This window comes from Coregonus clupeaformis, chromosome 27 (assembly GCF_020615455.1).
Source record: "Coregonus clupeaformis isolate EN_2021a chromosome 27, ASM2061545v1, whole genome shotgun sequence".
NCBI lineage: Eukaryota > Metazoa > Chordata > Actinopteri > Salmoniformes > Salmonidae > Coregonus > Coregonus clupeaformis.
Genome location: NC_059218.1, coordinates 42,197,774 through 42,341,952, shown reverse-complemented (window position 1 = coordinate 42,341,952; position 144,179 = coordinate 42,197,774). Strand labels below are relative to the sequence as shown.

The following is a 144,179-nucleotide window of genomic DNA, read 5'->3' as shown; positions in this document are numbered from 1 at the left end:
TGCTATGAAGCCCCTAAATAAGATCTGGTGCAACCAATTACCTTCAGAAGTCACATAATTAGTTAAATAAAGTCCACCTGTGTGCAATCTAAGTGTCACATGATCTGTCACATGATCTCAGTATATATACACCTGTTCTGAAAGGCGCCAGAGTCTGCAACACCACTAAGCAAGGGGCACCACCAAGCAAACGGCACCATGAAAACCAAGGAGCTCTCCAAACAGGTCAGGGACAAAGTTGTGGAGAAGTACAGATTACGGTTGGGTTATAAAAAAATATGCGAAACTTTGAACATCCCACGGAGCACCATTAAATCCATTATTAAAAAATGGAAAGAATATGGCACCACAACAAACCTGCCAAGAGAGGACCGCCCACCAAAACTCACAGACCAGGCAAGGAGGGCATTAATCAGAGAGGCAACAAAGAGACCAAAGATAACCCTGAAGGAGCTGCAAAGCTCCACAGCAGAGATTAGAGTATATGTCCATAGGACCTCTTTAAGCCGTACACTCCACAGAGCTGGACTTTACGGAAAAGTGGCCAGACAAAAACCCATTGCTTAAAGAAAAAAATAAGCAAACACGTTTGGTGTTCGCCAAAAGGCATGTGGGAGACTCCCCAAAAATATGGAAGAAGGTACTCTGGTCAGATGAGACTAAAATTGAGCTTTTTGGCCATCGAGGAAAACGCTATGTCTGGCGCAAACCCAACACCTCTCATCACCCCGAGAACGCCACCCCCACAGTGAAGCATGGTGGTGGCAGCATCATGCTGTGGGGATGTTTTTCATCGGCAGGGACTGGGAAACTGGTCAGAATTGAAGGAATTATGGATGTTTGGTGCAGTATTTCTCAAGTGAAAAAACGTGCATGAAACTAGTCTTCTCTCAAAGAATGACAACAAACACTTAATTGAAGAATCCCTAACGTTTGACCAATCACCGACAAAGGGGCGTAGACTTCGGCTACCGAACTTCGACTAACCTCAAGAAAAAAATGTGTGTGCTCGAACAGCCGGAAAAACCCCTGCCAAATGCTGCCAAACACCAAAGCGAACAAAAATCTCACAATATTTCGCCATAATATATGTGCAAACTGTTTTTCGGTAGGCGGACGAGCAATATCCATCCACCATAGTAATACAGAAGAATCCTGAGCTGGAATGTGAAGCTAACTGAAGTTGGCTAGCTTTATAAAAGCCTGAGTAGATCTAGCTTGCTTCGTAGTATACCCAAAGATTTTCATAACTAACCCATGATAGACCATATCCTGTCGTTTCCAATGGGAGCAAATTAATCGTAGAGGACAGAACAAGCAAGGAGGTGGGCAGAGCCAAGCACGAGCTAGCGAGATCCTATTGGTGCATTGTAGCATGTATTTGCATATTTCCATTTGGGAACGCCCACTCTGAAGTGTGCATGTGCAGTAACTCAATTCGGTCTTGCACTCCTAAACAACGCAAAACATTTTTACTTTGGCAAAGGTTAAAGTATACAAAACTTTGTCCACTCTGTTCGTAACAGATTCTAGTTTTGGGAACAGAAAACTGTATTGAGATCAAATGTTTCATCGATGAGAAAAATGTGCAGAACGTTGACCAAAATCCATCTCGCTCCATCTTCTCCCACTGGCCTTCCTCTCATCACCAACCGGATGCATCAGATTTATACATCAGGTGAAACGTGGCTCATTGTTCCATCTGTGGTATAGAGTACCACAGTATGAGTCATAATACCCATAAAACCTAGCAGTCAAATAAGGAAATGGTTCCAATCGTTTTTTCAACATTTTTGAAACACTTAAAATAAGGGTTGTGGTTCGTGTAGGCTTTCCCTGGCGTGACGTTTTGATAACCGTGTAAATCTCTCTAGGACAAGGTGACTTTTATCAATATATTTGCGTGTATTTACCCCCCCAAACATGAAATGCTAATTAGCTGCTAATGTGGCTATCATAAAGAACTACAAATGCCATGAGGATCTGGACGAGACTGCCGGATCGAGGCAAAGGTAAGAATCTCTGGATTAACGATCTAATGTTAGCTAAATTTTGTAATGAATAAATTGGTTACATTTCTTTAAATTGACAATTCTGTGAACTGTCTTGGGCAAGGATTTAAGTTGACACAATACCTGTTAGCAAAGGTGTCAGCTAGAGATGACATGCAGGAGCCTACTTTGATGCTAATTAGCATTTTCGAATCTGAGAGCTGAATGTATTGATAAAAGTCACCTTGTCTGAGAGATTTATATAGTTATCAAAACGTCACGCCAAGGTAAGCCTACACGAAACACAGCCCTTATTTTAAGCGTTTCTAAAATCCCCTATGGGGAAAATGAATGGTGGAAAAAACGATTGGAACCATTTCCCTGTTTGACCGCTAGGTTTTATGGGTATTATGACACCTCTACTGTGGGGCTCTATACCACTCTGGTTTGGGGTCAATTCAATTTCTGTGCTTCTGCATCTGCATTGCTTGCTCTTTGGGGTTTTAGGCAGGGTATCTGTATAAGCACTTTGTGACAACTGTTGATGTAAAATGGGCTTTATAAAATAAAGTTGAATGTGTAACTTTTTGGGTGAGCCGACCAAATTCACATAGAAATGTGAATAATAGATCTGTAATTCTCATTGAAAGCAAGTCTAAGAAGCGGTAGATCTGTTCTATGTGTTCTATTTCTATGCTTCCCGTTCTTAAGTTTTGTTTTTGCGTCTTTTACGTTCGGTTTTGTACACCAGCTTGAAACAGATGAAAATACAATATTTTTGGTTATGGAAAATAAATTCCACAGCGATTTAGAAGGTACAATGATTCTCTACACTACACTTGCTTGTTTTGTAAACAAACTGAAATTAAGCGAACTACTACAATTTTAGCAACCAGGAAATAAATGGCGGAGCGATTTCTGCATAGTGCATCTTTAAAGTAAAATAATTGTTCATAAAAAATTAATTTGGAATTTCAGTTTACTTTATGAATTGAAATTGATTTAATCCAACCATAGATCTAAATGACCACAACCCTGCTCACCATGATAGATTATCCATGATATGGACCAGATCGTTGAGTGGCCACTAACAATGGAAATACGTGTCCTCAAAGACGGAAGGCAGTCGGGAGGAGGCGAGATCAGGTGGGACCATTCTAGTCAATGATAGGGAAAATAGATGTGTGAATAGGGCTGTTCCAGTTATCTTATTACCGCCACACCGGCGGTCACGAGTCATGACCGCAGTCAAATTCCACGTGACTGTTTAGTCACGGTAACTAGGCTTCTCCATGCTCTGATGCTGCTGCTGGTCATTAGTATCCTACCAAACTTGCTAACTGCCTGGTACTCAGCACTCTATTGTCCCTCTAATCACTCTGACATCAATGGAAATGTTTTTAAAAAATCAAATCAAACAATTCATGAGACCCCACGCACTCATGTTGTGAAACATTTCTATAGGCTATGCAATTGCATGAGAAAACAGAGTTTTGATGGCCTCTATTAAAAAGAGGAGGATCCCATCAGCTTTCTATAGGCTAGTCCTACTATATTTATTTCTCAACTTTCCTAATATTAAGCACATTGTTTATCTTTACAACAGGAGTTTAGTCTACCTGGCTGGCATGAAAATGAACTAGGGGAAAAGCGTCCTCCATTCGCTATTTAAGTGCATAGACGACATGTCTTTTTTTCCCCGTTTCGAGACAGGTGCATGATAATGGTCCATTCTAAATCAAAACAAATTTCACACATATATTATTTAGTATATGTAAAGACAAGATTAAATCAAGAATAGTCTGATGGGTGACAATATTAGCCTATCACTTGTGAATGATTTATTATCACTTGTGAATGATGCTCAGCGTAAGGCAAGAAGCAATGCATACCTTTTTTTTGGCGACTTTTTCTAATCATAGTCCCACACCTCATGTAGCCTAGCCCGTAGGTCTATATGTTTTGATAAGGTTTGTATCACAACTAAAGTGGCCGAATAACTTCTTGAAATTAAGCACATTAATCCGCTTTACAACCGGTGTAGAGTCTATCTGGCATACATAGGCGGCGCCCGAGTTTCAAGTTTGGGTACGATCATTTACACCATAACAATGCACTTTTATAATAAAGCGTTACATGCATCATCGCATTTATGGTCACTTCAGAACAGTGTTTTTTCCCGCTAATTGATTGCATTTTGGAACATTAGCGCCTATAGCCTACTGCCGTGTGCGCATTGCTGCGCTGATGTGAAGAAATAGCCGAATAACATTTTGAAGCTAAACGTTCTGATCTGTTGCATCAGCCTCATTGCCTTTAAAGGTTTTTTTGATGCACGTGGTTGTATTAATTTGGGATCTAATCGCATCCCACAACTGTTTGGAATATTTATTTATTGCACAGAAGGACAAGTTGACCAATAGAATAGGTCGACTTCTGTACAATGGGGGATAGTAGATTGACATAGGCTAGTGCTTTTGCTGTTCGTTAGGCCTACTCATCTTGTTGGCTGTATCAGGGCCTAACATATTGACAACTCAAAGTATGCTATTATGTTCTTCTGAAATAACTACATTCTTCTTAACACGTTTCTTTAGACCTGTCTAATTTAAATAATGGATTTATTCAATTATTGTGATGGCGTAGGCTATTTTACTTGGATTTATTAGACTTTTTTAAATGTAGATGTTCCAAAAGGTCTGCATCAGTGGCTTGTAGGCTATGCGTGGAAGCCAGGAGATGCTAAAATGTGTTTATGTTAATTAATGGTTACTGTTAGACCGGCAGATTTTGCTTAACAATCAGCAGCTGAGAAAATGTCATGACCGCCACAGCCCTACGTGTGAACAACAGGCACAACTCCGACAGTGTTTTTTCTCAAAGTTGCCAGGATGTCACATTCCCTACTTATAGCAGTACACTTAACCTAAGCATTAATAAGCCATTAGATTTTTTTGTTGACCAAATTCGACACTCATTTACCGCCATACAAAAACTCCTCGCCTGGGGAGTCGAAAAAAAACCAGCACCTTGTTAGAGGAAACAGATTTTGGCCTGTTATCCCTCCGGCTTCGCCTCTTCTTCACTGTCACGAACCATTCCCTGTGACCGGGACAGGGCGATGGCACCATCTAGTGTCACCAAAAAACACTACCACTACTAAATGACCAGAGCAATCTTTTCTATTGTACTATAGTCGTGGTCAAAGGTTTTGAGAATGACACAAGTATTGGTCTTCACAAAGTTTGCTGCTTCAGTGTTTGTAGATATTTTTGTCAGATGTTACTATAGTATACTGAAGTATAATTACAAGCATTCCATAAGTGTCAAAGGCTTTTATTGACAATTACATTAAGTTTATGCAAAGAGTCAATATTTGCAGTGTTGACCCTTCTTTTTCAAGACCTCTGCAATCCACCCTGGCATGCTGTCAATTAACTTCTGGGCCACATCCTGACTGATGGCAGCCCATTCTTGCATAATCAATGCTTGGAGTTTGTTAGAATTTGTGGGTTTTTGTTTGTCCAGCCGCCTCTTGAGGATTGACCACAAGTTCTCAATGGGATTAAGGTCTGGGGAGTTTCCTGGCCATGGACCCAAAATGTCGATGTTTTGTTCCCCGAGCCACTTAGTTATCACTTTTCCCTTATGGCAAGGTGCTCCATAATGCTGGAAAAGGCATTGTTCGTCACCAAACTGTTCTTGGATGGTTGGGAGAAGTTGCTCTCGGAGGATGTGTTGGTACCATTCTTTATTCATGGCTGTGTTCTTAGGCAAAATTGTGAGTGAGCCCACTCCGTTGGCTGAGAAGCAACCCCACACATGAATGGTCTCAAGATGCTTTACTGTTGGCATGACACAGGACTGATGGTAGTGCTCACCTGGTCTTCTCCGGACAAGCTTTTTTCCGGATGCCCCAAACAATCGGAAAGGGGATTCATCAGAGAAAATGACTTTACCCCAGTCCTCAGCAGTCCAATCCCTGTACCTTTTGCAGAATATCAGTCTGTCCCTGATGTTTTTCCTGGAGAGAAGTTGCTTCCTCGCTGCCCTTCTTGACACCAGGCCATCCTCCAAAAGCCTTTGCCTCACTGTGCGTGCAGATGCACTCACACCTGCCTGCTGCCATTCCTGAGCAAGCTCTGCACTGGTGGTGCCCCGATCCCGCAGCTGAATCAACTTTAGGAGACGGTCCTGGCGCTTGCTGGACTTTCTTGGGCGCCCTGAAGCCTTCATCACAACAATTGAACCTCTCTCCTTGAAGTTCTTGATGATCCGATAAATGGTTGATTTAGGTGCAATCTTACTAGCAACAATATCCTTGCCTGTGAAGCCCTTTTTACATTTACATTTACTTTTTGTGCAAAGCAATGATGACAGCACACGTTTCCTTGCAGGTAACCATGGTTAACAGAGGAAGAACAATGATTTCAAGCACCACCCTCCTTTTAAAGCTTCCAGTCTGTTATTCTAACTCAATCAGCCTCCTGTAGCTCAGTTGGTAGAGCATGGCGCTTGCAACGCCAAGGTTGTGGGTTCGATTCTCACGGGGAGCTAGTATGAAAAATGTATGCACTCACTAACTGTAAGTCGCTCTGGATAAGAGCGTCTGCTAAATGACTAAAATGTAAATCAGCATGACAGTGATCTCCGTCCTCGTCAAGTCTCACCTGTGTTAACGAGAGAATCACTGACATGATGTCAGCTGCTCCTTTTGTGGCAGGACTGAAATGTAGTGGAAATGTTTTTTTTTTTTGGAGGGATTAAGTTCATTTTCATGGCAGAGGGACTTTGCAATTAATTGCAATTCATCTGATCACTCTTCATAACAATCTGGAGTATATGCAAATTGCCATCATAAAAACTGAGGCAGCAGACTTTGTGAAAAATTAGTATTTGTGTCATTCTCAAAACTTTTGACCACGACTGTACACCGAGTCCGACAGTCAAGAGGCCATTATTTTGTAAGCAGTAACACAGCGGTCAACAACCCTAGGACCTGCGGAGATATAGTTGGTACACACTACACACCCTTTCGATTCAACAAATACATTTGTCTAGGTTGTTATTCAAACTGACACTAATGCTTACTCAGGATGCTACTGAAAGTTTACGTACAGACAAAAAAAAACAAAAAAAATACAACATAACACAATCAAGTATCACCAGTGACAATGCATTTCTTTATTGGGCAGCTTGGCACACAAAGTGAACATAATAGGTGTGTCCAAAATCGGCCACTGGTCAAAAGTAGCGCGCTGTAAAAAGGATCTAGGGTGCCATTTCAGACTCGCAATGTTTAACACATGTTTTGGGACAGCGTACCAGAATATTCAATCACATACAGACAGGAAGCAACAACTGTCGTAGCAGGACAAACCGGTATACGGTTGACAGTCAACAACTTCAATAAGCGCTTTATATTCTGTGGTCATTAGAAACCAAATCCCCTAATCCACCCCTAGCCGCTGCCTCGTAGGGCACTCGACCTGAAAGGATTTTTTTTTTTACAGGTACAAGCAATATGGTGAAACGTCCACCCAGCCTATCGGAGGGGGAGGGTGGAGCTCCTAGCATATTGTCTGTACCTGCCGTAGGGCTCTGGTCTAAATAGGGCGTCATTTGGGCCGCACACACGCCGTCCCCAACCTCAACGTCCCGGGTCAAAGCCCTGAGAACCCAGGGGTCTCCGCCCCCCATACGGCGCCCTATCCCTTATAATCTAGTGCACTACTCTTGACCAGAGTCCTATGGGCCCTGTTCAAAAGTAGTGCACTATATCAACGATAGGTGGCCATTAAAGGACACACTCCAAATTCTGTCAGATCTACGTGAGGTGCCATAGAGGTCTAGGTAGGGGCTAAGGGTAGATCTGGGGGGTTACATATATATTTTACAGAGTCTTCTATGGGTTCGGCGTAGCTACGCTGGTCTTCAAGCAGTGGCTAGTGGTTCCAGTGCTCCCGGTAAGGGTGTGTGTGTTTACTGGGTAATGCCAATAACTCCGCAGGCCTGGCGACCGCCAGCGTTGCCCGTCTTCAGACTCTCCTCGTTGTCTCCTTTTCCCAGATCATCAGCCTTCTCATGGATCTAATGATAAAAGGGGGGGTAGTACAGAGACAGAGAGACAGAGAGAGAGAGCGAGGACAGAGGACAGAGAGAGAGAGCGAGGACAGAGGACAGAGAGAGAGCGCGAGGACAGAGAGAGCGCGAGGACAGAGAGAGAGAACAGAGAGAGAGAGCGAGAGAGAACAGAGAGGACAGAGCGAGCGCAAGAGTGAAAGAGAGCAAGAGGGGAGATGAGGGTGAAAACAGTGTTTATTTAGAAAACTCAGTTTGAGCATTTTATTCCTATTGAACACCACCAATGTAGGTCAGATAACGAGACAACTGTTCTTACCACCATGGTCCTGCCAATGATAGAGTAAGGTCCAGTGAGAGTCAGCATCTTGTCAGAGATGTTGATCTTAGCCACGTTGTCAGCTCCTGCAGTCACGTTGCCAAGGTCCCCTACGTGCCTAGCAACACAGACAGGATATGATGTCAGAGGAAAGGGTACAGCTTTAGAATAGTTTACCCCCAATGTGCACACCGTAGCAAAACAATGGTGAGAGCCAAGAGTAGGTGGTTGACATTTCTAAAACCTCTTTATCACTGCATGTGTAGATCTCATTTGATTCCATCACAGATCTACTCAATAAGAGTCAACATAGCATTTAAAAAAGGTAGAGTCAGCGATGTAAATCGTGAGGCTAAACCTTTCTGCTGTTCTGGTCCCCAAATACAGGTGTGCCAAGCTTGTAGCGTCATACCCAAGAAGAAGACTTGAGGCTGTAATCGCTGCCAAAAAGTGCTTCGACAAAGTACTAAGTAAAGGGTCTGAATGCTAACATAAATGAGTTTATTTTTATTTTGTATAAATGTGCAAAAAAAGTAATTTAAAAAATGACTGTTTTTGCTTTGTCATTATGGGGTATTGTGTGTAGATTGATGAGGGTAAAAAACAATTTAATTCATTTTAGAATAAGGCTGTAACGTAACAAAATGTGGAAAAAGTCAAGGGGTCTGAATACTTTCCGAATGCACTATTACAGAACATAAACAAAAAAATAATAATCCACACCGACCACTTATCGCAGGAATTTTGCTTATATCGTTCATTACGATAAGTAGCCTATACTAGAGAAATAAGTTTGAAATGAAATAAGTGTTGATATGGATGATGGTTAATGGGGGGCCATCAAACTAGTAGTACACTGAACAAAAATATAAAAAACGCAAATGTAAAGTGTTGGTCCAATGTTTCATGAGCTGAAATAAAAGATCCCAGAAAACTTTCAAAGCACAAAAAGCTTATTGCTCTCAAATGTTGTGCACAAATTTGTTTACATCCCTGTTAGTGAGTTTTTATCATTTGCCAAGATAATCTATCCACCTGACAGGTGTGGCATATCAAGAAGCTGATTAAACAGCATGATCATTACACAGGTGCACCTTGTGCTGGGGACAATAAAAGGCCACTAAAATGTACAGTTGTGTCACAACACAATGCCACAGATGTCTCAAGATTTTAGGGAGTGTCCATTTGGCATGCTGACTGCAGGAATGTCCACCAGAACTGTTGCCAGAGAATTGAATGTTAATTTCTCTACCATAATTTGTTCTCTACCAATGTTGTTTTAGAGAATTTGGCAGTACAGCCAACCGGCCTCACAACCACAGACCGTGACGAGGTCCCAAGGCCCATTGTGAGGCATCTTTGACCAACAGATGTACAGTATATCTGTATTCCCAGTCACGTGAAATTGATAGATTAGGGCCCAATACATTTATTTTAAGACCCATTGTCATGCCATTCTGCCGCCACCATCACTTCATGTTTCATGATAATGCACGGCCCCATGTCACAAGGACCTGGACACAATTCCTGGAAGCTGAAAATGTCCCAGTTCTTCCATGGCCTGCACTCAGACATGTCACCCATTGAGCATGTTTGGGATGCTCTGGATCAGCGTATTCCAGTTCCCGCAACTTCGCACAGCCATTGAAGAGGAGGAGTGGGACAATATTTCACAGGCCGTAAATCAACTGCCTGATCCACTCTATGCGAAGGAAATGTGTTGTGCTGCATGACGCAAATGGTGGTACAGACTGGGTTACTACCTTTTTTGTGACCAACAGATGCCCATCTGTGTTCCCAGTCGTGAAATCAACCGATTAGGTGATTTCCTTACCTGAACTGTAACTCAGTAAAATCTTTGAAATTGTTGCATGTTGCGTTTATGTATATTTTTTAAGGATAAATAAAATGCCAAAAAAACTTGGTGCACATTAATGTTATCAACTTATCGTTCCATTTATCGCAATATGGATTTTTGTTGATATCGCCCAGCTCTATTGTGCAAGGAATTCAAAGGTCTAAGCCAAATACAGTATCATGGCATCTTTGTTTGACAATACCAGTGCCTCTTTGCCTATTTAGGCTGCGTTTACACAGGCAGCCCAATTCCGATCTTTTGCGCACTCATTTGTCATTTGACTAATCAGATATTTTGCCCAGAGTTGGGCCGACCTGTGTAAACAAAGCCACAGTGTTGCGGTTATCCCTATTGAGAAACCCCTGACCATCTAATCATATGATTTAAATATCTAAGGTCAGGATCTTGTCAAGGATGTCCATGACAAAATACATCATAACCCCTGAAGCCAAATCTCATTGCCTCCAGACACAGTCACACAACTCCCTAGATAGACAGCTACACTGCATTCGGAAAGTATTCAGACCCCTTGACTTTTTCCACTTTGCTACATTACAGCCTTAATGTTTATTTTTTTATTTTTTATGTTCCCCTCAATCTACACACAACACCCCATAAAAGTTTGACATTTTTGCAAATGTATTAAAAACGGAAATAACTAATTTACATAAATATTCAGACCCTTTACTTAGTACTTTGTTGAAGCACCTTTGCCAGCGATTACAGCCTCAAGTCTTCTTGGGTATGACGCTACAAGCTTGGCACACCTGTATTTGGGGAGTTTCTCCCATTCCTCTCTGCAGATCCTCTCAAGCTCTGTCAGGTTGGATGGGGAGCGTCGCTGCACAGCTATTTTCAGGTCTCTCCAGAGATGTTCGATCGGATTCAAGTCCGGGCTCTTGCCGGACGGCTCAAGGATATTCAGAGACTTGTTCCGAAGCCACTCCTGCGTTGCCTTGGCTGTGTGCCTAGGGTCGTTGTCCTGTTGGAAGGTTAACCTTCGCCCCAGTCTGAGGTCCTGAGCACTCTGGAGAAGGTGTTCACGAAGGACCTCTGTACCTTGCTCCGTTCATCTTTCCCTCGATCCTGACTCGTCTCCTAGTCTCTGCCGCTAAAAACATCCCAACAGCATGATGCTGCCACCACGATTCACCGTAGGGGTGGTGCCAGGTTTCCTCCAGACGTGACGCTTGGCATTCAGGCCAACGAGTTCAATCTTGGTTTCATCAATCTTGTTTCTCAGTGTCAGTCCTTTAGGTGCCTTTTGGCAAACTCCAAGCGGGCGGTCATGTGCCTTTTACTGAGGAGAGGCTTCCGTCTGGCCACTCTACCATAAAGGCCTGATTGGTGGGGTACTGCAGAGATGGGAGAACCTTCCGGAAGGACAACCATCTCCACAGAGGATCTCTGGAGCTCTGTCAGAGTGACCATCGGGTTCTTGGTCACCTCCCTGACCAACACCCTTCTCCCTCATTTGCGCAGTTGGGCCGGGCGGCCAGCTCTAGGAAGAGTCTTGGTGGTTCCAAACTTCTTCCATTTAAGAATGATGGAGGCCACTGTGTTCTTGGGGACCTTCAATGCTGCAGAAATGTTTTGGTACCCTTCCCCAGATCTGTGCCTTGACAGTCCTGTCTCGGAGCTCTACAGACAATTCCTTTGACCTCATGGCTTGGTTTTTGCTCTGACATGCACTGTCAACTGTGGGACCTTATATAGACAGGTGGGTGCCTTTCCAAATCAGGTCCAATCAATTGAATTTACCACAGGTGGCCTCCAATCAAGTTGTAGAAACATCAAGGATGCTCAATGGAAACAGGATGCACCGGAGTTCAACTGAGTCACATAGCAAAGTGTCTGAATACTTATGTAAATAAGGTATCCGTTAATTTTTTTTAATTAATTTGTACAAACTCCTAAAAACCTGTTTTCGCTTCGTCATTATGGGGTATTGTGTGTAGATTGATGAGGACTAACATAAAATGTGGAAAAAGTCAAGGGGTCTGAAAACTTTCCGAATGCACTGCTATTTATAGGGATTAAGCCCTAGAGCCAATCATTAAAAAGGTTCCACCATGCAACCTCTCCACCAGGACGGTTCTGCTGGACATCAGCTGGTCAAGCCAACGGTTCTGCTGGACATCAATTGGTCAAGCCAACGGTTCTGCTGGACATCAATTGGTCAAGCCAACGGTTCTGCTGGACATCAGCTGGTCAAGCCAACGGTTCTGCTGGACATCAGCTGGTCAAGCCAACGGTTCTGCTGGACATCAGCTGGTCAAGCCAACAGACAACATAAGGACAGTTGCTTGATGCCTACATGTGATGCGAGAGGCAGCGAGGAATGTGATAAGAACAGACTCAGAGAATAATTTCATTTATTTGATTCCTATGAATTGCCAGGGACCTCGCGATACAATATTATCACCATAATTTAGGTGCCGATACGATATGTATTGCGATTCTCACGATTCTATATGTATTGCGATTCGATAAGTGATTTTAATGCAATTCAATATTCCAAACATATTGCTCACCATACGTGACTCGTTTCAGGAAACTAGGCGTACGTCGTAAGTCATGACTTCACAGGAGAGGCATTTGAACGTTTTAGATTTTTTAACAAAATGCCTTTTTTTGGCAGAAATGCCTTCTGGAACATTTGAACTTTCATGTGCCTTAATAGCATGCATGTCAACTGTAAATACGATTATCTAGTTGGTTTAGCCACAGAAAAAGAGAAGAACCTTCCCGCTAGCCATGATTGGCTGAGATAATGGTGGCGAACCAGGTGGCGAATCGCATCTCTGCATGTCTGGCAGACATATCAGTATGGATGACGGATCACCACCTCAAGCTGAACCCTGGCAAGACGGAGCTGCTCTTCCTCCCGGGGAAGGACTGCCCGTTCCATGATCTCGCCATCACGGTTGACAACTCCGTTGTGTCCTCCTCCCAGAGTGCGAAAAGCCTTGGCGTGACCCTGGACAACACCCTGTCGTTCTCCGCTAACATCAAGGCGGTGACCCGATCCTGTAGGTTCATGCTCTACAACATTCGGAGAGTACGACCCTGCCTTACACAGGAAGCGGCACAGGTCCTAATCCAGGCACTTGTCATCTCCCGTCTGGATTACTGCAACTCACTGTTGGCTGGGCTCCCTGCCTGTGCTATTAAACCCCTACAACTCATCCAGAATGCCGCAGCCCGTCTGGTGTTCAACCTTCCCAAGTTCTCTCACGTCACCCCGCTCCTCCGCACACTCCACTGGCTTCCAGTTGAAGCTCGCATCTGCTACAAGACCATGGTGCTTGCCTACGGAGCTGTGAGGGGAACGGCACCGCCGTACCTTCAGGCTCTGATCAGTCCCTACACCCAAACGAGGGCATTGCGTTCATCCACCTCTGGCCTGCTGGCTCCCCTTCCTCTGCGGAAGCATAGTTCCCGCTCAGCCCAGTCAAAACTGTTCGCTGCTCTGGCACCCCAATGGTGGAACAAGCTCCCTCACGACGCCAGGACAGCGGAGTCACTCACCACCTTCCGGAGACATTTGAAACCCCACCTCTTTAAGGAATACCTGGGATAGGATAATGTAATCCTTCTACCCCCCCAAAAAAAAACGGAAAAAAAATATAAAAGGTTAAAAAAAACTAATAAAGTTTAAAAAAATACATTGTAAAGTGGTTGTCCCACTGGCTATAAGGTGAATGCACCAATTTGTAAGTCACTCTGGATAAGAGCATCTGCTAAATGACGTAAATGTAATAATGAATGGGCTGGACATGCCGAGAGATGAGTTTCGGATTGGTCTGCCGTGTAGCAGCTTCTGTTTATAAAATGAGCCGCTCGTCGTTATGTGTAATCCTTTCTACTGCAGTTTAAAGATATACCGTTAGCCATGGAGAACTGCAAATAGCTAGCTAACATTGAAACTATTTGGTTAACTTTAGCTAGCTATGACAAATCGGTTTGTATTGCTAGTACTCTATGGATTGGAATTATGGTACATTCTTTAGCTAGCTACATGTCTAAACAAGAGACTCCACTTTGCCAGATGATTACATGACCCATCAAGTTAGCCAGGTGTGTCTGACGGTGATTAAAAGACATCTATTGTATAATAATGCTACAATATTTGTATCTGGAATTTGTCTTTCAGCATCAGTTAGACCACGGCTGACTGTCCTCCACCAGTCATACAAGGAGAACGGTCTAATGCCTCCCATTAAAAAGAGAGATGGCCCAAACAAGCACAGGTTACACCTGAAGCTTGAGGACTTGCAGCGAGTTGTGAACTTCATCAACAACTACGCAGAGGATAATGCAATAGTATTACCAGGACGCCACCCAGGACACAAACACTTTGGTGGAAAGCTGCTGCCATCTCATGTGACAAAAGCAACGGTGTAGCGTCTCTACAAGGAATCGATGACAACACTTGGTATGTAAAGCATAAACACGTTTTGATTGGGACCTTCACTTCCTGATCACAGGCCACACAAAGTTTGCCCCCCAACTGGTGCTTCGGCCTCATCAAGCGGCGCTTCAGAAAGACCAGAGTGAACACTTTGTCCGAGATTGCTGGTGTGGTGAAGGACAGCACTGTGACAGGGGTCAACATCCCACAGCTGGTTGGACTGGAGGATGGTACGGTGCTGGCGGAAAGCTAAAGGTTTTGTTGCCAGCCTGACCCCGTACTTCAGGCCGCTGCCACAGATCAAGCAGTACCAGCACTTCAGGTGTATATCATTTTCATTGCATGAGGTTATTCTTCTTATCTGAACTTGGGAGGTGAATTGATGTTATGCGAGGTTGTAATGTCTTCTCAGTTTGTGTTGTCATTTCCTGTTTTACAGCTTCGATGCTCTGCAGCCTGGTGTTGGTGTCACCAAGGAGTGTCGGACTCAGTCGGGACCAGGTTTCAGCTGCTGCGCAACGCTGACATCCTTCCTCCCGTAGATGGTCTGCCTGTACAAGCACCACCTGGACTGGACACAGCTAGTGAAAACGTATATTTTTGACAAGATCAGGAAGTTTTGCGACGAAGAGGCTATGGACATCACATGACCTGCACCAAAGTCAAGGGCAGGACAGAAACAGGCTCCCCCGAATATAGGTCCCTTGTTCATGCGTGGTTTGGACGGACCAGTTCATCACTCGGGGCGAGTTCCCAGTCATCAGCACTATCTGCAGTGCCTCTATGGACATTCACATGACTCTCTCCTAACACACACACACGCCATATGTTGCTGCTACTATTTTTTCTCTATCCTGCTGTTCAGCCACTTTACCCCTGACTGTATGCATATAACTACCTCATCTATCACCAATATCACGTTATTGATATTGTTCTTGTACATACTGTATATTCATTTTGTTCTTTCTCTACTGGCATTGAGACTTGTTCTTTTTTTCCCCCCCTTTATATTGACACTTATCTATTTTTGATATTGCAAGTAACCATTTCGCTATACCGTCTACACCAGGGCTGCCCAACCCTCTTCCTGGAGATCTGTCCTGTAGGTTATTTTAGTCCAACCCTAATTTAGCATATCTGATTCTACTTATTAGCTGCTCAACAAGACCTTAACCAGCTGAATCAGATATGCTAAATTAGGGTTGGACTGAAAACCTACAGGACAGTAGATCTCCAGGAAAGAGGGTTAGGCAGCCCTGGTGAGGGACGAGGGAGCCACGAAAACAAAATGCTGATCAGGTCATTGGAATAAACAAGTGTTGAAAACAAATGGTTTCCCCTATATAAAAAGGATGGAGAACACGCTATGGAGGGAAAAATACTGGAGTTCTGGTGCAGGTACAGCCAACTAGCACAAAAATAATATTGGGATATTGTCAAAACGATATAATCACCAAAAATAATATCCCGATATGTAACTATCGACCTTCGACCCCCCATCACTAGATTCCTTGCGTCCTCGCCACCTTATCAAAAAACATTGGATGAGAAGGTCAGAACATCAATGGGTTTTAAGGGGATGAGAAGGTCAGAACATCAATGGGTTTTAAGGGGGATGAGAAGGTCAGAACATCAATGGGTTTTAAGGGGGATGAGAAGGTCAGAACATCAATGGGTTTTAAGGGGGATGAGAAGGTCAGAACATGAGAAGGTCAGAACATCAATGTATTTTAAGGGGATGAGAAGGTCAGAACATCAATGGGTTTTAAGGGGGATGAGAAGGTCAGAACATGAGAAGGTCAGAACATCAATGTATTTTAAGGGGATGAGAAGGTCAGAACATCAATGGGTTTTGAGGGGATGAGAAGGCGTGAAGAATCAAGGACATGGAGATTCTCCCATAGTCTACGAGAATATTTTTTTAAAAAGACTGACGAGAGTTATACATGCTATGGTACGGTTCAATACGTTAACTTAGTTGAGATCAAAATTCTAAAATGTGCTTGATTATAACCATACTAATAAAGTCTGATGGGTCTTTGTATAACTGTCTGTTGAACAGTACAACTGTACAAGGTCATTTCTAGTGTTGCCATCTAGCACAATGGTTTTCAAAACTCTGCCCGGGGGACCCACAGACATTTCACAATTGTGTTGTCTCCCTGACCTATGTACATGGAACGTCTGGGACTATCCGAGGAGAGGTCTGAAAACTCCTGGTCTAGCAGGCGTAACTCTTTCAGTCATGGGGCCAGACTAACCGGATTTCGTCATCGGGTCCTCCGTGGGTCTTGTTGTGGGGGTTGAAGTGGGGTCCGGCGCTCATACAGCCGTTGGTGTTGTCTCCGAAAGCGTGGACGTGGAAGCCATGTTCCCCCGGGGCCAGACCCGAGATCTCTCCTGTCAGCGTCACTGGAGCATTTTCACCCTACAGACAGACACGAGTTATAGGCCTGTACAGCCGAAACAAACAAACAAACAAACCACGGGCTGGGCGGTATACCGTATTTTACTATATACACCGGTATTGACGGACGGACCGGTTTGAGTTTTTACTTTACCTTCTATAACAGTATTTAAATGTTTGGTTTGTTAAAATGTGATGCGCATAATGTCAGTTTTTATAGATTACGCCATCTGCTACTTCAGTCGTCTCGCCCCCCTTTCATTCTGCTACTGCATGCTGCTAACTACACCAAGCCCTGCCTGCCACCACACCCTGCCGCTAACCACACCAAGCCCTGCCGCTAACCACACCAAGCCCTGCCTGCCACCACACCAAGCCCTGCCTGCCACCACACCAAGCCCTGCCGCTAACCACACCAAGCCCTGCCTGCCACCACACCAAGCCCTGCCGCTAACCACACCAAGCCCTGCCGCTAACCACACCAAGCCCTGCCGCTAACCACACCAAGCCCTGCCGCTAACCACACCAAGCCCTGCCGCTAACCACACCAAGCCCTGCCGCTAACCACACCAAGCCCTGCCGCTAACCACACCAAGCCCTGCCGCTAACCACACCAAGCCCTGCCGCTAACCACACCAAGCCCTGCCTGCCACCACACCAAGCCCTGCCTGCCACCACACCAAGCCCTGCCTGCCACCACACCAAGCCCTGCCGCTAACCACACCAAGCCCTGCCTGCCACCACACCAAGCCCTGCCGCTAACCACACCAAGCCCTGCCTGCCACCACACCAAGCCCTGCCGCTAACCACACCAAGCCCTGCCTGCCCCTCAAGGACAGAGCAGTTGCTCGACCAAGTCACGAGCCCTTTCTGGCCGTTCACTCAGCATGGTCAGATGGCTGCAACAATCTTGGTGACATGCTGCTTTCCACAAGCGTTCTACACACCATTTGTTTAACGACTATCTGCTAGTTTCTTTCCTTAGCAAGGTGTTGCTAAAATAATTTATGTTAGCCGCTAATGCTAATTCGCTAGTTAGCTAGCTTGCTAAATTTACTGATAGCCAGAGCAAACGTAGCTAGCTAGCCAATACTGGTACCAGTGCTAGGGTAGGCCTAGGTAAGCATGTTTGTGCAACGGTATTTAATTAGAGGAATAGGAGAAGCGTGACAGTTGGCTAGCTAGCTAGATTAAGTTAAAAAAACATGTAATTAACATATACTGAACCAAATTATAAAACGCAACATACAACAATTTCATTGATTTCACAGAGTTACAGTTCATATGAGGAAGTGAGGAAATTGAAATAAATTCATTATGCCTTAATCTATGGATTTCACATGACATGCATCTGTTGGTCACAGATACCTTTAAAAAAATATTAAAATGGGCCTCACAATGGGCATCAGGATCTGGTCACAGTATTTTTGTGCATTCACATTGCCATCGATAAAATGCAATTGTGTTCATTGTCCGTAGCTTATGTCTGCCCATACCTCCATGAGGCACTATGTTCACAACACCATACACATGGTCTGCAGTTGTGAGGCCGGTTGGACGTACTGACAAATTCTCTAAAACGCCGTTGGAGCTGGCTTATGGTAGAGAAATGACCATTCACTTCTCTGGCAACAGCTCTGGTGAACATTCCTGCAGTCAGCATGCCAATTGCACGCTCCCTCAAATCTTGAGACATCTGTGGCATTGTGTTGTGTGACAAAACTGCACGTTTAGAGTGGCCTTTTATTGTCCCCAGCACAAGGTGCACCTGTGTAATGATCATGCTGTTTAATCAGCTTCTTGATATGCCACACCTGTCAGGTGAATGGATTATCTTGGAAAAGGAGAAATGCACACTAACAGGGATGTAAACAAATGTGCACAATTTGAGAGAAGCTTTTCATGCGTATTAAACATGGGACCAACACTTTACATGTTGCGTTTATACTTTTGTTCCGTCTAATTAGGGACACCTGGAAACACTGACCAACACTTTAGTTCCTACCCTGTCAATAATTCCTCCCTTGTTTATTAATTTGTTGTCATGTCAAAAAATTATGTATTCAAGGTGCTGCCCACTATATTCCAACTATAGAATTAGAATAATCATTATGTTTCCATAATTCCAAGTTCACCAATTTCCTAGGCCTATATTTTTTTCGCCAGTTTCATGCTGCGTGGCACACAGTGGAAATAATAATAAAAGTACAGGAAATACAGAAATTGATGAAAATGCTGAAAATGATTTGTTTGAAGTTGGATTGAACAGTATAATAATATGCCATTTAGCAGACGCTTTTATCCAAAGCGACTTACAGTCATGTGCGCATACATTTTTACGTATGGGTGGTCCCGGGGATCGAACCCACTACCCTGGCGTTACAAGCGCCATGCTCTACCAATTGAGAGAACGCCCCGTTGAAATGACTTGTAATTTGTGTTGCCACTCTAGGGTCATGAACTACTCGTAAAGCATATTTAGAACTATTATTCAAAAACATAAGTAAAATACCATCAAAAATGTAAACAAATATTGCGATATGAATGATATTGTCCATATCGCCAAGCCCTGTTATCTCTGAGCTTTGCTGAATCATTGTCACTCTGCAGAACATAGGCCTATACAGCACTCTCTCCCGTTAGCCTCACTGGAGAATCGTTTTTTCGGATAACTGACAGACAGGAGTCGGTTAACACTGACACGGGGTGAAAAAACATGAGGGGAGAGCACACACGTTGAAAACACAGATCAAAACACCACATGATGTAAATTAGCTGTCAAAATGATGTGTCAGGGTTGGAAAAAAACAGAATTAACACATCAATGAGCCATGTGTTACTCTCTATTTAAGTATTAGTATTTGGCATGACAGCACAAAAACAGACACTGAGGCTAGCATAGCACCTAGCCATAACAAGCTAGCTGTTTGGGCTACTTTTGAAATTGAGGGGGATCAACGGTCAACTTGCTAGCTACAACTGTTAGTTTGGTGGCCCCAACGACCACACACGCCTTCTTCGTGCAAATTTGGCACGACAGTTAGGTTACCACACACCAGACCAGGTTCAAGGGAAAATGGGGGCCAAAGCAGAACGACTCCAGCCTGGTGCCAGATCTGTGTGTGTTCTCAGAGAGCAGACACGGACTGGCACACAGGCTAGAATGACTCAGCAAAAAAAATGTCGTCACTTATTCATCTGTTACGCGTAACGTCAACTAGCTAAGGTTAGTTTGATAGTTAAGCTAGGCACCCCCAAACGTCCTAGTTAACGTTAAAAATGTGTAACAGGCAGAACTAGCTAGCATTTAACGCACATAATTTCCCCCTGTTTACAAAATACTAGCTATAGCTACAGTATCTAGCTAAATTGAGTAGATAATTTACATCGAGGGCTTAAAAGTGCAACTACAGGTTACGAGCCGACCGGTATCAAAGGTTGTCACACATGCTCCTATGGCTACAGTAGCTAACGTCAGCAGGCTATCAAGTAAATCGTTTGCATGACATGACTGAACTCGGAATGAAACTGGCCTTACAAGGCAGATACAAAAGATAGATAGCCATCTAACGTTAAACTTCGCCAGGGCAAAATAACTAGCTAGCGAGCTAAGTAACGCTAACTCAACTGTTGCATAAGGTATCTGAAAGGGTTTTGACAAGTAACGCTAGTTAGCTAGCTAAGATAGCCAAGTTGCTAGCTATTTGGACGAGGCCCATCTGCACAGACTGCGTCTCAAAGTGCATGCATGTGATTTGCCGTGCCAACAAAAAAAAAGCAAGCATGTATTTTTCCTTTTTAAATAAATATTTTACCTGTTGCTCAAAGAATACGGTCCCGGTAACTTCACCGGTTCCTTTTAGCACGCAAACAGCCTTCAGTGCCATCTCTACCAGTCCTACTTGCCTCAACCAAAGATCTCAAGTCCGAAAGGTGAATTTCTGCAAGCTAGAAGGCGAGTTTCTTACGTAGGAATAGTGTCCAATCAGAGGCGAGGGGGATGGGTGAGCAGAAATCTGATTGGCTGGTGAGAACGCTTGTTTAAATAAAGGTTGAACGATAATTATAATAATAATAATAATATGCCATTTAGCAGACGCTTTTATCCAAAGCGACTTACAGTCATGTGTGCATACATTTTTACGTATGGGTGGTCGCGGGGATCGAACCCACTACCCTGGCGTTACAAGCGCCGTGCTCTACCAGCTGAGCTACAGAGGACCACAAAGCATGAACAAATTGAATGATAAATCACTATGGGGAACGAAGTGTACAAAGCTTGAACAAATTGAATGATAAATCACTTTGGGGAACGATGTGTACAAAGCATGAACAAATTGAATGACAAATCACTTTGGGGGGCGCGCAATGTAGAAACAGTGGCGACCCGTCATTCAGGGCAGAGCCCCACCTATTTAGCTAAAAAAAACAAACATGTTTTGCTAACAAAGAAAAAAAAACATCATTTAGTTAATAAAGTCGCATACAAACATGGTCTCTTTTTTGCTTTCTTGAGTAAGGCAGCTCCAAAATGCAGGTGTTTCAGCCTAGTTCAGTGCATTCTGTGGCGGTGGGGCAGCCAGCAGAAAATACAGAGTCGAATCTCATTATATCTACCGTAGCTTTGATTGGACTGATCATGTCAACATCATACTTTCAAAATCTTAGCTAGCAACCTTGCAGTCATCATCATGAATGAAGTCGACAATCTACTGGCAAATCCTTTTCAATCCTTGTCATATGAAGAGAAATTATAGATAAAACGTATCGGTGCTAATCGGACATTGGACATTACACAACAAGTTGGATATCGCAAATTCAACAATGATTGGTTTGGAAGGAATCAGTGACTAACTGCAAGCATTGCAAATCAAGTCGAAGGTTTACATACACTTAGGTTGGAGTCATTAAAACTCGTTTTTCAACCACTCCACAAATTTATTGTTAACAAACTATAGTTTTGGCAAGTTGGTTAGGACATCTACTTTGTGCATGACAAAAGTAATTTTTCGAACAATTGTTTACAGACAGATTATTTCACTTATAATTCACTGTATCACAATTCCAGTGGGTCAGAAGTTTACATACACTAAATTGACTGTGCCTTTAAACAGCATGGAAAATTCCAGAAAATGATGTCATGGCTTTAGAAGCTTCTGATAGGCTAATTGACATAATTTGAGTCAATTGGAGGTGCACCTGTGGATGTATTTCAAGGCCTACCTTCAAACTCAGTGCCTCAACTAGCCGGTGCCCCCGCACATTGACTCTGCACCGGTACCCCCCTGTATATATAGCCTCCCTACTGTTATTTTATTTTACTTCTGCTCTTTTTTTCTCAACACTTTTTTTGTTGTTGTTTTATTTTTACTTTTTTTGTTAAAAATAAATGCACTGTTGGTTAAGGGCTGTAAGTAAGCATTTCACTGTAATGTCTGCACCTGTTGTATTCGGCGCATGTGACCAATACAATTTGATTTGATTTGATTTGATCTTTGCGTGACATCATGGGAAAATCAAAAGAAATCAGCCAAGACCTCAGAAAATAAATTGTAGACCTCCACAAGTCTGGTTCATCTGTGGGAGCAATTTCCAAACGCCTGAAGGTACCACGTTCATCTGTACAAACAATAGTACGCAAGTATAAACACAATGGGACCACACAGCCGTCACACCGCTCAGGAAGGAGACGCGTTCTGTCTCCTAGAGATAAACGTACTTTGGTGCAAAAAGTGCAAATCAATCCCAGAACAACAGCAAAGGACCTTGTGAAGATGCTGGAGGAAACCGGTACAAACGTATCTATATCCACAGTAAAACAAGTCCTATATCGGCATAACCTGAAAGGCCGCTCAGCAAGGAAGAAGCCACTGCTCCAAAACCGCCATAAAAAAGCAAGACTACGGTTTGCAACTGCACATGGGGACAAAGATCGTACTTTTTGGAGAAATGTCCTCTGGTCTGATGAAACAAAAATAGAACTGTTTGGCCATAATGACCATCGTTATGTTTGGAGGAAAAAGGGGGAAGCTTGCAAGCCGAGGAACACCATCCCAACCGTAAAGCACGGGCGTGGCAGCATCATGCTGTGGGGGTGCTTTGCTGCAGGAGGGACTGGTGCAAATAGATGGCATCATAACCCTGAATCTCCCCCCCCCCACAAATAAGGAGCATTGGACTCCTCCATTGGAAGACGAAGGGAATTTCTGATCTTACAACTTTTTTTTATTCAGGATACTCTAAAGTCGTTCCAACAGATAAAGATTGATATACCCAATAAGGATTTTTTTTTTCAAGTATCTCCAATTCTGATATTTTGTAGAGGGCCAGAAGAAAGTGGGTAAACGACGTTTTCAAATTACTGAGGTTGAACAATTATTTACAAATCCTACTGCTCAGAGGGGTCTAATCTCTGATTTATATTCTATCTTATCAAGCAGAAGTGCCTCATCCTATGACGCATTTAGACATATTTGGGAGGGAGACATTGGGATTCCATTTGGTGACGAAGACTGGACCGCTATCTGTGAAAGGGTCTACTCCGATGTAACTCTATAAGCGTACAAGAACTCCCATTTTAAAATCTTTCACAGAACCAGTTCGCCTTAACAGAATGTTTACCAGTGCATCACATTTATGTTTCAAATGTCAACAAGATACTGGCACCTTTCTGCATGTGTTTTGGCAACAGAATCCAGTCTCATTGGAATGAGGTTCATTTACACATTTAGAAGATCTTAGACAATTTTGCTCTTTCACCAAATCTACTGTTCTTGTCTATTAAGTACAAAAAAATGTAATCTGTTTTTGTGGTCCGCACCTGAAATAACGTCTGCTAGGACGTGGCTTTCTCAGGCTTCAGCTATTTTACCCTTTAGAAAAACTCACTTTTGACCTGCGCCAGAGGACTGAAAAGTTCTGGAAAACCTGGTCACCATTAATTAGATTAGATTGTTATTTAGTCACATGCACAGGGTCACAGATGTAGTTGCGGTATACCGTGAAATACTTAAGCTCCGAGCTCCAACAGTGCAGGTGTGAATGAAACAATACAACATATATATACATATTTACAACTGTGACAATGATAAATATTTATATTGCTATCTTTTTATTTTATGACTGCTCCTTTTTTGTAATATTTTTACTTAACTTCTTGTACTCTGTCTGTGTGGTGCATTTTGTTTTGTTGTCTGTGTAAACCCTGATATTTTATTTATTTAAATTAGCCATTTTTTTGCTTGTGCGCTTGCAAATGCCACGCACACTGGACAATCTACCTGATTTGCAAATTCTGTTTTATTTTTGGTTTAAATCTACATGAAGATATTCCTCACCGTCTACGTCAATGGTCATGTTAAATTCCTCATGTTATGACATTGAGTATGTACGTACATGTTGTGGAGGAAAAGGGTCGAATTTATGGTAGCACTTCATTTTAAGGGGTCCTTATTACACTGTAACAGGTATTGTAATTAATTGTAATAATTCATAGTTACACTGTAACAACAATATGTTTGTAATTACAGAGGTGTAACAACGAATGCTTGCTACCATGCTTGTTACGAATGTAAACGTTTCCGATAGCATCCCAACACACCATATTGCTCAGTGCTATCCGGATTCCTTTGGACGTCCTTACCCAAAACCTTAACCCTTATCTTTAACCCCTACCCTAACCTTAACCTTAACCCTTATCTTTAACCCCTACCCTAACCTTAAACATAACCCTTACCTAACCCGAACCTTAACCCTTATCTTTAACCCCTACCCTAACCTTAACCATAACCCTTACCTAACCCTAACCTTAACCATAACCCTTACCAAACCCGAACCTTAACCCTTATCTTTAACCATTTTAAATGTCCCAAGGACCCCTGATAGCTCAGACCACACCATTTTTCAGCCTGCACAAACCATGTGATTAGTGTTAGCCAATTGAACCATGTGATTAGTGTTAGCCAATTGAACCATGTGATTAGTGTTAGCCAATTGAAAACCGACCACCTCATTAATATACAGTCACTCTGCCAATAAATGGCTCTTTTTATTTTATTTTTTATTTTTTTGTCATTTAGCAGACGCTCTTATCCAGAGCGACTTACAGGAGCAATTAGGGTTAAGTGCCTTGCTTAAGGGCACATCGACAGATTTTTCACCTAGTCGGCTCAGGGATTAGAACCAGCGACCTTTCGGTTACTGGCACAACGCTCTTACCCACTAAGCTACCTGCCGCCTCTGGAGTCTGATAGCCACGCCCCCAATGGCAAAAATACGGGTTCACAAACGGTTCACATAAAAAAAATATTTTAAAATTGTTAAATCATTTAACAATGCATTTGACAATGGGTCAAATACTTTAACCATCAATTAAACATTTTTAGACACATTAAATAAACAGTTATGGTTAAAATGTGAGTCATTCGTGCTTGCCAAATTGAACAATCTCACTTTTGGATGGAATGTATTGGTGCAATTATTTATTTTTCCCAGGAATGAAGGCATCTTTGTCAAGATCTACGAATCTTCACAATACACTCAATATAAGGACGACCTCGAACGTGCCCACGTGGTGACACTGACATCATGTGACAGTGCGCAAAGAAGGGGGTTGAGAAGGGAGATACAGGTTCAAGGGAGAGATGGTAGGAGCATCTAGACCGGGGATTACGGGGCAGGTGGGCAGCGATATGGTATACATAGAAAAGAGAAAGCTGGTGACGTTCATAGCAGGAGCTATCAATAGCACCGATAAAGTAGAGTCTAAAACAGAGAGGATTAAACTAATAGTGAAAGCTGCTGGGAGACATTTGAGTGACAGGGTTGACATGGGAAGAGGTTGGAGATGACCTCAATCAGCCGATGGTGGAGTCATGTACCACTGGGTCTTAGTTATGGTGGTAGTACTGCAATGGAATGCTCCAAGCCTGTTGGCTAATGGGCAGGAGTTCCATCAGTTCGTTGTGGATATGCCAGCTAAGCCTGATGTGATTTGTGTGCAGGAAACATGGCTCAAACCGACTTTGGAGTTTATCATACAGGGATATGGAGTGGTTCATAGGGACAGAGAGATGGGGGGCACCTTCATAAAGCAAGGACTTCCTTACAGGATGCTAGGCAGTGGTATTGAACAGGAGTATGTGGTGGTGGAGGTGTGGCTGAGAGGAGGGGTGATAGTGGTAGTGAACTACTATAATCCATGTCCGATATTGGACCTGGAAGTGCTGGGGGGGGTTATGGAAATGGCCAAGTTATGGAAATTCTGATAGAAATGAAAGATCTGGTGTGCCTGAATGATGGCCGAGGGACCAGGATTGATGTAGCCACAGGGAAAGAGTCTGCCTCGGACCTCACTCTGGTATCTAGTGCCATGGCAGGAATCTGTGAGTGGTGGTTATGGGAGGAGTCGACAGTAGGAAGTGGTCATTGCCCCAGAGTATGCACAGTAGGCCGGAGGGAGGAGGAGGTGTTAGTGGAGGGAGCAGGCAGGTGGGTGTTTGGAAGGGCAAAGTGGGATCAGTTTCAGGAGCTGAGTGAGCAGGTGATGGCTCGGGTGGATATGAGAGGGGATGTGGATAGTATGAATAACTGGGTGAGAACAGCGTTAGTGGGGGCAGCTACTGAGGCTATACCTAAGAGTTCAGGGAGGAGGAGGAGGAAAGCAGTCCCATGGTGGACGGAGGAGTGTGGGGCAATGGGGAGGAGTAGGAACAGGGCATTTAGAGTACTGAAAAGGACGCATAACTTCCAACATCTGATTCAGTATAAGCAGGCCCAGGCCCTGGTGAGGAGAACTATCCGGCAGGCCCAGGCCATGGTGAGGAGAACTATCCATCAGGCAAAGAGGTCATGTTGCCATCGGTTCTGTGACACCATTGGAAGGGGCGACACCTGTGGGAGATGTGTGGGGGATGATTAAGAGGATGAGTGGGGTCAGAAGAGAGTGGGATTATCCAGTGTTGACGAGTGGGGAGGATGCGGCAGTAACAGATGAGGAGAAGGCAGAGATTATGGCCGAAACGTTTGTCCAAGAGCATAGCTCCGCTAATCTGTCAGAGGAGGGGCAGAGGGGGAGAGAGAGAACGAGAGCGGAGCATCCTGGAGCGCTGGAGAGGAGGGAGGATGTAAATGATGTGTTGAATGCACCATTTACCATGGCAGAGGTGAAAAGGGCAATAGGTAAGGGTGGGTTAACTTCACCTGGGAAAGATGAGGTGTGCCATGTTATGTTGGCCCATCTTAGTGATGAGGCACTGGATAAGGTATTGGTGTTGTTCAACAGAGTGTGGGAGGAGGGGAAACTACCAGGCAGCAGTTGGAAGGGGGCAGTAGTGGTACCAATCCGGAAGCCAGGGAAGGACCCAACGAGGCCAACAAGGTATCGGCCAATAGCTTTAACATCACATGTATGTAAGATTATGGATGGTATGATTACGGAGAGGCTAACTTACTTCCTGGAGAGCAGAGGGCTAGTATTGCCACATCAGAGTGGGTTCAGGAAGGGGAGTGGAACTATGGATCCAGTGCTCTGCTTAGAAGCAGAGGTCAGGAAGGCTCAGGTGATCAAGGAGACTGTTGTAGCTGTCTTTTTTTATGTGGAGGAGGCGTATGATATGATGTGGAAGGAGGGGTTGTTAATCAAGCTTGATATTATGGGGGTAGGAGGAAGAACATACAACTGGATAAAGGATTTCCTGTTTGGAAGGTCTATCCAGATGAGGGTGGGGAAGTCTCTATCAGGCAGCTACCTGGTGGATAACGGTACACCGCAGGGGAGCGTGATTAGTCCTCTGTTGTTCTCAATTATGATCAATGATGTTTACTCTCAGGTACAGACGGATATAGGGAGGTCGTTATTTGCAGATGATGGGGCCTTATGGAAGAGGGGAAGAAATGTGCCATACATAGTCAGGAAGGTACAGGAAGCAATTGATGAGGTAGAGCGGTGGGCATTAATGTGGGGATTCAGGTTCTCTGTAGAGAAAACTCAGACAGTGTTCTTTACCAAGAGGAAGGTGGGAGATGAGGTATGCTTGAGGTTATATGGGAGAAACCTGGAGAGGGTGGTGGCCTTCAGGTTCCTTGGGGTGTACTTTGACACTAGGCTGACCTGGGCAGGACACATTGAGAGAGCGGTGGGAAAGTGTAAGAAGGTGCTAAATGTGATGCGCTGTCTGACGGGGAAGGAGTGGGGGGGCTGGGCGTTCCACATTGAAGACCATGTATGCTGCATTGATCCGATCTGTAATAGACTATGGCAGTATAGCATATGGTTCGGCAGCCCGGACCTCACTGGAAAGGCTAGATGTCATACAGGGGCAAGGACTCAGAATATGTAGTGGGGCGTTTCGGACGTCCCCAGTGGCTGCATTACAGGTGGAGATGGGGGATATGCCGTTGCAGATTAGGAGACAGCAGCTGGCAAGGAATTACTGGGTCTAACTAGGACAGAACACAAGCTTTTGACAGGTGGGTAATACCCAGGCGAGGGAGATGGGACTGTATGGAAGGGAGTTTAATCCAACGATAGCTATTCCTGTAAATCCACCATGGCTACTCCCGCCTCCAGTAGTTGATCTAGAAGTGTTGGAGAGACTACGGAAATATAGGGAGGCTGTTGATCCATCTGATTTGTTTAAGCGACGTCTGGATACTGTGTATCAGGATTTTGTGGCCGTTTACACGGATGGTTCAAAAGATCCAAGGACAGGACGTACTGAGTCAGCATTTGTAGTGCAGGAATGTGGGGTGGAAGTCAGGAAATGTATTACAGATCATCTGGCTGTATATACGGCGGAGCTGATGGCCATACTGTTGGCCTTGCAGTGGGTGGAGGAAGTCAAGCCAGACAGAGTAGTTATTTGCTCTGATTCATGTGCAGTGTTGATGAGTCGGTAGTCCTTTAGCTCCCGTAGCAGACAATACCTGCTTTATGATGTACTAAGCTAACATATGGAATTGTTTTAAGATGGTCATACCAAGGATTATTTAGCCATTTGATTTGGAATTTTAAGACCCCTTAAGGTATCAAATAAATAAAATAAATAAAATATTGGATGAAACGTTGAATTTGGCATTACTGTTAGCCGTAGGCATTTGGTGAAGGTGCACAGCTCAAATAATCTGACAGAAGAAGAGGGGCAGCGTGGGAGAGAGAGGGTCAGAGGAGAACATCTGGGGGTCCTGGATCAGAGAGATGGTGGGGGTAACATCTCCAGGGAATTACATCATGATGGCTCATCTCAGTGACACTGCAATTGGGGCAAGTATTGGGCCTTCACAATAAGGTGTGGCAGGAAGGGAAAAAACTGCCTGGAAGGTGTGGCAGGAAGGGGAAACTGCCTGGAAGGTGTGGCAGGAAGGGGAAACTGCCTGGAAGGTGTGGCAGGAAGGTGAAACTGCCTGGAAGGTGTGGCAGGAAGGGGACACTGCCTGGAAGGTGTGGCAGGAAGGGGAAAACTGCCTGGAAGTTGGAAGCAGGCGGTAGTAATGCCGATACAGAATCCAGGGAAAATAACCTACTAGTCCTTCAAGCTATAGGCCGATAGCGTTGACGTCTCATGTACGGCGTGAAAAAGTATTTGCCCCCTTTCTGATTGTCTCTATTTTTTGATACTGAATGTTATCAGATCTTCAACCAAAACCTAATATTAGATCAAGGGAACCTGAGTTTACAAATAACAAAAAAATATATATACTTATTTTATTTATTTAATTAACAAAGCTATGCAACAAAAAAATTGCCCCCTTACACTCAATAATTCAGTAACTGGTTGTGCCACCTTTAGCTGCAATGACTGCAACCAAATGCTTCCTGTAGTTGTTGATCGGTCTCTCACATCGCTGTGGAGGAATTTTGGCCCACTCTTGCATGCATAACTGCTTTAACTCAGCGACATTTGTGGATTCTCAAGCATGAACTGCTCGTTTCAAGTCCTGCCACAACATCTCAATTGGGATTAGGTCTGGACTTTGCTTTTTAACCATTTTCATGTAGACTTGATTGTCTGTTTTGGATCATTGTCTTGCTGCATGACCCAGCTGCGCTTCAGCTTCAGCTCACAGATGGATGGCCTGCCATTCTCCTGTAGAATTCTCTGATACAGAGCAGAATTAATGGTTCCTTCTATTAAGGCAAGTCGTCCAGGTCCTGAGGCAGTTAAGCGTCCCCAAACCATCGCACCACCACCACCATGCTTGACCGTTGGTATGAGGTTCTTACTGTGGAATGCAGTATTTGGTTTTCTTCAGACATCATGGGACCCATCTCGTCCAAAAAGTTGACTCAAGTTTGCCAAAAAGCACCTGGATGATCATCAAGACTCTTGGAAGAATGTTCTATGGACAGATGAGTCAAAAGTATAACATTTTCCCTGACACCAAAAAGTACTCTTTACATTTTGAATGCTTAGCAGGACAGGAAAATGGTCCAATTCACGCACTTATCAAGAGAACATCCCTGGTCGTCCCTACTACCGCTCATCTGTGTCACACCCTGATCTGTTTCACCTGTCTTTGTGCTTGTCTCCACCCCCCTCCAGGTGTCACCCATTATCCCCTGTGTATTTATACCTGTGTTCTCTGTTTGTCTGTTGCCAGTTGGTCTTGTCAAGCCTACCAGCGTGTTTTCCTGTATTTCGCGTTAGGTCCTGTTTTCTAGTTCTCCCGGTTTTGACCATTCTGCCTGCCCTGACCCTGAGCCTGCCTGCCGTTCTGTACCTTACGGACTCTGCCCTGGATTACTGACCTCTGCCTGCCCTTGACCTGTCATTTGTCTGCCCCCTGTTTTGTAAATAAACTTTTGTTATTTCATACTGTCTGCATCTATGGTCTTATCCTGAGGTCTGATCATCTGGAGGACTCACTAAACACAAATGCATCGTTTGTAAATTATGTCTGAGTGTTGGAGTGTGCCCTTGGCTATTCAAAAAAAAAAAAAAAAAAAATGGTGCTGTCTGCTTTGCTTAATATAAGGAATTTGATGTTGATACTTACATTTACATTTGCATTTTAGTCATTTAGCAGATGCTCTTATCCAGAGCGACTTACAGTTAGTGGGTGCATACGTTTTTATTTTTCATACTTAAGTATATTATATATATATGAATGCTTTTCCAACAGTCTTGAAGGAGTTCCCGCATATGCTGAGCACTTGTTGGCTGGTTTTCCTTCACTCTGCGGTCCGACTCATCCCAAACCATCTCAATTGGTTTGAGGTCGGGGGATTGTGGAAGAAAATTGTCTAAAAACACTAGTTAGACCTGAGCGGACCACCCACTGTAATTGTTGTATGGTTAGCAGTAGCTTAGCGGTTCTTGAGGCAGGCAAGATCAGTTTAGGTTTTTTTTACACTATTGTTTCATTTCTTGGGTCCTGCTCAGCCCTTTTCCCCAAACCTTTACTGTGTGTTCAAAATAAACATTTTGTGTTTGAAGGTAGCTTATGGGCCCTTTTTCCCCAAACCTTTACCGTGTGTTCAAAATAAACATTTTGTGTTTGACGGTAGCTTATGGTTGTCGGTGTATTTTTTGTTCTCACTGTTTCCATGTCACGATTCTAATTTGCATGAATTATGTTACGGGTCTCTTGTCCATCCACCCTAGACGTTTAAAGCCACGGGGTTCGTAACATAATGTGGGGGCTCGTCTGGGATGCGGAACGCACCAGCCACTTTCCAACGCCTGGTTAACACAGTATTGGCTGGAGTTCCTAATTGTAGTGCTTACCTTGATGATCTGGTAATTTATTCAACTGAGTGGTCTGATCATGTTAACACTCTAAGGGTAGTGTGTGAACGTCTAGCAGCCGCTTCTCTAACCCTGAATTTAGCAAAGTGCGAGTTTGGGAAGGCCACTGTTACTTATCTCGGTAAACAGGTCGGCCATGGTCAGGTGCGCCCTGTAGATGCCAAGGTCTCAGCTATAAATGCATTTCCCGCACCTACCACCAGAAGAGAGCTACGCCGCTTTTTAGGGATGGTTGGCTACTACCGTAGTTTCTGTAAAAATGTATCTGCGGTAGTTGCTCCATTAACGGATTTGCTCAGTCCGGCGAGAAAATGTGTATGGTCTGAAGATTGTCGTACTGCTTTCAACACTGCTAAAGCACTCTTATGTAGTACTCCTGTTCTTGCTGCGCCAGATTTTGAACGACCGTTTAAACTGGAGGTAATAATAATAATAATATGCCATTTAGCAGACGCTTTTATCCAAAGCGACTTACAGTCATGTGCGCATACATTTTTGTGTATGGGTGGTCCCGGGGATCGAACCCACTACCTTGGCGTTACAAGCGCCGTGCTCTACCAGCTGAGCTACAGAGGACCACGTAGAGGTAGATGCAAGTGCCAGAGGTGCTGGTGCTGTTCTACTGCAGCCGGACCAGAGTGGACCATCCTGTCTGTTATTTTTCACGGAAATTTTTACAAATGTCAGACATTTGTCGTAGTAAATATTAAAATGTTATAGCTTGGTCTGACTAAAATCTTGTGCATGACCCATTTTAATGTTAGGAGCTTGTTTTCAATCAATGCTGTTCCTATGCAAGAACAATGGACAGAGCCAATATCTTCTCAAGGACAACTCCCACGCCACAGGCCACAATCTGGTTGCTCCCCACGAGACTTTCCTTTGAGAACATACACACATTCACACACACATCTCCATGCATACGCACACTCATCCTCATGCCTCACGAGTTACGCACACACACACACTGCACTTCCTTCTACTGGTCAGAATGGGGCTTCTACTCTGGACAGAGCAGACCCGCCTCCTACGCCTCGGGAACCAATCAAGGGACTAGAAGAAGGACCCCTTCCTTTGTGTTGCATTGTATAAAGTAATGCTGAAAACTCTGTTTTTGATCCCTTTCAACTGTCTCGATAAGAGGCAACTGAATGGGTCCATGCATGTAGCTTGAGCAGTACCAGCTATCTCTGTTGTTTAATAAACTGCCTTTTGCTTAAACATATTCCTCTCCGTCTAGCGTCGTTGGTTCTGTACTTCCTCTCCTGTATGGTTTCACCAACACAAACTATTCCACCATTGAACAAGCTCTAGCTTTGTTGTTAGCTCTGCAGTACTTTGAAGTTTATGTTGGTTCCAGTGCATTACCAGTGATAGTGTATACTGACCATAACCCCTTCATTTTTCTCCACCGGATGTACAACCAGAAGGCGTTGGGCACTTGTGCAAAATTATAATTTGGAGATCAGCCACAAAAAGGGGTCGGATAATGTGTTGGCAGATGCTTTGTCTCGTGTTTAAAGATCTAGGTTTTTTTTTTTGTTATCCCGTCAGGATGCTGTTGATCTTTGAATTTTGGGTGTTGTGATGGTACGTGTGTCGCAAACCCTTGTGGTTTGCTCTTATAAGGGTAGGAGTGTTACGGACACAGGTATCCTGTGTGTGTTTTTCCTCTCCTTCTGCCCTAATCACAGGTGTCCTTTGTGTTCCTGATTGGTGGTCGTTGGGGTGTCTGCTGATTGCTGAGGTGGACCAATCAGTGAACATTCCTCTGTATTGCACCACCTGTTTCTGGTTTTTCAATCACACCTCCCATGGTTTTAAAAGCCAGTCAGTTGTGTTTGTAGAGAGAGACTATTTTCCGTATGTGAGTATGGATACTGTGGTGTCCTGTTTTTTGTGTACTCACTCATTTGCTGGTTACTCTGTTTGGTAACTTTGTTGTGTGTTTCTGGGAAAAGGGGGATTTAAGCAAGTTGCCCTTGGGCATACATTACCCGTAGGAAGAAAATTGTCTAAAAACACTAGTTAGACCTGAGCGGACCACCCACTGTAATGTTTGTATGGTTAGCAGTAGCTTAGCGGTTCTTGAGGCAGGCAAGATCAGTTTAGGTTTTTTTTACACTATTGTATCATTTCTTGGGTCCTGCTCAGCCCTTTTTCCCAAACCTTTACCGTGTGTTCAAAATAAACATTTTGTGTTTGACAGTAGCTTATGGTTGTCGGTGTATTTTTTGTTCTCACTGTTTCCATGTCACGATTCTAATTTGCATGAATTATGTTACGGGTCTCTTGTCCATCCACCCTAGACGTTTAAAGCCACGGGGTTCGTAACACCAGGTCATCTGCGCAGCACTCCATCACTCTCCTTGGTCAAATAGCCCTTACACAGCCTGGAGGTGTCAATTGAAATAAATTCATTAGGCCCTAATCTATGGATTTCACATGACTGGGTGGGCCACCCATTCCTGCAGTCAGCATGCCAATTGCACGCTCCCACAAAACTTGAGACATCTGTGGCATTGTGTTGTGTGACAAAACTGCACATTTTTTAATTGCCTTTTATTGTCCCCAGCACAAGGTGCACCTGTGTAATGAGCATGCTGTTTAATAAGCTTCTTGATATACCACACCTGTCAGGTGGATGGATTATCTTGGCAAAGGAGAAATGCTCACTAACAGGGATGTAAACAAATGTGTGCACAAAATCTGAGAGAAATAAGCTTCATGTGTAAAGAACATTTCAGCAACATTTTCTATTTGAGCTCATGAAACATAGGACCAACACTTTAAACTTTGCGTTTTTGTTCAGTGTATATTTGAGCAATTACATTTACTTTTGATACTTCAGTATATTTAAAACCAAAAACGTTTAGACTTTTACTCAAGTAGGATTTTACTGGGTGACTTTCACTTGAGTCATTTTCTATTAAGGTATCTTTACTTACACCCAAGTATGACAATTGGGTACTTTTCCCACCACTGCACACACGTATATTGACACCACAAACACAGACACTCTTTCACAGTCTTCACATACGCTGCTGCTACTCTGTTTATTATCTATCCTGATTGTCTTGTCACTTTTACCCCTACCTACATGTACATATTACCTCAACTACCAACACTGCTGCTACTCTGTTTATTATCTATCCTGATTGACTAGTCACTTTTACCCCTACCTACATGTACATATTACCTCAACTACCAACACTGCTGCTACTCTGTTTATTATCTATCCTGATTGACTAGTCACTTTTACCCCTACCTACATGTACATATTACCTCAACTACCAACACTGCTGCTACTCTGTTTATTATCTATCCTGATTGTCTAGTCACTTTTACCCCTACCTACATGTACATATTACCTTATATATTACCTTAACCACCTCGTACCCCTGCACATTTGACTCGGTACTCGTACTCCTTGTATGTATATAGTCTTGTTATTGTTATTTTATTGTGTTACTATTTCCTTTTTTGCCAATTGTTGGTTAAGGGCTTGTCAGGAAGCATTTCACAGTCTACACCTGTTGTATTAGGAGCATGTGACAAAAACATGTGATTTGCCTTGGCTCGGACAAGGCTACTTTATCTTAAGTAACTTTACAGATAACACACATAGTACCAGACCTTGGTTCAAATACTATTTAAATTAAATTATTTTCACATACATTTTGAAGTAAGTATTCAGATATATTTTATTTGAAAATACAGGTACTGGAAAGTGTTGCCATGTATTTGAAAATACTCAAATACACAGATTATTTTCAAATACAAAATTAATACTCCCATGCATTTGGACCCAGGAGTATTTGAAATAATGTATTTTTAAAATATTGTAGCGACCTTAACCCAAGAGAGGCGTGTACACGTGAGGGACTTGGTATAGAGAAGCTTGGGGACACTCTCTCCCGAAGAAGGGGGTAATGTCGCGACCTTAACCGATCATCCAGCAACCTCATCAAGAGGCTCAGACCTCTTGGCATAACGGTTAAGGTGTTAGCTTGACCGTCGATGGACACGAGTTTGAGATGCTAGTCAGGGCTACCCCCAAATTCGCTACAATACTTTCAAATACTTCCAAATAAAAGTAGTTGATTTCAGCCACATTATTTGGAAATACTCAAATACAGTAAGTAGGCCTGTTTAAATAATAAAATACACAAGTCTACATAGTACTACGTCCAGGGTATAACGGGCCACCTTATACAGACACACGTGTTAACTTTAAAATCAGCTTACTCCTGACCCTGTGTTACAACATTGGAGTTGTAGGTTTGGTATCAAGAATAAGCCGATTAAAAGTTGGGACAAACTGGAACAACTAAAAACATGACCAGAGTGGTATTCTACGACGCTAGCTACTCGGGGTTTTCTAAAAGCTAGCCAGCTACAGATTCCAGCTACGGGCTTCATCCGTATTTACCACACATGCCTCATCGTCACGAGTAATGTGGTATTTTAACACACCAACAAAAACAAAAAAAACTTTGATTAATTAAATATTTAAAATCAGTCATCTTCCTCAAATGAAGGGGACGATGATGCAATATTTGCGAGAGGGAGGGAATCCGATTTTGTCGGTCGTCAACTTGATAAATGGAGTTAACCTGCCCAGGAGGTTAGCCTGCCCAGGAGGTTAGCCTGCCCAATAGGTTAGCCTGCCCAGGAGGTTAGCCTGCCCAGGAGGTTAGCCTGCCCAATAGGTTAGCCTGCCCAGGAGCAGGTTAGTTCTGAAGGATTAATTGCCATAGAAAATGTACCTGCCTAAAAAAAGGTGAGCAACGGTCGTGTGACTGGTTAAATCCAGAGTTGAACTCAAAGTTGACCAAAGTTACCTCGCCAACTCATCAAACCTGATTCGCTGATATTGGGGTCAGGCAGAACGGACTACTCAACCATCTCCGAGGGCATGCGATGGGACAAAGCATGTACAACCAGGACGGATGACACATCACATGTTTCTGGTGCTATGGATCATACTTTTAACATGGATAGATGAACTCAGGTCATGTAAATTAAAATCAAGCTTATTTCCTTTGCACTAAGATCATTTAAAATGTCATCCTAAGTTCCTGCAACAGACTAGCGTCCTGTCCTGTATTGAGGGCAACAGAAACAAAGAGATACAGTGCCTTAAGAAAGTATTCAGACCCCTTGACTTTTTCCACATCTGGTTACGTTACAGCCTTATTCTAAAATTGATTAAATAAAAAAAAAAGCAATCCTCAGCAATCTACACACAATACCCCATAATGACAAAGCGAAAAAAGGTTTTTGCAAATGTATTAGAAATAAAAAAAACAGAAACACCTTATTTAGATAAGTATTTTTTGCTATGAGACTCGAGAGCTCAGATGCATCCTGTTTCCATTGATCATCCTTGAGATGTTTCTACAACTTTGATTGGAGTCCACCTGTGGTAAATTCAATTGATTGGACATGATTTGGAAATCACACACCTATCTATATAAAGGTCCCACAGTTGACCGTGCATGTCAGAGCAAAAACCAAGCCATGAGGTCGAAGGAATTGTCTGCAGCGCTCAGAGACAGGATTGTGTCGAGGCACAGATCTAGGGAAGGGTACCAAAACATTTCTGCAGCATTGAAGGTCCCCACGAACACAGTGGCCTCCATCATTCTTAAATGGAAGAAGTTTGGAACCACCAAGACTCTTCCTAGAGCTGGCCGCCCGGCCAAACTGAGCAATCGGGGGAGAAGGGCCTTGGTCACGGAGGTGACCAAGAACCCGATGGTCACTCTGACAGAGCTCCAGAGTTCCTCTGTGGAGATGGGAGAACCTTCCAGAAGGACAACCATCTCTGCAGCACTCCACCGATCAGGCCTTTATGGTAGAGTGGCCAGACAGATGCCACTCCTCAGTAAAAGGCATGACAGCCCACTTAGAGTTCGCCAAAAGTCACCTAAAGACTCTCAGACCATGAGAAACAAGATTCTTTGGTCTGATGAAACCAAGATTGAACTCTTTAACCTGAATGCCAAGCGTCACGTCTGGAGGAAACCTGGCACCATCCCTACGGTGAAGCATGGTGGCTGGATCATGCTGTGGGGATGATTGTCAGCAGCAGGGACTGAGAGACTTGTCAGGATCAAGGCAAAGATGAACAGAGCAAAGACAGAGATCATTGATGAAAACCTGCTCCAGAGCGCTCAGGACCTCAGACTGGGGAGAAGGTTCACCTTCCAACAGGACAACGACCCTAAGCACACAGCCAAGACAACGGAGGAGTGGCTTCGAGACAAGTCTGAATGTCCTTGAGTGGCCCAGCCAGAGCACAGACTTGAAGCCGATCGAACATCTCTGGAGAGACCTGAAAATAGCTGTGCAGTGACGCTCCCCATCCAACCTGACAGAGCTTGAGAGGATCTACAGAGAAGAATGGGAGAAACTCCCCAAATACAGGTGTGCCAAACTTGTAGCGTCATACCCAAGAAGACTCAAGGCTGTAATCGCTGCCAAAGGTGCTTCAACAAAGTACTGAGTAAAGGGTCTGAACACTTATGTAAATGTGATATTTCAGTTTTTTATTTTTAATAAATTAGCTAAAATATCAATAAAAAAAAAAAGTGTTTTTGCTTTGTCATTATGGGGTAGTTTATCCATTTTAGAATAAGGCTGTAACGTAAAAAAATGTGGAAAAAGTCAAGGGGTCTGAATACTTTCCCGAAATGCACTGTAGGCTCCTGCCCTATGGGCCGTTCTGGCTCGGATAAGGCCACTTACTCTCCAGCTCTAATATAACTTGGCCCATACAGGTATCAAACCCCCAACACCAGTGTTGTAACACAGGCTCAGGAATAAGCTGATTAAAGTCGGATCAAACAAAACAATCCTGACATATGGGGCCCTGTTCGGATACTTTAGGAGGAAGATTGGAAGGGAGCATTTCAAACAGGAACATTAAGACCACTTCTAAGGTCTGAAAACATCTAACAAACTTTGATTTTTGCAGTGAAATGTCACTTTTAAAAGGTTGATAAACAGATTAGTTATTGAGCTCAGCAAAGAAAGGGGTGACTTTTCTCATCATGGTTTGAGAACTCAAAATCAACAAATCAGAAAAAGGCTAGTTCTGGTACGAAAATAGTTTATTATTAACAACAATTCCCTTTCGCTGAAATATTGGAGATTGTATTCCATTGCTTCTTTCTTTTTCTTTTAACTTAAAAATTATACAAACTTCTCATATACTAAGCCTTGCTGTAAACATTTACTAGTTAAAAAAAACATTACAGCAGAAAAAGGGCCTTTTGTTCAATTTTCCTGTCGTGATGCTCAAAATTAACAACATACCGAGTGGCAACTGGCAATAAAAAGCCTATTTACAGAATCTAACGCCCTCAGACCTCTCTTTCCTCTTCACCTGGGTCGTGTTCATTAGTGCACACCGTAGTAAAAAAAAAAAAAAAACGCTCCGCAACGGAAAGCGAAAACGAGCGTTTCTTATTGGACAAGTTTCAGGTAGCTCCTCCCCTGTTTCAGTCCGTTTTGTTCCAATTGGTGCCTAATGAATGCAACCCTGAATTGAACTTCCAGCTCCAAAGTGGGCGTGGTTACTCAGAGGTCAGAGGTCAGAGGTCAGAGTCAGTCAGATAAAAAAAACACTGATACAGTCCTTTCAGTTACAGTCTGGACTCCTGGCTTCCTTTCCCCGTCTCCTTTTCTTCATCTGCAACAGACTGGACGAGTGAACACATCTACCTGCTTTTGCTTGCGTCTCAAGGTGACACCCTATTTGGAACAGAATGCATCCGTTGTCTTTTCAGACCAGGACAGTAAGTGAGGAGACGAGACTATTGAGGTGACCCTGTCCCAACAATATTTTCTAGAAACCTTCCTTTCCTCTCGTCTCCTTTCCTTAAATGAGCACTGATAGGTACAAGGACTGGACAGGGTTTTAGTTGTCACCCTATTGCTTGCTGACACCTAGCACATCTTCTCTGTCGTGTGGTCAAGAAGGAGGGGAGACAAGTGAAGGAGGCCACTGAGAGACTATTAGGGGAAAGTACGTAGAAGTGACCTCTAACCACTGATCCGGGATCAGATATTGGATACGTCCCAAAAATGGTACCTTATTCCCTATATAGTGCACTGACCAGGGCCCACAGGGGGACACATACAGTGTATTCAGAAAAAATAAAAAAAATAATACGTATAAATATTAGTACGTATTTACATAAGTATTCAGACCCTTCGCTACGAGACTCGAAATTGAGCTCAGGTGCATCCCGTTTCAATTGATTGGAGAAGTTGGAGAAGTTTTGACATCTGGGGAAGGGTACCAAAAAATGTCTGCAGCATTGAAGGTCCCCAAGAACACAGTGGCCTCCATCATTCTTAAATGGAAGATGTTTGGAACCACCAAGACTCTTCCTAGAGCTGGCCACCCGGCCAAACTGAGCAATCGGGGGAGAAGGGCCTTGGTCAGGGAGGTGACCAATAACCTGATGGTCACTCTGACAGAGCTCCAGAGCTCCTCTGTGGAGATGGGAGAACCTTCCAGAAGGACAACCATCTCTGCAGCACTCCACCGATCAGGCCTTTATGGTAGAGTGGCCAGAGGGAAGCCACTCCTCAGTAAAAGGCACATGACAGCCCACTTGGAGTTTGCCAAAAGGCACCTAAAGACTCTCAGACCATGAGAAACAAGATTCTCTGGTCTGATGAAACCAAGATTGAACTCTTTGGCCTGAATGCCAAGTGTCACGTCTGGAGGAAACCTGTCACCATCCCTACAGTGAAGCATGGTGGTGGCAGTATCATGCTGTGGGGATGTTTTTCAGCGGCAGGGACTTGGAGACTAGTCAGGATCGAGGGAAAGATGAACGGAGCAAAGTACAGAGCGATCCTTGATGAAAACCTGCTCCAGAGCGCTCAGGACCTCAGACTGGGACAAAGGTTCACCTTCCAACAGGACAACGAATCTAAGCACACAGCCAAGACAACACAGGAGTGGCTTCGAGACAAGTCTCTGAATGTCCTTGAGTTGCCCAGCCAGAGCCCAGACTTGAACCCGATCGAACATCTCTGGAGACCTGAAAATAGCTGTGCAGCGACGCTCTCCATCCAACCTGACAGAGCTTGAGAGGATCTGCAGAGAAGATTGGGAGAAACTCCACAAATACAGGTGTGCCAAGCTTGTAGCATCATACCCAAGAAGACTCAAGGTTGCAATCGCTGCCAAAGGTGCTTCAACAAAGTACTGAGCAAAAGGTCTGAATACTTATCTATTAAACAACTTTTTTTGCTTTGTAATTATGGGGTATTGTGTGTAGATTGATCAGGGGGAAAAAACAATTAAATCCATTTCAGAATATGTCTGTAAGGTAACAAAATGTTGAAAAAGTCAAGGGGTCTGAATACTTTCTGAATGCACTGTATATTACCATCCCCTATGGCTAAGGTTCCAATTTGGGGGGAATCTGATTCTAGATCTGTGGTTGAGGGGCAACATCAAACTAGCCTGGTCCAAGATCCGTTTGTGCTCTTGCCAGCTCCATTGCTGTCAATGTCAAGCCAAACATGACAATTCCATAAGGAGTCAGTGACAGGAGTTGTCAAGAAGGCAGAAACAGTCTGGCACCTAGGCTATCTTCACAAAAAGGTTTTATTTGGTAGCCACACTAGCCTATGACTGGCTCAGTCTCCTGTGTCTCAGCTGCACGTGTGTTCTCTATGGGGTGAGGTTGAGTTGTAGGTTCTGATACACACACCACAGGTGGTTCTGTAGCAGTCACTTCAACAGGAGGGAGGCCAGAGGGTTCTGATTCCACCTTCTGTTGGGATTGGAAGGGTTCTACAGTGGAATCTTCAGAACCTGTAGGAGGTTCTTTAGAGGGTTCTGTCGTGGCAGAAGCAACAACAGCAGGAGGTGGGGGTTGTTCTGTGTTGTTGTCGTCAGAGTTCCGGAGCTTGTTCTCTGGTTCTACCTCTGCTTTGTCTCCTAGTCGATCGTCTGTGTCCCAACGAGATGTCCTCTCTCTGTTCCTCGGTCGTCTCGGCCTCTCCCCCTCTCCTCCCTCACTCCTCCCTCGCTCCGTCTCTCCCCCCTTACTCCTTCTGCGCTCCCTCTCTCCTACCTCTCCTCTCCCCCTCTCTCCTATCCCCCTCTCTCCTACCTCTCCTCTCCCCCTCTCTCCTACCTCTCCTCTCCCCCTCTCTCCTATCCCCCTGTCTCCTACCTCTCCTCTCCCCCTCTCTCCTACCTCTCCTCTCCCCCTCTCTCCTACCTCTCCTCTCCCCCTCTCTCCTATCCCCCCTGTCTCCTACCTCTCCTCTCCCCCCTCTCTCCTATCCCCCTGTCTCCTACCTCTCCTCTCCCCCTCTCTCCTACCTCTCCTCTCCCCCTCTCTCCTACCTCTCCTCTCCCCCTCTCTCCTATCCCCCTGTCTCCTACCTCTCCTCTCCCCCTCGCTCCTACCTCTCCTCTACCTCTCCCCCTCTCTCCTAACTCTCCCCTCCCCCTCTCTCCTAACTCTCCTCTACCTCTCCCCCTCTCACCTACTTCTCCTCTACCTCTCCCCCTCTCCCCTCTACCTCTCCCCCTCTCTCCTACCTCTCCTCTACCTCTCTCCCTCTCCCCTACCTCTGATCCTCTACCTCGCTCCCTCTCTCCTCCCGCACTCCTTCCGCGCTCACTCTCTCCTCCGTCTCCTCCTCTCCCTCGCTCCCTCTCTCCATCAGGACTGCTTCGTCTCTCTCTCCAGTCCCGCCTGTCTCTATCTCTCTCCCACCCTCCCCCTCCTCCCCCTCTCGGCTCTCCCCCATCCTCCTGCCACCCCCCAAACCTTTCCCTTTCCTCCATCCTCTCTCCCCATCCTCCTCCTCTCCCTCCGTCCCCAAACCGCCTCCCCCCTCCTCCAAACCTCTCCCTCTCCCAGTCCCTGTCTGGATCTCTGTCCCTAAACCCAGGCCTCTCCCCCCTGAACGGCCCCCTCCCCTCCATCTCCTCTGGCCCCTCTGGCCCTCGAGGCCCCCCCCTCATGAACGGTGGTGGGGGCCCCCCAGGGAGGGGCCCGTGGGGAGGGAAGGGACCCCTCATGGGGTGGGAAGGGGGCATGCCCATCCCAAACCCTCCTGGGCCGCCGGGCGGCGGAGGGGGGCCATCGTGGTGCATCATGGGGGGGTGGGGACCCCTGTGGGGGGGCATCATCTGGGGTGGCATGTTGTGGTGGGGGGGGCCCCGAGGCGGGTGGGGGCCATGTGGGCCACCGTGGGGAGGAGGGAAGCGCTGCATGTGAGGTGGGGGGAGGACCGGACCAGGAGAGTGGACTGGGGGGCGCTGGAGGGGGATCATGCCGGGACGAGCCCCAAGAAGACCTCCAGACGGTGGGATGGGACCGCCTGGTGGGCACCCTGGAGGACCAGACACCTGGATACCTGAGGAGGGAACGGAGACAGAGAATACAGGTTTAATACACATAGTCTGATAAACATCTCTATCAGATAGCTACTAGACTACTAGTGACACTAACATGGCAGTCGTCTGTTGTGTGTATGGTCCTTGGCTTCCACAGAGGTTAGGACAGGACTCCAAGCTGTGCAAAATACACATCTTTACTCCTTAAAGCCCCTCACGTTACTCTACACTGCACTCTAATCTACTCTGTACTCTGCACTCTAATCTACTCTGCGCTCTAATCTACTCTGCACTCTAATCTACTCTGTACTCTGCACTCTAATCTACTCTGCGCTCTAATCTACTCTGCACTCTAATCTACTCTGCACTCTAATCTACTCTGCACTCTAATCTACTCTGCACTCTACGCTCTAATCTACTCTGCACTCTACGCTCTAATCTACTCTGCACTCTACGCTCTAATCTACTCTGCACTCTAATCTACTCTGCACTCTAATCTACTCTGCACTCTAATCTACTCTGCACTCTACGCTCTAATCTACTCTGCACTCTACGCTCTAATCTACTCTGCACTCTAAACTACTCTGCACTCTAATCTACTCTGCACTCTAATCTACTCTGTACTCTACGCTCTAATCTACTCTGTACTCTACGCTCTAATCTACTCTGCACTCTAATCTACTCTCTAATCTACGCTCTAATCTACGCTCTAATCTACTCTGCACTCTAATCTACTCTGCACTCTAAACTACTCTGCACTCTAAACTACTCTGCACTCTAATCTACTCTGTACTCTACGCTCTAATCTACTCTGTACTCTACGCTCTAATCTACTCTGCGCTCTAATCTACTCTGTGCTCTAATCTACTCTGCACTCTAATCTACTCTGCACTCTAATCTACTCTGCACTCTAATCTACTCTGCACTCTAATCTACTAATCTACTCTGCACTCTAATCTACTCTGCACCCTAATCTACTCTGCACCCTAATCTACTCTGTACTCTACGCTCTAATCTACTCTGTACTCTACGCTCTAATCTACTCTGCACTCTAATCTACTCTACGCTCTAATCTACTCTACGCTCTAATCTACTCTACGCTCTAATCTACTCTGCACTCTAAACTACTCTGTACTCTACGCTCTAATCTACTCTGCACTCTAAACTACTCTGCACTCTAATCTACTCTGCACTCTAATCTACTCTGCACTCTAATCTACTCTGCACTCTAAACTACTCTGCACCCTAATCTACTCTGCGCTCTAATCTACTCTGCGCTCTAAACTACTCTGCGCTCTAATCTACTCTGCGCTCTAAACTACTCTGCGCTCTAATCTACTCTGCGCTCTAATCTACTCTGCGCTCTAATCTACTCTGCGCTCTAATCTACTCTACGCTCTAATCTACTCTGCGCTCTAATCTACTCTGTACTCTGCACTCTAATCTACTCTGCACTCTAATCTACTCTGCGCTCTAATCTACTCTGCGCTCTAATCTACTCTGCGCTCTAATCTACTCTGCGCTCTAATCTACTCTGCGCTCTAATCTACTCTGCACTCTAAACTACTCTGCACTCTAAACTACTCTGCACTCTAATCTACTCTACGCTCTAATCTACTCTGCACTCTAAACTACTCTGCACTCTAATCTACTCTGTACTCTGCACTCTAATCTACTCTGCGCTCTAATCTACTCTGCGCTCTAATCTACTCTGCGCTCTAATCTACTCTGCGCTCTAAACTACTCTGCGCTCTAATCTACTCTGCGCTCTAATCTACTCTGCGCTCTAATCTACTCTGCACTCTAAACTACTCTGCACTCTAAACTACTCTGCACTCTAAACTACTCTGCACTCTAATCTACTCTGCACTCTAAACTACTCTGCACTCTAATCTACTCTGCGCTCTAATCTACTCTGCGCTCTAAACTACTCTGCGCTCTAAACTACTCTGCGCTCTAAACTACTCTGCGCTCTAAACTACTCTGCGCTCTAAACTACTCTGCGCTCTAAACTACTCTGCGCTCTAATCTACTCTGCGCTCTAATCTACTCTGCGCTCTAATCTACTCTGCGCTCTAATCTACTCTGCGCTCTAAACTACTCTGCGCTCTAATCTACTCTGCGCTCTAATCTACTCTGCGCTCTAATCTACTCTGCGCTCTAATCTCTACTCTGCGCTCTAATCTACTCTGCGCTCTAAACTACTCTGCGCTCTAAACTACTCTGCACTCTAAACTACTCTGCACTCTAAACTACTCTGCACTCTAATCTACTCTGCACTCTAATCTACTCTGCACTCTAATCTACTCTGTACTCTACGCTCTAATCTACTCTGCACTCTAATCTACTCTGCACTCTACGCTCTAATCTACTCTGCACTCTAAACTACTCTGCACTCTAATCTACTCTGCACTCTAATCTACTCTGTACTCTACGCTCTAATCTACTCTGTACTCTACGCTCTAATCTACTCTGCACTCTAATCTACTCTCTAATCTACTCTACGCTCTAATCTACTCTACACTCTAATCTACGCTCTAATCTACTCTGCACTCTAATCTACTCTGCACTCTAATCTACTCTGCACTCTAAACTACTCTGCACTCTAATCTACTCTGCACTCTAATCTACTCTGCACTCTAATCTACTCTGTACTCTACGCTCTAATCTACGCTCTAATCTACTCTGCACTCTAATCTACTCTGCACTCTAAACTACTCTGCACTCTAAACTACTCTGCACTCTAATCTACTCTGTACTCTACGCTCTAATCTACTCTGTACTCTGCGCTCTAATCTACTCTGCGCTCTAATCTACTCTGCGCTCTAATCTACTCTGCACTCTAATCTACTCTGCACTCTAATCTACTCTGCACTCTAATCTACTCTGCACTCTAATCTACTAATCTACTCTGCACTCTAATCTACTCTGCACCCTAATCTACTCTGCACCCTAATCTACTCTGTACTCTACGCTCTAATCTACTCTGTACTCTACGCTCTAATCTACTCTGCACTCTAATCTACTCTACGCTCTAATCTACTCTACGCTCTAATCTACTCTGCACTCTAATACTCTGTACTCTAAACTACTCTGTACTCTACGCTCTAATCTACTCTGCACTCTAAACTACTCTGCACTCTAATCTACTCTGCACTCTAATCTACTCTGCACTCTAATCTACTCTGCACTCTAATCTACTCTGCACCCTAATCTACTCTGCACTCTAATCTACTCTGCGCTCTAATCTACTCTGCGCTCTAAACTACTCTGCGCTCTAATCTACTCTGCACTCTAAACTACTCTGCGCTCTAATCTACTCTGCGCTCTAATCTACTCTACGCTCTAATCTACTCTGCACTCGAATCTACTCTGTACTCTGCACTCTAATCTACTCTGCACTCTAATCTACTCTGCACTCTAATCTACTCTGCACTCTAATCTACTCTGCACTCTAAACTACTCTGCACTCTAAACTACTCTGCACTCTAATCTACTCTGCGCTCTAATCTACTCTGTACTCTGCACTCTAATCTACTCTGCACTCTAATCTACTCTGCGCTCTAATCTACTCTGCGCTCTAATCTACTCTGCGCTCTAATCTACTCTGCGCTCTAATCTACTCTGCGCTCTAATCTACTCTGCGCTCTAATCTACTCTGCGCTCTAAACTACTCTGCGCTCTAAACTACTCTGCGCTCTAAACTACTCTGCGCTCTAATCTACTCTGCGCTCTAATCTACTCTGCGCTCTAATCTACTCTGCGCTCTAATCTACTCTGCGCTCTAATCTACTCTGCGCTCTAAACTACTCTGCACTCTAAACTACTCTGCACTCTAAACTACTCTGCACTCTAATCTACTCTGCGCTCTAATCTACTCTGCACTCTAAACTACTCTGCACTCTAATCTACTCTGCACTCTAATCTACTCTGCACTCTAAACTACTCTGCACTCTAAACTACTCTGCACTCTAAACTACTCTGCACTCTAAACTACTCTGCACTCTAAACTACTCTGCACTCTAAACTACTCTGCGCTCTAATCTACTCTGCACTCTTACACTAATCTACTCCACAAACCCTAGTAAAGGATTATTCTACTATGATCTCTGGTTAAGGTTACAAACCCAGGCCGGCTGGATCTAGAGACAGGTCCACTACCCCTTCACCCCCTGCTGCTGAGGGGGTGGCCAGAGGGGCCCAGGGGCATCGACCCAGGCGGAGGGAAACCTGGTGGAGGGATAGAGAGAGAACATTACTATTAGAGAGGAGAGAGATGGACAGCTTTATATAGATAACAGTAGATAGATGTGTTTGAGAATGAGTGATTGAAATAGAGGGAGAGAGGGGTGAGAGAGATTTTGATAAGAGAGATATCTTGTAGTGTTACCTGGTGGCATCATCTGCATGGGGTTGAACCTTGGTCCTGGTCTCATGAAGGAGGGAGGAGGTCCCGGGGGGGCGCCAGGGGGGAAGGAAGGGGGAGGCAGGCCCATAGGGGGGCCACCAGGAGGGCCAGGCCCGGGGGGGAAGGAGGGGTGCTGCTGGAGAGAACCTACACCTCCCATCGACTGCACCTGGACCGGATGTACCTGGGGTAGAGGAGATGACGAGGGAGGAACCTGTTAAGACAGAGAGTTGTAGAGTGACTCAAGTGTAACCAACTGGAAATGGCACCCTATTCACTAGTGACCGCACTACGTTTGACCAGCGGCCATGGGGCTAATCACTAAACAGTGCATCGGCCTCTGGTCAAATGTAGTGCAGTAAACAGGGAATAACCCCTGTTCCATACTGAATCTGAAAAGGTTGCTAGCCCGCTGAGGTTGAGCCCAGGCTTGGGGAGGTAGGCATGGCCATCTGTGAAGAAGGAAACAAACTCAAATATTTACCTGTACAGGAGCGCCTACAGGTGGGGTCACTGCGGTGTCCTCCATCATGGCTAACGGCTCAGAGCGGCCATTTTGTCTGAACTCCTCTGGTGTCTCCAGGTTGTTCCGAACATCCCTCCACTCTGTCAAACAAGGGACATGTGGTCAGACAGGTAGTATAATAATATAAATAATATACAGGTACCTGTGTGTGTGTGTGTGTGTGTGTGTGTGTGTGTGTGTGTGTGTGTGTGTGTGTGTGTGTGTGTGTGTGTGTGTGTGTGTGTGTGTGTGTGTGTGTGTGTGTGTGAGTGAGAGAGAGCATTGAATCGCAACGCAAAACCTGTCGTCCGCTGTTTTGGCACCGTAGCTGCCACGTTTGTAGCAGCGTGAAGCGCACCCGTAAACTCGTGCAGATACTCTGTGTGACTGTGTGAGAATGAAGTCTTGCATCGCATCTCATCTCAATATCTGTGGTGCTTCTCGTGGCAACGGCACCTCCCTGAGCCTTAGACTGCTGTGTATAAGCTTGCAGGACGGTGTGTTTCCGTTGGGTGTTTACCTGGGGGGGGGGCGCGTTCAGCAGGACCCAACGTTTTGAAACGTTCAGATAGAAATATACTACGTAGAACAAACATGCATCTCCCGACACGTAGAATAAGGAATCACGTTGGTTCTATTTGTGGTATTTCTATCTGCAACGTTCCAGAAGGTTTTGGTACTGAACATGGCCCAGGTGTGTGTTATTACCTGGGTCCAGAAGGTTTTGGTACTGAACATGGCCCAGGTGTGTGTTATTACCTGGGTCCAGAAGGTTTTGGTACTGAACATGGCCCAGGTGTGTGTTATTACCTGGGTCCAGAAGGTTTTGGTACTGAACATGGCCCAGGTGTGTGCTATTACCTGGGTCCAGAAGGTTTTGGTACTGAACATGGCCCAGGTGTGTGCTATTACCTGGGTCCAGAAGGTTTTGGTACTGAACATGGCCCAGGTGTGTGTTATTACCTGGGTCCAGAAGGTTTTGGTACTGAACATGGCCCAGGTGTGTGCTATTACCTGGGTCCAGAAGGTTTTGGTACTGAACATGGCCCAGTTGTGTGCTATTACCTGGGTCCAGTGTGTCTGGGTCCAGCGTCCCTCCCTCTCGGATGTCCTCTATCTGGTCCTGTCGTATCTTAGACCAGGGGATGAAGGTAACACCCAGCTCCACGTCCCAGTACTGCTTCAACTCTGCCTTGATACCCTTATTCAACGCCCACGCAATCTGGGGACGAGGACAGAGAATAGTCATTAGGAGAATATACATTTTAAATCAAATAAATACTCATATTTACTTTCATACATTGATGGCCGGTTTCCGGGACACAGATTTAGCTTAGTCATAAACTAAGAAGCACTTCATTTAACTTTAGGATGTCTAGGACTAGGCTTAATCTGTGTCCGGGAAACCTGCCCTTAGCCCACATACCTTGATGGCTTTCTGGTTGACTTTGTACGATCCTCTGCTGAGTTTCTGCAGCGCTCTGAAGGCATCCTGTCTGTGGACCATGGCAATGTAGGCACAACCCCGAGGAGGAATCATCTGGGGGAGGAAGGAGAGGAGGGGGGAGGGGAGAGGGGGGAGGGGAGGAGGGGGAGAGAGAGAGGGGAAGGGAGAGAGGAGAGGGAGGGGAGGTGAGAGAGGAGAGGGGAGGTGAGAGAGGAGGGGGGAGAGGGGAGGTGAGAGAGGAGGGGAGAGAGGGGAGGGGAGAGGAGGGGAGAGGAGAGGGGGGAGGGGGGAGAGGAGAGAGAGGGGGAGGGAGAGGGAGAGGGGGAGGGGGGAGAGGGAGAGGAGAGGGGGGAGAGAGGAGAGGGGGAGAGGGGAGAGAGGAGAGGGGGGGAAGAAGATTACCAGGTGAATTGGAAGATATTGGCACAAGAAATCAGAGCTTCTAAATTGGTAGAAGCCACTATTTAAGAGCAACCTAAAGAGTCATTGTGTGGTTTAAATACACACACATTAAACTTACGTTGATGGAGTCTATCTGTCCAAACTCCTCCAGTAGACAGGCAACGTCCTGCTGCTGTGTTCTCTTGTCCAACTGACCCACCCACAGAGTGGTACTGCACACTGGAGGAGGGAGACGGGGAGAGACGGGAGGAGAGACGGGAGGAGAGACGGGAGGAGAGACGGGGGCAGAGACGGGAGGAGAGACGGGAGGAGAGACGGGGGGAGGAAAATAATGACAGATTAAGTGACAGTGATTCACATTTGAAAGGGAAATGGAACCAAATAGTAACATTTTTATTTATTCTTACTATTCATCCCCCCAAAGTCAATACTTTGTAGAGCCACCTTTTGCAGCAATTACAGCTGCAAGTCTCTTGGGGTATGTCTCTCTAAGCTTGGCACATCTAGCCACTGGGATTTTTTCCCATTCTTCAAGGCAAAACTGCTCCCGCTCCTTCAAGTTGGATGGGTTCCGCTGGTGTACAGCAATCTTTAAGTCATACCACAGATTCTCAATTGGATTGAGGTCTGGGCTTTGACTAGGCCATTCCAAGACATTTAAATGTTTCCCCTTAAACCACTCAAGTGTTGATTTAGCAGTATGCTTAGGGTCATTGTCCAGCTGGAAGGTGAACCTCCATCCCAGCCTCTCTGGAAGACTGAAACAAGTTTCCCTCAAGAATTTCCCTGTATTTAGCGCCATCCATGATTCATTCAATTCTGACCAGTTTCCCAGTCCCTGCCGATGAAAAACATCCCCACAGCATGATGCTGCCACCACCATGTTTCACTGTGGGGATGGTGTTCTCAGGGTGATGAGATGTGTTGGGTTTGCGCCAGACATAGCGTTTTCCTTGATGGCCAAAAAGCTCAATTTTAGTCTCATCTGACCAGAGTACCTTCTTCCATATTTTTGGGGAGTCTCCCACATGGCTTTTGGCGAACACCAAACGTGTTTGCTTATTTTTTTCTTTAAGCAATGGCTTTTTTCTGGCCACTCTTCCGTAAAGCCCAGCTCTGTGGAGTGTACGGCTTAAAGTGGTCCTATGGACAGATACTCCAATCTCCGCTGTGGAGCTTTGCAGCTCCTTCAGGGTTATCTTTGGTCTCTTTGTTGCCTCTCTGATTAATGCCCTCCTTGCCTTGCCCTCCTTAATGCCCTCATTTCACTTCACTAATTTGGACTATTTTGTGTATCACTCTCAGTCTTGGTAAAACAACCCTTACACAGCCTGGAGGTGTGTTGGGTCATTGTCCTGTTGAAAAGCAAATGATAGTCCCACTAAGCCCAAACCAGATGGGATGACGTATCGCTGCAGAATGCTGTGGTAGCCATGCTGGTTAAGTGTGCCTTGAATTCTAAATAAATCACAGACAGTGTCACCAGCAAAGCACCCCTGCACCATAACACCTCCTCCTCCATGCTTTACGGTGGGAAATACACATGCGGAGATAATCCATTCTCCCACACAGCGTTTCACAAAGACACAGTGGTTGGAACCAAAAATCTCCAATTTGGACTCCAGACCAAAGGACAAATTTCCACCGGTCTAATGTCCATTGCTCATGTTTCTTGGCACAAGCAAGTCTCTTCTTCTTATTGGTGTCCTTTAGTAGTGGTTTCTTTGCAGCAATTCGACCATGAAGGCCTGATTCACACAGTCTCCTCTGAACAGTTGATGTTGAGATGTGTCTGTTACTTGAACTCTGTGAAGCATTTATTTGGGCTGCAATTTCTGAGGCTGGTAACTCTAATGAACTTATCCTCTGCAGCAGAGGTAACTCTGGGTCTTCCATTCCTGTGGCGGTCTTCATGAGAACCAGTTTCATCATAGCGCTTGATGGTTTTTGCGACAGCACTCGAAGAAACTTTCAAAGTTCTTGACATTTTCCGTATTGACTGACCTTCATGTCTTAAAGTAATGATGGACTGTCGTTTCTCTTTGCTTATTTGAGCTGTTCTTGCCATAATATGGACGTGGTCTTTTACCAAATAGGGCTATCTTCTGTATACCACCCCTACCTTGTCACAACACAACTGATTGGCTCAAACGCATTAAGAAGGAAAGTAATTCCACAAATTAACTTTGAAGGCGGCACACCTGTTAATTGAAATGCATTCCAGATGACTACCTCATGACGCTGGTTGAGAGAATGCCAAGAGTGTGCAAAGCTGTCATCAAGGCAAAGGGTGGCTATTTGAAGAATCTCAAATAAAATATATTTTGATTTGTTTAACACTTTTTTGGTTACTATATGATTCCATATGTGTTATTTCATTGTTTTGATGTCTTCACTATTATTCTACAATGTAAAATTTTTTTTTGTAAAAATAAAGAAAAACCTTTGAATGAGTAGATGTGTCCAAACTTTTGACTGGTAGTGTATGTAGTGGAAATGGAACCAAAAGAGCAAACAGAGGTAGATGGTAATAAAAGGAGAAAAGAGAGAGAAAGGAGGGAAGAGAGGAGAGAAAGATGGTGAGAGAAAGAGTTGTCTCACCGCTCAGCGTGTCAGCCTTGGGCTGCGGCAGTCCTTTCTGACGTCTGTCCCTCTCCTTCTCCTTCTCCCTCTCCCTCTCCCTGCGTTCCAGGGAGCGTGATCGTGGGGAGTGTCGGCGGCGGTCACGGGACCGTGAGCGAGAGCGTCTGTTTCTGGACCGCTGTGTTCTAGAGTTGGACCTTGACCGCCTCCTCTTAGGAGACCTAGAGAGAGACAGACACAAATCAGATACCGGTATGTTACCGCTCGGCTAGCCTCGGAAATCCCAGAGAGATCCCAGACCTTGTAGCTACGTACGCTAGGCAACGGCACAAGGACTGGAGAGGATGTTAGCTTCTCTTGGACATTTTGAAAGGGAAAAACAATTTTTATCCTAACAAAGCACGAGTTTGGGTAGGCAGGGCTTTAAAATGTGGCCCAGGAATTGTGATTGAGTCGCACAACATGGAATATAACGTTGCGTTGGATAAAGTTCGGAATTACACAATTTCATGTGATCAAGGCTGATCAAGGCTCTTAACCAATTGGAACTGGCCATTTGAACATTAACCAATAGGAACCAGGGTGGGAAATTAACACCCGCATTAGATTTAGTCATTTCACCACCCACGTTGGCGGGTGGTTACACAGAGCATTTGGGAAGAGTTTATTTCAATCCAAAGGCCCCATGTAGAAGTTGGTCAAATTGTCAAGAAAGACTTCTAAAGTGTGACTTTGTCCTTGTGTTTCTTGGCATGGTTTTGGTCACATGCTAGGTTGTTTTTCAATGTAATTACTGTAAAATTGACTGTGTCCATAAAATGTAGATAGTGGGTATGGGCTGGAAGTAGAGGCCTAGGCGTTGTTGTTCATTAGTTTACTCCAAGTGGGGAAAGGGTGGCGGGGTTGGAAAGTAATAAAGGGGAATATATATATATATTTTTTAAAGGATATGTATGTGTATGTATGTATGTATGTACAGTGGGAAGATGGATGGATGGGGCCATGTATCGCGAGATCTTGGCCAACAACCTCCTTTCCTCAGTAAGTGCATTGAAGATGGGTCGTGGCTGGGTCTTCCAGCATGACAACGACCCGAAACACACAGCCAGGGCAACTAAGGAGTGGCTCCGTAAGAAGCATCTCAAGGTCCTGGAGTGGCCTAGCCAGTCTCCAGACCTGAACCCAATAGAAAATCTTTGGAGGAAGCTGAAAGTCCGTATTGCCCAGCGACAGCCCCGAAACCTGAAGGATCTGGAGAAGGTCTGTATGGAGGAGTGGGCCAAAATCCCTGCTGCAGTGTGTGCAAACCTGGTCAAGACCTACAGGAAACGTATGATCTCTGTAATTGCAAACAAAGGTTTCTCTACCAAATATTAAGTTCTGCTTTTCTGATGTATCAAATACTTATGTCATGCAATAAAATGCTAATGAATTACTTAAAAATCATACAATGTGATTTTCTGGATTTTTGTTTTAGATTCCGTCTCTCACAGTTGAAGTGTACCTATGATAAAAATTACAGACCTCTACATGCGTTGTAAGTAGGAAAACCTGCAAAATCGGCAGTGGATCAAATACTTGTTCTCCCCACTGTATGTATGTGTATGTATGTGTATATATATATATAAACATGGGGGATTGGAAGTGATGCAGACAATTACATTGATGGAAGTTACAATCTATCTGCAATATTAAAGCTGATCTACCCCCCCCCCAAAAAAAAAGCTGTACATTTTTGTCACACCGAATGACTTTTTAAAAAAATGTTAGGGTACATTGCGCTCGATTGAGCATGGAACACTCCAAAAACATTTCAGTCATTTCTTATCATTAAAAACACTCAAATACTTTAAAAATTGTTCTCCTACATTTATTTGTGTGCTTCTACATGTTTACTGAGCAGCACATCATGTAGCCTTCTCCTTGTTATCCACGTCGGCACAGAGCCCTGAACTATAATAATAAATATGCCGTGATAACTCAGCACTTTGTGGCAGGGCAGCCACTTACTTAGTTGATTCTTTTTAACATACATTTGGTTAAAAGACTCAATGAGCCATATACCACATTAATACTTACTAGCAATACATTTCTTGTTTTTAGGAACACCACAAAGCATGCTTATTCCATTTATTGTTTATTTTTGGTGTAATTATGGCAAAAATATATTTTGGCTGCTTAATTAACCAAAAAGTTAATTTCAGGCCCTGATAGGAACTGGCCATTTGAACGCTGTCTTTAGCCGTTAACCAATAGGAACTGGCCATTTGAACGCTGTCTTTAGCCGTTAACCAATAGGGAATGGCCACCCGACCAGCACTCACCTGGATCCTGATGGTGACTTCCTGCCGTCTGGTCGGTGTCTTCCCTCCTTCGTGGAGGGGGGGTCCAAGTCTGGTCGGTGTCTTCCCTCCTTCATCGAGGGGGGGTCCAGGTCCATATTCATATCCTGACAAGCAGAAACCATAACATTTACAACATCAATAAGTTAGTAACTATGTTAGTACAATTACATCGTTGCATGCAGAACACGAAGAACACTTGCGATGCATGATGAGCTCTGGGAAGTGATACACCTTAACTGGGTAATTTAATATTCCAAATCCATATGACCATTAGATTGGTCCGTGTATACTAAATTAAGGGCAGGACGATTATTTTCATGTTTTAACCATTCACGCCTGATAAAAATCTACCGAACCTAATTAGAATCTATTAAATGTATTAATCTGACCTGTTCTTGCTGGCCCGCGTGTTGAGGGTATCCCCCAGGGAAGCCTGGAGGTCCTGTGCCAGGGAGGGGCTGGCCTGGGTGGACCTGTCCAGGAGGACGCACCATTCCTGGGTAGGCCTGGCCCGGCAGCAAGCCATAACCCTGGAGCTGGCCGTTTGGAGGGAGAGATATCTGTAGAGAGGGAGGAAGAGGGGGCGGTGTAATACAAGGCCACGCCCATCATGTATATTACCTGGTGTGTGGGGTCTTGGGCCACGCCCATTATGTATATTACCTGGTGTGTGGGGTCTTGGGCCACGCCAGTCATGTATATTACCTGGTGTGTGGGGTCTTGGGCCACGCCCATCGTGTATATTACCTGGTGTGTGGGGTCTTGGGCCACGCCCATTATGTATATTACCTGGTGTGTGGGGTCTTGGGCCACGCCCATTATGTATTTTACCTGGTGTGTGGGGTCTTGGGCCACGCCCATCATGTATATTACCTGGTGTGTGGGGTCTTGGGCCACGCCCATTATGTATTTTACCTGGTGTGTGGGGTCTTGGGCCACGCCCATCATGTATATTACCTGGTGTGTGGGGTCTTGGGCCACGCCCATTATGTATTTTACCTGGTGTGTGGGGTCTTGGGCCACGCCCATCATGTATATTACCTGGTGTGTGGGGTCTTGGGCCACGCCCATCATGTATATTACCTGGTGTGTGGGGTCTTGGGCCACGCCCATCATGTATATTACCTGGTGTGTGGGGTCTTGGGCCACGCCCATTATGTATTTTACCTGGTGTGTGGGGTCTTGGGCCACGCCCATCATGTATTTTACCTGGTGTGTGGGGTCTTGGGCCACGCCCATCATGTATATTACCTGGTGTGTGGGGTCTTGGGCCACGCCCATCGTGTATATTACCTGGTGTGTGGGGTCTTGGGCCACGCCCATCATGTATTTTACCTGGTGTGTGGGGTCTTGGGCCACGCCCATCATGTATATTACCTGGTGTGTGGGGTCTTGGGCCACGCCCATTATGTATTTTACCTGGTGTGTGGGGTCTTGGGCCACGCCCATCATGTATATTACCTGGTGTGTGGGGTCTTGGGCCACGCCCATTATGTATTTTACCTGGTGTGTGGGGTCTTGGGCCACGCCCATTATGTATTTTACCTGGTGTGTGGGGTCTTGGGCCACGCCCATCATGTATATTACCTGGTGTGTGGGGTCTTGGGCCACGCCCATTATGTATTTTACCTGGTGTGTGGGGTCTTGGGCCACGCCCATCATGTATATTACCTGGTGTGTGGGGTCTTGGGCCACGCCCATCGTGTATATTACCTGGTGTGTGGGGTCTTGGCCCACGCCCATCATGTATTTTACCTGGTGTGTGGGGTCTTGGGCCACGCCCATCATGTATATTACCTGGTGTGTGGGGTCTTGGGCCACGCCCATCGTGTATATTACCTGGTGTGTGGGGTCTTGGGCCACGCCCATCGTGTATATTACCTGGTGTGTGGGGTCTTGGGCCACGCCCATCATGTGTTGTTGAAAGTGCTGGGGGAAACCTGGAGGCTGCTGGGTACTGTCAGAATGAAACACGCACACGCACACACACAGTTAACATACAGATGCACAACACACACACATGCGCACGCACGCACACACACATTGTATGTATGAGGAGGAGGAGGGTCTTACAAAGATGTCTCGTCCTTCTTTGATTCGTCGGCTCCCTCAGGCTCATCATCATAGTCAAAACGGTCCAATAGCGTCTAGACAAGAGAGAGGAGACGAGGTTCAACTCACACACAGTTTTTCCATTTCCAACCCTGCCTGTTGTGAACGTCTTTTTCCAATTGTTTATACAGTGCCTTCGGAAAGTATTCAGACCCATTGACCTTTTCCACATTTTGTTAAGTTACAGCCTTATTCTAAAATTGATTCAATTGTTTTTTTCTTCTCATCAATCTACACACAATACCCCATAATGTCAAAGCAAAAACAAGTTTGTATACATTTTTGCTAATTTATTAAAAATACAATACTGAAATATCACATTTACATAAGTGTTGAGACCGTTTACTCAGCATTTTGTTGAAGCACCTTTGGCAGCAATTACAGCCTCGAGTCTTCTTGGGTATGACGCTAAAAGCTTGGCACACCTGTATTTGGGGAGTTTCTCCCATTCTTCTCTGCAGATCCTCTCAAGCTCTGTCAAGTTGGATGGGGAGCGTCGCTGCACAGCTAATTTTCAGGTCTCTCCAGAGATGTTCGATCGGGTTCAAGTCTGGGCTCTGGCTGGGCAACTCAAGGACATTCAGAGACTTGCCCCGAAGCCACTCCTGCATTGTCTTGGCTGTGTGCTTAGGGTCGTTGTCCTGTTGGAAGGTGAACCTTCGCCCCAGTCTGAGGTCCTGAGCGCTCTAGAGCAGGTTTTCATCAAGGATCTCTCTGTACTTTGCTCCGTTCAACTTCCCTCGATCCTGACTAGTCTCCCAGTCCCTGCCGCTGAAAAACATCCCCACAGCATGATGCTGCCACCACCATGCTTCACCATAGGGATGGGGCCATGTTTCCTCCAGATGTGACGCTTGGCATTCAGGCCAAAGAGTTCAATCTTGGTTCTCATGGTCTGAGAGTCTTTAGGTGCCTTTTGGCAAACGGGCTGTCATGTGCCTTTTACTGAGGATTGGCTTCCGTCTGGCCACTCTACCATAAAGGCCTGATTGGTGGAATGCTGCAGAGATGGTTGTCCTTCTGGAAGGTTCTCCCATCTCCACAGAGGAACTCTGGAGCTCTGTCAGAGTGACCATCGGGTTATTGGTCACCTGCCTGACCAAGGCCCTTCTCCCCCGATTGCTCAGTTTGGCCGGGCGGCCAGCTCTAGGAAGAGTCTTGGTGGTTCCAAACTTATTCCATTTAAGAATGATGGAGGCCACTGTGTTCTTAGGGACCTTCAATGCTGCAGACATTTTTTGGCAACCTTCCCCAGATCTGTGCCTCGACACAATCCTGTCTCAGAGCTCTACGGACAATTCCTTCGAACTCATGGCTTGGTTTTTGCTCTGACATGCACTGTCAACTGTGGGACCTTTATATAGACAGGTGTGTGCCTTTCCAAATCATGTCCAATCAATTGAATTTACCACAGGTGGACTCCAATCAAGTTGTAGAAACATCTCAAAGATGATCAATGGAACAGGATGCACCTGAGCTCAATTTCGAGTCTCATCGCAAAAGGTCTGAATACTTATGTAAATAAGGTATTTCTGTTATTTATAGATTTTTTGTAATTATCTTTTTATCAGAATTTTATTTTCTTTAAACAGGGGTTACATAGACAACCAAACAAAGACCACCACACAGACTGACTACAAAGACCACCACACAGACTGACTACAAAGACCACACACAGACTGACCACAAAGACCACCACACAGACTGACCGCAAAGACCACCACACAGACTGACTGCAAAGACCACCACACAGACTGACTACAAAGACCACCACACAGACTGACTGCAAAGACCACCACACAGACTGACTACAAAGACCACCACACAGACTGACTGCAAAGACCACCACACAGACTGACTACAAAGACCACCACACAGACTGACTGCAAAAACCACCACACAGACTGACTACAAAGACCACCACACAGACTGACTACAAAGACCACCACACAGACTGACTGCAAAAACCACCACACAGACTGACTACAAAGACCACCACACAGACTGACTACAAAGACCACCACACAGACTGACTACAAAGACCACCACACAGACTGACTACAAAGACCACCACACAGACTGACTACAAAGACCACCACAGACTGACTGACTACAAAGACCACCACAGACTGACTGACCGCAAAGACCACCACACAGACTGACTACAAAAACCACCACACAGACTGACTACAAAGACCACCACAGACTGACTGACTACAAAGACCACCACAGACTGACTGACCGCAAAGACCACCACACAGACTGACTACAAAGACCACCACACAGACTGACTGCAAAAACCACCACACAGACTGACTGCAAAAACCACCACACAGACTGACTGCAAAAACCACCACACAGACTGACTACAAAGACCACCACAGACTGACTGACTACAAAGACCACCACACAGACTGACTACAAAGACCACCACACAGACTGACTATAAAGACCACCACACAGACTGACCACAAAGACCACCACACAGACTGACTGCAAAAACCACCACACAGACTGACTGCAAAGACCACCACACAGACTGACTACAAAGACCACCACAGACTGACTGACTACAAAGACCACCACAGACTGACTGACCGCAAAGACCACCACACAGACTGACTGCAAAGACCACCACACAGACTGACTGCAAAGACCACCACACAGACTGACTACAAAGACCACCACACAGACTGACTGCAAAGACCACCACACAGACTGACTACAAAGACCACCACACAGACTGACCGCAAAGACCACCACACAGACTGAGTCCCATAAAAGGAATAAGGATACAGCAAAACATTATACTGAAAGGCAGGTCATAAAAATGGCGAGAAAAATATATACAAACATCACAATTATAACATGGGGGAATCAATGGGAGGTTTTTCTACATAGCACCACAATGGAGACCAGATTTTCCAAAATGTATCAGACTTCTGGTGTAAATCAAAGGTAGGTTTCTCTAGGGGTAGAATAGCAGAAGCTTGAGTAAGCCACAATCTCGCAGATGGTACTTCAGGTGTGGACCTTAATAACAATATGCATTTTTTTTGGGCTAAGTAAACAAGGGTATTGAACAGACGTTCAGAGTCAGGGTCGAACACAACTGTACAATCAAAGTAGTGTAAATATTAATTGGGTGAAAAAGCAAATTGGATGTGTAAATGCATATCAATCCAGTAAGACTGGATCCTTCTACAGTACCAACAACAAATGCATGAAGGTGCCAGTATCCTGTTCACATTTGAAACATAAATGTGATTAATTGGAAAACATTCTGTGAAGGCAGACAGGTATAAAATATGTTCTATGAATTTTTTTTTGGAAATGTTGTTATTGTACGCTTATGGAGGTGCATTTTGGGTAGACCCTTTCGCAGATAGCCACTGAAAACACTGCTACTCCTACTGCTCTCTCCTCGTCTGACCATGTGTTCTCGCATACCCCGAGAGCATCTGGTCAGAGGGGTGGTGGCACAGGAATCCTCATCTCTCCCAAGTGGACATTCTCAATTTTTCCCCTAACCCATCTGTCTATCTCCTCATTTGAATTCCATGCTGTCACAGTCACTAGCCCATTTAAGCTTAATACCCTTGTCATCTATCGCCCTCCAGGTTCCCTTGGAGAGTTCATCAATGAGCTTGACGCCTTGATAAGTTCCTTTCCTGAGGATGGCTCACCCCTCACAGTTTTGGGGGATTTCAACCTCCCTATGTCCACATTTGACTCATTTCTCTCTGCCTCCTTTCCACTTCTCTCCTCTTTTGACCTCACCCTCTCACCGTCCCCCCTACTCACAAGGCAGGCAATACGCTTGACCTCATCTTTACTAGATGCTGCTCTTCTACTAATCTCACTGCAACTCCCCTCCATGTCTCCGACCACTACTTTGTTTCCTTTTCTCTCTCGCTCTCCTCCAACACTACTCACTCTGCCCCTACACAGATGGTAATGCGCCGCCGCAACCTTCGCTCTCTCTCTCCCACTACTCTCTCCTCTTCCATCCTATCATCTCTTCCCTCTGCTCAATCCTTCTCCCTCCAATCTCCTGATTCTGCCTCCTCAACCCTCCTCTCCTCCCTTTCTGCATCCTTTGACTCTCTGTGTCCCCTATCCTCCCGGCCGGCTCGGTCCCCCCTCCAGCTCCGTGGCTTGATGACTCATTGCGAGCTCACAGAACAGAGCTCCGGGCAGCGGAGCGGAAATGGAAGAAAACTAAACTCCCTGCCGACCTGGCATCTTTTCACTCCCTCCTCTCTACATTTTCTTCATCTGTTTCTGCTGCTAAGGCCACTTTCTACCACTAAATTCCAAGCATCTGCCTCTAACCCTAGGAAGCTCTTTGCCACATTTTCCTCCCTCCTGAATCCTCCCCCCCCCGCCCCCCCCTCCTCTCTCTCTGTGGATGACTTCGAATCGCATCTCTGCATGTCTGGCAGACATATCAGTATGGATGACGGATCACCACCTCAAGCTGAACCCTGGCAAGACGGAGCTGCTCTTCCTCCCGGGGAAGGACTGCCCGTTCCATGATCTCGCCATCACGGTTGACAACTCCGCTGTGTCCTCCTCCCAGAGTGCAAAGAGCCTAGGCGTGACCCTGGACAACACCCTGTCGTTCTCCGCCAACATCAAGGCGGTGACCCGCTCCTGCAGGTTCATGCTCTACAACATTCGGAGAGTACGACCCTGCCTTACACAGGAAGCGGCACAGGTCCTAATCCAGGCACTTGTCATCTCCCGTCTGGACTACTGCAACTCGCTGTTGGCTGGCCTCCCTGCCTGTGCCATTAAACCCCTACAACTCATCCAGAATGCCGCAGCCCGTCTGGTGTTCAACCTTCCCAAGTTCTCTCACGTCACCCCCCTCCTCCGCACACTCCACTGGCTTCCAGTTGAAGCTCGCATCCGCTACAAGACCATGGTGCTTGCCTATGGAGCAGTGAGGGGAACGGCACCTCTGTACCTTCGGGCTCTGATCAGTCCCTACACCCAAACGAGGGCATTGCGTTCATCCACCTCTGGCCTGCTGGCTCCCCTTCCTCTGCGGAAGCATAGTTCCCGCTCAGCCTAGTCAAAACTGTTCGCTGCTCTGGCACCCCAATGGTGGAACAAGCTCCCTCACGACGCCAGGACAGCGGAGTCACTCACCACCTTCCGGAGACATTTGAAACCCCACCTCTTTAAGGAATACCTGGGATAGGATAAAGTAATCATTCTACCCCCCCAAAAAAAAATTGTAAAGTGGTTATCCCACTGGCTATAGGGTGAACGCACCAATTGGTGAGTCGCTCTGGATAAGAGCGTCTGCTAAATGACGTAAATGTGCCCCTGAGCAAGGCACTTAACCCTAATTGCTCCTGTAAGTCGCTCTGGATAAGAGCGTCTGCTAAATGACTAAAATGTAAAATGTAAATGTAATGTAAATGATAGAAGCCCATTCTTCCTCGCCGAATGCATGTCCAATGTCTCTCTCCCAAACATGTCTCTCAACGCATCATAGGATGAGGCACTTCTGTTCAATAAAATAGAACACATGTCGGAGATTAAACCTCTCCGAACAGTAGGATTCGTAAATGGTTTTTCAACTTCAGTCATTTGAAAACGTAGTTTATCGACTTTCTTCTGACCCTCTATGAAGTGTCTAAGTTGTAGGTACTTAAAAAAATATTTGTTGGGTAAGTCAAACTCAGTTTTTGTCTGTTGGAACGATATAAGAGTGTCCTGAGTAAATAAAGGCGGAAGGTCAGAAGGTCTGGTACCCTTCGGGAAAATCTGGATTAAGGGGCAATCGGTGACCAGAGTGATATATGGTCTGGAATCTGCAAGTACCTCCTTGAGTGTATTATTTTTACATTTTAGTCATTTAGCAGACGCTCTTATCCAGAGCGACTTACAGGAGCAATTAGGGTTAAGTGCCTTGCTCAAGGGCACATCGACAGATTTTTCACCTAGTCGGCTCGGGGATTAGAACCAGCGACCTTTCGGTTACTGGCACAACGCTCTTAACCACTAAGCTACCTGCCGTCATGTTTAATCTTTGTGAGCAAAAGCATATCATTTGAAGTGAACAGGTCTTTAAGATTTGGAGTAACATACAGTACCAGTCAAAAGTTTGGACACACCTGCTCATTCAATTAACAGGTGTGCCGTGTTAAAAGTTAATTTGTGGAATTTCTTTCCTTCTTAATGCGTTTGAGCCAATCAGTTGTGTTGTGACAAGGTAGGGTTGGTGTACAGCGGATAGCCCTATTTGGTAAAAGACCAAGTATTTTTTATTATTATTGATAATCAATGGATCATAGAAGTGGAGCCATCCTTATAGAATGAATCGATCTTTCATTCTGTTATTTTTTAAGTTGGTGTGCAAGTAGACGTCTCGGACAGTTACTGAACTCAGAATATATTTGCTTGGTAAAATATATATATATTTTTTTTTACATGCTTCGTATGCTCTAAATTGAATTTGGCCTTAGCACAAGCTAGTGAATTCCAGTTCGCCTGGGTTGGTTGTTGTTTATGAAAAAGTTCTAAATGCTTTTACTTCAGCCTGCAATTCTTCCCTATTTTCCATTCTAAGCTTCTTGATCAGAGAGGCTTGGGAAATGACATAACCCCTTTTGGTTGCTTTAGCAGCATCCCAGATAGTTGCAGCTGAGACAGGAGAGAGTTGATTGTCGAGCCAGTAATGTGATAACTTATATTTTATCACAGAGCAGAGCAGAATCCTTCATTGTTAAGCAGAGACATTTTAAGTCTCCAATATCTCGTTTTGGAGATTGTTTTGCCAATTTCAATATCTATATATACTGGGGCATGGTCAGAAATGACTCTAGAACCAATAGCACATGATTGGACAACATGCCTGTAAGTAGAGGGGATAAAAAAAAAGTCCAATCTAGAATATTAATAATGGGGTCTAGAGTAGAAATTACAGTCTCTGACATTAGGATTTAGCTCTCTCCACACGTCTACTAAACCAGATGAATTCTGAGAGCATTTGAGCCTCTATGATTCGAGACTGGAGCAGTTGATGATTTATCCAATTTACCCAAAGTACAATTAAAAATCTCCTGAAATAAACCCAACTCCCTTGCAGTGTTGATTAAACAATAAAACCCCAGTTGTAACCAACCTGATTCAGCTTTTCAACCAGCTAATTATTAGAATCAGGTGTGCTAGATGAGGGTTGGAGTGAAAACCTACAGGACGGTAGCTCTCTAGGAACAGGGTTGGAGAGCCCTGATCTAGACTAACCTTTAGCTTCACGTTCTCTGAGGTAAGCTTGTCGTTTTTGGTCTCCAATTCGGTAAGCCGCTTATCAATGTCGGTCAACAACGTTTCCATATCCTTTATTTTTGGGGGTTTGTGTAGAGATAGTTGTTTTGTAGTGTCGCCATAGTTGACTGGACTTCTGTCATAATTACAGCTCGTAGACTTGACACAGAGGAACGAAGTTCGGTCATGAAATCAGAGCGTAGTGTAGCCATTTCTGCGTGGATGGTGACTAGCATCTCCATAACGTTAGCATCCGCCATCTTGTTGCTAGTCTTCGCAGTGTCTTCCTGTTTACCGTTTCGTCTCGTTTTCTCGGTTCCAAACATATCCAAGAATGCCACCCAAATGTTGCTAGAGGTATGCGAAGTGTGTTCTCGTTTCGATAGATAAAAGGTTAAAACATAAAAGTATCAACCCCTTAGTGGAGTGCCCTCGGAACACGTCTTTACGTCGCCATGGTGAAACTGCATCCTGTTTTGTTTTTTTACATTTGCAAAAATGTCTACAAACCTGTTTTCGCTTTGTCATTATGGGGTATTGTGTGTAGATTGCTGAGGATTTGCTATTTATTTAATCAATTTTAAATAATAAGGCTGTAACGTAACAAAATGTGGAAAAAGTCAAGGGGTCTGAATACTTTCCGAAGGCACTGTATGTGTTGAGATTTCCAGAAATGTCTGCTTTGCTGGACAGTGTCTTTCTCTTGTGTTGGTCAGGTCGTTATTGTCAAAGAGAAAGTGTTCTCAATGACTTACCTGCTTAAATAAAGGCTAAACATCTGTTGCGGTTTTCTCATTCAAATCTAAATCTAGGATAGGTTGTTGTATTGTTTATCAAATCCCTGGCTACCATTACTAGAGGCAAGACATTTCCCATAGCAACGATCATTTTGAAACACCATCAAACCACCTTTACCCCCTGTCACTAACACCCGTCTCTCCTGTGGGACAAGGAGGGAAACCCCACTCTGCGGTTACAGGTCGATAATAAGAAGAGGAACTCACAGCCACCTTGTCAAACGCTGTTTTCTGCCGGGAGGGCTCGCTGGAGGGGAGGGGGAGTCGCTGAGCGGCCGTACCCAGGCCGGGGGTGAGGGGCTGGGGCTGGGAGTGGAGGTTGGCTGGAGGCTGGGGTTGAGCCTGGAGATGCGGCTGGGGATGGGGTTGAGCCTGGAGATGCGGCTGGGGATGGGGTTGAGCCTGGGGGTGGTTGTGAGTCGGGGGTGGGAAGGGATGGGTCTGAGGCTTTAATGGATGTTGTTGGAAGGTCTGGAGCATTTGTTGAAGCTGGAGAGACAGAGAGAGAGAGAAAGCGCGAGAGAGAGACAGAGAGACAGAGAGAGAGACAGAGAGAGACAGAGAGAGAGAGAGAGAGAGAGAGAGAGACAGAGAGAGAGACGAGAGAGAGAGAGAGAGAGAGAGAGAGAGAGAGAGAGAGAGACGAGAGAGAGAGAGAGAGACAGAGAGAGACAGAGAAAGAGAGAGAGAGACAGAGAGACAGAGAGAGAGACAGAGAGAGACAGAGAGAGAGACAGAGAGAGAGACAGAGAGAGAGACAGAGAGAGACAGAGAGAGACAGAGAGAGACAGAGAGAGAGACAGAGAGAGACAGAGAGAGAGAGAGAGAGACAGAGAGAGACAGAGAGAGAGAGAGAGAGACAGAGAGACAGAGAGAGAGACAGAGAGAGACAGAGAGAGAGACAGAGAGAGAGACAGAGAGAGACAGAGAGACAGAGAGAGAGAGAGAGAGACAGAGAGAGACAGAGAGACAGAGAGTTGAGTTAGGACACTGGGGATGCCTGAAGATGGGACTAGCAAAAAGAAAAGGTTCATAATTATCAAGTGCATATTGAGGGAAACCGGATACATAGACACACACTGACCTGCTGTCCCTTTGAGGACTGGAAGAGCTGAGCGACAGCAGCGAATGCGCCAGAATTCTGAACCGGAGGGACCGGCGCCACAACAGAGTTTTCCGTTACGGAGGTGACCGGACCCTTTACTGGCGAAGGGGATGGGGGAAAACCTGGAGGACAGAGGTACAAGAGAATAAGTTACACACACACACACACACACACACACACACACACACACACACACACACACACACACACACACACAAACAACAGTGATACCTGAGTCTGGACTAACAGACAGACAACAGTGATACAGTGGGGGGAAAAAAGTATTTAGTCAGCCACCAATTGTGCAAGTTCTCCCACTTAAAAAGATGAGAGAGGCCTGTAATTTTCATCATAGGTACACGTCAACTATGACAGACAAAATGAGAATTTTTTCTCTCCAGAAAATCACATTGTAGGATTTTTTATGAATTTATTTGCAAATTATGGTGGAAAATAAGTATTTGGTCAATAACAAAAGTTTCTCAATACTTTGTTATATACCCTTTGTTGGCAATGACACAGGTCAAATGTTTTCTGTAAGTCTTCACAAGGTTTTCACACACTGTTGCTGGTATTTTGGCCCATTCCTCCATGCAGATCTCCTCTAGAGCAGTGATGTTTTGGGGCTGTCGCTGGGCAACACAGACTTTCAACTCCCTCCAAAGATTTTCTATGGGGTTGAGATCTGGAGACTGGCTAGGCCACTCCAGGACCTTGAAATGCTTCTTACGAAGCCACTCCTTCGTTGCCCGGGCGGTGTGTTTGGGATCATTGTCTTGCTGAAAGACCCAGCCACGTTTCATCTTCAATGCCCTTGCTGATGGAAGGAGGTTTTCACTCAAAATCTCACGATACATGGCCCCATTCATTCTTTCCTTTACACGGATCAGTCGTCCTGGTCCCTTTGCAGAAAAAACAGCCCCAAAGCATGATGTTTCCACCCCCATGCTTCACAGTAGGTATGGTGTTCTTGCTGAAAGACCCAGCCACGTTTCATCTTCAATGCCCTTGCTGATGGAAGGAGGTTTTCACTCAAAATCTCACGATACATGGCCCCATTCATTCTTTCCTTTACACGGATCAGTCGTCCTGGTCCCTTTGCAGAAAAACAGCCCCAAAGCATGATGTTTCACCCCCCATGCTTCACAGTAGGTATGGTGTTCTTTGGATGCAACTCAGCATTCTTTGTCCTCCAAACACGACGAGTTGAGTTTTTACCAAAAAGTTCTATTTTGGTTTCATCTGACCATATGACATTCTCCCAATCCTCTTCTGGATCATCCAAATGCACTGTAGCAAACTTCAGACGGGCCTGGACATGTACTGGCTTAAGCAGGGGGACACGTCTGGCACTGCAGGATTTGAGTCCCTGGCGGCGTAGTGTGTTACTGATGGTAGGCTTTGTTACTTTGGTCCCAGCTCTCTGCAGGTCATTCACTAGGTCCCCCCGTGTGGTTCTGGGATTTTTGCTCACCGTTCTTGTGATCATTTTGACCCCACGGGGTGAGATCTTGCGTGGAGCCCCAGATCGAGGGAGATTATCAGTGGTCTTGTATGTCTTCCATTTCCTAATAATTGCTCCCACAGTTGATTTCTTCAAACCAAGCTGCTTACCTATTGCAGATTCAGTCTTCCCAGCCTGGTGCAGGTCTACAATTTTGTTTCTGGTGTCCTTTGACAGCTCTTTGGTCTTGGCCATAGTGGAGTTTGGAGTGTGACTGTTTGAGGTTGTGGACAGGTGTCTTTATAATGATAACAAGTTCAAACAGGTGCCATTAATACAGGTAACGAGTGGAGGACAGAGGAGCCTCTTAAAGAAGAAGTTACAGGTCTGTGAGAGCCAGAAATCTTGCTTGTTTATAGGTGACCAAATACTTATTTTCCACCATAATTTGCAAATAAATTCATTACAAATTCTACAATGTGATTTTCTGGAAAAAATGTTCTCAATTTGTCTGTCATAGTTGACGTGTACCTATGATGAAAATTACAGGCCTCTCTCATCTTTTTAAGTGGGAGAACTTGCACAATTGGTGGCTGACTAAATACTTTTTCTCCCCACTGTACCTGGGTCTGGACTAACAGACAGACAGCAGTGATACCTGGGTCTGGACTAACAGACAGACAGCAGTGATACCTGGGTCTGGGTCGTCCATCTCTGTGTATGCAGCTGCAGCACTGCTGGATCCAGATGTAGCCATATCTAGAAGAGGCTGAATGATCTCCATCTTAAACACACCATTCTTCTGCCACAGATTCAACACACGCACTATCTTACTCTAAAGAGAGAGAGAGAGAGAGAGAGAGAGAAGGATATACTTATGTCCTGATTTGTTATGAGAAAGTACAGCATCCACAAGCATCCATCAAAACTTGTATCACCACCATTATAATCAATATCATCATCACACCACTATCATCATCACCACCACACCACTATCATCATTACCACCACACCACTATCATCATTACCACCACACCACTATCATCATTACCACCACACCACTATCATCATTACCACCACACCACTATCATCATTACCACCACACCACTATCATCATTACCACCACACCACTATCAGAATCACCACCACACCACTATCAGCATCATCACCACACCACTATCATCATTACCACCACACCACTATCATCATTACCACCACACCACTATCAGCATTACCACCACACCACTATCATCACCACCACACCACTATCATCACCACCACCACCACACCACTATCATCACCACCACACCACTATCATCACCACCACCACCACTATCATCATTACCACCACACCACTATCAGCATCATCACCACACCACTATCATCATTACCACCACACCAATATCAGCATCATCACCACACCACTATCATCATTAACACCACACCACTATCAGCATCATCACCACACCACTATCATCATTACCACCACACCACTATCATCATTACCACCACACCACTATCAGCATCATCACCACTACTATCATCATTACCACCACACCACTATCAGCATCATCACCACCACTATCATCATTACCACCACACCACTATCAGCATCATCACCACCACTATCATCATTACTACCACACCACTATCATCATTACCACCACACCACTATCAGCATCATCACCACACCACTATCATCATTACCACCACACCACTATCATCATTACCACCACACCACTATCATCATTACCACCACACCACTATCAGCATCATCACCACACCACTATCATCATTACCACCACACCACTATCATCATCATCACCACTATCATCATTACCACCACACCACTATCATCATTACCACCACACCACTATCATCATTACCACCACACCACTATCAGCATCATCACCACTACTATCATCATTACCACCACACCACTATCAGCATCATCACCACCACTATCATCATTACCACCACACCACTATCAGCATCATCACCACCACTATCATCATTACTACCACACCACTATCATCATTACCACAACACCACTATCAGCATCATCACCACACCACTATCATCATTACCACCACACCACTATCATCATTACCACCACACCACTATCATCATTACCACCACACCACTATCAGCAGCATCATCACCACCACTATCATCATTACCATCACACCACTATCATCATTACCACCACACCACTATCACCATCACCACCACCACTATCAGCAGCATCATCACCACATCACTATCATCATTACCACCACACCACACCACTATCATCATTACCACCACACCACTATCATCAGCATCATCACCACACCACTATCATCATCATCACCACTATCATCATTACCACCCCACCACTATCATCATTACCACCCCACCACTATCATCATCATCACCACACCACTATCATCATCATCACCACACCACTATCATCATTACCACCACACCACTATCATCATTACCACCACACCACTATCAGCAGCATCATCACCACATCACTATCATCATTACCACCACACCACACCACTATCACCACTATCATCATTACCACCACACCACTATCACCATCACCACCACCACTATCATCATTACCACCACACCACTATCAGCAGCATCATCACCACACCACTATCATCATTACCACCACACCACTATCATAATTACCACCACACCACTATCATCATCATCACCACACCACTATCATCATCATTACCACCACACCACTATCATCATTACCACCACACCACTATCATCATTACCACCACACCACTATCATCATTACCACCACACCACTATCATCATTACCACCACACCACTATCATCATTACCACCACACCACTATCAGCAGCATCATCACCACACCACTATCATCATTACCACCACACCACTATTATCATTACCACCACACCACTATCAGCATCATCACCACACCACTATCATCATTACCACCACACCACTATCATCATTACCACCACACCACTATCAGCATCATCACCACACCACTATCATCATCATCATCACCACCACACCACTATCATCATTACCACCACACCACTATCATCATTACCACCACACCACTATCATCATTACCACCACACCACTATCAGCAGCATCATCACCACCACTATCATCATTACCACCACACCACTATCATCATTACCACCACACTACTATCACCATCACCACCACCACTATCAGCAGCATCATCACCACATCACTATCATCATTACCACCACACCACACCACTATCATCATTACCACCACACCACTATCATCAGCATCATCACCACACCACTATCATCATCATCACCACTATCATCATTACCACCACACCACTATCATAATTACCACCACACCACTATCATCATCATCATCCCCACACCACTATCATCATCATTACCACCACACCACTATCATCATTACCACCACACCACTATCATCATTACCACCACACCACTATCATCATTACCACCACACCACTATCATCATTACCACCACACCACTATCAGCAGCATCATCACCACACCACTATCATCATTACCACCACACCACTATCATCATTACCACCACACCACTATCAGCATCATCACCACACCACTATCATCATTACCACCACACCACTATCATCATTACCACCACACCACTATCATCATCATCATCACCACCACACCACTATCATCATTACCACCACACCACTATCATCATTACCAACACACCACTATCATCATTACCACCACACCACTATCAGCATCATCACCACCATCGTCTTACTCGTTCTTCAGTGGGACAGAGACAGAGGTTCTCAAACGTTCCCGTGATGTTCTTGGTGAACCGTGGCCCGAACACATCCTTGTCCACGCCGAACTGGTGACGGGACTGTCGGACGATGGAGTCTACAACATATAGACCTGCCACCTTGTACTCCGGCTTACACTGGGGGAGATGGGGAGGGGAAGGGAAGAGAGGGGAAGGAGGGGGGAGGACAGAGAGAGAGAGACAGAGACAGAGAGAGAGAGAGAGAGACAGAGGAAAGAGAGAGAGAGAGAGAGAGAGAGAGAGAGAGAGAGAGAGAGAGAGAGAGAGAGAGACAGAAGAGAGACAGAGAGAGAGAGAGAGAGAGAGAGAGAGAGAGAGAGAGACAAGGAGAGAGACAGAGACAGAGAGAGACAGAGAGAGAGAGAGAGACAGAGAGAGAGAGAGACAGAGAGAGAGAGAGAGAAAGAGAGAGAGAGAGAGAGAGAGAGAGAGAGAGAGAGAGAGAGAGGAGAGAGAGAGACAGAGACAGAGACAGAGACAGAGAGAGACGGAGAGAGAGAGAGAGAGAGAGAGAGAGACAGAGAGACAGAGATAGAGGAGAGACAGAGACAGAGAGAGACAGAGAGAGAGAGAGAGAGAGAGAGAGAGAGAGAGAGAGAGAGACAGAGAGAGAGACAGAGAGTCTTCAGTGCAACATCCAACACATCAACAGTCAATATCCAGAAACAACCCCCAAAGGGTTTGGGATGTGGACAATGTGTAGACCTCGAATTCAAATCTGGACCTGGAAGCCAGTTCCACTGCTTTCTAATCAGGGACTGATTTAGACATGGGACACCAGGTGGGTGCAATTCATTATCAAGTAGAACAGAAAAGCAGCAGAAATTAGGGCCTCCTGGGATAAGAGTTGAATAGCCCTGATGTATAGCATACAGTGTAGAAGATATGAGAGTTGAATAGCCCTGATGTATAGCATACAGTGTAGAAGATATGAGAGTTGAATAGCCCTGATGTATAGCATACAGTGTAGAAGATATGAGAGTTGAATAGCCCTGATGTATAGCATACAGTGTAGAAGATATGAGAGTTGAATAGCCCTGATGTATAGCATACAGTGTAGAAGATATGAGAGTTGAATAGCCCTGATGTATAGCATACAGTGTAGAAGATATGAGAGTTGAATAGCCCTGATGTATGGCATACAGTGTAGAAGATATGAGAGTTGAATAGCCCTGATGTATGGCATACAGTGTAGAAGATATGAGAGTTGAATAGCCCTGATGTATGGCATACAGTGTAGAAGATATGAGAGTTGAATAGCCCTGATGTATGGCATACAGTGTAGAAGATATGACGTGTGGAGGCGACTCACCTTTTTAATGAACTTCTCAACAATCTGGACCACATGTTTATATAACTGGAAGAGGAGAAAAGAGATGTCAGCGTTTTTGGTAACAGACAGACGTGACTTTTAGGAAGGGTTTCCCGGACACAGATTAAGGCTGGTCCTGGACTAAAAAAGATACTCCATTTAGCCCTGCTATTTAGTCCAGGATTAGCCTTAAAGGGATACTAGTGTATGCTGCCCTACCTGAAGACTTTTCAGTCATTGCACTAACGGTTAAATCCATTAGAATTTAATCACTTTTTGACAGAATCCTTTTGTTAAAAAAAATAAAATAAAATAAACGTTTTCCCATGGAAGAAGTGGTCAGAAAATGACATTTTGGACCTGAATGCCAAAACATTCAGGAGTTAAAGGTGCTCAGAGTTGACCCATTTTGCACACCCCACCACACCATGAGCCATCCATGTCTACATCACTAGAAAAGATAAAGGGTTGAGTTTGATATCATTTAAAAGCCCTCCCAGTCAGTTGTACAAATACAGAAGGTTACTGACTTCATTACTTTGATACAGTTGATAACCATATTGTGAAACATAATTTATGTAAACTGACATTATTAGTTGCTTATTTTCTACTTCTTAGATGCATATAATGTCCAGGGCATAACCTAGCCTGGGGGAACCAGCCTGATCACTGTGTTACCATATAATGTCCAGGGCATAACCTAGCCTGGTGGAACCAGCCTGATCACTGTGTTCTCCATATAATGTCCAGGGTATAACCTAGCCTGGTGGAACCAGCCTGATCACTGTGTTACCATATAATGTCCAGGATATAACCTAGCCTGGGGGAACCAGCCTGATCACTGTGTTCCCATATAATGTCCAGGATATAACCTAGCCTGGGGGAACCAGCCTGATCTCTGTGTTCACCATATAATGTCCAGGATATAACCTAGCCTGGGGGAACCAGCCTGATCACTGTGTTCCCATATAATGTCCAGGATATAACCTAGCCTGGGGGAACCAGCCTGATCACTGTGTTCACCATATAATGTCCAGGATATAACCCAGCCTGGGGGAACCAGCCTGATCACTGTGTTCACCATATAATGTCCAGGGCATAACCTAGCCTGGGGGAACCAGCCTGATCACTGTGTTCACCATATAATGTCCAGGGCATAACCTAGCCTGGGGAACCAGACTGATCACTGTAGTTACCATATAATGTCCAGGGCATAACCTAGCCCGGTGGAACCAGACTGATCACTGTGTTCACCATATAATGTCCAGGGCATAACCCTAGCCCGGTGGAACCAGCCTGATCAGTGTGTTCACCATATAATGTCCAGGGCATAACCTAGCCCGGTGGAACCAGCCTGATCACTGTGTTCACCATATAATGTCCAGGGCAAAACCTAGCCTGGTGGAACCAGCCTGATCACTGTGTTCACCATATAATGTCCAGGGCAAAACCTAGCCTGGTGGAACCAGCCTGATCACTGTGTTACCATATAATGTCCAGGGCATAACCTAGCCTGGGGGAACCAGCCTGATCACTGTGTTCACCATATAATGTCCAGGGCATAACCTAGCCTGGGGGAACCAGCCTGATCACTGTGTTCACCATATAATGTCCAGGGCAAAACCTAGCCTGGTGGAACCAGCCTGATCACTGTGTTCACCATATAATGTCCAGGGTATAACCTAGCCTGGTGGAACCAGCCTGATCACTGTGTTACCATATAATGTCCAGGGTATAACTCCAGCCTGGTGGAACCAGCCTGATCACTGGGTTCACCATATAATGTCCAGGGTATAACCCTAGCCTGGTGGAACCAGCCTGATCACTGTGTTCACCATATAATGTCCAGGGCATAACCTAGCCTGGTGGAACCAGCCTGATCACTGTGTTCACCATATAATGTCCAGGGCATAACCTAGCCTGGTGGAACCAGCCTGATCACTGTGTTCACCATATAATGTCCAGGGCATAACCTAGCCCGGTGGAACCAGCCTGATCACTGTGTTCACCATATAATGTCCAGGGTATAACCTAGCCTGGTGGAACCAGCCTGATCACTGTGTTCACCATATAATGTCCAGGGTATAACCTAGCCCGGTGGAACCAGCCTGATCACTGTGTTTACCATATAATGTCCAGGGTATAACCTAGCCTGGTGGAACCAGCCTGATCACTGTGTTCACCATATAATGTCCAGGGTATAACCTAGCCTGGGGGAACCAGCCTGATCACTGTGTTCCCATATAATGTCCAGGATATAACCTAGCCTGGGGGAACCAGCCTGATCACTGTGTTCACCATATAATGTCCAGGATATAACCTAGCCTGGGGGAACCAGCCTGATCACTGTGTTCACCATATAATGTCCAGGGCATAACCTAGCCTGGGGGAACCAGCCTGATCACTGTGTTCACCATATAATGTCCAGGGCATAACCTAGCCTGGGGGAACCAGCCTGATCACTGTGTTACCATATAATGTCCAGGGCATAACCTAGCCCGGTGGAACCAGCCTGATCACTGTGTTCACCATATAATGTCCAGGGCATAACCTAGCCCGGTGGAACCAGCCTGATCAGTGTGTTCACCATATAATGTCCAGGGCATAACCTAGCCCGGTGGAACCAGCCTGATCACTGTGTTCACCATATAATGTCCAGGGCAAAACCTAGCCTGGTGGAACCAGCCTGATCACTGTGTTCACCATATAATGTCCAGGGCAAAACCTAGCCTGGTGGAACCAGCCTGATCACTGTGTTACCATATAATGTCCAGGGCATAACCCTAGCCTGGGGGAACCAGCCTGATCACTGTGTTCACCATATAATGTCCAGGGCATAACCTAGCCTGGGGGAACCAGCCTGATCACTGTGTTCACCATATAATGTCCAGGGCAAAACCTAGCCTGGTGGAACCAGCCTGATCACTGTGTTCACCATATAATGTCCAGGGTATAACCTAGCCTGGTGGAACCAGCCTGATCACTGTGTTACCATATAATGTCCAGGGTATAACCTAGCCTGGTGGAACCAGCCTGATCACTGGGTTCACCATATAATGTCCAGGGTATAACCTAGCCTGGTGGAACCAGCCTGATCACTGTGTTCACCATATAATGTCCAGGGCATAACCTAGCCTGGTGGAACCAGCCTGATCACTGTGTTCACCATATAATGTCCAGGGCATAACCTAGCCTGGTGGAACCAGCCTGATCACTGTGTTTACCATATAATGTCCAGGGCATAACCTAGCCTGGTGGAACCAGCCTGATCACTGTGTTCACCATATAATGTCCAGGGCATAACCTAGCCCGGTGGAACCAGCCTGATCGCTGTGTTCACCATATAATGTCCAGGGTATAACCTAGCCTGGTGGAACCAGCCTGATCACTGTGTTCCCATATAATGTCCAGGGTATAACCTAGCCTGGTGGAACCAGCCTGATCACTGTGTTCACCATTCTATTTCACTTCACATCTTATGATATCTGAAGTGAAATAGAAAGGTGAACGCAGCGTTCAGGTTGGTTCCACCAGGATAATCATAACCACCATTGATAATGTAGCCAGTGCTCTGTGTGTGTGTGTGTGTGACCGACCAGTATCTCTGATGAGAGGCCAGAAGCTGATCTACGCTGCTATGCCCATCAACGGGGCTCTGGCAAAGACATTACCTCCAGCCTCACCTCTTGCCTGCTCACCAACGGTGGTCGATAGGGAGACCGTGATTTGGTAGGTTTTATCTGACCTGTTCAAACTTCAACATAGTACCTGTATGTGTCTCAGATATCAACTATCCTAACTGCCATTGGTAATAGAACAGTGACTATGTGTCAGATATCAACTATCCTAACTGCCATTGGTAATAGAACAGTGACTATGTGTCAGATATCAACTATCCTAACTGCCATTGGTAATAGAACAGTGACTATGTGTCAGATATCAACTATCCTAACTGCCATTGGTAATAGAACAGTGACTATGTGTCAGATATCAACTATCCTAACTGCCATTGGTAATAGAACAGTGACTATGTGTCAGATATCACCTATCCTAACTGCCATTGGTAATAGAACAGTGACTATGTGTCAGATATCACCTATCCTAACTGCCATTGGTAATAGAACAGTGACTATGTGTCAGATATCAACTATCCTAACTGCCATTGGTAATAGAACAGTGACTATGTGTCAGATATCACCTATCCTAACTGCCATTGGTAATAGAACAGTGACTATGTGTCAGATATCACCTATCCTAACTGCCATTGGTAATAGAACAGTGACTGTGTGTGTCAGATATCACCTATCCTAACTGCCATTGGTAATAGAACAGTGACTATGTGTCAGATATCAACTATCCTAACTGCCATTGGTAATAGAACAGTGACTATGTGTCAGATATCAACTATCCTAACTGCCATTGGTAATAGAACAGTGACTGTGTGTCAGATATCACCTATCCTAACTGCCATTGGTAATAGAACAGTGACTGTGTGTGTCAGAGATCACCTATCCTAACTGCCATTGGTAATAGAACAGTGACTATGTGTCAGATATCACCTATCCTAACTGCCATTGGTAACAGAACAGTGACTATGTCTCAGATATCACCTATCCTAACTGCCATTGGTAATAGAACAGTGACTATGTGTCAGATATTACCTATCCTAACTGCCATTGGTAACAGAACAGTGACTGTGTGTCAGATATCACCTATCCTAACTGCCATTGGTAACAGAACAGTGACTATGTGTCAGATATCAACTATCAGACCTGGTACTGACAGACAGGCTTGATACTGATGTCTCTGAATGGAGAGAGACCTGGTACTGACAGACGGGCTTGATACTGAGGTCTCTGAATGGAGAGAGACCTGGTACTGACAGACAGGCTTGATACTGATGTCTCTGAATGGAGAGAGACCTGGTACTGACAGACAGGCTTGATACTGATGTCTCTGAATGGAGAGAGACCTGGTACTGACAGACGGGCTTGATACTGATGTCTCTGAATGGAGAGAGACCTGGTACTGACAGACGGGCTTGATACTGATGTCTCTGAATGGAGAGAGACCTGGTACTGACAGACGGGCTTGATACTGATGTCTCTGAATGGAGAGAGACCTGGTACTGACAGACAGGCTTGATACTGATGTCTCTAAATGGAGAGAGACCTGGTACTGACAGACAGGCTTGATACTGATGTCTCTGAATGGAGAGAGACCTGGTACTGACAGACAGGCTTGATACTGATGTCTCTGAATGGAGAGAGACCTGGTACTGACAGACAGGCTTGATACTGATGTCTCTGAATGGAGAGAGACCTGGTACTGACAGACGGGCTTGATACTGATGTCTCTGAATGGAGAGAGACCTGGTACTGACAGACGGGCTTGATACTGATGTCTCTGAATGGAGAGAGACCTGGTACTGACAGACGGGCTTGATACTGATGTCTCTGAATGGAGAGAGACCTGGTACTGACAGACGGGCTTGATACTGATGTCTCTGAATGGAGAGAGACCTGGCACTGACAGACAGGCTTGATACTGATGTCTCTGAATGGAGAGAGACCTGGTACTGACAGACAGGCTTGATACTGATGTCTCTGAATGGAGAGAGACCTGGTACTGACAGACAGGCTTGATACTGATGTCTCTGAATGGAGAGAGACCTGGTACTGACAGACAGGCTTGATACTGATGTCTCTGAATGGAGAGAGACCTGGCACTGACAGACAGGCTTGATACTGATGTCTCTGAATGGAGAGAGACCTGGTACTCTGACAGACAGGCTTGATACTGATGTCTCTGAATGGAGAGAGACCTGGTACTGACAGACAGGCTTGATACTGATGTCTCTAAATGGAGAGAGACCTGGTACTGACAGACAGGCTTGATACTGATGTCTCTGAATGGAGAGAGACCTGGCACTCTGACAGACAGGCTTGATACTGATGTCTCTGAATGGAGAGAGACCTGGTACTGACAGACAGGCTTGATACTGATGTCTCTGAATGGAGAGAGACCTGGTACTGACAGACAGGCTTGATACTGATGTCTCTGAATGGAGAGAGACCTGGTACTGACAGACAGGCTTGATACTGATGTCTCTAAATGGAGAGAGACCTGGTACTGACAGACAGGCTTGATACTGATGTCTCTGAATGGAGAGAGACCTGGTACTGACAGACGGGCTTGATACTGATGTCTCTGAATGGAGAGAGACCTGGTACTGACAGACGGGCTTGATACTGATGTCTCTGAATGGAGAGAGACCTGCCACTCTGACAGACAGGCTTGATACTGATGTCTCTGAATGGAGAGAGACCTGGTACTGACAGACAGGCTTGATACTGATGTCTCTAAATGGAGAGAGACCTGGTACTGACAGACAGGCTTGATACTGATGTCTCTGAATGGAGAGAGACCTGGCACTGACAGACAGGCTTGATACTGATGTCTCTGAATGGAGAGAGACCTGGCACTGACAGACAGGCTTGATACTGATGTCTCTGAATGGAGAGAGACCTGCCACTCGGCATTAGCATATTACTAGACACAACTTTTACTTGTATTGTCTTTTTTTTTTTTTTTTTTTAAATGGTATCAGTCAATATGGGGAGGGAGAAACCCTGTGTATTCTGCACCAGGATCAGGGAACTCCTGTTGTATACGGGACACCACACAGGAAGGTATAACCACTCTGACATGTTACCAAGGTAACCCCATTACCACCACACAGGAAGGTATAACCACTCTGACATGTTACCAAGGTAACCCCATTACCACCACACAGGAAGGTATAACCACTCTGACATGTTACCAAGGTAACCCCATTACCACCACACAGGAAGGTATAACCACTCTGACATGTTACCAAGGTAACCCCATTACCACCACACAGGAAGGTATAACCACTCTGACATGTTACCAAGGTAACCCCATTACCACCACACAGGAAGGTATGACCACTCTGACATGTTACCAAGGTAACCCCATTACCACCACACAGGAAGGTATGACCACTCTGACATGTTACCAAGGTAACCCCATTACCACCACACAGGAAGGTATGACCACTCTGACACGTTTCCAAGATAACCCCATTACCACCAGACAGGAAGGTATGACCACTCTGACATGTTACCAAGGTAACCCCATTACCACCAGACAGGAAGGTATGACCACTCTGACATGTTACCAAGGTAACCCCATTACCACCACACAGGAAGGTATAACCACTCTGACATGTTACCAAGGTAACCCCATTACCACCACACAGGAAGGTATGACCACTCTGACATGTTACCAAGGTAACCCCATTACCACCACACAGGAAGGTATAACCACTCTGACATGTTACCAAGGTAACCCCATTACCACCACACAGGAAGGTATGACCACTCTGACATGTTACCAAGGTAACCCCATTACCACCACACAGGAAGGTATGACCACTCTGACATGTTACCAAGGTAACCCCATTACCACCACACAGGAAGGTATAACCACTCTGACATGTTACCAAGGTAACCCCATTACCACCACACAGGAAGGTATGACCACTCTGACATGTTACCAAGGTAACCCCATTACCACCACACAGGAAGGTATAACCACTCTGACATGTTACCAAGGTAACCCCATTACCACCACACAAGAAGGTATGACCACTCTGACATGTTACCAAGGTAACCCCATTACCACCACACAGGAAGGTATAACCACTCTGACATGTTACCAAGGTAACCCCATTACCACCACACAGGAAGGTATGACCACTCTGACATGTTACCAAGGTAACCCCATTACCACCACACAAGAAGGTATGACCACTCTGACATGTTACCAAGGTAACCCCATTACCACCACACAGGAAGGTATAACCACTCTGACATGTTACCAAGGTAACCCCATTACCACCACACAGGAAGGTATAACCACTCTGACATGTTACCAGGGTAACCCCATTACCACCACACAGGAAGGTATAACCACTCTGACATGTTACCAAGGTAACCCCATTACCACCAGACAAAATGCTGATAGTCACAGTCTCTGTATCGGCTGGGAATGACAATGAAAGATGAAAAGGTTCACATTGTTAAATTATCAGAACACTGCTTCTATGGTGTTATGTAAAGGGTTGATTATTCTACATGGACATGTTACTACATATGAAAGTTATTAAAACACCTAGTTTAGAATACCTTAAAACTTCAATTAATAGCCTGGGCGTTTATTTGCTTCAAATCACTGAACACAACCGGCACTTATTAGAGACAGGCTTCTATTTGATGTCTATTTTAGATGGTGGGGTTGCAATCATTTCACTATTCGAATAGATCATGAATTTTTGTCAGACATCCGGATATTCGAAATACATGTGGTTTTTAATTTTATTCCATCTTGCATTGCATTAGTGAACTCTCACTCCACTTGCTACACACTGAGAATCTTTGCCGCTTTGATTGGCCAACGTCAACAAGTTACCAGTCTTTTTATGTGGCACAGGTCATTGAAACGTGTGTTGTTTTATTTAATTAATGTCATTGTACATCCTTTTATGTAACGATGTCACATGGGATATTTTAATGTAATTTAGAAAAAGCCTTTTCAGTGTTAAAATGAAATAGGCCCTACTCACACAAGTATTCAAAATAGTAACATCCGTTCAGATATTCGCATAACCGTGCACATCCCTAGTCTATTTCCTTAACGCGCACAGCTTTTGCTCATTTGCATAGTTAAAATCGCTTAATTCCATCATTCACTTCCAGCATTTTAATCAATTTCTTCATTTCCTGCAATGTGTTTCATTTACACACCGTCACGTTTCTTTTGGCTTGGCCCATATATTTTTTTTACTTTCCCCACTAGAGGCCGATTTCTAGGGGTCTGTCCTCCCGAAGTCGTTGACAGTTTTTATGCTTGCCAGTTAACTAGCAGTTCTTAGTAGCACGTCTTAAAGTGATGGACTGTGCCACCCCCAAGGCCTCCACAATGGATTAGTCCACTGAGACAGGCGCCAATCAGACAGGTGTCTTTGTGTGCCATGAAAAAAAAAAAGTACATTTGCGATGCTGACTAAAGATAGAAAACAATGAAGTCTAATAGAGGAGAGAAAGTTATATACTGGGGGCTACCCAATGTCATTTTTGGTGAGTTTGGACATTTTACAAGCGAATGTGAACGAGAGACATTGTGCATAATGAACAAAGTTTTGACCCATGCTTGTCTGAGGGAAGAACGGTACTGGCTCTGGGGCAGAATGTGTACCCCGCTGTGTCTGTGTGGAGTCTGGAGTCGCCCAGGGAAAACGGGCCTGACTTCTCTGCTCAGAGAAGATTGGGGGAGGAGCAGAGTGGCCCGAGAACTGAGAGGAGGTGAAAACACAAGGGAATGAAGATAGTGGCAGCCGTACAGATAACTCACCCAGAGCGCATTGACTTCTCAAACACGGCAGAAAGCTAACACACTATACGATGCCCCGTCCGTCTCCTTATTAATTCAGCCACTTGCTGAGATAACTAGCAAGTTAAAATCATATACACAGCTGGACTTCGCCAGCTTCCTCTTTCACCTGTTGTGTAATTTACAAACAAACACGTGACTGGCTCAACTGTTCTGGGGAACTACGGTAAGCTTCATAATGTGACACAAGGAACGTGAACTGCTTTATCTACTAAAGTATTGCACAAGTTGAGTGCAGGTATTTACTTAAAAAGTAACTATGAATATGAAAATGTATTGAGAAAACCTTCAAAGAAATAGTTTCAATGGTATTGAAAAACCATCCTGTGGCTATTTCCAAATACCCAGTACACGGCATATACAGTTGAAGTCGGAAGTTTACATACACTTCGGTTGGAGTCATTAAATCTCGTTTTTCAACCACTCCACAAATTTCTTGTTAACAAACTATAGGTTTTGGCAAGTCGGTTAGGACATCTACTTTGTGCATGACACAAGTAATTTTTCCAACAATTGTTTTCGGACAGATTATTTCACTTATAATTCAATGTATCACAATTCAAGTGGGTCAGAAGTTTACATACACTAAATTGACTGTGCCTTTAAACAGCTTGGAAAATTCCAGAAAATGATGTCATGGTTTTAGAAGCCATGACATCATTTGAGTCAATTGGAGGTGTACCTGTGGTCCTCTGTAGCTCAATTGGTAGAGCATGGCGCTTGTAACGCCAGGGTAGTGGGTTCGATCCCCGGGACCACCCATACGTAAAAATGTATGCACACATGACTAAGTCGCTTTGGATAAAAGCGTCTGCTAAATGGCATATTATTATTATTATGTATTTCAAGCCCTACCTTCAAACTCAGTGCCTCTTTGCTTGACATCATGGAATCAAAAGAAATCAGCCAAAACCTCAGGAAAAAAATGGTAGACCTCCACAAGTCTGGTTCATCCTTGGGAGCAATTTCCAAAAGCCTGAAGGTACCACGTTCATCTGTACAAACAATAGTACGCATGTATAAACACCATGGGACCACGCAGCCGTCATACCGCTCAGGTAGGAGACGCGCTCTGTCTCCTAGAGATTAACGTACATTGGTGCGAAAAGTGCAAATCAATCCCAGAACAACAGCAAAGGACCTTGTGAAGATGCTGGAGGAAACAGCTACAAAAGTATCTATATCCACAGTAAAACGAACCCTATATCGACATAACCTGAAAGGCCGCTCAGCAAGGAAGAAGCCACTGCTCCAAAACCGCCATAAAAAAAACAGACTACGGTTTGCAACTGCACATGGGGACAAAGATCGTACTTTTTGGAGAAATGTCTTCTGGTCTGATGAAACAAAAATAGAACTGTTTGGCCATAATGACCATCGTTATGTTTGGAGGAAAAGGGGGTGGCTTGCAAGCCGAAGAACACCATCCCAACCGTGAAGCACGGGGGTGGCAGCATCATGCTGTGGGGGTGCTTTGCTGCAGGAGGGACTGGTGCACTTCACAAAATAGATGGCATCATGTGGAAGGAAAATTATGTGGATATATTGAAGCAACATCTCAAGATATCAGTCAGGAAGTTAAAGCTTGGTCGCAAATGGGTCTTCCAAATAAACAATGACCCCAAGCATACTTCCAAAGTTGTGGAAAAATGGCTTAAGGACAACAAAGTCATGGTATTGGAGTGGCCATCACAAAGCCCTGACCTCAATCCTATAGAACATCTGTGGGCAGAACTGAAAAAGCGTGTGAGAGCAAGGAGGCCTACAAACCTGACTCAGTTACACCAGCTCTGTCAGGAGGAATGGGCCAAAATTCATCCAACTTATTGTGGGAAGCTTGTGGAAGGCTACCCGAAACGTTTGACCCAAGTTAAACAACTTAAAGGCAATGCTACCAAATACTAATTGAGTGTATGTAAACTTCTGACCCACTGGGAATGTGCTGAAAGAAATAAAAGCTGAAATAAATCATTATCTCTACTATTATTCTGACATTTCACATTCTTAAAATAAAGTGGTGATCCTAACTGACCTAAGACAGGGAATTTTTACTAGGATTAAATGTCAGGAATTGTGAAAAACTGAGTTTAAATGTATTTGGCTAAGGTGTATGTAAACTTCCGACTTCAACTGTATGGTATACCGCCCAAGCATACCGGCTATTAAAAAAGGGACAGGCGGCTATTTGAGACTCGCCATTTAACTGAATTTTTTACGGTATTTACATAAATTCAGCTATTGCATTCTTCTCATATTACTCTGTACGTTACTGACCTATTCAAAGCTTACTCCAGCATCTCACCATAGTAGTAGTCCCCTGTAGCTCAGTTGGTAGAGCATGGCGTTTGCAACGCCAGGGTTGTGGGTTCGATTCCCACGGGGGGGCCAGTATGAAAAGAAAATGTATGCACTCACTAACTGTAAGTCGCTCTGGATAAGAGAGAGTCTGCTAAATGACTAAAATGTAAAATGTAGTAGTAGTTACTGAACTCAACCTGCAGGAAGTTTGTCATGGCCGCCAGCAATTTCCAAAAAAAACAAAGCCAAATCAGTGGGTGCAGTTCACCTTTAACAACAATTATCTAAAAACGCGTAAACTTCATATTTGCATATGTTGTAGCTTAAGACCGTATTTTACATCTGAGGTATTTGTGTTGTGCATCAGTTGAGACACAACATGCTGTTGAATACAGGGTGGGTGTCATTTCAATCAGACATTAAATCATGGAATGGACCTATGATTGAAATGACACATTTACATTTTACATTTTAGTCATTTAGCAGACGCTCTTATCCAGAGCGACTTACAGGAGCAATTAGGGTTAAGTGCCTTGCTGAAGGGCACATCGACAGATTTTTCACCTAGTCGGCTCGGGGATTAGAACCAGCGACCTTTCGGTTACTGGCACAACGCTCTTACCCACTAAGCTACCTGACACCTACCCTGTATTCAAGAGATGGCGGGCACAAGACAAACATGATGTAAAATATGGTCTTAAGCTACAACATAATATGAAGTTTACACGTTTTTAGATAATTGATGTTAAAAAGGTTAATTGTTATTAAAAAACGTTTTTTCAAGAAATTATGAAATAGTTTGACAACCCTGTTGTAGACATGGATGTCTCACGGTATAGTGGGATATGCAAAATGGGTCAACTTTGACCTTTACAGTGAGGGAAAAAAGTATTTGATCCCCTGCTGATTTTGTACGTTTGCCCACTGACAAAGAAATGATCTGTCTATAATTTTAATGGTAGGTTTATTTGAACAGTGAGAGACAGAATAACAACAAAAAGATCCAGAAAAACGCATGTCAAAAATATTATAAATTGATTTGCATTTTAATGAGGGAAATAAGTATTTGACCCCCTCTCAATCAGAAATATTTCTGGCTCCCAGGTGTATTTTATACAGGTAACGAGCTGAGATTAGGAGCACACTCTTAAAGGGAGTGCTCCTAATCTCAGCTTGTTACCTGTATAAAAGACACCTGTCCACAGAAGCAATCAATCAATCAGATTCCAAACTCTCCACCATGGCCAAGACCAAAGAGCTCTCCAAGGATGTCAGGGACAAGATTGTAGACCAACACAAGGCTGGAATGGGCTACAAGACCATCGCCAAGCAGCTTGGTGAGAAGGTGACAACAGTTGGTGCGATTATTCGCAAATGGAAGAAACACAAAAGAACTGTCAATCTCCCTCGGCCTGGGGCTCCATGCAAGATCTCACCTCGTGGAGTTGCAAAACCGTGACTCGTCAGTGAAGAGCACTTTTTGCCAGTCCTGTCTGGTCCAGCGACGGTGGGTTTGTGCCCATAGGCGACGTTGTTGCCGGTGATGTCTGGTGAGGACCTGCCTTACAACAGGCCTACAAGCCCTCAGTCCAGCCTCTCTCAGCCTGTTGCGGACAGTCTGAGCACTGATGGAGGGATTGTGCGTTCCTGGTGTAACTCGGGCAGTTGTTGTTGCCATCCTGTACCTGTCCCGCAGGTGTGATGTTCGGATGTACCGATCCTGTGCAGGTGTTGTTACACGTGGTCTGCCACTGCGAGGACGATCAGCTGTCCGTCCTGTCTCCCTATAGCGCTGTCTTAGGCGTCTCACAGTACGGACATTGCAATTTATTGCCCTGGCCACATCTCAGTCCTCATGCCTAAGGCACGCTCACGCAGATGAGCAGGGACCCTGGGCGTCTTTCTTTTGGTGTTTTTCAGAGTCAGTAGAAAGGCCTCTTTAGTGTCCTAAGTTTTCATAACTGTGACCTTAATTGCCTACCGTCTGTAAGCTGTTAGTGTCTTAACGACCGTTCCACAGGTTCATGTTCATTAAATTGTTCATGGTTCATTGAACAAGCATGGGAAACAGTGTTTAAACCCTTTACAATGAAGATCTGTGAAGTTATTTTGGATTTTTACAAATTATCTTTGAAAGACAGGGTCCTGAAAAAGGGACGTTTCTTTTTTTGCAGAGTTTAGTTTAGTGGTTTTATCACAGATGTCCCACAGACACTCACACTCACACCACCAGCTGTCCCTGTCGAGAGCATAACTAGTCTACCTCCACAAAGCACAGATTTTATAACACCACTACTCTCAGACCACACACACAACTTACCTTCATAGCTTTGATGGCTGACTTAGTGATGGATATCATCTTGGCCCGAGATATTGGGGGCTTCATGTCCATCAAGGAGAACAGCTGAGAGAGAGAGAGAGAGAGAGAGAGAGAGAGAGAGAGAGAGAGAGAGAGAGAGAGAGAGAGAGAGAGAGAGAGAGAGAGAGAGAGAGAGAGAGAGAGAGAGAGAGAGAGAGAGAGAGAGAGAGAGAGAGAGAGAGAGAGAGAGAGAGAGACAGAGAGAGAGAGACAGAGAGAGCAGAGAGAGAGAGACAGAGAGAGAGACAGACAGAGAGATGACCAACAAAAACAGGTCACAACTCCTGCAGCTCTGTCGCAAACTGGGTCTGTACATAGTCAACGGTACGCTTCGAGGTGACTCCTACGGTAGTTACACATCAAATCAAATCTTATTGGTCGGATACACATATTTTGCAGAGGTTATCGCAGGTGCAGTGAAATGCTTGTGTTTCTAGCTCCGACAGTGCAGTAATATTTAACAATACAAAACAATACAAACAAATCAAAAAACTAAAAAGAAAGAAATTAAGAATAAGAAACGAAGAATTAAGAAATATCAGGACACACAATGTCAGAGTCCGGAATATAAATATATATGGATATTTTTGTGACACCTCCATCGTGGGGCTCTATTGTCCCAGTTCCATTGATTTCAATTCAATATCGATGTGAGGGATTCATTTTGCGCGCGCTATTAATTACGGTAGAACAAGCTAACCAATTCCAGTCGAGTGACCGCTTGATAAATATTGGCGCGCGGCAGTTTATAAGGGACTAATTTAGCAAAATACAAGTAATCTGAACACAAGTGTGGCACGTGTGTGTGTCGTGAGTAACTTTTATGTATTGGTCTTCAAAATATCACAACTTATTTCAGCATATTGATTATGAATTTGGACATTTAAAACCAGAGTCAAGTCACAAATTTGATAGAAAATAAAATAACTTGAGACTTGACTTAGAGCCTCAAGACTCGGGACTCGACTTTGACTTGAGACTGATGACTTGAAATGATTTGGCCAGGTGTTTATAATGTTTTGGCACAGAGGTCCATGGATTACCCTCCGTGCAGCCAGAGACAGTAGCCGTTACAAAAAAAATACGTGCAACAGATTGGCTAGTGAAAACGCACACTCGCCCCTCTGATTGGACTAGCAAACTGTCAATCAACACAGGTCGGGTGAGCTAGCCAACAGATTGCTGATTTTCTATACATCTACAGGATCGGGGGTGCAGACGTCAAGTTTACTTTGCAAGCTCACCAGCAACAGTTACTAACATAGACTTACTGGTCTTTCGGCATGTCAAAATTGTTTGAAATTGATCATTTACTTATGAAGTTGGCATTTGGAATTAAATTTGTTAAACTGTATTATTAGTGTGGCGAAGACGCATCATAACGTCCACTTGCGCTTTCCAAACTCCCGCCAGTGGAGAGCGTTTTGTTCTCTTGTTGAAATGCTTACTGTTGCTTTCTTTCACACGTTTAAAATGCCTGCGTGGTAAATCTGTATTCCCTCTAATCCTACAATAAATCGCTAGCGTTTCATCATTCCATCCCTGTACCTTTTAGTGCAACACTTACACATTTCTGTTTCACGTTTGATACCATACATTTTCATTTTAGCCTTTGAGTGGGCGCGATGTTTATTGTGCACATAAATGTTCGCAAGACTCATGAGGCAGAAGTTCTGTTTATTTAATTCAATGTCTGGTTTCCTTTGTTCATATTTCCCGGGTTATGTCAGAGTTCTATGTGTCTGTGTCCTATGTCTCTGTCGTTCTGGTTGTGTGTAATAGGAGCGTGCACCTCAGTGTGTATATATAATATAATAATATATAATATAATATGCCATTTAGCAGACGCTTTTATCCAAAGCGACTTACAGTCATGCGTGCATACATTTTTTTTTTTTGTGTATGGGTGGTCCCGGGGATCGAACCCACTACCTTTGGCGTTACAAGCGCCGTGCTCTACCAGCTGAGCTACAGAGGACCACAATAGAAATAGGCTTACGTGGCTTGCGCGCCAAACTATGTTGAATAAAATAAAATGATGTACCTGTGCTTATATGTACCTGTTTGAGCACCTGTTAAGAGAGATTCGATTTGGTTTCTCAAGGGGAGACTGTGCAGTCTTGCCCTCTACCTGTGTCCGTTCAGATAGCCTCTGTATCAGGCTTAACCTGTACTATTTGTTTGGGGCTATTGCCCATGGATATTTGGTAAATCTACTTGTATATTTTGTATGATATGTCCCTTTCATCATTGGATCACCAAGACCAATAAATAAATCTGTTTTTCCAGTCTATGGGTGAACCAGTTCCTAGGTTTATTGTACTAAGAGTCATTTATTGAATGAATTTTTACTGGCTTCATTTAGAACTAACTTTGCATCAAATTGATCTTAAATTGGTCGGCAATATTGAACACATTATTATGGGATCATACATTAACATTATTAGTAATCAACAGTCTGTTACATTGTAGTGTAGAGTGGTGAGCTACAGGTTTTGGAAGATAAATACTTTTTTTATTCTTCATTACAGACACTGTAATACGTGCTTTTTTAAAACAATACATTGTATTGTATGAACTTGAATAGTAGCCAATAATTTCTCAATAAAAAATATAAAAACAATGTTTTATTTTTTATAAGAGTTCTTATGGTGCAGTCCCCACTACAACAAATAAATACTTAAAATGCATGTATTTTTGTCCTTGAAACATTACATTGAAATACTGTAGATTCCCATTAATTCCTACGGAGGCTGTTCCTTATGAGGAGTACCATAATGGCGGACGGTGACTTCAGAACAGCGCCCCCTGTCAGTAATCTAGTGAATACACACTGTAGCTATATAAACTGGGTCGTTCGAGCCCTGAATGAATGCTGAAAGCCGTGGCATTTCAGACCATATACCAAGGGTATGACAAAACGTTTATTTTTTTACTCTTCCAATGACGTTGGTAAACCAGTTTATCACAGCAATAAGGCACCTAGGGGTTTTGTGGTATTTGGCCAATATACCGTTACCATGGCTAAGGGCTGTATCCAGGCACTCCGCGTTGCGTCGTGTGTAATAAAAGTCCTTAGCCGTGGTATATTGGCCATAGACCACACCCCTCGGCCCTTATTGCTTAAATATATAATTGGAAGTAACGATAGCTCCTTTAGTGCATTATTGGGCTATTACAGCTAGCTAACCCCCCCTTCAATGTTTTCCTGTGTTAGCCAACTTGGCTAGCTAGCTTGACCGAATCATTGTTTGTGACTAGGAGTACAGCTACGACCGGGAGTGACTTTCCGTAGCAGGTTAGGAGAGCGTTTTAACTACCTCTAACCCTTTTCCAAATCTTAACCTGTCTCCTAACCTTGCAAAGTAATTATCCTAACCTGATGCTAACAATACTACGAAAAAGTTCACTTCCGGTCGTAGCTGTACTACGCCCTCTACTAGTCAGAACCCGAATCATGGTTATCTAATAACTCGCTAACTATGTAAAAAACCTTTCACAGCAGCTGTTATTTTGTTCTAACTAACTAGATAGCAGAATTAAAGTTACTTGCTAGGTTAACACGCTGTTAACTATCGTGTTGATGTCGATAGCTAGCTAGTTAACTAGCTAACGTTACCTACCTAGTCAACGTAGCCGTCTCAAAACGGCATGATAGCTAACGTAACGTTAGTTTAAACTTTCACATATCAAGCAGGTTATAAATCAAGGAAGATCACATTTTAACGGGAAAAGCATTCAGAAGAATCCTGATTTAGAGCTGCTACGATACACATGTAGTTAGCTAGTTAGGGCTAGGCCCATAACAGGCCTCCTCCCCCGTCTCCACAACTGCAAGAGGCGCACACACACGACGGTCCCCATTTGACGGACGAAATACACACATTCTCGACGCTCTACGGGCCAACTCACCTCATGGTTGAAAGCATTTACGGCATCCATGATTTCGCTACCAGAAAACCCCTTCCTTAAGTATACAACTACTCGGTAAATGCAGCGTTTATCCCCGCTAAAACAGGGCTAACATGTCCGCTCTCTAGTTGCAGACGGGGATGGCGGGTATGGAGCGAGGCAGAACGGGATTGGGGTAGTTGTAGAATTTGACCACACGGTGGCGGTATTGTATATGGATTTAACCGTGGCCCCCAGACGGGATTGGGGTAGATATAGTATTTGGCCACACGGTGGCGGTATTGTATATGGATTTAACCGTGGCCCCCAGTTGAACTTGTGAATTGAAACATTTTACATTTACATTTTAGTCATTTAGCAGACGCTCTTATCCAGAGCGACTTACAGTTAGATTGGCTGAAAGCCGTGGCATATCAGACCATATACCAAGGATATGACAAAACGTTTATTTTTTCTCTTCCAATGACGTTGGTAAACCAGTTTATAACAACAATAAGGCACCTAGGGGTTTTGTGGTATTTGGCCAATATACCGTTACCATGGCTAAGGGCTGTATCCAATTAATGATACAATGTACCGTATGTTGTGACTTCTAGGGATACAATGTATTCATTAATCTGAATTGTGTCAAATGTATGTTTTTGTTTTAAACTTTACAGTTGGCAAATGTTTTGGATATATACAGTGGGGAGAACAAGTATTTGATACACTGACAATTTTGCAGGTTTTCCTACTTACAAAGCATGTAGAGGTCTGTAATTGTTATCATAGGTACACTTCAACTGTGAGAGACGGAATCTAAAACAAGAATCCAGAAAATCACATTGTATGATTTTTAAGTAATTAATTTGCATTTTATTGCATGACATAAGTATTTGATACATCAGAAAAGCAGAACTTAATATTTGGTACAGAAACCTTTGTTTGCAGTTACAGAGATCATATGTTTCCTGTAGGTCTTGACCAGGTTTGCACACACTGCAGCAGGGATTTTGGCCCACTCCTCCATAAAGACCTTCTCCAGATCCTTCAGGTTTTGGGTCTGTCGCTGGGCAATACGGACTTTCAGCTCCCTCCAAAGATTTTCTATTGGGTTCAGGTCTGGAGACTGGCTAGGCCACTCCAGGACCTTGAGATGCTTCTTATGGAGCCACTCCTTAGTTGCCCTGGCTGTGTGTTTTGGGTCGTTGTCATGCTGGAAGACCCAGCCACGACCCATCTTCAATGCTCTTACTGAGGGAAGGAGGTTGTTGGCCAAGATCTCGCGATACATCGCCCCATCCATCCTCCCCTCAATACGGTGCAGTCGTCCTGTCCCCTTTGCGGAAAAGCATCCCCAAAGAATGATGTTTCCACCTCCATGCTTCACGGTTGGGATGGTGTTCTTGGGGTTGTACTCATCCTTCTTCTTTCTCTAAACACGGCGAGTGGAGTTTAGACCAAAAAGCTCTATTTTTGTCTCATCAGACCACATGACCTTCTCCCATTCCTCCTCTGGATCATCCAGATGGTCATTGGCAAACTTCAGACGGGCCTGGACATGCGCTGGCTTGAGCAGGGGGACCTTGCGTGTGCTGCAGGATTTTAATCCATGACGGCATAGTGTGTTACTAATGGTTTTCTTTGAGACTGTGGTCCCAGCTCTCTTCAGGTCATTGACCAGGTCCTGCCGTGTAGTTCTGGGCTGATCCCTCACCTTCCTCATGATCATTGATGCCCCACGAGGTGAGATCTTGCATGGAGCCCCAGACCGAGGGTGATTGACCATCACCTTGAACTTCTTCCATTTTCTAATAATTGTGCCATCTCACCAAGCTGCTTGCCTATTGTCCTATAGCCCATCTCAGCCTTGTGCAGGTCTACAATTGTATCCCTGATGTCCTTACACAGCTCTCTGGTCTTGGCCATTGTGGAGAGGTTGGAGTCTGTTTGATTGAGTGTGTGGACAGGTGTCTTTTATACAGGTTACGAGTTCAAACCGGTGCAGTTAATACAGGTAATGAGTGGAGAACAGGAGGGCTTCTTAAAGAAAAACTAACAGGTCTGTGAGAGCCGGAATTCTTACTGGTTGGTAGGTGATCAAATACTTATGTCATGCAATAAAATGCAAATTAATTACTTAAAAATCATACAATGTGATTTTCTGGATTTTTGTTTTAGATTCTGTCTATCACAGTTGAAGTGTACCTATGATACAAATTACAGACCTCTACATGCTTTGTAAGTAGGAAAACCTGCAAAATCGGCTGTGTATCAAATACTTGTTCTCCCCACTGTATGTATATATATATATACTGAACAAAAATATAAATGCAACATGTCAAGTGTTGGTCCCATGTTTCATGAGCTGAAATAAAAGATCCCAGAAATTGTCCATATGCACAAAAAGCTTATTTCTCTCAGATGTTGAGCACACATTTGTTTACATCCCTGTTAGTGAGCATTTCTCCTTTGCCAAGATAATCTATCCACCTGACAGGTGTGGCATATCAAGAAGCTGATTAAACAGCATGATTATTACACAGGTGCACCTTGTGCTGGGGACAATAAAAGGCCACTAAAATGTGCAGTTTTGTCACACAACACAATGCCACAGATGTCTAAAGTTTTGAGGAAGCGTGCAATTGGCATGCTGACTGCAGGAATGTTACCAACGTCATTTTAGAGAATTTGGCAGTACTTCCAACCAGCCTCACAACCACAGACCACGTGTAACCACACCAGCCCAGGACCTCCACATCCAGCTTCTTCACCTGCGGTATAATCTGAGACCGGCCACCCGGACAGCTGATGAAACTGAGGAGTATTTATTTCTGTAATAAAACCCTTTTGTAGGGAAAATCTCATTCTGATTGGCTGGGCCAGCTCCCCAGTGGGTGGGCCTGGCTCCCAAGTGGGTGGGCCTATGCCCTCCCAGGCCCACCCATGGCTGCACCCCTGCCCAGTCGTGAAATCCATAGATTAGGGCCTAATGACTTTTTTCAATTGATTGATTTCTTTATATGAACTGTAACTGAGTAAAATCGTTTTAATTGTTGCATGTTGTGTTTATATTTTGTTCTGTATAAGATTCGATTATAATAGACGTAATTATGGACTAATTCATTCATATCCGAAATACGAATGCAACTCATGCTACATGTAAGCTAAATGGGTCCAGTGTAACTGCTGTTAGTAATAGCTTAGTTACACAATTAGAAGTCCTATTGAAGATACTTTACATTTGAGGCATTTAGCAGACTATGAGCGACTTACAGTGGCGAGTGCATACATTTTCATACTAGTCACCCATGGGCATCGAATCCACAACCCTGGCGTTGCAAGCGCTATGCTCTACCAACTGAGCTGCACGATACGGCTGACGTAGCGTACTAACGTCACTATAGCCAACCTACATGAACTAGCGGTCTGGAATCATCTAATTGATTGTAATTCATAATACTACCAATAGATGACGCCACATTCTCGTTTTTGCTCCCATATTTCCACCGTCTGATTTCGTCAGTCTTGACCGCATGGTCCGGTAGACAAAGCAAGGTGGAGGCAATGTGCTGAGCTGACACTTTGCAGCTGACAGAACAATTCAATAGCCTATGTTTTCCTTGGCTATAGAAGACAAAAACAATCTACTGACTGTATTTGTTTAGCAAAACATGACGAAATAAATATAGAGAAATATTGTTTTATTTGTAAACCTTATTTGTTCCCTAACCTACCGCCCAAAATATATGTTTGGTAGATTATTATTAGCACCAATACATTAGCCTCTTGTCTTCCTATTCAGGAGCGAAATTTAAGAGGTTGAATGTAATGCAACATTTTCTTATGAATTCAACAGAGCGTTTCTCCTGTGTGTGTGTGTGTGTGTGTGTGTGTTCATAGACAAGGCAGGAGAAACTGAGCACATCCTCTCTGATGGGGAGGCCTTCAAAGCGGTGCCGCCACGCTTTGTTTCTAGTTAATTCATTAATTAAATCAGTTTCATCCATGTGGATGAAGAAAACAGAAGAAAAAAAAATACTAAAAGAAACACAGATGCCGTTTCCCGTGTGTGTGTTATTGCTATTAACTGATGTAATAGCTGTAGCTTTATTTTACTGCTGCTCTTTCATTATTTTTTTACTTCACTTATTTTTCTTAAAACTGCATTCATTGTTGGTTAAGGAAGCTTGTAAGGAAGCATTTCACTGTAAGGTCTACACCTGTTGTATTTGGCGCATGTGACAAATGCAATTTAATTTGATTAGATGTATTTGACAGCACAAAGAAAATAACGCGCGGATAAAAAAAAAAAAGCAAACACAAATATAAAATTGTGTTAGAGTATAATTTAGACCACAGTCAGTTGTTTTCTTGAGACGTCACAATCTAAAAACGTCCATCAGACGTGTGGGCGTGTCGCGTGTAGCTCGTTTGGTTATTGGCACGCAGAGCCCTCTCTTGTTATTGTGGGAGCAGAACATGGGAATGGAGAGGCGCAGCCCTTTTACGCAATGTTCCCCTTCATCACACATTTCTTTGTTCCTAAAACAACATGTAAAACATGTTATAACTGCTCCTACATTTGCATATAGCCTACATAACACATCCTTTAGGTTTACAATATCCATGGATAATAAAATAACCTTGTGGAGTAGGCTATTCTGTCTATCTGTATTCAAGACAAGCCGCTTTAGGTGAAGGAGAAGGGTCAACCTCTCTCCAAACAGCAAGAAAAATCAATAGGCTCATAAATCAAAGTCCGTGTTCTTTAACTACCAGGAGTCACCTTCCAATCAGGGCAGAGAGAAAGCACTATGATATCATCCCTATAGCCAGTCTCCGGGCGAGTTAGACTTTCCTTTGTTTGAGCTGCCAGGGGCTGCTACTGTATTTGGAGCGGAGGAGGGAGGGAGAAGGGAGGGAGAAGAAGCATGTTCGGAGGGCGGGGTTTGGGTATCTGGATCTCACGTCTCCTCCCGCCGCCGCCTCTGATAGGATTACAGTTCAGCCCGGTTACCAAGTCCGGGAGCTTTTTCTCACAAACAAGTAACGCCCACCCACTGAACCGGGAACGCTCATTACAGAACACATTGACAGTGACAAAGAGAGAAGTTTAATGAACAACACTTTCGTTTGTTTCTCACAGGATTTAAGGATATTTACAGACTTCTAGTCTTTTTTTAACAACGTTTTGGCAATATTTATAATTTTTTGAGTCAAGAAGCCTATTTTGAATTGTGTTCTCTTTATGGGACCTTTACATAAAGTGATTGAAAACGTTTGGACGCGTCATCTCTGAACGATCTCAAGAAAGTGCTGAGTGCGCTCACTACATGCCGACGCTTTAGGTTGAACAGGTGGCGCCATCTCGGATTTCCTTTAAGTATTTACAATTATTTGGGACAGGCAGACGGGACTTTACTTCAGATGCTCCTCACATACCGGACAGACCCCGTTTAGCGCGACAGAGGAGAGAGCGAGAAACAAAAGCCCATCTGGTCAAAACAAACAAACCGTTTATAGTTTGACAGTTAGACGCGGTTATAACTGCCGCTGACTTCGACATGGTCGTTGAAAGTCCCCGGTTACACGGGGTTAAAGCCCCGGCCCCTACCCCCAATAACGAGAACGTTGTCCCGGCTTCCCTAAGCAGTCCTGCCGTGGATATCTTGCGGAACTTCTACCACACCAAGCGGGTGGGGAACTACCTGATCGGGAGGAAACTTGGAGAGGGCTCCTTTGCTAAAGTCCGAGAGGGACTTCATGCCACGACCGGAGAGAAGGTAGGCTAGTCGACAGTTCTTGAACTTAAGTTTTTTCGATGTTGAAATGTAAAACTTTGAATCTTTTGCCAAGTGACCCATATTGCTACAGTTACAAGATGTAGATTATGTATTGGACATTTTGACAACTGCTTAAATTAGGCTACTTAATTATAACGGGGTTACAATAGCCTCCTATTAAACACGTAACATGTAAATAGACACTTCACATTGAAAAGTGATGTCATTGATATTTTCTATCACGTTTTAAACTACTTGCTAATCGGTACAGCGGTTACACGACGTGGTGACACATACAGTCATATATATATATACATAGTCACATACATAGTCATGTTTGCCGGGTCGATAACGTTACGTTCCCCAGCAAGAACAACAACAGTCACTCAAACAGAAGAGAGAACTAACGAAGAGTCACTGACCAACAACCCAAAACAGGTGGGCTTTTAGGAGGGGTTCTGAAAGTTGACTAGCAACAACAACTGGGACCTAAAAGACACCCACCACGTGCGCCCACTACATTACCCCAAGAAGAGGCAAACAAAAGAAAACCCCGCACCAAACTTAAAGACAGGAAGCAAACCAAAAAGGTGTTGCAAAACGAAATCAGATAAAGGATTGCTTTTCTAGAAATCAAAATAGGGCGCTCCGACTAAAGGTGTTGACCCTCCACATCTCTCAAGCCAACAGGAGCACTGGGCCAGCCACTCTTAAATAGCACCTGGGCCAGCACGGGTGAAACACCTTCCCACTAACGAGATGGACAAGCCAGCACAGGTGTAACACATAACTGACTAACGAGGTGACACCAATCGGTGCGCCCTACTTACTAACGAGTTAGTGGAAAAAACCAAAACCTGTAACAATAACCTAGCGCTTACTTATTTCACAACTCATAATGATAATAATAATAATAATAATATAATGACAAATGAGGTCTGATGTACACATGCAACCCTACTGTAATAATGACACATTCATAATGAATGGACTCCTATAGTGCCAGGTGGGGATGGTTAACCAGCACTGTGGGAGGTAACGCACGCACACTCATACACACACTCATACACACACTCATACGCACACTCCTGCCCAAAACCCAGCATGAATAAGATCAATATTTACTGTAGTGTGTGTGTGTGTGTGTGTTCTGTACCAGGTGGTGTGTGTGTGTGTGTGTGTGTGTTCTGTACCAGTGTGTGTGTGTGTGTGTGTGTGTGTGTGTGTGTGTGTGTGTGTGTGTTCTGTACCAGGTGGTGTGTGTGTGTGTGTGTGTGTGTGTGTGTGTGTGTGTGTGTGTGTATAATGAATAGACCAGCCCATGAGAAAGTGGCGCGGACACTTACATATTAAATTATGGCTTTGATATGTGTGTGCGTGTGCGTGTGTGTGTGTGTCTGTGTGTGTGTGTGCGTGCGTGTGTCTGTGTGGCGTGTGTGTGTGTGTGTGTGTGTGCGTGTGCGTGTGTGTCTGTGTGTGTGTGTCTGTGTGCGTGTGTGTCTGTGTGTGTGTGCGTGTCTGTGTGCGTGTGTGTCTGTGTGTGTGTGTCTGTGTGCGTGTGCGTGTGTGTCTGTGTGTGTGTGTCTGTGTGCGTGTGTGTGTGTGTGTGTGCTACCATTGGCCACTGGTTGCCTTTGTCTCTCTGGGTTCTCTGGGCTTTTGAGGTGCAGCCAAATTCATTAGCATATTACAAAAACACGTACCCCTTTTCCTCACTGTGTGAGTGCGCGTTTGTGCGTATGTGTTTTTCACTATGTGTGTGTGTGTGTGTGCGTGTTTTTGTGTGTGACCTGAAATTCCTATTTAGAAAATTAAAGAAATAGATCCCCCCCCGTACCCCCTTTCACTCTGTTGCTGTGGAGAGAGAGAGATAGAATCCTTCTCTCCTCTCTTCCCTCCTTTCCTCCTTCCCTTGTTCCCTTTGTATGGATGATGCAAACACTTGGCAATCACAGTCAGGAGAGGGGAGGAGAGGAGGGGAGGAGGCGGGGAGGAGGGGAGGGGGGAGGAGAGGGGGAGGGGAGGGAGGAGGAGAGGGGGAGGGGAGGGGGGGAGGGGGAGGGAGGGAGGGGGAGGGGAGGGGAGAGGAGCAGCGCTGCTCTCTGGGTCGTCTACAACGGGAGCCTGGGGGTGGGGGGGGGGGAGCGGTATTTGGGGTCAGTGTCCGGGGGGGTAGAGAAGCGTCTGGGGGATCATATTATTAGAAAGGGCTAGGAAAGGGAGAGGTAGAGGGGAAGATAGCACATGTTGTGTATGATGAATCTGTTGTGAATGTATGTAACCCACTTTCCCCGCATGACCCCTTTCCCCCTGTGTCTGTCTGAGAGAGAGAAGATAACAACTTCTCATGGCCCCTGGGCTGAGAACCCCCTCCTCTCCTCCCAGCTCGCCTTATCTCCCCTTACTGTAAACACACACATTCATTCCCATACTGAATCAAGTATACCCCCACTCTCCATCTCCCCTCCCCCAGTATACCCCCACTCTCCATCTCCCCTCCCCCAGTATACCCCCACTCTCCATCTCCCCTTCCCCAGTATACCCCCACTCTCCATCTCCCCTTCCCCAGTATACCCCCACTCTCCATCTCCCCTTCCCCAGTATACCCCCACTCTCCATCTCCCCTCCCCCAGTATACCCCCACTCTCCATCTCCCCTTCCCCAGTATACCCCCACTCTCCATCTCCCCTCCCCCAGTATACCCCCACTCTCCATCTCCCCTCCCCCAGTATACCCCCCACTCTCCATCTCCCTCCCCCAGTATACCCCCACTCTCCATCTCCCCTCCCCCAGTATACCCCCACTCTCCATCTCCCCTCCCCCAGTATACCCCCACTCTCCATATCCCTCCCCCAGTATACCCCCACTCTCCATCTCCCCTCCCCCCAGTATACCCCCACTCTCCATCTCCCCTCCCCCAGTATACCCCCACTCTCCATCTCCCTCCCCCCAGTATACCCCCCACTCTCCATCTCCCCTCCCCCCAGTATACCCCCACTCTCCATCTCCCCTCCTCCAGTATACCCCCACTCTCCATCTCCCCTCCCCCAGTATACCCCCACTCTCCATTCTTCTTTGTTGTCATTCAACAAAGGACGACTCGTTTTCATGCATTTTTTCATTGAGAAATACTGCAAACATCTTAATTAAATGTAAAATTGCGTGACTAAGATCTCCTCTAGTGTTATAGTGTGTTAGGCATGCTGGAGACAGCTGCTGTAGTGGCAGAGACCAGTACAGGTTACTATATACAGGATGGCCTCTCTCTCTCTCCCTCTCTCTCTGTCTCCCCCCCCTCTCTCTCTCTCTCTCTCTCTCTCTCTCTCTCTCTCTCTCTCTCCTCTCTCTGCTCTCTCTCTCTCTGTCTCTCTCTCTGCTCTCTCTCTCTCTCTGTCTCTCTCTCTCTCTCTCTCTGTCTCTCTCTCTGTCTCTCTCTCTCTCTGTCTCTCTCTCTCTCTCTCTGTCTCTCTCTCTCTGTCTCTCTCTCTCTTCTCTCTGTCTCTCTCTCTCAATTCAATTTCAATTCAATTTAAGGGCTTTATTGGCATGGGAAGTGAAGTAGATAGTAAACAAAAGTGAAATAAACAATAAATATTAACAGTAAACATTACACTCAGAAGTTTCAAAAGAATAAAGACATTTCAAATGTCATATTATGTATATATACAGTGTTGTAACAATGTGCAAATAGTTAAAGTACAAATGGGAAAATAAATAAACATAAATATGGGTTGTATTTACAATGGTGTTTGTTCTTCACTGGTTGCCCTTTTCTTGTGGCAACAGGTCACAAATCTTGCAGCTGTGATGGCACACTGTGGTTTTTCACCCAGTAGATAAGGGAGTTTATCAAAATTGGGTTTGTTTTCGAATTCTTTGTGGATCGCTGTAATCTGAGGGAAATATGTGTCTCTAATATGGTCATACATTTGGCAGGAGGTTAGGAAGTGCAGCTCAGTTTCCACCTCATTTTGTGGGCAGTGTGCACATAGCCTGTCTTCTCTTGAGAGCCAGGTCTGCCTACGGCGGCCTTTCTCAATAGCAAGGCTATGCTCACTGAGTCTGTACATAGTCAAAGCTTTCCTTAAGTTTGGGTCAGTCACAGTGGTCAAGTATTCTGCCACTGTGTACTCTCTGTTTAGGGCCAAATAGCATTCTAGTTTGCTCTGTTTTTTTGTTTGTTCTTTCCAATGTGTCAAGTAATTCTCTTTTTGTTTTCTCATGATTTGGTTGGGTCTAATTGGTGTTGTTGTTGTTGTTGTCCTGGGGCTGTGTGGGGTCTGTTTGTGTTTGTAGAACAGAGCCCCAGGACAAGCTTACTTAGGGGACTCTTCTCCAAGTTCATCTCTCTGTAGGTGATGGCTTTGTTATGGAAGGTTTGGGAATCGCTTCCTTTTAAGTGGTTATAGAATTTAACGGCTCTTTTCTGGATTTTGATAATTAGCGGGTATTGGCCTAATTCTGCTCTGCATGCATTATTTGGTGTTTTACGTTGTACACGGAGGATGTTTTTGCAGAATTCTGCATGCAGAGTCTCAATTTGGTGTTTGTCCCATTTTGTGAATTCTTGGTTGGTGAGCGGACCCCAGACCTCAGAACCATAAAGGGCAATGGGTTCTATAACTGATTCAAGTATTTTTAGCCAGATCCTAATTGGTATGTCAAATTTTATGTTCCTTTTGATGGCATAGAAGGCCCTTCTTGCCTTGTCTCTCAGATCGTTCACAGCTTTGTGGAAGTTACCTGTGGCGCTGATGTTTAGGCCGAGGTATGTATAGTTTTTTGTGTGCTCTAGGGCAACGGTGTCTAGATGGAATTTGTATTTGTGGTCCTGGCAACTGGACCTTTTTGGAACACCATTATTTTTGTCTTACTGAGATTTACTGTCAGGGCCCAGGTCTGACAGAATCTGTGCAGAAGATCTAGGTGCTGCTGTAGGCCCTCCTTGGTTGGTGACAGAAGCACCAGATCGTCAGCAAACAGAAGACATTTGACTTCAGATTCTAGTAGGGTGAGGCCGGGTGCTGCAGACTGTTCTAGTGCCTCGCCAATTCGTTGATATATATGTTGAAGAGGGTGGGGCTTAAACTGCATCCCTGTCTCACCCCACGGCCCTGTGGAAAGAAATGTGTGTTTTTTGCCAATTTTAACCGCACACTTGTTGTTTGTGTACATGGATTTTATAATGTCGTATGTTTTTCCCCCAACCCCACTTTCCATCAATTTGTATAGCAGACCCTCATGCCAAATTGAGTCAAAAGCTTTTTTGAAATCAACAAAGCATGAGAAGACTTTGCCTTTGTTTTGGTTTGTTTGTTTGTCAATTTGGGTGTGCAGGGTGAATACGTGGTCTGTCGTACGGTAATTTGGTAAAAAGCCAATTTGACATTTGCTCAGTACATTGTTTTCACTGAGGAAATGAACTAGTCTGCTGTTAATGATAATGCAGAGGATTTTCCCAAGGTTGCTGTTGACGCATATCCCACGGTAGTTATTGGGGTCAAATTTGTTCTCTCTCTCTGTCTCTGTCTCTCTGTCTCTCTCTCTCTCTCTCTCTCTCTCTCTCTCTCTCTCTCTGTCTCTGTCTCTGTCTCTGTCTCTGTCTCTGTCTCTGTCTCTGTCTCTGTCTCTGTCTCTGTCTCTCTCTCTGTCTCTCTCTCTGTCTCTCTCTCTGTCTCTCCTGGTCCATTCTCCATGGGTATAGTTGTTAATGATATCATATCTCACAGAGTGGAGTGGTCAGGCTGCCCTGTGTCTACAGTCTGGGGTCTAGACTCTCTAACTGTAAGTCGCTCTGGACAAGAGCATCTGCTAAATGACTAAAATGTAAATGAATCAGTTTAGTAACACCTGGGCTTGGAGCGAAAAGGGTAGCTCTCCAGGAACACAGTTGGGCAACTCTGGTCTAGGGTCTAGACTGATCTTATTATTTTTTCCCTCCCTCCTTCTCTCCTTCTCTCCTTCTCTCCTTCCTTCCCTCCCTCCTTCCCTCCCTTTCTCCTTCCTTCCCTCCCTCCCTCCCTCCTTCTCTCCTTCTCTCCCTCCCTCCTTCCCTCCCTCTCGCCTTCCCTCCCTCTCTCCTTCTCTCCTTCCCTCCCTCTCTCCTTCCCTCCCTCCTTCCTTCCTTCCCTCCCTCCCTCCTTCCCTCCCTCTCTCCCAGGTTGCAGTAAAGGTGATAGATAAGAGGAAGGCGAAGAAGGACTCGTATGTGACTAAGAACCTCCGTAGAGAGGGCCACATCCAACAGATGATCAGACACCCCAACATCACCCAGCTGCTGGACATCCTGGAGACTGAGAACAGGTACTATACAATACTATACTATACAATACTATACTATACTATACTATACTATACTGTAGACTACTGGACATACTGGAGACTGATAACAGGTACTATACTATATGATACGATACTATACTATACTATACTATACTATACTATACTATAATGTAGACTACTGAACATACTGGAGACTGAGAACAGGTACTATACTATACTATACTATACTATACTATACTATACTATACTGTATACTACTGGACATGCTGGAGACTGAAAACAGGCTCAGTTACTACCAGGTGATGGAGTTGTTACTACCAGGTGATGGAGTTGTTACTACCAGGTGATGGAGTTGTGTCCTGTCATCTATCTGTTATCATCAGTTACTACCTGGTGATGGAGTTGTGTCCTGTCATCTATCTGTTATCATCAGTTACTACCTGGTGATGGAGTTGTGTCCTGTCATCTATCTGTTATCATCAGTTACTACCTGGTGATGGAGTTGTGTCCTGTCATCTATCTGTTATCATCAGTTACTACCTGGTGATGGAGTTGTGTCCTGTCATCTATCTGTTATCACCAGTTACTACCTGGTGATGGAGTTGTGTCCTGTCATCTATCTGTTATCACCAGTTACTACCTGGTGATGGAGTTGTGTCCTGTCATCTATCTGTTATCATCAGTTACTACCAGGTGATGGAGTTGTGTCCTGTCATCTATCTGTTATCATCAGTTACTACCTGGTGATGGAGTTGTGTCCTGTCATCTATCTGTTATCATCAGTTACTATCTGGTGATGGAGTTGGGTCCTGTCATCTATCTGTTATCATCAGTTACTACCAGGTGATGGAGTTGTGTCCTGTCATCTATCTGTTATCACCAGTTACTATCTGGTGATGGAGTTGTGTCCTGTCATCTATCTGTTATCATCAGTTACTACCTGGTGATGGAGTTGTGTCCTGTCATCTATCTGTTATCATCAGTTACTATCTGGTGATGGAGTTATTATGTTATCATCAGTTACTACCAGGTGATGGAGTTGTGTCCTGTCATCTATCTGTTATCACCAGTTACTATCTGGTGATGGAGTTGTGTCCTGTCATCTATCTGTTATCATCAGTTACTACCTGGTGATGGAGTTGTGTCCTGTCATCTATCTGTTATCATCAGTTACTACCTGGTGATGGAGTTGTTACTACCTGGTGATGGAGTTGTGTCCTGTCATCTATCTGTTATCATCAGTTACTACCTGGTGATGGAGTTGTGTCCTGGAGGAAACCTGATGAACCGGATCTACGATAAGAAGAAGCTGGACGAGAGAGAGACGCAGAAATATGTACGTCAGCTGGTGATGGCTGTGGAACATCTACACAGGGCCGGAGTGGTGCACAGGTAAGGGGGAGACACACACGTAGATACACACACACACACACACACACACACACACACACACACACACACACACACACACACACACACACACACACAGACACACACACACACACACACACACGTAGATACACACACACACACGTAGATACACACACACACGTAGATACACACACACACACACGTAGATACACACACACACACACACACACACACGTAGATACACACACACACACACGGACGCACACAGATCTAGATGCACACAGACGTATACACTCACTCACTCACTCACTCACTCACTCACTCAGAGATATCCATCAAAGTATCAGCATATGATTATTTAGCCACTGACTGTAAAGTTCTGGACCTCTCTGTGTCTGTCTCGCAGGGATCTGAAGATTGAGAACCTACTGTTGGATGAACAGGAACACATCAAGCTCATAGGTAACTACACCCCAGCCCCCGTTTACCTAACTGACCACCGTTTACCTAACTGACCACCGTTTACCTAACTGACCACCGTTTACCTAACTGACCACCGTTTACCTAACTGACCCCCGTTTACCTAACTGACCCCCGTTTACCTAACTGACCCCCGTTTACCTAACTGACCCCGTTTACCTAACTGACCCCCGTTTACCTAACTGACCCCCGTTTACCTAACTGACCCCCGTTTACCTAACTGACCCCCGTTTACCTAACTGACCCCCGTTTACCTAACTGACCACCGTTTATCTAACTGACCCCGGCTTTGTCTGTGTGTGTTCTTTCATTTCTCTTTTTTATCTCATCTAAAAAGGTCAATTCCCACGACAGAAAGAGATGACTCACTAACCAAACAGACTGACTCAGCCAACAGTAGCTAGGGTTAAAGCAGAGCGTTACCTCTTCCAGTGTAGCAGGGTGTTTCAGGGGAACAGAGCGTTACCTCTTCCAGTGTAGCAGGGTGTTTCAGGGGAACAGAGCGTTACCTCTTCCAGAGTAGCAGGGTGTTTCAGGGGAACAGAGCGTTACCTCTTCCAGTGTAGCAGGGTGTTTCAGGGGAACAGAGCGTTACCTCTTCCAGAGTAGCAGGGTGTTTCAGGGGAACAGGCGACCTCTTCCAGAGTAGCAGGGTGGTTCAGGGGAACAGAGCGTTACCTCTTCCAGAGTAGCAGGGTGTTTCAGGGGAACAGAGCGTTACCTCTTCCAGAGTAGCAGGGTGTTTCAGGGGAACAGAGCGTTACCTCTTCCAGAGTAGCAGGGTGGTTCAGGGGAACAGAGCGTTACCTCTTCCAGAGTAGCAGGGTGTTTCAGGGGAACAGAGCGTTACCTCTTCCAGAGTACCAGGGTGTTTCAGGGAAGTCATTCTTTATTAGTCCCAAATTGGGAAATTGTTTTGCGACAGTTGAGACATGACAATAAACATAAGGAGGGAGGCAGACTGTTGTAAACACAACCCATATTTATGTTTATTTATTTTTCCTTTTGTACTTTAACTATTTGCACATTGTTACAACACTGTATATAGACATAATATGACATTTGAAATGTCTTTATACTTTTGGAACTTTTGTGAGTGTAATGTTTCCTGTTAATATGTATAGTTTATTTCACTTTTGTTTATTATCTATTTCACTTGCTTTGGCAATACCAGTCAAAAGTTTTAGAACACCTACTCATTCAAGGGTTTTTCTTTATTTTTACTATTTTTTACATTGTAGAATAATAGTGAAGACATCAAAACAATGAAATAGCACATATGTTGCAGTCGCAACAACCATCAAGCGCTATGATGAAACTGGCTCTCATGAGGACCGCCACAGGAAAGGAAGACCCAGAGTTACCTATGCTGCAGAGGATAAGTTCATTAGAGTTACTAGCCTCAGAAATTGCAGCCCAAATAAATGCTTCACAGAGTTCAAGTAACAGACACATCTCAACATCAACTGTTCAGAAGGGACTGTGTGAATCAGGCCTTCATGGTCGAATTGCTGCAAAGAAACCACTACTAAAGGACACCAATAAGAAGAAGAGACCTGCTTGGGCCAAGAAACACGAGCAATGGACATTAGACCGGTGGAAATCTGTCCAAATTGGAGATTTTTGGTTCCAACCGCCGTCTCTTTGTGAGACGCGGTGTGGGTGAGCGTATGATCTCCGCATGTGTAGTTCCCACCGTAAAGCATGGAGGAGGAGGTGTTATGGTGTGGGGGGTGCTTTGCTGGTGACACTGTCTGTGATTTCTTTAGAATTCAAGGCACACTTAACCAGCATGGCTACCACAGCATTCATCCCATCTGGTTTGGGCTTTTTTTGTTTGTTTTACCTTTATTTAACTAGGCAAGTCAGTTAAGAACAAATTCTTATTTACAATGACAGCCTACACTGGCCAAACCCAGACGATGCTGGGCCAATTGTGCGCCGCCCTATGGGACTCCCAATCAGGGCCGGTTATGATACAGTCTGGAATCGAACCAGGGGGTCTGTAGTGACGCCTCAAGCACTGAGATGCAGGGCCTTAGACCGCTGCGCCACTCGGGAGCCCAGGTGGGACTATCATTTGTTTTTCAACAGGACAATGACCCAACACACCTCCAGGCTGTGTAAGGGCTATTTGACCAAGAAAGAGAGTGATGGAGTGCTGCATCAGATGACCTGGCCTCCACAATCCCCTGACCTCAACCCAATTGGATTGGTTTGGGATGAGTTGGACCGCAGAGTGTAGGAAAAGCAGCCAACAAGCGCTCAGCATATGTGGGAACTCCTTCAAGACTGTTGGAAAAGCATTCCAGGTGAAGCTGGTTGAGAGAATGCCAAGAGTGTGCAAAGCTGTCACCAAGGCAAAGGGTGGCTATTTGAAGAATCTCAAATATTAAATATATTTTGATTTGTTTAAAACTTTTTTGGTTACTATATGATTCCATATGTGTTATTTCATAGTTTTGATGTCTTCACTATTATTCTAGAATGTAGAAAATAGCACAAATAAAGAAAAACCCTTGAATGAGTAGGTGTCCAAACTTTTGACTGGTACTGTATGTGTCCCATGTCAATCAAGCCCCTTAAATTGAATTGAACTGTTGAACCAGGAAGGGTTGTAAATAACACACATATCCACCTCTCTCCCCTCCCTCTCCCCTCTCCTCCCCCCTCTCCCCTCCCCCCTCCTCCTTCTCTCCCCTCTCTCCCTCCTTCTCTCCCTCCCTCTCCTGTAGATTTTGGTCTCAGTAACTGTGCAGGGATCCTGGGTTATTCGGACCCGTTCAGTACCCAGTGTGGGAGCCCAGCCTACGCTGCTCCGGAACTACTGTCCCGCAAGAAGTACGGACCCAAGGTGGACGTCTGGTCCATGTGAGTACACAAACCACACAACCAAAAGGTTTCATAAACAACAGTTTACAACATGCAGGTTTAATACACAACAGTTTACAACATACAGGTTTAATACACAACAGTTTACAACATGCAGGTTTAATACACAACAGTTTACAACATACAGGTTTAATACACAACAGTTTACAACATGCAGGTTTCCCATCCCTGCTGTATAAGACCTCTGTACAAACTACTAGATCACTTCTCAACAAGTTGACTATCATCGTTACAGGACTTATTTATGTGTCATAGACAGTAATGTCCCTGTGTGTGTTTCCCTGACAGAGGAGTGAACATGTACGCCATGCTGACTGGCACCCTTCCCTTCACCGTGGAGCCCTTCAGTCTCAGGGCTCTGCACCAAAAGATGGTGGACAAGGATATGAACCCTCTACCGCCCTCTCTCTCTACAGGTACACACACAGAAACAGTCACACTCACACACACACACACACACACGTATATACACGCACACACACACAGAAACATGCACGCTCGCAAACACACATACACACACACACACACACACACACACACACACTTCATATATATATACTACCGGTAACACTAGAAGTGGAGTCAAAAAGTCAAGACATTCATGTTAGGTAATAGAATACCATCAGGTCATGTACTACAGACACAAAGACAGTCTGCTTTCTCCTCCTAGACTCACCTACATAGAGACAGTCTGCTTTCTCCTCCTAGACTCACCTACATAGAGACAGTCTGCTTTCTCCTCCTAGACTCACCTACATAGTAACTAAGGTACAGACAGTCTGCTTTCTCCTCCTAGACTCACCTACATAGAGATAACTAGAGGGTGAAACAAAGACAGTCTGCTTTCTCCTCCTAGACTCACCTACATAGAGACAGTCTGCTTTCTCCTCCTAGACTCACCTACATAGAGACAGTCTGCTTTCTCCTCCTAGACTCACCTACATAGAGACAGTCTGCTTTCTCCTCCTAGACTCACCTACATAGAGACAGTCTGCTTTCTCCTCCTAGACTCACCTACATAGAGACAGTCTGCTTTCTCCTCCTAGACTCACCTACATAGAGACAGTCTGCTTTCTCCTCCTAGACTCACCTACATAGAGATAACTAGAGGGTGATACAAAGACAGTCTGCTTTCTCCTCCTAGACTCACCTACATAGAGATAACTAGAGGGTGAAACAAAGACAGTCTGCTTTCTCCTCCTAGACTCACCTACATAGAGATAACTAGAGGGTGAAACAAAGACAGTCTGCTTTCTCCTCCTAGACTCACCTACATAGAGATAACTAGAGGGTGAAACAAAGACAGTCTGCTTTCTCCTCCTAGACTCACCTACATAGAGACAGTCTGCTTTCTCCTCCTATCTCTCTCTCTCTCTCTCTCTCTCTCTCTCTCTCTCTCTCTCTCTCTCTCTCTGTCTCTCTCTCTCTCTCTCTCTCTCTCTCTCTCTCTCTCTCTCTGTCTCTCTCTCTCTCTGTCTCTCTCTCTCTCTCTCTCTCTCTCTCTGTCTCTCTCTCTCTCTCTCTCTCTCTCTCTCTCTCTCTCTGTCTCTCTCTATCTCTATCTCTCTCTCTTTCTCTCTGTCATTCTCTCTCTCATTCTCTCGCCGTTCTGAATGGTGGAGAGGAGAAAAGTTGTCTTGGCCAGATGAATTAGCCTGTAACTAGCAGAACACTCCCCCGGTTTCATGTAAGTTAAAGACAGCATTGGTATCTTGTTCTAGTCTTATCTTAATATTATATTAGCGCGTTAAATTGTTCCGTCAGGAAATATTCCAGTCTGTTCCTGACGTCTGGTGGCCGTTCCATAAATGCCTCGGAATTTCCTCCGGAGCCGGTCGGCAAATCAGATTGAGGCCTGTTGTTGTGAAACTGATGATAGCACAGTGTTTCCTTCAACTACAGTGCATTCGGAAAGTATTCAGACCCCTTGACTTTAACACATTTTGATACATTACAGCCTTATTCCCTCGATCCTGACTAGTCTCCCAGTCCCTGCAGCTGAAAAACATCCCCACAGCATGATGCTGCCACCACCATGCTTCACCGTAGGGATGGTGCCAGGTTTCCTCCAGACATGACGCTTGGCATTCAGGCCAAAGAGTTCAATCTTGGTTTCATCAGACCAGAGAATCTTGTTTCTCATGGTCTGAGAGTCTTTAAGTGTCTTTTGGCAAACTCCAAACGGGCTGTCATGTGCCTTTTACTGAGGAGTGGCTTCTGTCTGGCCACTCTACCATAAAGGCCTGATTGGTGGAGTGCTGCAGAGATGGTTGTCCTTCTGGAAGGTTCTCCCATCTCCACAGAGGAACTCTGGTGCTCTGTCAGAGTGACCATCGGGTTCTTGGTCACCTCCCTGACCAAGGCCCTTCTCCCCCGATTGCTCAATTTGGCCGGGCGGGCAGCTCTAGGAAGAGTCTTGGTGGTTCCAAACTTCTTCCATTTAAGAATGATGGCGGCCGCTGTGTTCTTGGGGACCTTCAATGCTGCAGAATGTTTTTGGTACCCTTCCCCAGATCTGTGCCTCAACACAATCCTGTCTCGGAGCTCTATCGACAATTCCTTCGACCTCCGGTTTTTGCTCTGACATGCACGGTCAACTGTGAGCTGACACTTATCAGCTCATTCCTCTGAGGTCAGGTGCATCTACACAGTGACGTTGATGGTAGCGTGTCTCAACATTCTTTGGCACCATGATTCATTTCTTTAGAATAGAGGAGGTAGCCTGTGTGTGTGTGTGTGTGTGTGTGTGTGTGTGTGTGTGTGTGTGTGTGTGTAAAGATCAACCTCAGGTATGAGTGGAGTGCCAAACCAAGCACCACAGGCAGGACCAACCAGTTCCCTTTAGCTCCTGCTGTCACTCATAACTCATACAATTAGCTGGAAATCTGTTTTAATTAGAGGTTCGGTTGGAGAAAGGTTATTGTAAAAGTTTCACCCCAACTGGTTCCCTTCCTCATTCCTGGCAAGGAACAACAATCCCACTGGGCAACAACTGGTTGAATCAACATTGTTTCCACGTCATTACAACCAAAATAATCTATGTGATGAAGTTGAATCAGCGTGGGAAAATGATTGGATTTGCAAAAAGTCATCAAGAAATTCATAGTTAGTTGACAACTCAACCAAATGTAAATCAAAACTAGACGTTGAACTGACATCTGTGCCCAGCGGGATAAGACTTGGCTCCACCTAAGTTGCAACTAAACCAACAAACCCCATTCCAATTCCAGTCAATTCAACAAGTACACTGAAATTCCAATTCCAATTCTCCCCAATGCTTTTCAATAAGGAACATTTGGAATGGGAATTTGAATTTGGTTTACTTTCTGAATTGACTGTAATTGAAATAGAATTGACCCCAAAACTGATATGCAAGCACTGTCTGGATTATTAAGTATTTTACGTCATAGTAAGTATTTTAACAAATTATCTGTCTCTCTCTCTGTCTCTCTGTTCTGTCTCTGTCTCTCTCTCTCTGTCTCTCTGTCTCTCTCTCTGTCTCTCTGTCTCTCGCTGTCTCTGTCTCTCTGTCTCTCGCTGTCTCTGTCTCTCTGTCTCTCTCTCTCTCTCTCTCTCTCTCTCTCTCTCTCTGTCTCTGTCTCTGTCTCTCTCTCTCTCTGTCTCTGTCTCTGTCTCTCTCTCTCTCTGTCTCTGTCTCTCTGTCTCTCTCTCTGTCTCTCTGTCTCTGTCTCTCTCTCTCTCTCTCTCTCTGTCTCTCTGTCTCTCTGTCTCTGTCTCTCTCTCTCTCTCTCTGTCTCTCTCTGTCTCTGTCTCTCTCTCTCTGTCTGTCTCTGTCTCTGTCTCTGTCTCTGTCTCTGTCTCTGTCTCTGTCTCTGTCTCTGTCTCTGTCTCTGTCTCTGTCTCTGTCTCTGTCTCTCTGTCTCTGTCTCCTCCACAGCGGCCATCTGTCTGTTGAAGAAGCTGTTAGAACCAGATCCAGCTAAGAGACCCAACATCCACCAGGTCATGGCTGATTCCTGGCTACAGCTGGCTAACGCTAACACTGGAGCACCCTACCTCAACAGGTACACACACACACACACACACACACACACACACACACACACACACTGGAGCACCCTACCTCAACAGGTACACACACACACACACACACACACACACACACACACACACTGGAGCACCCTACCTCAACAGGTACACACACACACACACACACACACACACACACACACACACTGGAGCACCCTACCTCACACACACACACACACACACACACTGGAGCACCCTACCTCAACAGGTACACACACACACACACACACACACACTGGAGCACCCTACCTCAACAGGTACAACACACACACACACACACACACACACACACACACACACACACACACACTGGAGCACCCTACCTCAACAGGTACACACACACACACACACACACACACACTGGAGCACCCTACCTCAACAGGTAACACACACACACACACACACACACACACACTGGAGCACCCTACCTCAACAGGTACACACACACACACACACACACTCAAACACACACACAGGTCAGATGGCTAACCTCTCTCTCTATAGGATCCACATTGAGGAGATCAACCACATGGTATTGCTCCATATGACAGAGAGGATGGGTTATAAACACAGCGAGGTGCTGAGTGCCGTGCTGACCAACAGAGCCTGTCACACCCTGGCTGTCTACTTCCTGCTCAACAACAAGATGAAGAGGCTCTCCAAGGAGTACAGGGTACGTTTTCAACACACTACACCGTGGAGTACAGGGTACGTTTTCATCACACTACACCGTGGAGTACAGGGTACGTTTTCATCACACTACACCGTGGAGTACAGGGTACGTCATCACACTACATCGTGGAGTACAGGGTACGTTTTCAACACACTACACCGTGGAGTACAGGGTACGTTTTCATCACACTACACCGTGGAGTACAGGGTACGTTTTCATCACACTACACCGTGGAGTACAGGGTACGTTTTCATCACACTACACCGTGGAGTACAGGGTATGTTTTCATCACACTACACCGTGGAGTACAGGGTACGTTTTCATCACACTACACCGTGGAGTACAGGGTACGTTTTCAACACACTACACCGTGGAGTACAGGGTACGTTTTCATCACACTACACCGTGGAGTACAGGGTACGTTTTCATCACACTACACCGTGGAGTACAGGGTACGTTTTCAACACACTACACCGTGGAGTACAGGGTACGTTTTCATCACACTACACCGTGGAGTACAGGGTACGTTTTCATCACACTACACCGTGGAGTACAGGGTACGTTTTCATCACACTACACCGTGGAGTACAGGGTACGTTTTCAACACACTACACCGTGGAGTACAGGGTACGTTTTCATCACAATACACCGTGGAGTAGAGGGTACGTTTTCATCACACTACACCGTGGAGTACAGGGTACGTTTTCATCACACTACACCGTGGAGTACAGGGTACGTTTTCATCACACTACACCGTGGAGTAGAGGGTACGTTTTCATCACACTACACCGTGGAGTACAGGGTACGTTTTCAACACACTACACCGTGGAGTATATTATAGTGGTAGCTACATTATAGTGGTAGCTACGTCCTTTGTTGTCTAATAGTTTCTAATGGAGGACATGACAAAGAGCTGCTAATTCAATCTGGACAAGATAAGAAAAGCTCTGGTCATTCAATAGCAACACACATAGCAGCAAGATACAAGGAAAAACCCAACAGAACGGAGCTTATTGTAATACGATGTTTTCTTCAGGAAAAGCAGTAGGCTTTTAACTCTAGAATAATGCTTGAATATCTTTGGAATAACATTGTAATAACGTTTCTGTCCCCCAGGAAAAGGTGTACCAAGAGAAAGAGAAGAAGACAGAGAAGAATGAATACTTCCAGACCCAGTGGAGGAAACACATAGAGAAGGTCACCATCCCTCCTAAACAGACTCCTGTCTACCTGGCTGTCAGCAAGGGCCCTAGCAAGGAGAAGAAACACAGGAATGGTGAGAGCACACACACGAACGCGAATACACACACACAAATAAACAAGCACCCACACACTCCCCTCTATTCAGTATGAAAAATGTACGCACTCACTAACTGTAAGTCGCTCTGGATAAGAGCGCCTGCTAAATGACTAAAAAATTTAAGATGTAAAATATTCCCCATATATCCTCTCAACAGAAATCCTTTCATTAGCTGGAGCACTGATTACTCTCAACAACAATGGCTGATGCCACAAGGCTGGGCGGTATACCGGGGTATTTGGGGAAAGCCACAGGATTGTTTTTCAATACCGTCAAAACACAGTTGAAACTATTTGAATATTTGTAGCTACTTTTTAAGTAAATACCTGCAGTCAACTTCTGCAATACGTTAGGAGATAAAGGTACATTGCGTTCTTCATTTCACCTGTCACATTATTATGTAGCTTACGGTAGTCCCCAGTCGCGTGGTGTTTATTTACAAGCACACGATGACAAGAGACCGGAACCTTGTGAGTCACTCTCTGTCGTGCAGCATGTGCCAGGTTATCTAATTACAGTATGGAATTCACAACTAAATGTTTGCCAGCTATTAAGTTAACGGTCTAGAATGTATTAAATGCTCTGTAGTTGTGCATTTGGTTTACTCATTTAGTAGCTAGTTAGCTATATAGCTAAGTGGTTAGCTTCTTCCAAATTCAAGCATTCGCTTGGTAACAGCAGAGAATCCCCTCCTGGATCAAGAGCCTTGCTGGCTAATATTAGTTTTGTGCATGCAGCAAACTGTGTAGCATTTTTGAGTTACTTGTATACTTGTATAGTTTAGGTCAGAAACTGTACAAAATGTTTGCAATGCGCTCGTTAGCATTTAGTTAGCATTCTCTATGAGGATTCCTTAGTACTTGTTAGCATTTTGTTAGCATTCTGGTAAGTCATGTTTTTTGGCCTTTGAATATTAGTACTTTTTAAATAAATACTTGCAGTCAACTTGTGCACTAGGTAATAGATAAAGCAGATCGCGTTCATTATTTCGCCCATTAGGTAATTTTTCATTATGAAGCTTTTTCATTATGAAGCTTACCGGTACTAGTTTCCCAAAACAGCGGTTTGAGCCAGTCACATGCGTTTGTTTACAAAGAAGCACAATTAGCTAAATGGGAGCTTTGTGAGGTGAGTCACTCCTGCAGTGAAACTTCAGTGAAATGATCAAGTTGTATTAAATTCACTACTAATATTTGCCAGCTATATATATTCTAACTAATAAGTTAACTATCTAAAATGTGCCAAATAAATTCTCTCCATCTGGGTTTTGCTAACTTGCTAATGTTAGCTAAGTGACTAACGTTAGCGTGCGTTTTGAGATACTTGCATAACTATGAGCTGGATTGTCTGGCCTAGTAGTAAATGTTGGCATGCGCTCGTTAGCATTTACCTAACATTGTTAGCATTTACCTAGCATTGTTAGCATTTTGGTAGCATTCTGGTAAGTGACGTTTTTTTGGGATTTTCTTCCTTTGAAAAAAAAAATAGCGCCCCTTGTGTGCACTACCGGTAATACCGTATATACCGGGACGGCAAAGGCACGGTATGAAGGTATGGAAATCTGGATACCACCCAACCCTAGATGCCACCCCTCCATACCTCCACCCCTCCCATCATTTCATCCCCATAAGAGAGGTGAGACCACACAACACACACAACACACACAGCCAGCATAGTACTGGGCGTACCTTGAAATGGGCCCTTGTGTTCCTATGTGCAGTGTATCATCACACCGGTGTGACCTTCTCCAGTTATTACAGAATGTACATTATACTAGCAGAACGTTTATTTACGTGAAGATGGTGTTGTACAAAGGCTAGCATGGCTGCAGAACTTAGCACGAAGGAGGAGCCAGTTCCACCGCATTTTCTCCCATAGCCCCCCCTCTAATCAGGGACTGATTTAGACCTGGGACACCAGGTGGGTGATTCCCCTCTAATCAGGGACTGATTTAGACCTGGGACACCAGGTGGGTGCAATAATGATCAGGTAGAACAGAAAAGCTGTCAAGTCTACACCCTGCTCCCTCCGGCGTACGATGTTTCCGGAATACTAACCGCCGGTCCTGGGATTTATCATTACGCACACCTGGCGTTCCATCATTACGCGCACCTGCAGATCATTATGATTCACACCTGGACTCCATTGCCTTCCTCATTACCTCCCCTTTATCTGTCCCTCCCTCACGTTCATTCCTCAGTCGGTATTGTTTCCGTGTCCGTGCTATATCGCCACGGTTACGCTGGTCTCGGTTCACGTTTGTTGTTTTATTAAACGTTTCACCTGCACCTGCTTCTCAACGCACAGCGTCGTTGTTACAAAAAGCAGCAGTAATCAAGACCTCGTAGGGTAACATTTGAATGCCCCTGGGCAAGGCCATGGAACAGTAGTGTATTTATTTGCATGTTATGACAGAGAGAAGAACTGCGTAACTCAGCCTCAGGTACCCAAATTACTAGGACAGTATATTTGCATATTACTAGAGGGAAGACGTTTTACTGACATAGCTGAGTAGATCTGTTGATACAGTGTTTAAAAACTGTACAGGCCTGTTCTGGCTGCAGCCGCCTCTCTCTCCCCCTCTCTCTCCCAAGTCACCCTCTGTTGACTCGTCTAACGTCTCATTCCGCAATCATGGCCATTAATATGGAGTTGGTCCACCCTTTGCTGCTATAACAGCCTCCACTCTTCTGGGAAGGCTTTCCACTAGATGTTGGAACATTGCTGTGGGGACTTGCTTCCATTCAGCCACAACAGCATTAGTGAGGTCAGGGTTCTGTGCAGGACAGTCAAGTTCTTCCACACCAATCTCGACAAACCATTTCTGTATGGACCTTGCCTTGTGCACGGGGGCATTGTCATGCTGAAACAGGAAAGGACCTTCCCCAAACTGCTGCCACAAAGTTGGAAGCACAGAACCGTCTAGAATGTCATTGTATGCTGTAACGTTAAGATTTCCCTTCACTGGAACTAAGGGGCCTAGTCCGAATCATGAAAAACAGCCCCAGACCATTATTCCTCCTCCAACAAACTTTACAGTCGGCACTATGCATTGGGGCAGGTAGCTTTCTCCTGGCATCCACCAAACCCAGATTAGTCCGTGATTCTTCACTCCTGAGAACACGTTTCCACTGCTCCAGAGTCCAATGGCGGCGAGCTTTACACCACTCCAGCCGATGCTTGGCATTGCGCATGGTGATCTTAGGCTTTGACGAAATTTGACGAACTGACTTGTTGGAAAGGTGGCATTCTATGTCGCTGCCACATTGAAAGTCACTAAGCTCATCAGTACGGGCCATTCGACTGCCAATGTTTGTCTATGGAGATTGCATGGCGGTGTGCTCAATTTTATACACCTGACAGCAACGGTTGTGGCTGAAATAGCTAAATCTACTAATGAAACACATGTAGTGTTTGAAGGCCATGTAGTGTATTTCTCCCTCCTGACAAATATATATTATATTGTCTCACCCTAAAGACAGCTACTACACACACTCACCCTAAAGACAGCGACCACACACACTCACCCTAAAGACAGCTACCATACACACTCACCCTAAAGACAGCGACCACACACACTCACCCTAAAGACAGCTACCATACACACTCACCCTAAAGACAGCTACTACACACACTCACCCTAAAGACAGCGACCACACACACTCAACCTAAAGACAGCTACCATACACACTCACCCTAAAGATAGCTACTACACACACTCACCCTAAAGACAGCTACCACACACACTCACCCTAAAGACAGCTACTACACACACTCACCCTAAAGACAACTACCACACACACACTCACCCTAAAGACAGCGACCACACACACTCAACCTAAAGACAGCTACCATACACACTCACCCTAAAGATAGCTACTACACACACTCACCCTAAAGACAGCTACCACACACACACTCACCCTAAAGACAGTTACTACACACACTCACCCTAAAGACAACTACCACACACACACTCACCCTAAAGACAGCTACTACACATACTCAACCTAAAGACAGCTACCATACACACTCACCCTAAAGACAGCTACTACACACACTCACCCTAAAGACAGCTACTACACACACTCAACCTAAAGACAGCTACTACACACATTCACCCTAAAGACAGCTACCACACACACACTCACCCTAAAGACAGCTACTACACATACTCAACCTAAAGACAGCTACCATACACACTCACCCTAAAGACAGCTACTACACACACTCACCCTAAAGACAGCTACTACACACACTCAACCTAAAGACAGCTACTACACACACTCAACCTAAAGACAGCTACTACACACACTCACCCTAGACAGCTACTACACACACTCATCCTAAAGACAGCTACCACACACACACTCACCCTAAAGACAGATACCACATACACACTCACCCTAAAGACAGCTACTACACACATTCACCCTAAAGACAGCTACTACACACACTCACCCTAAATACAGCTACTACACACACTCACCCTAAAGACAGCTACTACACACACTCACCCTAAAGACAGTTACTACACACACTCACCCTAAACACAGCTACCATACACACTCACCCTAAAGACGGCTACTACACACACTCACCCTAAAGACAGCTACTACACACACTCACCCTAAACACAGCTACCATACACACTCACCCTAAAGACGGCTACTACACACACTCACCCTAAAGACAGCTACTACACACACTCACCCTAAACACAGCTACCATACACACTCACCCTAAAGACGGCTACTACACACACTCACCCTAAAGACAGCTACTACACACACTCAACCTAAAGACAGCTACCATACACACTCACCCTAAAGACGGCTACTACACACACTCACCCTAAAGACAGCTACTACACACAGTCACCCTAAAGACAGTTACTACACACAGTCACACTAAAGACTTCTGTTCTCTAATGTTCTCTACTGTTCTGTAATGTTCTCTAGTGTTCTTTAGTGTTCTCTATTGGTCTCTACTGTTCTGTTGTTCTGTACTGTTCTCTAGTGTTCTGTACTGTTCTCAGAGGCAGATGTAGGGATAACATATGAATGGGTTAGGCTTAGCACTGGGGAAGATTTACAGTTAGAGTTGTGTTTGTTTTGGGGTGGAGAGAGACGGATAAAACTACATTCTGTGGGTTATGTGATGTAATGGACTGAAATATGTTATTTAGCAGTATAAAGACAGCCATTGTGTGGATATCAGACCTGGGTTCAAATACTATTTCAAACATCCAATTATTTTCACATACATTCCCGAAGTAAGTATTCAGATATATTTTATTTGAAAAGACAAGTAGTTGAAAATTGTAATGTATTTGGAAATACACTTAAAAAGTATTTGAACAATTTAAATACACTGGCTCAAATACACTCCCATGCATTTACCCAGGAATTTGGAAATAGTATTTGAAATAAGTATTTGAAAATCCTCTTAAATGCAATGAATATTTGGTTTTTACAAATAACCGTTAAAATACAAAAAAAAAGTACTTGTTTTGGGCTGTGTATTTGAAAATACCCAAATACACAGAAAATGTTTTTTTTTATACCAGATACTCAGATACACATGTATTTGAACCCAGGTCAGGTGGATACATGTCAGCCCAGAGGGTAACACTTATGTTATAGAATGTGGTCTGTAGTGACAGTTGACATTAACATTCCCTTCTCTCTCTCTCTCTCTCTCTCTCTCTCTCTCTCTCTCTCTCTCTCTCTCTCTCTCTCTCTGTGTGTCTCTGTCTCTGTCTCTGTCTCTGTCTCTGTCTCTGTCTCTGTCTCTCTCTCTCTCTCTCTCTCTCTCTCTCTCTCTCTCTCTCTCTCTCTCTCTCTCTCTGTCTCTCTCTGTCTCTCTCTGTCTCTCTCTGTCTCTCTCTGTCTCTCTCTGTCTCTCTCTGTCTCTCTCTGTCTCTCTCTGTCTCTCTCTCTCTCTCTCTGTCTCTCTCTCTCTCTCTCTCTGTCTCTCTCTCTCTCTTTCAGTTCTTCTGCGAGCGGTGACAGGTAACTTCCACCGCGCCTCTCCTCTCGCCCCGTCCGGCACCGTCGCCTCGTCCTCCATGGAATACCTGGAGATCCACCCCCTCTTCCCCCGCACGCCACAGCCAATCAGGCGCCTCGAAACTCTCCAGGCGGCCAATACCAGCCCGGACCACATCCCCGCCCCCCCTGCTCCCTCTCCAATCGGCATGCACTCCTACGACTCCCTCTCCAAAGCCGAGCCAATCGACGACGTTGTGGTTCCTGCCTCGGCCACGCCCTGGTACAAACTGACCAATGGGACCTTCTCTCCTCCGCGACACGTCTCCGCCTTTCACCCTGACTCCTCCTACTTAAAAAAGGCGACCATCCCCAGCCCCCCTGTGCTCATCGTCAACCCCCAGCCCAAAAAGTCCTCCTCTAACTCGGGTGACTGGTTTGGGTCAGACACCAGCGGTAGCCCCCCCAGCACCTTCGGCAGCCCCCCAGCAGGTTCAGCCTTCTCCCCGCCCAAATCAGCATTCTCCCCGCTTAACCCGTCATCTGCGTTTAGTCCGCCATCCTCCGGGGGCAACGTTGAGCCAGACAGCCCCCATCACCGCGGCAGTAAGTTCCCTTCTATGGGCATCGGCCAGATCCTGAAGAAGAAGGTCCCCTTCCAGCCATTCAGTTTCAGGGCGGAGCAAGCGGTGGAGGAGGATCTGGTGTCGCCGCCCCCCTACCACATGCAGACGCTGCTCTGCGCCTCCGGGGCACTTAAGACCCTCTGCTGAAGCATTGTGGGTAACGGGACAACGACGATGATCAAAGACCAGGATGTGGCTCTGGTCCAAAGTTAGTGCACTATAAAACGAGTTGTCGTCGTTTCATACAGTTTTGGATCTCGATCCTTCTTCCTGCGTCCTGTTTGGGGCAGGAAGTGGGTGTGGTACTTCCTGAGCGGCCTTGGAACTTTTGAACTTTGACCTGTGACCTGTCCTCTGCAGAGGCAGTCACCATGACGACACTATGACTCTAGATACACAGAGACACTCTGGCTGTTGGAGTGAAAGACTATAAAATAGAACACTGAAGACTAAAGTTGGATTGAAATTAAATGAAAATGACACACTTTGTACTGTCAACGATTGTTTCTGCTGGTGAAAGGCCTTTGTGAAGACAACTTGTGACTCCAGTGACTGGAACATGTGAAGGAAAGCTCCACAGTGTCAGAGTTTTACCTGTCGTTGTTACATATTGTGCTGTGAGAGAGGGCTGAGTGACAACACACACACACACACACACACACACACACACACACACACACACACACACACACAGAGATGAAGATATGGTTTTTACAGGTGGAAGTGGCTGTATAATCTAACTATTGTAAACCAAACCTACAACAACAGGGGCTGATTTCCCTGGAAGACTGTTATGTCATTGTGTTATTCTAGGAGGTCACTTCAGGTCGACATTACTGTGGTTGTGTGTTTAAGCCACATAGTTGCAATCCAGCAATACCAACACCAGGCTGATGTTTCTGCTGTTACGTTCATTAAAACAAACATTCTATGATCTGTGGTTTATCAGTAGAATGTTCGCTATAGTTTCATTCCAACGGAACCTGACGTCACTGATGGCTTCTACCATAGAATCAGAATAAGTTCTAATTCTATGGAATCCACAGTGAATAGTGTTCCACTGAACCCAACACCGCAGAATCCTAGCGAGAGTTTGTTTCCTAGCCAGTCACATATCCTTCCATATCCACCCCACACTCACTGCTCTGACTTCCCTGTAGACCTATAAGTTACTGTTCTGAGCCCAACTGTCAACCTGTTGTGTAATCAGGTTCTAAATGATATAACAGTGGAAATATACATCATTCCATATGACAGTTTAACTGTATACGAGCCAGTCCTAGGGGGTGTTCCGAATGGTATACTATTCCCTACAGAGTGCACTGCTTTTGACCAGAGCCCTATGGACTATAAAGGGAAAAGGATACCATTAGGGACTCGACCTCGGTCTCTGTTAGCAGATCTACCTGTTGAGACAGACATGTTCTATAAAAGTGTCAAAGCATTTACGATGACTTGTTGAGTGTTGCAACACAACCCAACCCTACCCTGCCTCGGACTGAAACAGAAAGAAGAGGAGGAAGAGGAGGAGGAGGAGGAGGAGGAAGAGGAAGAGGAGGGGGGGGGAGGAGGAGGAGGAGGAGGAGGAGGAGGAGGAGGAGGGGGGGCAGAACTACTAGGATCACTGCACGTCGTCTTAAGTGATACTGCCTGTAGTTTGTGCAATACTACTAAGTGTGTGTTCTGCCTGCTGTGACGGCGGTATTGCCAAGGTGCTTTCTGAAGGAATGGAAACGATGGTGTTGTTGCCGTGACAGTTTGCTGTGTAAATAAAAAATACTGTATGATTCCAGTCTTCTAAATGTTCCGATGATGGATTCTAGTGTTCTGTATTCCATGATTTAAACTACTACTGTGTTCTTATTCATACTGACTGTAACGTTTGACATTGTCACACCATAGATTCACCAGGACTGTATTGGACTAGCAGATGTTTCCACGTACACAAGGCTTCACAGTGTTGAGATAGAATGTCTTTCATATCTATCAAAACTTGCATGCAAAACCGTTTTAATACCGATTTGAATAAGTAAATGTCAAAACTTTTGAACTTTTTTAAAAATATGAAATGTTTTTTTTTTGTCGATATTGAGATTGAAATGGACGGACTTGAAATCGAGGAGGTTCTTTTGTAAGCTTTTGTAATGAAGTGCTTTTTGCTTTTGAGTGTCGGGAGATTTTTACGATGGCTTATAAAATATTTTAAATATTTATACTAAATCCATTAAGTCTCTGTCTGATCCTTGTACTGCACCTGCTGCCCTGTCTGAGGGCATGCCCGTAGACAAACTGTGTGTGTGTGTGTGTGTGTGTGTGTGTACGATACTCAGTCTTTATTGAACATTTCTCAAATACTTTGCCAAAATAAACCAGTTTTATATAAATATAAACCAAATAATCAAACGTATACATCGCAAACAATAAAACAACATATTGATCAAATATTACATTACTAAGTCCTAAACAAAGACCTGGGTCTCTTTCCCAAAAGGAGAACGTGAACTATCTCACTCCCAGCAAGATGGGAAACAATCCTAACCCTATTCACCCTCCCTACACACACACCCTCACCCTCCCTACACACACACCCTCACCCTCCCTACACACACACCCTCACCCTCCCTACACATGGCGTATCCATTTCCTGTGGGAGTCATGAACACCAACACGACAGCTGAACGACCCCTTGGCACTACCACACACACACACACACACACACACACACACTTCACACACACACACACTGTTAATCCACTCTGCCATGGCACCCGGGTCTCCTCCATAAACCGTTCTCCATAACACCGCCCTCCGACCAGACAAAGGTCCCCAAAGCTCTGTGAGACATACACAACACACCACACACAGAAAAAACAGCTCCCTGCTGTGCGGGTTGATGGGGGAGGAAAGGGGGCGGGGGAGGGGGAGGGGGGGGGGAGAAGTGGAGAAAACAGTGTTCATTGGCACACAAGTTCAAAATAATAAATGTGATTGAAAAATGGAATGCCTGTAATCGAAAGTGTCACATTACCGTGATACTTAAAACCTAAATTGACACTCATTAATGTGGTTCTTCAATAATGATGCATGATACTTGTTGGATGCGCATTTGGTGCCAAGCTGTTTAATTACTCCATGATATTTTCACAGTTCACACATCATCATCTGATCCAGGAAGGAATTTTCTGAATGACAGCTGTTGTGATAGCGCATGCGATGCAACAACGGCCCAAGTGCTGGAAAAAAAAGTTGTTGGTGAGGAATGTTCAGATTATTTTGGTGTCGCATTTGTTACACCGGTGAAGACAGTTGTGTCTGGATCCACGTTGGATCCCTAGCGAATTAAGGTTGATAATCTGTTGTTGTCTGCTTCATTTAAAGCAGGGTGTCCTTAGTTATAACAAAGAAAGCATCAAGTCGACGAGTTCAAGTTTTCGTATGTTTTTGTCTACTGTGCACAATTGTGGAGGATAGACTATTGCGCAACACCCAACGCTCTTCCTATTCATTATTCTGGATATAATGACAAATTATTACATAGCCCAGTGGGCTTATTCACAATATGATCTGGTAATGAAATAACATGACAAATACATTTAGTTTCCCATGTTACACCTGCATTTTTAAACAATACAAGTTGCCTACTTGAAGTTGAATTTGGAGCTGGATTGAAAATCTGACATTTCCTCAATTTGATGCTTGAAAAGTCCTTGTAATTATTGTAGCCAATTTATAAGATCTCCTGCTCCCTTATAATCATCTATGATTTTATTTTTGATCAGTTTTAGTGAGAGATGTGGCCACTTTCGTGTGTTTCCCGCTGCTTCAATTGAAGTGTGTTGCGCTACTCGGTTGAGGTAAAACCACGTGCGATTATTATGTGGATGACAACGTCTAATGCTGGCTTCAACTAGGCTTTTCCATACAAATCCTTCCATTAAAAAATAAACCAGGTTTTTGGTCACTTTCTCATTATTAAACAGCAATGGTGAGATTAATGCTACTGCTATTTATGGCTTTATTATATGCAAATTGCCATCATAAAAACTGAGGCAGCAGACTTTGTGAAAATTAGTATTTGTGTCATTCTCAAAACTTTTGACCACTACTGTACTCTCTGTTTAGGACCAAATAGCAATCTAGTTTGCTCTGTTTTTTTGTAAATTCTTTCCAATGTGTCAAGTAATTATCTGTTCGTTTTCTCATGATTTGGTTGGGTCTAATTGTGTTGTTGTCCTGTGGCTCTGTGGGGTCTGTTTGTGTTTGTGAACAGAGCCCCAGGACCAGCTTGCTTAGGGGTCTGTTCTCCAGGTTCATCTCTCTGTAGGTGATGGCTTTGTTATGGAAGGTTTGGGAATCGCTTCCTTTTAGGTGGTTGTAGAATTTAACAGCTCTTTTGTGGATTTTGATAATTAGCGGGTATCAGCCTAATTCTGCTCTGCATGCATTATTTGGTGTTTTACGTTGTACACAGAGGATATTTTTGCAGAATTCTGCATGCAGAGTCTCAATTTGGTGTTTGTCCCATTTTGTGAATTCTTGGTTGGTGAGTGGACCCCAGACCTCACAACCATAAAGGACAATGGGTTCTATAACTGATTCAAGTATTTTTAGCCAGATCGTAATTGGCATGTTGAATTATATGTCTCTCTCTCTCCCTCTATCTCTCTCTTTCTATCTCTCTCTCTATCTCTCCCTCTATCTATCTCCCTCTCTCTCTCTGTGTCTCTCTCTTTCAATTCAATTCAATCTGGGCTTTATTAAAGGTTTACATTGCCAAAGCTTTAGGTCTCTCTCTCTCTCCCTCTCTCTCTCTCTCTCGCTCTCTCTCTCGCTCTCTCTCAGGGCTGGGCAGGGTGACAGAGCGGCTGGGACTAACTGCCTTTGTGTCTGAGAAAAATGGATCATTAACCTACTGTATGCTGACACACACACGCACACACACGCACACACACACACACACACACACACACACAGGGCAGCAGACATGTCTAATGATCCCATTGGATCTTTCTAATGGATAGGGATAATCAAAAGAAGATTTAGGTTTTGCATACATTAGAGATTCAGGAAAAAATTATGAGATCAGTGTGGAGCCGCCTTATTATGATCTAGTAGTGGGTTTTGGAGAATCAAACGAAAATTATGTTTAACATAGATTAGGATGACCAGCAGCTGACTTCATCAAACATGACATATTGTACAATATATTAACTTACACTCTATCTAGTTGCAGTTACACTGGCAGCCTAATTCTGATCTTTTGACCAATCAGATCAGATGTTTTGCCAATAATTGGTCTTTTGACCAATCAGATCAGATGTTTTGCCACTAATTGGTCTTTTGACCAATCAGATCAGATGTTTTGCCACTAATTGGTCTTTTGACCAATCAGATCAGATGTTTTGCCACTAATTGGTCTTTTGACCAATCAGATCAGATGTTTTGTCAATAATTGGGCAAAAGATCAGAATTAGGATAACTGTGTAATTGCAGCCAAAGAGACGGTACATGGGCTAATATTTCTATTGAACTAGAAGGCTTAACAGAATCAACGGATCAGAGGTTATGTGATATACACTAAGTGTACAAAACATTAAGAACACCTTCCTAATATTGAGTTGCACCACCCACTTATGCCCTCAGAACAGCCTCAATTCATCTGGGCATGGACTCTACAAGGTGTCAAAACCATTCCACAGGGATGCTGGCCCCATGTTGTGTCAAGTTGGCTGGATGTCCATTGGGTGGTGGACCATTCTTGATACACACAGGAAACAGTTGAGCGTGGAAAACCCAGCAGCGTTGCAGTTCTTGACACACTCAAACCGGTGCACCTGGCACCTACTACCATACCCCGTTCAAAGGCACTTAAATCTTTTGTCTTGCCCATTCACCCTCTGAATGGCACACATACACAATCCATGTCTCAATTGTCTCAAGGCTTAAAAATCCTTCTTTAACCTGTCTCCTCCCCCTTCATCTACACTGATTGAAGAGGATATAACAGGTGACATCATTAAGGGATCATAGCTTTCACCTGGACTCACCTGGTCAGACTGCGTGGCATTGGGCCAGTAACTGGAAGGTTGCTGGTTTGACTCCCAGAGCCAACGAGGTGAAAACGATGTGCCCTTGAGCAAGGTACTTAACCCTAATTGCTTCTGTAAGTTGCTTTGGATAAGAGTGTCTGGTTAAATGTCTTGGAAAGAGCAGCTGTTCCTAAGGTTTAGTGTATATTGTATACATCAGAGACTTGTAAACTGTAAGCAATAATATAAGACATTTAGCAGACATCCCAAAAAAAGATTTACAGTATACATCAATGTTTGTATGGGTGGCCCCAGCCGGAATCGAACCCACAACCATGGCATGCACCATGCTCTACCAACTGAGCCACACAGGATCAAGAAGTTACCAGTTGCTTTAATCAAACAGATGATGATTGACTGTACTACAGTCACCTAAGATGATGAGTCTGGATGCGTCCCAAACGAACATCTGTCTATTCCAGGGGGTGTCAAACGAATCTTTCCCCCCGGGGGGGGGGCCGCATTCGGCCTTAAAATAATTGGCCCCTTTTCCGTCGTTTTTGGGGAATTTCCGGTGCTCCCTGACTGCCCATCTTTCATTTCGTTTGAGCTGGACACAGTAAAGAAACTGTGTGAATGTAGGTCCATTAAACATTTCTACACATTTTACATTTAGTTTTATTCATTTTAAAGGCCCAATACAGCCGTTTTTTTTATCTCAATAAAACATTCTGGGTAAGAATGAAGTACCTTACTGTGATTGTTTTCAATCAAAATGGTCAACAACAAAAAATATATATGTATATTTCTTAGCAAAGAGCAAATTCTCAAGCAATAATTTAGCTAGGACTGTCTGGGAGTGGTCAGTGTGGGGAGGGGAAAACTGAAAACTAGCTGGCAGAGAGGTTTGAAACTATCTATCTTATTGGCTTATTAACTGAAAGGTCATTATCATAAATTTCACCGTATTATTCCAACCTCATAATGTAAGGAATTTATATAAAACACAAAAAAATCACGTTTTTGACTGCTCTGGGCCTTTAAAGTATATTGAGTTTGTTAGCAGTAAGTCATCATATGAAGGATTAAATGATGATTGACCCACTACTGTGAGGGGTATTGTTGTGTATTGTTAGGTATTACTGCACCGTTGGAGCTAGAAACGCAAGCATTTAGCTACACCCACAATCTGATCCACTAAATATGTGTACACGACCAATACAATTTGATTTTCTATTACTATAATTATATTATATTATAATAATTATAATTATAATTATTGTTATTATTATGATTATTATTATTATGATTATGATTATGATTATGATTATGATTATTATTATTATTATTATTATTATTATGCCAATTGGACATTATTCAACTGGTAGAACACAATAACCAGACCAGGTTTCTCGACATCGGTGGCAGTGTAGGTTCCTTTGTTTTCTTAGAGGAAAAACACACTCACAGACACAGACTCACAGACACAGACTCACAGACACAGACTCACAGACACAGACTCACAGACACAGACTCACAGACACAGACTCACAGACACAGACTCACAGACACAGATTAATGATCCAAGTACTCAAATATAACCAAATCACTATGATATAATAATTTATAATTATATGAGGTATGACTTATTGCAGACAATAACAAAACGTTGTTGGATTGCTTTCATCTTGTCATGAGAACATTCTAAATTCTATCCACGTGCAGTACAGATGCCGTGCCTGCCATGCAAGCAGGATTCATCTATTGGTCACTTCATGAGGAACCACAGCCTGACAAGTCTCTTGTGTGTGTGTGTGTGCGCGTGTGTGTGTGTGTGTGTGTGTGTGTGTGTGTGTGTGTGTGTGCGCGTGTGTGTGTGTGTGTGTTTTAACACAGAGAATCCAAGACAATGTATTGGTGCTTGGCTCCAGCAACAAAACATTGATGAACATACCTAATATTGTTACAGCTAAAACCACTATAATATAACATGATAATAAGGTTTATTACAGAAAATAACACAGCAGGTGTGTTTAGGATTGTTTTTAATCAATTTCTCTACCTTTTACTATTCTGTGTAGCACCTTGGGTTTGAGAAATGTTCTTTACAAATCGAATTATTATTATTATTATTATTATTATTATTATTATTAGATATCTTCTTTCAATAGCAACACCAGAAAGCCAAACAAAGAGGATGGGTGCAGCCAATAGGAGAGTACTGTTAGACCACAGCCAATAGGAGTGTGCTGTTACGCCACAGCCAATAGGAGTGTGCTGTTACGCCACAGCCAATAGGAGTGTGCTGTTACGCCACAGCCAATAGGAGTGTACTGTTACGCCACAACAAGGAAATACAACTAATAACAGAGAACTGTTCAGTATACTGAGGCAGGAAAACATTTAGGGAGGAAAAACATGTAACAAGTACGTTTCTAGAATCAGCCGTGTTTTCATTTCAGATAAAACAAAAAACATTTCATAGTTGTTTTGATGAGATATAAATAGGTTTTAGGGTGTGTCCCAAATGGCACCCTATTCCCTATATAGTGCACTACTTTGAACCAGAGCCCTATGGTGAACAGGGTGCCATTTGGGATGCTGCCAGTCTGTTAGCTCACAGGTGGCGCTTCCTCGGATACTTTCCCTCAAAAACACCAGCTGAAAGCCAATCAGAGAGCAGCTCTCTCTCAGCCAATGGCTGCTCAGCATCTGTGGTAACCGTAGCGCAAGACCTGGCTGTGATTGGCCAGGTGTTACAGGCAGGAAAGGCTGTGATTGGCTGGCGGGGAGCAGTTGCTTCAGTAGCCCCATGGCAACATTACTTCCCCACTGCTTCAGAAGGTGAACGGAAGGAGGGACGAGAGGAGAGGAGAGGAGAGGAGAGGAGAGGAGAGGAGAGGAGAGGAGAGGAGAGGAGAGGAGAGGAGAGGGAGAGGAGGGAGGGAGGGAAGGAGGGAGGGAGAGGAGGGGCGGCTAGTTTCACTCAGATACCACCTCTGCATTATTCATCCTGTGTCCCTGAGCATTCCGCAAGTGTGTGTGTGTGTGTTGACTGGCGGGGCTGGGGCTGGGGTGAGGCAGGGGGAAACCTCTGCAATAATTGCATCTCACAGTGCAATTCAACTAGCTACTTCAGCTCTCTATATATAACACAGTCCCAATAAGCTCACTGACACACACACACACTAACACACACAAAGAAACACACACACACAGAGAGAGAGAGAGAGAGAGAGAGAGAGAGAGAGAGAGAGAGAGAGAGACAAACAGAGAGTGAGAGAGAGCGAGAAAGATAATAGGTCTTTAAATCACAACAACCAAACAGGATTATATTTTTCCATAAAGCCCTCTGACGCTGAGGTCATAACAGATAACATCTGTCCAGCCGGCCAGCTTGCAGCTCCCTCCACCAGTACCCCTCTCTCCGGCTGGTCTGTACCCAGACAGATCAGCCTCTACTGGGGGAGAAGAAAGGAAACGAGATCCCCCGCTGGGAACAAAGACCACGCGGCCATTTAGATGTTGTTGTTGTTGTGTTTTTACCCGGCGATAGAGGGAGGAGAGATGGAGAGAGGGGAGGAGAGATGGAGAGAGGGGAGGAGAGATGGAGAGAGGGGAGGAGAGGGAGGAGAGAGGGGAGAAGAGGGAGGAGAGATGGAGAGAGGGGAGGGGAGATGGAGAGAGGGGAGGAGAGATGGAGAGAGGGGAGGAGAGGGAGGAGAGAGGGGAGGAGAGGAGGAGAGATGGAGAGAGGGGAGGGGAGATGGAGAGAGGGGAGGAGCGATGGAGAGAGGGGAGGGATGAAGGGTTTGAAGAAAGAGAAAAACACCCTGCTATCTTTAGGCGGATTAGGTGTCAGGCTCGGCGAGGGTGGAGGAGGAGGGGGGTCTTCTAGACTCCTCCCCCCTATCCTTCTGAGTTTGTGTAGAGCGCTAATGTCGTTCGACAGGCGTTCGGACCAGCTAGCTGGCTGGCTGGCTGGCTGGCTCCTGTCGCCGTGGAAACGCTGACGAGATGGATGGCAACAGGCGCTTGGCAACACGCAGCACGTGCTCCTTTGTTGCTGTAGCAACCTGCCCCTGGATGTGGATGGATACAGCATGCTGGTTGGACCGCCTCGCCATCCTCTAGAATCTAGCTGTTGTTGTTATGGTAGCACACACACTGGAACCTCGTGGTGGGGGAGGGAAAGAGGGGTGAGGAGGGAAGGAAAGAGGGTGAGGGAGGGTGAGGAGGGGGGAGGGTTTTAGGATGTTGTTATAGTAGAGGGGTGAGGTGTTGTCAGCTTCGGGGGTGAGGGGAGGGGTGAGATGTTGTCAGGGCTGTGGTGTAAAAGAGGCTTCCTGGTAGGAAGTGTTGCTAGGCACATTAGAGAGCTGTTGGTAAACAAACATAAACAACTCCAGAAGACCCCGGTCGCCCTACACACATGCTTCAGTCCCTGAAAAGCTACTTTTTAATGTCAACTTTAAAAACATATGAATTTTAAAAGAAATATCAAACCAAAACAGCATATAAGTATTTATTTACGATTTATTTATTTAACGTTTTAATGTCAACTTTAAAAACACAGAATTAAATACTTTCAAAAATATATACAGTATATATTTTAAATAACAATTTATTTACTTGATGTTGTATGTTACAAAAGTTTTGTTTAGAATCACATGATCTATGAGAATGGAGAAAGTGAAGAAACATCCAACTAGACACACAGAACAGCCTCAACGCGACGCCACAGACGAGGAATGCACTTCTGTCATAAAACACCAATAACCACAAATGTAAAGATAACAGTCTGGAGGGAACGGGGAACAATGGTCCCGTCCCAAATGGTACCCTGAGTAGTGCACTATAAACGGAATAAGGTGCCGTTTGGAACGCATCCAATGTCTTGTTTTGAGGTGCTTGAGGGGTTTAACCCTTGTGAAAAAGGTTGTGGATGTTTGTTCCCCATGAGAACTAAAAAAGGCCACAGGATAGGAAAGGTGATAGGGAGGAGGAGCTAAGGGAGGAGGAGAGTCCCTTTAGCCTGTCTTAGTGTGTGGTGTGGATGTTATTGTGTGGATGTTAGTGTGTGGATGTTAGTGTGTGGATGTTAGTGTGTGGTGTGGATGTTAGTGTGTGGTGTGGATGTTAGTGTGTGGTGTGGATGTTAGTGTGTGGATGTTAGTGTGTGGATGTTAGTGTGTGGTGTGGATGTTAGTGTGTGGTGTGGATGTTAGTGTGTGGTGTGGATGTTAGTGTGTGGATGTTAGTGTGTGGTGTGGATGTTAGTGTGTGGTGTGGATGTTAGTGTGTGGTGTGGATGTTAGTGTGTGGATGTTAGTGTGTGGTGTGGATGTTAGTGTGTGGTGTGGATGTTAGTGTGTGGTGTGGATGTTATTGTGTGGATGTTAGTGTGTGGTGTGGATGTTAGTGTGTGGATGTTAGTGTGTGGTGTGGATGTTAGTGTGTGGATGTTAGTGTGTGGTGTGGATGTTAGTGTGTGGATGTTAGTGTGTGGTGTGGATGTTAGTGTGTGGTGTGGATGTTAGTGTGTGGATGTTAGTGTGTGGTGTGGATGTTAGTGTGTGGTGTGGATGTTAGTGTGTGGTGTGGATGTTAGTGTGTGGTGTGGATGTTAGTGTGTGGTGTGGATGTTAGTGTGTGGTGTGGATGTTAGTGTGTGGATGTTAGTGTGGTGTGGATGTTAGTATGTGGTGTGGATGTTAGTGTGTGGATGTTAGTTTGTGGTGTGGATGTTAGTGTGTGGTGTGGATGTTAGTGTGTGGTGTGGATGTTAGTGTGTGTGTGGATGTTAGTGTGTGGTGTGGATGTTAGTGTGGTGTGGATGTTAGTGTGTGGATGTTAGTGTGGGGGGATGTTAGTGTGTGTGGATGTTAGTGTGTGTGTGGATGTTAGTGTGTGGTGTGGATGTTAGTGTGTGGTGTGGATGTTAGTGTGTGGATGTTAGTGTGTGGTGTGGATGTTAGTGTGTGGTGTGGATGTTAGTGTGGATGTTAGTGGTGTGGGTGTTAGTGTGTGGTGTGGATGTTAGTGTGTGGTGTGGATGTTAGTGTGTGGATGTTAGTGTGTGGTGTGGATGTTAGTGTGTGGTGTGGATGTTAGGTGTGTGTGGATGTTAGTGTGTGGTGTGGATGTTAGTGTGTGGTGTTAGTGTGGATGTTAGTGTGTGTGGATGTTAGTGTGTGTGGATGTTGGTGTGTGGTGTGGATGTTAGTGTGTGGTGTGGATGTTAGTGTGTGGTGTGGATGTTAGTGTGTGGTGTGGATGTTAGTGTGGATGTTAGTGTGTGGATGTTAGTGTGTGGTGTGGATGTTAGTGTGTGGTGTGGATGTTAGTGTGTGGTGTGGATGTTAGTGTGTGGTGTGGATGTTAGTGTGTGGATGTTAGTGTGTGGTGTGGATGTTAGTGTGTGGTGTGGATGTTAGTGTGTGGATGTTAGTGTGTGGTGTGGATGTTAGTGTGGATGTTAGTGTGTGGATGTTAGTGTGTGGTGTGGATGTTAGTGTGTGGTGTGGATGTTAGTGTGTGGTGTGGATGTTAGTGGTGTGGATGTTAGTGTGTGGTGTGGATGTTAGTGTGTGGTGTGGATGTTAGTGTGTGGATGTTAGTGTGGATGTTAGTGTGTGGTGTGGATGTTAGTGTGTGGATGTTAGTGTGTGGATGTTAGTGTGTGGTGTTAGTGTGGATGTTAGTGTGTGGTGTGGATGTTAGTGTGTGGTGTGGATGTTAGTGTGTGGTGTGGATGTTAGTGTGGTGTGGATGTTAGTGGTGTGGATGTTAGTGTGTGGTGTGGATGTTATGTGTGGTGTGGATGTTAGTGTGTGGTGTGGATGTGGTGTGGATGTTAGTGTGTGGTGTGGATGTTAGTGTGTGGATGTTAGTGTGTGGTGTGGATGTTAGTGTGTGGTGTGGATGTTAGTGGTGTGGATGTTAGTGTGTGGTGTGGATGTTAGTGTGTGGTGGATGTTAGTGTGTGGATGTTAGTGTGTGGTGTGGATGTTAGTGTGTGGTGTGGATGTTAGTGTGTGGTGTGGATGTTAGTGTGTGGTGTGGATGTTAGTGTGTGGTGTGGATGTTAGTGTGTGGTGTGGATGTTAGTGTGTGGTGTGGATGTTAGTGTGTGTGGATGTTAGTGTGGTGTGGATGTTAGTGTGTGGTGTGGATGTTAGTGTGTGTGGATGTTAGTGTGTGGTGTGGATGTTAGTGTGGTGTGTGTGGATGTTAGTGTGTGGATGTTAGTGTGTGGATGTTAGTGTGTGGTGTGGATGTTAGTGTGTGGTGTGGATGTTAGTGTGTGTGTGTGGGATGTTAGTGTGTGGTGTGGATGTTAGTGTGTGGATGTTAGTGTGTGGTGGATGTTAGTGTGTGGTGTGGATGTTAGTGTGTGGTGTGTGTAGTGTGGTGTGGATGTTAGTGTGTGGATGTTAGTGTGTGGTGTGGATGTTAGTGTGTGGTGTGGATGTGAGTTGGATGTTAGTGTGTGGTGTGGATGTTAGTGGTGTGGATGTTAGTGTGGTGTGGATGTTAGTGTGGATGTTAGTGTGTGTGTGGATGTTATGTGTGGTGTGGATGTTAGTGTGTGGTGTGGATGTTAGTGTGTGGTGTGGATGTTAGTGTGTGGTGTGGATGTTAGTGTGTGGTGTGGATGTTAGTGTGGTGTGGATGTTAGTGTGTGGTGTGGATGTTAGTGTGTGGTGTGGATGTTAGTGTGTGGTGTGGATGTTAGTGTGTGGTGTGGATGTTAGTGTGGGATGTTAGTGTGTGGATGTTAGTGTGTGGTGTGGATGTTAGTGTGTGGTGTGGATGTTAGTGTGTGGATGTTAGTGTGTGTGGATGTTAGTGTGTGGTGTGGATGTTAGTGTGTGGTGTGGATGTTAGTGTGTGGTGTGGATGTTAGTGTGTGGTGTGGATGTTAGTGTGTGGTGTGGATGTTAGTGTGTGGATGTTAGTGTGTGGTGTGGATGTTAGTGTGTGGTGTGGATGTTAGTGTGTGGATGTTAGTGTGTGGTGTGGATGTTAGTGTGTGGATGTTAGTGTGGTGTGGATGTTAGTGTGTGGTGTGGATGTTAGTGTGTGGTGTGGATGTTAGTGTGTGGTGTGGATGTTAGTGTGTGGTGTGGATGTGTAGTGTGGATGTTAGTGTGGATGTTAGTGTGTGGTGTGGATGTTAGTGTGTGGATGTTAGTGTGTGGTGTGGATGTTAGTGTGTGGTGTGGATGTTAGTGTGTGTGTGGATGTTAGTGTGTGGATGTTAGTGTGTGGTGTGGATGTTAGTGTGTGGTGTGGATGTTAGTGTGTGGATGTTAGTGTGTGTGTGGATGTTAGTGTGGATGTTAGTGTGGTGTGGATGTTAGTGTGTGGTGTGGATGTTAGTGTGTGGATGTTAGTGTGTGGTGTGGATGTTAGTGTGTGGTGTGGATGTTAGTGTGTGGTGTGGATGTTAGTGTGTGGATGTTAGTGTGTGGATGTTAGTGTGTGGTGTGGATGTTAGTGTGTGGATGTTAGTGTGTGGATGTTAGTGTGTGGATGTTAGTGTGTGGTGTGGATGTTAGTGTGTGGTGTGGATGTTAGTGTGGATGTTAGTGTGGTGTGGATGTTAGTGTGTGGTGTGGATGTTATGTGTGGTGTGGATGTTAGTGTGTGGTGTGGATGTTAGTGTGTGGTGTGGATGTTAGTGTGTGGATGTTAGTGTGTGGATGTTAGTGTGTGGTGTGGATGTTAGTGTGTGGTGTGGATGTTAGTGTGTGGTGTGGATGTTAGTGTGTGGTGATGTTAGTGTGTGGTGTGGATGTTAGTGTGTGGTGTGGATGTTAGTGGTGTGGATGTTAGTGTGTGGATGTTGTGTGTGGATGTTAGTGTGTGGATGTTAGTGTGTGGTGTGGATGTTAGTGTGTGGATGTTAGTGTGTGTGTGGATGTTAGTGTGTGGTGTGGATGTTAGTGTGTGTGGATGTTAGTGTGGGTGTGGTGTGGATGTTAGTGTGTGGTGTGGATGTTAGTGTGTGGTGTGGATGTTAGTGTGTGGTGTGGATGTTAGGTGTGGTGTTGTGTGGATGTTAGTGTGTGGTGTGGATGTTAGTGGTGTGGATGTTAGTGTGTGGTGTGGATGTTAGTGTGGTGTGGATGTTAGTGTGTGTGTGGATGTTAGTGTGTGGTGTGGATGTTAGTGTGTGGATGTTAGTGTGTGGTGTGGATGTTAGTGTGTGGTGTGGATGTTAGTGTGTGGTGTGGATGTTAGTGTGTGGATGTTAGTGTGTGGTGTGGATGTTAGTGTGTGGATGTTAGTGTGTGGTGTGGATGTTAGTGTGTGGTGTGGATGTTAGTGTGTGGTGTGGATGTTAGTGTGTGGTGTGGATGTTAGTGTGTGGTGTGGATGTTAGTGTGTGGATGTTAGTGTGTGGATGTTAGTGTGTGGTGTGGATGTTAGTGTGTGGTGTGGATGTTAGTGTGTGTGTGGATGTTAGTGTGTGGGTGTGGATGTTAGGTGTGGATGTTAGTGTGTGGATGTTAGTGTGTGGTGTGGATGTTAGTGTGTGGTGTGGATGTTAGTGTGTGGTGTGGATGTTAGTGTGTGGGGTGTGGATGTTAGTGTGTGGTGTGGATGTTAGTTGTGGTGTGGATGTTAGTGTGTGGATGTTAGTGTGTGGTGTGGATGTTAGGTGTGTGGATGTTAGTGTGTGTGTGGATGTAGTGTGTGGATGTTAGTGGTGTGGATGTTAGTGTGTGGTGTGGATGTTAGTGTGTGTGGATGTTAGTGTGTGGTGTGGATGTTAGTGTGTGGATGTTAGTGTGGTGTGGATGTTAGTGTGTGGTGTGGATGTTAGTGTGTGGATGTTAGTGTGGGTGTGGATGTTAGTGTGTGGTGTGGATGTTAGTGTGTGTGGATGTTAGTGTGTGGTGTGGATGTTAGTGTGTGGTGTGGATGTTAGTGTGTGGTGTGGATGTTAGTGTGTGGTGTGGATGTTAGTGGTGTGGATGTTAGTGTGTGTGTGTGGTGTGTGATGTTAGTGGTGTGGATGTTAGTGTGTGGTGTGGATGTTAGTGTGTGGATGTTAGTGTGTAGTGTGGATGTTAGTGTGTGGTGTGGATGTTAGTGTGGTGGATGTTATGTGTGGTGTGGATGTTAGTGTGTGGTGTGGATGTTAGTGTGTGGTGTGGATGTTAGTGTGTGGTGTGGATGTTAGTGTGTGGTGTGGATGTTAGTGTGTGGTGTGGATGTTAGTGTGTGGATGTTAGTGTGTGGTGTGGATGTTAGTGTGTGGTGTGGATGTTAGTGTGTGTGTGGATGTTAGTGTGTGTGTGGATGTTAGTGTGTGGTGTGGATGTTAGTGTGTGGTGTGGATGTTAGTGTGTGGTGTGGATGTTAGTGTGTGGTGTGGATGTTAGTGTGTGGTGTGGATGTTAGTGTGTGGTGTGGATGTTAGTGTGTGGATGTTAGTGTGTGGTGTGGATGTTAGTGTGTGGTGTGGATGTTAGTGTGTGGTGGATGTTAGTGTGTGGATGTTAGTGTGTGGATGTTAGTGTGTGGTGTGGATGTTAGTGTGGTGTGGATGTTAGTGTGTGGTGTGGATGTTAGTGTGTGGATGTTAGTGTGTGGTGTGGATGTTAGTGTGTGGATGTTAGTGTGTGGTGTGGATGTTAGTGTGTGGTGTGGATGTTAGTGTGTGGTGTGGATGTTAGTGTGTGGTGTGGATGTTAGTGTGTGGATGTTAGTGTGTGGTGTGGATGTTAGTGTGTGGTGTGGATGTTAGTGTGTGGATGTTAGTGTGTGGTGTGGATGTTAGTGTGTGGTGTGGATGTTAGTGTGTGGATGTTAGTGTGTGGTGTGGATGTTAGTGTGTGGTGTGGATGTTAGTGTGTGGTGTGGATGTTAGTGTGTGGATGTTAGTGTGTGGTGTGGATGTTAGTGTGTGGTGTGGATGTTAGTGTGTGTGGATGTTAGTGTGTGATGTGGATGTTAGTGTGTGGTGTGGATGTTAGTGTGTGGTGTGGATGTTAGTGTGGATGTTAGTGTGTGGTGCGGATGTTAGTGTGTGGATGTTAGTGTGTGGTGTGGATGTTAGTGTGTGGTGTGGATGTTAGTGTGTGGTGTGGATGTTAGTGTGTGAGTGTGGATGTTAGTATGGGTGTGGATGTTAGTGTGTGGTGTGGATGTTAGTGTGTGTGATGTTAGTGTGTGGTGTAGATGTTAGTGTGTGGTGTAGATGTTAGTGTGTGGATGTTAGTGAGTGGTGTGGATGTTAGTGTGTGGTGTGGATGTTAGTGTGTGGTGTGGATGTTAGTGTTTGGATGTTAGCGTGTGGTGTGGATGATAGTGTGTGGTGTGGATGTTAGTGTGTGGTGTGGATGTTAGTGTGTGGTGTGGATGTTAGTTTGTGGATGTTATGTGTGAGTGGATGTTAGTGTTTGGATGTTAGTGTGGTGTGGATGTTAGTGTGTAGGGTGTGGATGTTAGTGTGTGGATGTTAGTGTGTGGTGTGGATGTTAGTGTGTGGATGTTAGTGTGTGGTGTGGATGTTAGTGTGTGGTGGATGTTAGTGTGTGGATGTTAGTGTGTGGTGTGGATGTTAGTGTGTGGTGTGGATGTTAGTGTGTGGATGTTAGTGTGTGGTGTGGATGTTAGTGTGTGGTGTGGATGTTAGTGTGTGGTGTGGATGTTAGTGTGTGGATGTTAGTGTGTGGTGTGGATGTTAGTGTGGTGGGATGTTAGTGTGTGTGTGGATGTTAGTGTGTGGTGTGGATGTTAGTGTGTGGTGTGGATGTTAGTGTGTGGTGTGGATGTTAGTGTGTGGATGTTAGTGTGTGGTGTGGATGTTAGTGTGTGGATGTTAGTGTGTGGTGTGGATGTTAGTGTGTGGTGTGATGTTAGTAGTGTGGATGTTAGTGTGTGGTGGATGTTAGTGTGTGTGGATGTTAGTGTGTGGATGTTAGTGTGTGGTGTGGATGTTAGTGTGTGGTGGATATTAGTGGTGGATGTTAGTGTGTGGATGTTAGTGTGTGGTGTGGATGTTAGTGTGTGGTGTGGATGTTAGTGTGTGGTGTGGATGTTAGTGTGTGGTGTGGATGTTAGTGTGTGGTGTGGATGTTAGTGTGTGGTGTGGATGTTAGTGTGTGGTGGATGTTAGTGTGTGGATGTTAGTGTGTGGTGTGGATGTTAGTGTGTGTGTGGATGTTAGTGTGTGGATGTTAGTGTGTGGTGTGGATGTTAGTGTGTGGTGTGGATGTTAGTGTGTGTGTGTGGATGTTAGTGTGTGGTGTGGATGTTAGTGTGTGGTGTGGATGTTAGTGTGGATGTTAGTGTGGTGTGGATGTTAGTGTGTGGATGTTAGTGTGTGGTGTGGATGTTAGTGTGTGGTGTGGTGGATGTTAGTGTGTGGATGTTAGTGTGTGGTGTGGATGTTAGTGTGTGGTGGATGTTAGTGTGTGGATGTTAGTGTGTGGTGTGGATGTTAGTGTGTGGTGTGGATGTTAGTGTGTGTGTGGATGTTAGTGTGTGGTGTGGATGTTAGTGTGTGGGTGTGGATGTTAGTGTGTGATGTTAGTGGATGTTAGTGTGTGGATGTTAGTGTGTGGTGTGGATGTTAGTGTGGTGTGATGTTAGTGTGTGGATGTTAGTGTGTGGTGTGGATGTTAGTGTGTGGTGTGGATGTTAGTGTGTGGTGGATGTTAGTGTGTGGTGTGGATGTTAGTGTGTGGATGTTAGTGTGTGGTGTGGATGTTAGTGTGTGGTGTGGATGTTAGTGTGTGTGGATGTTAGTGTGTGGATGTTAGTGTGTGGTGTGGATGTTAGTGTGTGGTGTGGATGTTAGTGTGTGGATGTTAGTGTGTGGTGTGGATGTTAGTGGTGTGTGGATGTTAGTGTGGTGTGGATGTTAGTGTGTGGTGTGGATGTTAGTGTGTGTGGATGTTAGTGTGTGGATGTTAGGGTGGATGTTAGTGTGTGTGGATGTTAGTGTGTGTGGATGTTAGTGTGGATGTTAGTGTGTGTGTGGATGTTAGTGTGGTGTGGATGTTAGTGTGTGGTGTGGATGTTAGTGTGTGGTGTGGATGTTATGGTGTGGATGTTAGTGTGTGGTGTGGATGTTAGGTGTGGATGTTAGTGTGTGGTGTGGATGTTAGTGGTGTGGATGTTAGTGTGTGGTGTGGATGTTAGTGTGTGGTGTGGATGTTAGTGTGTGGTGTGGATGTTAGTGTGGGTGTGGATGTTAGTGTGTGGTGTGGATGTTAGTGTGTGTGTGGATGTTAGTGTGTGGTGTGGATGTTAGTGTGTTGGTGTGGATGTTAGTGTGTGGTGTGGATGTTAGTGTGTGGTGTGGATGTTAGTGTGTGGTGTGGATGTTAGTGTGTGGTGTGGATGTTAGTGTGTGGTGTGGATGTTAGTGTGGATGTTAGTGTGTGGTGCGGATGTTAGTGTGTGGATGTTAGTGTGTGGTGTGGATGTTAGTGTGTGGTGTGGATGTTAGTGTGTGGTGTGGATGTTACTGTGTGGTGTGGATGTTAGTGTGTGGATGTTAGTGTGTGTTGTGGATGTTAGTGTGTGGTGTGGATGTTAGTGTGTGGGTGTTAGTGTGTGGTGTGGATGTTAGTGTGTGGTTTGGATGTTAGTGTGTGGTGTGGATGTTAGTGTGTGGATGTTAGTGTGCGGTGTGTGGTGCAGATGTTAGTGTGTGGATGTTAGTGAGTGGTGTGGATGTTAGTGTGTGGTGTGGATGTTAGTGTGTGGTGTGGATGTTAGTGTTTGGATGTTAGCGTGTGGTGTGGATGATAGTGTGTGGTGTGGATGTTAGTGTGTGGTGTGGATGTTAGTGTGTGGTGTGGATGTTAGTTTGTGGATGTTTATGTGTGGTGTGGATGTTAGTGTTTGGATGTTAGCGTGTGGTGTGGATGATAGTGTGTGGTGTGGATGTTAGTGTGTGGTGTGGATGTTAGTGTGTGGTGTGGATGTTAGTTTGTGGATGTTAGTGTGTGGTGTGGATGTTAGTGTGTGGTGTGGATGTTAGTGTGTGGTGTGGATGTTAGTGTGTGGTGTGGATGTTAGTGTGTGGTGTGGATGTTAGTGTGTGGATGTTAGTGTGTGGTGTGGATGTTAGTGTGTGGATGTTAGTGTGTGGTGTGGATGTTAGTGTGTGGTGTGGATGTTAGTGTGTGGATGTTAGTGTGTGTGGTGTGGATGTTAGTGTGTGGATGTTAGTGTGTGGTGTGGATGTTAGTGTGTTGTGTGGATGTTAGTGTGTGGTGTGGATGTTAGTGTGTGGATGTTAGTGTGTGGTGTGGATGTTAGTGTGTGGGTGTTAGTGTGTGGTGTGGATGTTAGTGTGTGGTGTGGATGTTAGTGTGTGGATGTTAGTGTGTGGTGTGTGGTGCGGATGTTAGTGTGTGGATGTTAGTGAGTGGTGTGGATGTTAGTGTGTGGTGTGGATGTTAGTGTGTGGTGTGGATGTTAGTGTTTGGATGTTAGCGTGTGGTGTGGATGAAAGTGTGTGGTGTGGATGTTAGTGTGTGGTGTGGATGTTAGTTTGTGGATGTTAGTGTGTGGTGTGGATGTTAGTGTGTGGTGTGGATGTTAGTGTGTGGTGTGGATGTTAGTGTGTGGTGTGGATGTTAGTGTGTGGTGTGGATGTTAGTGTGTGGATGTTAGTGTGCGGATGTTAGTGTGTGTGATGTTAGTGGTGTGGATGTTAGTGTGTGGTGTGGATGTTAGTGTGTGGTGTGGATGTTAGTGTGTGGTGGATGTTAGTGTGTGGATGTTAGTGTGTGGTGTGGAAGTTAGTGTGTGGGTGTTAGTGTGTGGTGTTGATGTTAGTGTGTGGTGTGGATGTTAGTGTGCGGTGTGGATGTTAGTGTGTGGTGTGGATGTTAGTGTGTGGATGTTAGTGTGTGGTGGATGTTAGTGTGTGGATGTTGTGTGTGATGTTAGTGTGTGGATGTTAGTGTGTGGTGTGGATGTTAGTGTGTGGTGTGGATGTTAGTCTGTGGATGTTAGTGTGTGGATGTTAGTGTGTGGTGTGGATGTTACTGTGTGGTGTGGATGTTAGTGTGTGGTGTGGATGTTAGTGTGTGGATGTCAGTGTGTGGATGTTAGTGTGTGGATGTTAGTGTGTGGATGTTAGTGTGTGGATGTTAGCGTGTGGTGTGGATGTTAGTGTGTGGATGTTAGTGTGTGGTGTGGATGTTAGTGTGTGGTGTGGATGTTAGTGTGTGGTGTGGATGTTAGTGTGTGGATGTTAGTATTTGGTGTGGATGTTAGTGTGTGGTGTGGATGTTAGTGTGTGGTGTGGATGTTAGTGTGTGGGTGTTAGTGTGTGGTGTGGATGTTAGTGTGTGGTGTGGATGTTAGTGTGTGGTGTGGATGTTAGTGTGTGGATGTTAGTGTGTGGTGTGTGGTGCGGATGTTAGTGTGTGGATGTTAGTGAGTGGTGTGGATGTTAGTGTGTGGTGTGGATGTTAGTGTGTGGTGTGGATGTTAGTGTTTGGATGTTAGCGTGTGGTGTGGATGATAGTGTGTGGTGTGGATGTTAGTGTGGTGTGGATGTTAGTTTGTGGATGTTAGTGTGTGGTGTGGATGTTAGTTTGTGGTGTGGATGTTAGTGTGTGGTGTGGATGTTAGTGTGTGGTGTGGATGTTAGTGTGTGGATGTTAGTGTGTGGTGTGGATGTTAGTGTGTGGATGTTAGTGTGTGGTGTGGATGTTAGTGTGTGGTGTGGATGTTAGTGTGTGGATGTTAGTGTGTGGTGTGGATGTTAGTGTGTGGATGTTAGTGTGTGGTGTGGATGTTAGTGTGTGGTGTGGATGTTAGTGTGTGGTGTGGATGTTAGTGTGTGGATTTTAGTGTGTGGTGTGGATGTTAGTGTGTGGGTGTTAGTGTGTGGTGTAGATGTTAGTGTGTGGTGTGGATGTTAGTGTGTGGATGTTAGTGTGTGGTGTGTGGTGCGGATGTTAGTGTGTGGATGTTAGTGAGTGGTGTGGATGTTAGTGTGTGGTGTGGATGTTAGTGTGTGGTGTGGATGTTAGTGTGTGGTGTGGATGTTAGTGTGTGGTGTGGATGTTAGTGTGTGGATGTTAGTGTGTGGTGTGGATGTTAGTGTGTGGATGTTAGTGTGTGGTGTGGATGTTAGTGTGTGGTGTGGATGTTAGTGTGTGGTGTGGATGTTAGTGTGTGGATGTTAGTGTGTGGTGTGGAAGTTAGTGTGTGGGTGTTAGTGTGTGGTGTGGATGTTAGTGTGTGGTGTGGATGTTAGTGTGCGGTGTGGATGTTAGTGTGTGGTGTGGATGTTAGTGTGTGGATGTTAGTGTGTGGTGTGGATGTTAGTGTGGTGTGTGGATGTTAGTGTGTGGATGTTAGTGTGTGGTGTGGATGTTAGTGTGTGGTGTGGATGTTAGTCTGTGGATGTTAGTGTGTGGATGTTAGTGTGTGGTGTGGATGTTACTGTGTGGTGTGGATGTTAGTGTGTGGTGTGGATGTTAGTGTGTGGATGTCAGTGTTTGGATGTTAGTGTGTGGATGTTAGTGTGTGGATGTTAGTGTGTGGATGTTAGTGTGTGGATGTTAGCGTGTGGTGTGGATGTTAGTGTGTGGATGTTAGTGTGTGGTGTGGATGTTAGTGTGTGGTGTGGATGTTAGTGTGTGGTGTGGATGTTAGTGTGTGGATGTTAGTATTTGGTGTTGATGTTAGTGTGTGGTGTGGATGTTAGTGTGTGGATGTTAGTGTGTCGTGTGGATGTTAGTGTTTGGTGTGGGTGTTAGTGTGTGGTGTGGATGTTAGTGTGTGGATGTTAGTGTGTGGTGTGGATGTTAGTGTGTGGTGTGGATGTTAGTGTGTTGTGTGGATGTTAGTGTGTGGATCTTAGTGTGTGGTGTGGATGTTAGTGTGTGGATGTTAGTGTGTGGATGTTAGTGTGTGGTGTGGATGTTAGTGTGTGGATGTTAGTGTGTGGATGTTAGTGTGTGGATGTTAGTGTGTGGTGTGGATGTTAGTGTGTGGATGTTAGTGTGTGGATGTTAGTTTGTGGATGTTAGTGTGTGGTGTGGATGTTAGTGTGTGGATGTTAGTGTGTGGTGTGGATGTTAGTGTGTGGATGTTAGTGTGTGGATGTTAGTGTGTGGATGTTAGTGTGTGGTGTGGATGTTAGTGTGTGGATGTTAGTGTGTGGTGTGGATGTTAGTGTGCGTGTGGATGTTAGTGTGTGTGAGTGTGTGCATGAGACCCCCCCATTGCGTAGTGGCGAGGCTCATCATCACATCCGACTTTCATTCTGCAGCTCAGCCTCCAGCCCCAACAACCTCTGTCCTAGAGACAGAGTCACCACCTTGATCTAGAGCGGGAGGGAGGGAGGGAGGGAGGGAGGGAGGGAGGAAAGGGGGAGAGAGGAAGGGGGAAGGAGGGAGAGGGAGGGGGAGGGAGGAGAGGGGAGAGGGATGGGGGATGAGAAGAGAGGGAGAGGTCATGAATTTTACAAGACCCAAAACCCAAACAAGTGTCTCTCTCTACCTCTCAGACAGAATACATTAAGAAACAAGTTTCTGAGACAGCTGGACCAACACGCACGCACGCACGCATACACACAGAATACATTAAAGAGCGAAAAAGCAACTTCTCCTTTTGAAAACGGCCTATGTGGCATCGATATGACTACAAAGTATAAATAGGATAATTTTGGTTATAAAGTCAGTATCATCAAAAACGGATATTTGCAAAATTTACGGATCTAGGGTACATCACAACTTTTCTTGGGTTGGGATTATCTAAATCCTGCCCAAATGCCCATAGCTGGCAGCACCCAATAAATCATCAATTGGGAGCGCAGCTGCACACGGCCCTGATCGTAATGCCCACTAACACGTGGATACTGATTGGTTGAAAGAAATTGATAATAGGAACAT

At 44.9% G+C, this 144,179-nt stretch overlaps 4 protein-coding genes across 5 annotated transcripts; 1 reads left to right on the top strand and 3 right to left on the bottom strand.

The window, feature by feature from the left end:
- Positions 1-7,151: 7,151 nt before the first annotated feature.
- sod1 (superoxide dismutase 1, soluble) lies at positions 7,152-21,015 on the bottom strand. The gene is made up of 4 exons (XM_041851458.2): positions 20,886-21,015; positions 16,925-17,091; positions 8,392-8,509; positions 7,152-8,081 (listed from the first exon to the last, which is right to left on the bottom strand). The coding sequence occupies exons 1-4, from the start codon at positions 20,955-20,957 to the stop codon at positions 7,974-7,976; spliced, it is 465 nt and encodes a 154-aa protein (XP_041707392.1). The 5' UTR covers positions 20,958-21,015; the 3' UTR covers positions 7,152-7,973.
- A 20,663-nt stretch (positions 21,016-41,678) lies between these two features.
- Positions 41,679-43,401, bottom strand: LOC123481996 (proline-rich proteoglycan 2-like). Its single transcript, XM_045207949.1, has 3 exons — positions 43,398-43,401; positions 42,713-43,226; positions 41,679-41,688 (listed from the first exon to the last, which is right to left on the bottom strand). The coding sequence occupies exons 1-3, from the start codon at positions 43,399-43,401 to the stop codon at positions 41,679-41,681; spliced, it is 528 nt and encodes a 175-aa protein (XP_045063884.1).
- Positions 43,019-90,978, bottom strand: scaf4a (SR-related CTD-associated factor 4a). Its single transcript, XM_041851457.2, has 19 exons — positions 90,831-90,978; positions 86,880-86,963; positions 72,788-72,832; positions 71,431-71,592; positions 68,332-68,473; positions 66,174-66,316; positions 65,297-65,578; positions 56,970-57,043; positions 56,778-56,853; positions 55,286-55,456; positions 54,876-55,000; positions 52,570-52,772; positions 50,087-50,187; positions 49,546-49,659; positions 49,185-49,341; positions 48,099-48,220; positions 47,597-47,828; positions 47,334-47,436; positions 43,019-43,226 (listed from the first exon to the last, which is right to left on the bottom strand). The coding sequence occupies exons 1-18, from the start codon at positions 90,858-90,860 to the stop codon at positions 47,372-47,374; spliced, it is 2,328 nt and encodes a 775-aa protein (XP_041707391.2). The 5' UTR covers positions 90,861-90,978; the 3' UTR covers positions 43,019-43,226; positions 47,334-47,371.
- A 4,789-nt stretch (positions 90,979-95,767) lies between these two features.
- Positions 95,768-121,004, top strand: LOC121542030 (hormonally up-regulated neu tumor-associated kinase homolog A). 2 transcript variants are annotated; one of them, XM_041851454.2, is made up of 11 exons: positions 95,768-96,595; positions 102,756-102,898; positions 104,120-104,269; positions 104,655-104,710; positions 107,464-107,599; positions 107,909-108,036; positions 111,519-111,645; positions 112,175-112,343; positions 113,460-113,619; positions 115,132-115,278; positions 119,637-121,004. In XM_041851454.2, exons 1-11 carry the CDS (start codon positions 96,377-96,379, stop codon positions 120,404-120,406), a joined length of 2,205 nt encoding a protein of 734 aa, XP_041707388.1. In that variant the 5' UTR covers positions 95,768-96,376; the 3' UTR covers positions 120,407-121,004. The 2 variants fall into 2 exon arrangements, with proteins under 2 accessions (XP_041707388.1, XP_041707389.1); XM_041851455.2 differs by lacking the exon at positions 115,132-115,278 and having other exon boundaries at positions 95,769-96,595.
- The last annotated feature ends 23,175 nt before the right edge of the window (positions 121,005-144,179 follow it).

Coding starts and splice junctions, on each gene's coding strand:
- sod1 (XM_041851458.2), bottom strand. CDS start 20,957: ATGGCACTGAAGGCTGTTTGCGTGCTAAAAGGAACCGGTGAAGTTACC. Junction 17,092..20,885: donor CCGTATTCTTTGAGCAACAG/GTAAAATATTTA, acceptor GTCTGTCTGTAG/GGTGAAAATGCTCCAGTGAC. Junction 8,510..16,924: donor GGACCCGATGACGAAATCCG/GTTAGTCTGGCC, acceptor CTGTGTTGCTAG/GCACGTAGGGGACCTTGGCA.
- LOC121542030 (XM_041851454.2), top strand. CDS start 96,377: ATGGTCGTTGAAAGTCCCCGGTTACACGGGGTTAAAGCCCCGGCCCCT. Junction 102,899..104,119: donor ATCCTGGAGACTGAGAACAG/GTACTATACAAT, acceptor TGTTATCATCAG/TTACTACCTGGTGATGGAGT. Junction 111,646..112,174: donor GGAGCACCCTACCTCAACAG/GTACACACACAC, acceptor CTCTCTCTATAG/GATCCACATTGAGGAGATCA.
- scaf4a (XM_041851457.2), bottom strand. CDS start 90,860: ATGGATGCCGTAAATGCTTTCAACCATGAG. Junction 65,579..66,173: donor AGTCCTCAAAGGGACAGCAG/GTCAGTGTGTGT, acceptor CTGTCTCTCCAG/CTTCAACAAATGCTCCAGAC. Junction 55,457..56,777: donor CCCAAGACCCCACACACCAG/GTAATATACACG, acceptor CCCTCTCTACAG/ATATCTCTCCCTCCAAACGG.